Raw genomic sequence first — 127,241 nt, forward strand, 5'->3', positions numbered from 1 at the left:
GTGCCAGCCAGCCTGCTTTCTCATCCCCTTCCAGACCACGTGGTGGGAGCAGGGACTCAGTCCTGTGTGGTTGTATGCCTACACTTCCCACTTGTCTCTTGGTTCTGAGCAGGAACAGTCTCAAGTCCTGCTGGCCGCCAGCATTCCTTACCACGTGGCCTCGTCCATATTCAAAGGCAGCAAGGGAGCACCCCACCCATGCCCCAGCTCTCCCTCCAGGAGGAGCCCAGTCCCCTTTGAGGCCTCACCTGACTAGGGCTGGCCCACCCAAGTTCTTCTCCTATCCTTGAAGCCAAGTCCCTGTGTGACACAAGCTACTCATGGGGGTGACATCACACCACAGTGACAGTCCCAGGGCTTCTGCAGGCCATGCACACGAACACGAGGCAGGACTCTTAGAATCCTGTCTGCCACACTTGGCTAAATCAGTGTATCGTTCATTATCAAACTCGCACTGGCGTTTTTGTTGTTTGTTTCTTAGAATCGTGTTCACATGGAGCTATTTCCATGACAGGTTTCCAGCAAAAATTGAGAAGATGAAAATGTGAAGTCCATATAGTTTGAGAACAACAAGACAAATGTTCATACATGTTTCATATCAAAATAACATGGACTTTTTTTAGACTTGGGCCCCATGATTCATCTTTGCTGCCCACCTGGGAGTTTCAGTCTGTGGCCTCTGGCTTAAACCGTACTCAACATCTGTCTCCACTGAAGACATTTGAAGAACCTCTCCAATGCCTCTCATGTGACATCTGGCTCCCCGATTTCACTGCCCCTCTGCTCTTGAGTTTAGGAGCTTCAATCTTCAGGGTTCCCCGAGATGAGAGACTGTGCTTTTTTTTCCTAGTGCTTCTCAAATTCTCTGTGATGAAGAAACTTCCTTCCCCAACCCATCACGTATAGCTCATGACTCAATGAACATGAGTTAGCAAACTCCAGGGGATAGTGAAAGATAAAGAAGCCTGGTGTGCTGCAGTCTGTGTGGTCAAAAGAAGTTGGACACAACTACTTAGCAACTGAAAAATAACAACAACAACCCACCGCAGAGTGACATTTTAAAAAAAATACTGTAGAAATAAAATGAGTTCACTGATGATCTCAGATATTGAAGCAATGTAAAAAGTTGCTGTGAAAAAGTGTGAAAGTGAAAGTTAGCTGCTCAGTCGCATCTGACTCTTTGTGACCCCATGTATTGTAGCCTGCCAGGCTCATCTGTCCATGGAATGCTTCAGGCAAGAACACTGGAGTGGGTAGACATTCCCTTCTCCAAGGGATCTTGCCAACCCGGGGATCAAACCTGGGTCTCCTGCATTGCAGGCAGATTCTTTACCATCTGTGCCATCAAGAAAGCAAAAAAAAAAAAAAAAAATTGCTATAAAAGTTTCCAAATTTTACCTTGTAAGAGACTGTTAGCAGACTACTCACGGAGAGCTACCACCGTTGTTAGCACAAGAAGCTAATAATGACCATTCATTAAGCATGTTTTCAGTGTAAATGGAATTACATATACCTAGCATCAAATTGGAGAAGGCAATGGCACCCCACTCCAGTACTGTTGCCCGGAAAATCCCATGGGCAGAGGAGCCTGGTAGGCTGCAGTCCATGGGGTCGCACAGAGTCGGACACGACTGAAGCAACTTAGTAGTACTAGTAGCATCCAATTACATATAGTGCGACAGTTGTGATAGCTATATTTTCTGGTGGAATTATTATGCCAAGTATTGAATTGGTCAAAAAATTCATTCAGGTTTTTCTGCAATGTTACGGAAAACCCAAATGAACTTTTTGGCTGACTCAGCATTTTCCTAGTTCTTTACGTAAATTATCTCCTCTAGTCCTCAAAATCTACCTGTGAAATAGATTTTACTATTATTTCAGAGCTATGAAAACCAGCCCCAGATCCTGTAAATAAGTTGCCCCTTTACACACAGATAGTCCGTGTTCTCAGACACCACACTCGGTGGTCATTCATGGGACCGACATTCATGTGGCCACAAGGAGAGCTGGGGATTGAATGTGATTTTGTGTCAGAGACCAGGGCTCAAACCGCAGCCCCTCCAGCTCCCAGGTACATGACACGGGTTAAATTATTTAGCCTGTCTGAGACTCATTGTCTTCATTAAATTTCAGCATTGTAATATGCTTCTCACTGGGACAAAGGGAGAGAGAGGGTTACATGATGTAATTTGTGTTCAGTTCAGTTCAGTTCAGTCGCTCAGTCATGTCTGACTCTTTGCCACCCCATGAATCGCAGCACACCAGGCCTCCCTGTCCATCACCAACTCCCGGAGTTCACTCAGACTCACGTCCATCGAGTCAGTGATGTCATCTAGCCATCTCATCCTCTGTCTTCCCCTTCTCCTCCTGCCCCCAATCCCTCCCAGCATCAGAGTCTTTCCCAATGAGTCAACTCTTCGCATGAGGTGGCCAAAGTACTGGAGTCTCAGCTTTAGCATCATTCCTTCCAAAGAAATCCCAGGGCTGATCTCCTTCAGAATGGACTGGTTGGATCTCCTTGCAGTCCAAGGGACTCTCAAGAGTCTTCTCCAACACCACAGTTCAAAAGCATCAATTCTTCGGCGCTCAGCTTTCTTCACAGTCCAACTCTCACATCCATACATGACCACAGGAAAAACCATAGCCTTGACTAGATGGACCTTTGTTGGCAAAGTAATGTCTCTGCTTTTGAATATGCTATCTAGGTTGGTCATAACTTTCCTTCCAAGGAGTAAGCGTCTTTTAATTTCATGGCTGCAGTCACCATCTGCAGTCATTTTGGAGCCCAAAAAAATAAAGTCTGACACTGTTTCCACTGTTTCCCCATCTATTTCCCATGAAGTGATGGGACCGGATGCCATGATCTTTGTTTTCTGAATGTTGAGCTTTAAGCCAACTTTTTCACTCTCCACTTTCACTTTCATCAAGAGGCTTTTGAGTTCCTCTTCACTTTCTGCCATAAGGGTGGTGTCATCTGCATAGCTGAGGTTATTGATATTTCTCCCGGCAATCTTGATTCCAGCTTGTGTTTCTTCCAGTCCAGCGTTTCTCATGATGTACTCTGCATATAAGTTAAATAAGCAGGGTGACAATATACAGCCTTGACGTACTCCTTTTCCTATTTGGAACCAGTCTGTTGTTCCATGTCCAATTCTAACTGTTGCTTCCTGACCTGCGTACAGATTTCTCAAGAGGCAGGTCAGGTGGTCTGGTATTCCCATCTCTTGAAGAATTTTCCACAGTTTATTGTGATCCACACAGTCAAAGGTTTTGGCATAGTCAATAAAGCAGAAATAGATGTTTTTCTGGAACTCTCTTGCCTTTTCCATGATCCAGCAGATGTTGGCAATTTGATTTCTAAATGATAAACTTGTCCTAAGCATTAATTACACACACCCTCAGTTTGTAAACCAAGGTATCCATGCTCAGGCTTAGTTGTGTCTGACTCTTTGAGGCCCTTTGGATAGTACCACACTAGGCTTCTCTGTCCATGAGATTTTCCAGGCAGGAAGACTGGAGTGGGTTGCCATTTCCTTCTTCAGAGGATCTTCCTGACCCAGGAATCAAACCCCCATCTCCTATGTCTTGTGTATTGTTGGTAGATTCTTTACCCACTGAGCTGTGTAATATTGTTACAGGTGTACTAGTAGTGATTCTCAATTTTCAAAGGTTATACTCCATTTACAGTTATTATAAAATATTGGCTATAATTTGAATTAGCATTTTCTGTTTTTTTTTTTTTTTTCACATTTATACCCAGGAGTGGAATTATTGGTCATATGGTAATTCTATTTTGTTTTTTGTTTTTGTTTTTTTTTTGAGAAACCACCATACTATTTTTCCACAGTGGCTGCACTAATTTACACGCCCACCAGCAATGCACAGGGGTTCCCTTTTCTCTACATTCTTGCCACATTTGTTATCTGTGTTCTTTTGGAGGATAGCCATTCCAACAGGTGTGAGGTGATGTATTATTGTGGCTTTAATTTGCATTTTGCTGATGTAATGATGCTGAGCAACTTGTCCTGCGCCTGTTGGCCCTCTGTATGTCTTCTTTGGGAGAGTGTCTATTCAGGTCTTCTTCCCATTCTTAAATTGAGTTGTTTGTTTTACTGATATTGAGTTGCATGAGCTCTTCATATATTTTGTAAATTAACCCCTTATCAGTCAAATCATTAGCAAATATTTTCTCCTATTCAGAAGGCTGTCTGTTTTGTAGATGGTTTCCTTTGCTGTGCAAAAGCTTTAAAGCCTAATTAGGCACCATTTGTTTATTTTTCCTTTTATTTATCTTGCTTTAAGAGACAAGATCCCAAAAATAATGCTACAATTTACATTGGAGAGTGCTCTACCTATATTTCCTTTCAGGAGTTATATGGTTTCTGGTCTTACATTTAGATCTTTAGTGAATTTATTTCTGTGTAGGGTGTGAGAAAATGTTCCATTTTCATTCTTTTACATGTAGCTGTCCAGTTTTCCCAGCACCACTTATTGAAGAGGCTGTCTTTTCTCCATTGTGTGTGCATGCCTCCTTTGTCATTGATTAATTGATCACAGTTATGTGGGTTTATTTCTGGGCTCTCTATGCTGTTCCATTGATCTATGACACACATGAATTTTTAAGGTAACGTTGGCATAGTCTGTAAACAATGTCCTTTGAAAAGTTTCTTTAAAATATGCTGTGTCAGTGAGGGCCAACAGAATAGAGAGATAACCCAGAGAGGACCTGCATCACTCAGGGCTCTGACAGAGAAACAGAGCCAGCATATTAGACAGACAGACAGACAGACAGATAGGTGGATAGATAGATATTACATACGTTACACATCGTGAGAAATTAGCTCAGGTCATTGCTGGCTAGGCATCAGCTAGGCTGAAGCCATCAGCTAGACTGTCAAAAAGTGTTCCCTCGGGATGCTTGGGTGATGCTGCAATCCACAGGGCCGCAAGTAAAATGTCTTCTTTCTCAAGGAAACCTCAGTTCTGCTCTTAAGACCTTTCAACAGAAGGACCTTGAATCAGACGTACCCACATTATTGATCATCATCTCCTGAAAATCAACTGCTTGTAGCTGTTGATCACATCTATAAAATACCTTCCCAGCAACACCTAGATCAGAGTTTGATGAATAACTGGGTGGTATACCTTAGTTGATACAGAAGACCGACCATCACACTACTGATGGCAAGAATCCATACCGCACTAGAGCTGGGGGGACAGTGGGATGCTGTGCTATCCTAGAGTCCAGATGCTGCGGAAGCATGGTGGGAGCTGCCTGGTAAGAGTTGGGACCACAGAAGACACATCACAGGTGGCAGAGCTGCCATGATTGGTGGGCGGAGCCAAAGACAAGGGAGAGAAACACCTGCCCGTTCCCCACTTTCCACCCATGTTTCTCATTGGCCAAAACTTCAGGAAACCAGAAGGCAAAGGGGCCTGGGAAATGTAATTTTCTCTGATGCAAAACAGTCTGGAGGAGTGAAGGGCAATGGGACTGTTGACATTATGTACCTAAACAAGAAAAGAAAAAAAAAAGGACAATGTGTCCCATCCTAGGGAAGGTTAAAATTCAGAAAACACTCCTTGGCTTAAGATAACTTGAAAGACAGCCTCTTCAGAAAACAAAGAATAGCCATGTCATTCTTACCTTTCATTTGTTTAGTAAATATCAAAGTTTTATGTGGTTGGAGATAAGGCCTCAGAAGAGGGACTTGGGTGCAATGCTTAAGAGCCTGGAGTTTTTCCCTGTGGTCTACGTGCCTCCAAGTGTGATGTGAGCACCACTTGCATCTGGATGACCTGTGTAGTTGTAGAAATAAAGATGTCTGAGCCCCATCCCAGACTACTGAGTCAGAACGTATGGAACGGAATACAGAACTGTGCATGCTCATCAAGATTCCCGGGTGATCCTGAGGCAGACTCAAGTTTGAGAATCAGAGTTTCAGGCAAGATGGGGAGCCATAGAGGGGATTAGCAGAGGAGTGTGATGATAAGATTTAAGTTTCAGAAAATAAGAATACAAATAACCAACACTTATTGACCAAAAGACCAAACAGTGTCTTATGTGCTTCACATGTGGATTTATTTAACTACTCCAGTGTCTCTGTGAACGATAGCCATTTTTTTTTGTTGTTGTTCTGAGTACCAAAATAATGAGTAACAGCCAATGAGTGCTTTCCAATTTCAGATAACTAAACCAACATCTGAAGGGGCTGAATCAGAACTTCATTAAACAAACATTATTTGCTCCTGATTTGGGGAAGATAGCGGAACGTGCACCACCAATTGCAATTGCATGTGGTTTATCTAACCACAAGTTTGAGCACATTCAAATACATCTACAGATAACACCCAGTGGGCGCGTGTTCAGTCGTTCAGTCATGCCGGCTCTCTGCAATCACATGGACTGCAGCTCATCAGGCTCCTCTGTCCGTGGACTCTCCCAGGCAAATATACTGGAGTGGGTTGCCATTTCCTCCTCCAGGGAATCTTCCCAACAAAGGGACTACACCTGAGTCTCCTGCATCTCCTGTGCTGGCAGGAGGGTTCTTTACCATTGAGCCCTCTGGGAAACCCAATACCTAGTGAATTTCTGGCAGTGTAGTAGAGTCCTTTGGTCCCATTATTAACACCTTCCTGCACGCACACTCTTTGCCATGTGACTCCGAAGTGAGCAGGGTGCTCTGTTGCACCCCTTGACCTTGCGCTTAATCATGTCACTTCACCAGCAGAGGTTAGCAGCTGTGACAGAAGCAGAGGCTTGAGATAGGGTGCACACTGGGCTTACTCTCTCTTGTGCCGCTGTCATCACGAGTGTGTGCCCTGGCTGGCCAGTTGGAAGATGAGAAGCACGTGGAGTGAACTTCACCCCACCAGCTGCACCAGCATGGCCAGCTGAGGTAAAACATATTCTTATATGTGCATATAGTGTAGACTGCACTACGGTTTCATAATTTCTTGTTACATAGTATAAAATTGGACCATATATAACTCTATCGGCACTACATTTCAATTCTTCTTCATTGCACGGTGGATCAGGAATGACATCTGCCGCATCAGGGAACAAAGGATGTTGCAGCCATCAAGCCATCTCAGGATGGAAACACGGTGCCCGCCATCAAGCCCACAAACACTGCAGGTACGTACCCTCCCCCAAGGGTGCTCCCTTGGAAACTCAGGAATGTGAAAACACAGGATACTGGCCCCAGAGAGCTGAGGTCCACAAGGAATAATTTCAATGAGTCCAGAATTTTGCATCTTCCCATGTATAGAAAAGCACTAAATTCATTAACTTGAGATATCTCATTTTCTTTAATTAACAGTCATCTTTTGATGTTCCTACCACCTGATTCTTGTTACAAAACTCCTATATATCCTGGCTCCTCCTTTATCTCTTCTGAGCGGTTCTCTCAGAGCCATCTGAGAGTCCTATCTCCTGGGCTTGAAGTTCTCAGGAAACCTGCCAAATAAAACACAACTCACAACTTTGATGTTGTGCATTTTTCTTTTCAGTCAATGCTATGCTGGTAAAATTCCTTGTAAACTGTGCTTGGTGAACAGTGCATGTCTCTCTAAAGTGATTGCTTTTTTCTTTAATTTTTCCAACTCTGTATCACCCTAAAACTTTATCCCATGTTTTTACAGGTCATGATCCTAAGAAATGTGGAATGGCCTTCCATTCCAGACACATCTAGGAAGGAACTTAGGGTTCTTGAGGTTAGTGCTAGAGCTGAAGGTAGAGTAAGGCATTCCCACCAAGACAACAACAGGCTCTAAGATCGGAGTTGCTGGTGAGGTCAGAGTCTAAAACAAAAAGAATGAAAGTCCAGACACAGAGGATGGAGAGAAACCACAGATTTGAAGAAATGATTGTAGTCCAGCTCTCCAAGGAAAACATTCAGGGATATGGAGCTGATTTTAAAGGCAATACCTACATAGAGAACCCTGAGGAATCTAAAAAAACATAACAAAACTGGTAGAACTAATTAAATGGAGCTGTCAAGGTTTTAGATACAAGGTCAGCAACCAATTATATTTCTACATATCAGCAACAGACATGAACACCTAAATTCCCAAAATAAGCCATTTTTAATAGCATCAAAAAACACAAACCAGTTAATAGCAAATGGAAATATATGTATATATAGGCTCTGTACCTTGAAAAATACAAAATACTGATGGGAGAAAGTAAAGGAGAGCTAAATTAATGGAGAGCCATATGGACTCAAGGGACATGAGTCTGAGCAATCTCCAGGAGGTAGAGAAGGACAGGGAAGCTGGCGTGCTGCAGTCCATGGGGTCACAAAGTGTCGGACACGACTGAGCGACTGAAAAACAACAACAAAATTCACAGATTAGAATACTCGATATTGTTAAGATGTCAATTCTACACAATCAGAAAAGCAGCAGGCAGTTTTTTTAGAAGTCTTACATTCTACAGTTTTTTTGTAAATCTAAATGACTTAAAACTGCCAAAACGATTTTGAAACAGAAGAGTAAAGTTGGAGAACTTACATCGCCTAGTTTCAAAACTTACTGCAAAGCATCAGAAACCAAGACAATGTGAGACTCATACAAAGATAGACACATAAATAAATGGATCAGAAGAGAGTTCAGAAACAGATGCCAACAGACACGGCCCATTGATTTTTGCTGAAAACGCCAAGATAAATCAATAGCAATAGTCTTTTCCATAAATGATGTTGAACAACTGAATATCCATTCACAAAAAATTAACCTCAACTCTTAGCTCACTGCATGCATAGAAACCAGTTCAAAATAGACAAGAGGCAGACATAAAAGGGCAAACTACTAAACTTCTATAAAAAAAAAAAAAACATGAAAATCTCCCCAACATTGGGGGCTTCTCAGGTAGAATACAGAAGCTTGCGTTATAAAAGAAAAATAATAAATTTGAGTTTTATAAAATTAAAACCTTTTCTTCAAAAGATGCTATTAAGAAAATGTAAGAACAAGCCACAGATGGGGAGAAAATATTTGCAATGAATGTATCTGACAAAGTACTTGAATTCAGAATATACCAAGAATTCTTACAATTGAATAATAGAAGGATAAACACTCAATAAAAATATGCAAAGGCTTAAACAGACACTTCACAGAAGAAGATGATATATGAATACCCAAAAGACAAACAACATCATTAGTCATTAGGTAATGCAGAAAATTAAAAGCCAAAAACAAAATACAGCTATCCATCTATTAGAATGGATAAATTTTAAAATATTGCCAGGAAGAAATGAAGCAATATTGCTGGTAGAAAACAGTTTGGCATTTTCCTATAAAGCCAAACAACACACTTACTTTCTTACTCCTGGGCATGTACCCCCTACCAAATATTCAAATTTATGTCCACACACATGAATGTTCACAGTAGTTTTATTCATAAGAGCCAAACATAGGAAACAACTCAAACGTGTTTATTGAATAAACAGATTGTGGTATATTTGTACAATAATACAGTGCTTCCCTTGTGGCTCAGTGGTGAAGAATCCACCTGCAATGCAGAAGAGCTGGGTTCAATCCCTGGGTCAAGAAGATCACCTGGAGAAGGAAATGACAACCCACTCCAGTATTCTTGCTTGGAGAATCCCATGGACAGAGAAGTCTGGTGGGCTACAGTCCATGGGGTTGCAAAAAGTTGGATACGACTTAGTGACTAAACCACCACCACCATAGACAATAAAATAGCACTGAGGAATAAAAAGGAACAAACTACTGATACATATAATAACATAGATGAATCTCAAACATATGATGCTGAGGAAAAGAAATTAAGCATAAACAAGTTATACTGTCTACCACCATTTATTTACACAGTCAAAACTAATATGTAATTCCACTCTAGAAAAGGCAGCACTAGTCAATACTAAGTGTCTTGGTCAGCTCAAGTTGCTATAACAAAAATACCATAAACTAGGTGGCTTAAACAACAAACATTTCTCATAGTTCTTGAGGTCAGATAATCCAGGATCAAGGTGAAGACAGATCTGGTGTCTGGTGAGAGCCTTCTTGCTGGTTTACAGAAGCAGATCTTCTCCTTGTATCTTTACATGGTAGAGACAGCAGACAGCTCGATAATAAGGGCACTTACCCCATGGAAGGAGGAGCCTGGTAGGCTGCAGTCCACGGGGTCGCTAAGAGTCGGACACGACTGAGCGACTTCACTTTCACTTTTCACTTTCATGCATTGGAGAAGGCAATGGCAACCCACTCCAGTATTCTTGCCTGGAGAATCCCAGGGACGGGGGAGCCTAGTGGGCTGCCGTCTATGGGGTCGCAGAGTTGGACACGACTGAAGTGACTTAGCAGCAGCAGCAACCCCATGATGCGGGCCTAATTATTCATGACCTAATTATCTCCCAGAGGCCCCACCTATTGGGGGTTAGACTTCCAACACATCCATCTTGGGGAGATACAAACATGCAGTTCAGGACACCAAGAGAAACCAGATCTGTGGTTTCCTAAAATTGTGAGTGGGGGACATTTGAATGCAAAGGGACATGAGGGGACTTTGGGGGAATGACGGGATTGAAACTACATCTTGAGTGTGCTGGTGATTCCATAACCGTATACATCTTTCAAAACTCATCGAACGGTGCATGTAAATGGGGGAATTATTTTATGTCAATTATATACTAGGATAAACAAGATAGTGGGTCCAGCAGTGGGGATAGGGAAATACGGAAGGGAGGAAGCCTAGTCACCGCATCCATGTCGCTATTGTCTGCAACTTGTCTTTCATGCATAGTAAGTGGGTGGTTCTGGTCACCATGCCCACGCTTTCTCTGCTAGCATGTATTAAAGCTCAGTACAAATAGCAGAGAATTCTCAGTCTCTCTGCCCAAAAATACCTCATGCTTTATGGTTCTCTGTTTTTGTACGTCTGTGTTTCTTTTTGTTATCTTTACTCCCACACTTCCCTGGCTTTCCTGGTGGCTCAGAAGGTAAAGTCTGCCTGCAGTGCAGGAGACCCAGGTTTAATCCCTGGGTTGGGAAGATCCCCTAGAGAAGGAAATGGCAACCCACTTCAGTATTTTTGCCTGGAAAATCCCATGGATGGAGGACCCTGGCAGGCTACAGTCCATGGGGTTGCAAAGAGTTGGACATGACTGAGCAACTTCACTTCACTTCACTTACCCCCACACTAGTCCAAACACACCCAGATAGATAGAAGCTAGATAGGTGAGAGATGGATAGATAGATAAATATGTTACTCATCTGGTTTACATATAAATCCTGTCAGCCATAAGCTTAGCATAGCAGACAATGAGATGAAAAAGCTAACTGCTACAAAATATTAAGTGCAAAGAACATCTCATATTTATTTCTAAAAAATTGTATGTTCACCAAATGAGCAAGCACCTGGAGAAGGTGGAAAAGAGTGAGGCAAGCAGAGAAGCAAGTAAACTGGTCTTGGGAAAAATCTAGGAAATCTATCCATTGAGATAGAAAGAAAGAAGGTCTTAAAATAGAGGTGTTTAGGAAGGATGCTACAGAATGGGTGGCCTTTTGCCTCTGCGTTGAGGGAAATAAAGTGAATGGGAGGGGAGGAGCTTGAGGGAAAAGGGGAAACTTTGTGTCAGTCTCTGCGAGCCGTGGGCGATGAAGGCACGGCAGAAGGGCAGGGGTGATGCTGCGTGGGATCAGCTGTGGCTGAAGTCATCACTGATTGATGGTTCCAACTCGTCTTGAGTCAAAATCCATCTCCTCTGAAAGTGCTGGTTCTCCTCCTTGCCTTTCATATGCAGGCATTTGTGCATTTTGCAAATGCAGAAGATATGTAAGATAGATACATAAAAAAAATATATATATATATTCAAGATATACATATATATATATATATATATAAGATAGTATAAGATACAGAGAGTTACAAGATAGTAACACCCTGATGTTTCTCACAGCCTAGAGATATGCAGTGTGTGTGACATGTATATCTGGGTTGTGAGAACAGCAAAGCGTTCCTATCTTTGTATTATGATAAGCCCCTAAGTTGTCTTATTTCCAGTTTAATATCTCAACCTGCAGCTGTTCCTCAAAGAGCTGCTGTTTGGCCATTTTGGCAGCTCTCTCTTACAGATAGATAAATAACAATAAAAATATTGGTCATACTTCACAGTATGTGGTGGCTAATTTTATTTGTCAGCTTGGCTGGGCCATAATTCCCAGACAGTTGGTCAAGCATTGCTTTTGATGTTTCTCCAAAGGTATTTTTTTGGAGGACAGTAACACTTAAACTGGTGGAGTTGGGGTCAAGCAGATTGCCCTCCACAATGTGGGTGGGCCTCATCCAATCAGTCGAAGGTCCTAATAGAAAAGACTGACCTCACCCATGAAAGAAGGAATGCTACCAGCAGACTGCCTTTGGATTCAAACTACGACTCTTCCCAGGGTCTCCAGCCTACTGGCCTGTTCCATCAGAATTTGGACTCACCAAGCCTCCACAACTGCATAAGCCAATTCCTTAAAATAAGTCTCATAGATTGATGGATAGATAGAAAGAGAAAGAAAGAAAAATAAATATAAAGATTAGACATACATCCAATCCTTTAAAATAAATCTCACAGATCAATAGATGGAAAAATAGATACAAAGATTAGAAATAGAGATTGAAATACAGGTAGAGACAAATCTTTGGTTCTATTTCTCTGGAGAATCCTGGCTAATACACTTTACAAGAAGTACTTTCACATAAGGTAAGTGAATTATGGAAGTCATTTGTGCTAATCAGCTTACATAGCCTTTTCAAACATCTTTCACTTGGAAAAGAACATAAAGATTTTTGATCTCACTTCCAACTCTCCTAACTATAATTTCCAGACTTCAAACCCCACAGACGCCACTGACTTCTCAGGATATCTAGTTTATCAATATAGATCTTAAATGAGTTACAGAGGAATATTAAATATCAATTCCTTAATAGCATTTTTATAATATAGTGACTAGAAGTTTGTTTATTCACCAACTTTCCCTCTGATCATCAAATAAAGTGGTGTTTTTCAAATAACGCAGGATTTCTAACATTCCAGTTATACATATTGTTACTCAAGTGGATTTGAAATTCTGCATCAAATCTATAGTTCATGATGAGGAACTTGTCAGAATAAAAATGACTAATAATGGATTATCAGGAGCAGAGAACAGCTATGGATGATGCAATTGGCAACTCGCCCACGTATTCCCAAAACCAGACTGCATTTCACAGATTCCTAAAGGAACACTCACACACCTCTCCTGATGCTGAGTTCTCGGGGGTCTTTTCTTTGACCTAGTTCTTTGACAGAACATTACTTGCTACTGCTAAGTTGCTTCAGTCGTGTCTGACTCTGTGCGACCCCGTAGGTGGCAGCCCACCAGGCTCCCCCATCCCTGGGATTCTCCAGGCAAGAACATTGGAGTGGGTGGCCATTTCCTTCTCCAATGCATGAAAGTGAAAAGTGAAAGTGAAGTCGCTCAGTCGTGTCCAACCCTCAGCGACCCCATGGACTGCAGCCTTCCAGGCTCCTCCATCCATGGGATTTTCCAGGCAAGAGTACTGGAGTGGGGTGCCATTGCCTTCTCTGGAACATTACTTAGAAGCAAACAAACCCTAGTTTAGGATGGAAAGTGAATGGGAGAACAGTATAAATGGGATATATTCTCTCTCCTTTCAACTCCAGTTCCCAGAGGGTATAGTTTAGAGCTGCATCAGAACATAGGCAGGCTTTCCGGGTGGTCCCAGTGGTAAAGAAATTGCCTGCTGATGTAGGAGATGTGAGAGACTCAGGTTCAGTCCCAGGGTTGGGAAGATCCCCTGGAGAAAGGCATGGCAACCCACTCCAGTCTTCTTGCCTGGAGAATCCCATGGACAGAAGAGCCTGGAAGGCTACAGCTCATAGGATTGCAGAGTCGGACGCAACTAAACGACTGAGCATGCACACACGCAGAACACAGGCACCAACACAGCTGACCCAGATATTAAATCAGTGAAATGGTTTCCTATAGTGAAAGACAGTTTGTTTACAATACTGTTTTCTGGTGTGCAGCATAGTTATTCAATATTTTTATAGATCGTGCTCCCTTTAAAGTTAATACGAAACAATGGCTGTATTTCCCTATGCTGTACAATATATCCTTGTTGCTTATCTATTTTATACACAGCAATTTGTGCCTCTTAATCCCCTACTCCTACCTTGCCCTGCTTCCTTCCCTCCTCCCCAGTGGTATCCAGGAGTTGGTTCTCGATACCTGTGAGTCTGTTTCTGTTTGTCTTATTTCTTGGATTCCACATATAAGTGATAAATACAGTGTTTGCATTTCTCTGTCCAACTTATTTCACTAAGCATAATGCCCTCTAGGTCCATAGCAAAATTGGTTTGTATTTGTTAGAAAATGACTTCTATGCTACACGAACGTCTCTACCCCAGACCTCTATTCTTTTTCTCTGGTTCCTCCTTAGGGCTCCTCCAAGGCTTTCTCACAATCTTTAGCTAAAGGGATAATTCTGGGAAGGGTCGGAGGTCTTGGAACCCTACTCTCTGTAGCTACTGCTGGCAGCCATTCTGACTGATCTACACACACGCTTTACCAATTGCTAAGTATTTTAAATATCATTCCTGGTTGGTTGGGAAAGTTTTGAGCATCTTTCTCTCTCTCTCTTTTATTTATTTTTTTGTCACACAAAGGCTTTTGATTCCTTGACCTATTTTTATTGAGAAAATAAATAATAAAAAGCAGAAGCATTTTTATAACAATCTACACCTTGTAGATTTTCCAATACATTAGCTTATTCAACCATTATTTATTGTCTTACCATGTTCTGCCCTGTAATAGGTATTAAACACAGGTGCGCGCACACACACACAGACACATACACACATCATTTACTCCTCACGACAACCCTGTGACTTGGGTGCTGCTTTAATAACTTCCCCCCAAAATCATGTTAATATCACCTCACATTTTCCCCTGTGCTAGGTGACTAGCTCTATGCTAAGCACTGTGCATGCATTTGCTCATTGAATCTACAATGATATCATGAGATATGTGCTTTTTCTCATCCCCAATACATAGATGAGTCGTCTGGGACCAGAAAAGATTAGGCAAATTCTTAAGGTGCGTGAGCAGCAGGAACAAAGCAGGCACTCTCATCCAGTTTTTCAATCTCAACTTTTCCATTGCCTTCTCCATTGTTCCCTGTCTCCTTGCATTAGGAGTGGATATTGGCAGAAGTCTTGAATAACAGGGCTGGTGTAATTTCTAAATGGCTCAAAGTATCTTGAGCTCTAGGTTTCAGCTTTCGGATTGCCAACTTACAGTTTTCGCTTTAGAGAAGGGCCATGTTCACATCAACTAATCTCACTGATCTCTAGATGAAGTCCTGCTTCAGCTACTCAATGGTTCTTGTCTTTAAAGAGTGAGCATTTTGCTGTCCAGTGGAGACTGTTTCTGTGTTTTTCTTTCACACTGTATTTAAGATTCCCTGGCAGCTCAGAGCGTAAAGAATCCACCCACAATGCAGGAGACAAGGGTTTGATCCCTGGGTCTGGAAGATTCCCTGGACAAGGCAAGGCAATCCACACCAGTATTCCTGCCTGGAGAATCCCATGGACAGAGGACCCTGGCAGGCTACAGTCCATGGGGTCGCAAAGAGTCAGACCTGACTGAGCAATTAACACAAGTTTAAAATACTGAGAGTGCAACTTCCTGCAGACATTATAGAGACTTGCTCCATTACTGCCCCCTCCCCACTCTGCCCTGCTCTTTCCTGGTGGAGGATGCTACACCAGAAGGGGGCAGGGACTGTGCTGTCGTTTTATCCTTGGCCACTAACCCAGGGCTTCGGACATGAGAACATGATAAGTACCGTTTGAACGCAGGAGTAAGTATGAGTGAGTGGTGGTGCTTTTTCAGTGTCCCCAGAAGAGACAATTGTCCTCATCATGACGACCGTGTGCTTTTGGACCCCCAGCAAACCTCCACTCCCATCAGGTCAAAACTTGACCATGTCCAGTATATGGCCTCTGGTACATGGTGCTCTCTCTTAAAAATGAAAAAGATACTCTTGGCTGTGCTGGGTCTTTGTTGCTCTGGGTGGGCTTTCTCTAGCTGCAGTGTGCAGGCTGCTCGTGCGGCGGCCTCTCTTGTGGAGTGCAGTCTCTAGGGCACTTGTGCTTCAGTAGTTATATGTGTGGGCCCAGCAGTTGTGGCTGGAGGGATTCAGAGGGCGGGCTCATGAGTTATGGCTCACAGGCTCAGCTGACCCGAGGCCTGTGGGATCTTCCCAGACCCAGAATGGAACCAATGTCCCTTGCATTGCAAGGTGAATTCTCAACCACTGGCCCACCAGGGAAGCCCATATGGTGCTCTTTATACAACAAATGTTTAGTGAAATTTCTGTTCATTTACTTTACCGGTGTTTGTGCACACATGTCCCACACAAGGTGATACGCTAGATTCTGGGAATACAGTGATGAAGAAGAAGGTAAGCAAGGCCCCGTCTTCAGGGGGCTCACATGCTTGTTGAGGGCAGGAGACTGAAATGAATACTTCCAAAAACTAATGCAAAAAAAGAAGGCAGAGGATAATTACCAATTGTATGAAGGGCTATAAAAAAAATAAACAGGAAAGAGACATGGAGACACCAGAAATAGCAATGAGAAGGTGACCTGTGAGTTGAAATGACCTAAAGATGAAAAGGATGTTGTTGTTGTTTAGTCACTCAGTCGTGTTCAACTCTGCCACCCCCTGGACTGCAGCACGCCAGGCTTCCTTGTCCTTCACCATCCCCTGGAGCTTGCTCAAACTCACGTCCACCGGAGATGACCTACCCATGCAAAATGATGGGACAAGAGCCTCCCAGGCAGAGAGAAAACACGGGCAAGTGCCCAGGCTCCTGGGGAACAGAGCAGAGGGGGTGCTGCTGAAGTCCAGTGGGAAATGGGGCAAGGGTAAGAGCAGGAGAAGCCAGGCCTCCCAGGGCTCCAGAGCACACAGTGGGGCTTTTATTTGGAGAGAAATGCAAGATCAATGAAGGGAGTGTCTTCTGCAGTCTGAAGAGGAAAGAATAAAGACAGGAGGTGATGGGGCTTGGACTAAGAAGGGGACGGTAGACAGGGAAAGAAGTGGATGGATTTGAGTTCTACGTGAACAAAGTATATTTGACAAGAGAGGGGGACAGAAAGGGACTGGCTTAAGCACCTGAGATGGGGAAAAGTGAGATCGGAACAGGGTTTCCATCAAGAGTTTTCATTTCATATATACTATTTTTCCATTACCTATTGAATACCCAAATGGGGCTATCACGTAAGCAGGTGGATATACAAGCCCTGAGTTCAGGGAGAGAGAAAACTGCAGGAGAGAGAGAGGAGCCGGGAATATTCAATTCAAATTGATTTCAAGTATCAAGAACAGATGGTGGTGGCCGTTTAGCCACTAAGTCGTGTCCAACTCTTGTGACCCCATGGGCTGTAGCCCGCCAGGTTCCTCTGTCCATGGGATTCTCCAGGCAAGAATACTGGAGTGGGTTGCCATTTCCTTCTCCAGGGGATCTTCCTGACCCAAGAATTGAACCCAGGTCTCCTGCATTGCAGGCAGATTCTTTACCAACTGAGCTATGAGGGAACTCCAAGAACAGATAGATGGTATCAAAATCAAGCCAAGGATCTGCTCTTCAACACTGGTCAGCACCAGGCTAATTCTATGATCCTGAGTAAATAACTTCTTCGTGTCTCTATTTTCTCATCTATAAAATGGGAATAAAAGTACCACTGCTTAGGTTTGCATTGAGGATTAATAAAATAATCCATACCTTGTCAACTGAATGCCCTCTTTGAGGTCACTCAGACATGCGTCTCTATCACACTCTTAAAGTCCTGGACGGCCGTTCCTGCCCTCAGTGCTCAGTTTCCCTCTCAGACAGCTCTGATCAGCCTCCCACCCTCAGGACCCCCAGGCAAGGGGAAGGCCCCAGTCTCATGGTTGGGGGATGTTAATGTCCTCTCCTGGCAGACTTTCCTCCTTTCTAGCTTTGCTTGAGGACCACTCTAATTTGACTTAAAGGGACAACCCTCCTTTCTCACCCCAGAGAGAACAGAAAAATACTGTAATGCTCTTATACCTAAGAATCCCACTTAAAGCATCGTCTAGCTTTATCTTAAATAGTTGAAGGTGGTTGATGGAGTTGATGGAGCTGACAAAGAATCGGTTTCTTCACCTCTCAGTAAATCCTGCAGAAATGTGTCTAGCATTGATCTTTATAACACAGAGAATTTGTCATACATCTTAACTAGCTTTGAATTTTAGCCAGAATTTCTACAGGAAACTTCCCATTTCTCATCATACATATTTTATTTGTAATTTTGTTTCTTAGTGTCAGCTTTATTTGCCTATCACGACCTCCATGCCAATAAATCCTGGCCCATGAACCTGAAGTCTAAAGAGATTCAGGAAGAATAACAGTATAGAATATTGCCTCTCTTTTCTATATGCTTCTGATCTTAGGTTACAAATCCTGAATAAGATATTATACATTCTGTACTATAGGAGAGTACATTAAAAAAGATCATCTGGGTGATGTTTGAGTTTAAGGGAGGGTGATAATTAATTGCTCTTCCTCCTCAGAGTCCAGAAACAATTAAGAAATAGGGTCCAATGCATGGAGGCCAAAGCATTAGATTTACAATTCAGGAAGGCTATGTTGGAGCATGGAGCTCATCCTGTAGCAAATGTAGGCTCCTCCTCCTCAGAAAAGCAGGCCACTACATCCAGCAAGATGAAAACCCATCTTCGAAGTCTATCATACAGAGGCAGGAGGCACGAATGAAAGCTGGTTGTTGAAAGGCAGATCCCAGAGAGACAGTCATATGGCCCATTTGGAAGATTGGGGGAAGCAATCAGATAAGCTTGGACAAACAGACGTCCAACTTTCTCTACCTCCCCAATCAAGATGGAGAGAGAAGAGAGAGATACTAAAATTATTCCTTGCCTCCTTTTCCTTCCTTACTCCTTTAAGGAAAGGCTGGATGAGAGATGAGTGCTCCCTCAAAAAGAAGAACTAAATGCCATTAACATTCACTTGGAAGTGGAAAAACCCTGGGAGGATAGCACTGTCTTGAGGTCATTTGCTCTGAACCTACTAGGTGTGAATTTTTCAGGGGAAGGGGTGCAGGAAGCTTTTCTGCCAGAGAGAGACCATGAGTGAAGGGGAGGGGGAAAGGCAGCTGTCCTCAGGGACAACTGCGTGGTCTAGATGGACTTGAACATCAAGAGCTTCAGTGGGTAACAGAGGGAGACCCTGGAAGGGCCATCTGAACTTGGGTTGGGGAAAATCTTGGTTACAAGCCAAGGATTTGTATATATTCTTTGGTCAGAAATTGGAAGACAGGCAAAGTTTTTGAGTAGGAGAGGAACATAATTATAGCAATGCTTTAAGAAAATTAAGTCAGCCGCAGAGTTTGGAATATATTATCTGGGGAGAGTTTGGAAGCAGTAAGATAACTGAGAGGCTCAAGTGGAAGCAATGTTAATTAGTGTCATCTTGAGGTGGGTGGGGGTGATGGAAGGCACAAGATATGTGTGTGCGGTGCTTTAGAGTTTACAAAGTTCTTACCCCATCATTTATTACTGTTGATAAGGCAATTGTGGGAAGTAAATCACTCAATGGTAGACACACTGCAAGTCAATCAATTTGCATCAGTTAATCTTAATTGAATTAACACCAGGAAAATGCTAAAGGACTTGGTGACTTGACACAGGAAGGAAGGCGAGTGAAGAGGCAAAAATTATTCACAGCCTTCAAGCTAGAATAAGTCATTCATCTCTCAAATATTTATTTAGCTCTTACTATAATGCCAGGAACTGTTCCAGATTCTGGGCTGCAATGAAGAATTTGGTGAACCTTACCCTCAGGGAGCATCTGTACCAGGGATAAGATTATATCAGAAGATGTACAAAGAAATATAAAATGTCATGGGATTAAAGAGACAAAAGTCAGGGTGAGAGTACGGAGGGCGAGAGCATCAGGGAGGTACTTTTTAAGACGTGTGATCAGAGTCCTTTCTGTGGGAGTGACAGAGATCTGGAGGCTAAAAGGGGAGCCAAAGTCCAGGCTAAGGACTTCTGGTCATTGGGCAAAAGAATGATTCGTAGAGGAACAAAAGTAGAAATACAAAGACAAGCAAGAAGGTACAATACATGGGTCCAGGCAAGAGATGATGATGGCTTGACCTAAAGTGATGTTTTTAGAGAAGACAAAGGACCAGCCAGATTCCCCCAATATATGTTTAGATAAGGTTTCCAGGATCTGTTTTTTCAATGTGATGTAGTATGGAAGAAAAGGAGAGAAATTAGGATGCTTCCGAAGTTTCCACTCTGAGTGGTTGGGTATATAGTTGTTCCCTTCTCAGATGGAGACTAGTGGGCCAAGGAATCAAGGGCTTTGCTTTGAACCTGTTATCTTTGATCAACTTGCTGAAAATTCAAGTGGACAAGTTGCAAAGGAAGGACATGATTCTGGACTTGAGGGAGATGTCAGGGTTAGAGATCTAAACATCAGATGGCTTTTCCATCACCCAGGAGGGAGACGCTGATTCTTGTACTCATCCAGCATTTATTAACTACTTACTGTATGTTAAATACTTCTCTAGGCCTTGGGGGTGCAGAGATCAAAGACATTTTCCTTCCCTTCAAAGGGTGCACATCTTGTCAGGAACACAAATGAGGAAACAGCCAATCAGGCTGTAATGTGATAAGTTTCATAACAGGAGTTTCCTACTTCATAACAGGGGTGATACAGGAAACCACAGAGGGGCAGTGGACCCAGGAATTCAAGGAAGCCTTCCTCGAAAAGGTGATGCTCAAGGGAAGTTCTGAAGGTTGAAGAAGGGTTGTCTGGGAGAAGAGAAATCCAGGCGTAGAAAGAAGGGTTATTCAGGTGGAGGGAACATTGTTAAGAGTGTTGAAGCACAAGATTGCATGGCATGGTCATGCATCTGTGGTTATACACGACTGGGAAACCGGGTGTTTCTGTGAGGGCAGCAAGAGAAGAGATTGGACAGAGGTGGGTGAGGACAGATCATGAAGACCCCTCTAGGTCATGCTGAGGAGTCTGCCAGGTGGAGAAGAGAACAACCCTAGTCTTAGAAGTGCTGAGTCTGAGATATACACAGGACGTGTCTAGAGGGCAACAGAAAATGGAAGCTCAGACCCCAGAGAAGTTTGGGGCCAGACTCTTACTTTCATTTCTAGCTATGTCTGTAATATTTCAGCCTCTCCCTCACAGAGATCATTGTTGAAGACATTATTGTTGTTTTTGTTGTTCAGTCACTAAGTCTTGTCCAACTCTTTGTGACCTCACGGACTGCAGCACACCAGGCTTCCCTGTCCTTCACCATCTCCCAGAGCTTGCAGATGAGTCCATTGAGTCAGTGATGCCATCTAACCATCTCATCCTCTGTTGTCCCCTTCTCCTCCCGCCCTCAAGACCCAGAATCAGGGTCTTTTCCAATGAGTTGGCTCTTTGAATCAAGTGGTCAAAGTATTGGAGCTTCAGCTTCAGCATCAGTCCTTCCAATGAGTATTCAGGACTGATTTCTTTTAGGACTGACTGGTTGGACCTCCTTGGTGTCCAAGGGACTCTCAAGAGTCTTCTCCAACACCACAGTTCAAAAGCATCAGTTCTTTGGTCAAGCTAAAGAAGTTCAACCTTCTTTAGGGTCCAACTGTCACATCCATACATGACTGCTGGAAAAACAACAGCTTTGATTATATGGACCTTTGTCAGCAAAGTAATGTCTCTGATTTTTAACATGCTGTCTAAGTTGGTCATAACCTTTCTTTCACAGAGCAAGCATCTTTTAATTTCATGGCTGCAACCACTGTCTGCAGTGATTTTGGAGCCCAAGAAAATAAAGCCTGTCACTGTTTCCATCTTTTCCCCATCTATTTGCCATGAAGTGATGGGACCAGATGCCTTGATCTTCGTTTTCTGAATGTTGAGTTTTAAGCCAGTTTTTCACTCTCCTCTTTCACCTTCATCAAGAGGCTCTTTAAGACATAGATGTGAACTAAATGTCCAAGAAACAGGGAATGCAGAGAAAAGAGGAGCAGGAAAGGGACAGTTTGTAGGCAATGCCCACAGCTTGAGGACGGGGAGAGGAACAGAGTCAGGATGGAAATCAGGGCCAGAAAGGTCAGGGATGGTCAAGAACTGAAAGAGTACATCATCAGTGGAGCCAAGTGAGAGGGTAGCAGGCAGGAAGGCCAGGGGTCTCCAAATGGAGGAAATAGCCTGCAAGTGTCAGACATTGTTATCTCTCTTAAGCGGCAGGAGGAAACAAACTAGCGATATTTTTTCCTTCTCTATACAAATTTAAAAGGAGGTTTCTCTTAAAATACTATGTTGCCATAATGACACCTGGTTTCATCTGAAGTTAACTATTCTCAAGCCTAGAGATAACCAATGCCTTTTCCTTATGGGAATGTCTGTCTTAAGCTATGCTAATGTGCTAGGCATTTACCCCAGACTCTGTTTTCAAGTCGGTTCCGCCTCTTGGCTCAGAACCTACTTGACAAACCAGTATGTTATATTCAGATATTGTTCCCCTAATCCATGTAAATGAAACTATTTGTATGGTGGTCTGCCCTTCTTCAAGATTCAAGTTAATCATTTTATGGCCCAGGATGAACCTTTTAGTGCCAAGATTATCCCAAAATACATCTTATTGGTGAGGGCCCTGGTGCCATTCTGAGTTTTAAGACATTCCTTTCTTTCATTAACAGACTGCTAGTACTTTTGCCTGGAAAATCCCATGGACGGAGGAGCCTGGTAGGCTGCAGTCCATGGGGTTGCTAGGAGTCGGACATGACTGAGCGACTTCTCTTTCACTTTTCACTTTCATGCATTGGAGAAGGAAATGGCAACCCGCTCCAGTGTTCTTGCCTGGAGAATCCCAGGGCCGGCGGAGCCTGGTGGGCTGCCGTCTATGGGGTCACACAGAGTTGGACACGACTGAAGTGACTTAGCAGCAGCAGCAGCAGTGACTATATAACATCCAGCTGAAGAGTAGCAGGGGGGGTACTCTTTCTGCCCCCTTCTGATGCCTATGTCAGAAGCTTTCTCTATCTCCTTTATGCTTTAATAAAACTTTATTACACAAAAGCTCTGAGCGATCAAGCCTCATCTCTGGCCCCAGATTGAATTATTCTCCTCCGGAGGCCAAGAATCCCGGCATCTTTCCATTCAGCAACAACTTTTCACAAGGACAGGGGAAGATGCGTGAAGGGGACAGTGGTTGGAAATGCCATATACTGAGCAAGGTTAAGGAAGGTGACATTTGAGGGAATGTCATTCAGTGTGCTGACCAAATGTCCCTCTGTGACCTTTGGGAGAATAATGTAGAGCAGCCAGGCATTAGAGGGACTAGGATTGGGGAGAGAAAGTGAAGGCGGAGAAGGGAGACTTCCAAGCCTCTGATCCTGAGCTCAGCCTAGTTTCCTGCCTGGCAGCGGACATCTGTATTCAACCTTCATTGACCCTTTTTCCCTGGCTTCCTGTCCTGTCTCTCTGTCTGCTGTCTGCTGTCCCAACAGCACAGCATCTCCTGCCAACAACAATCCCAGCGTTCAGCCAATCAGCAAGCTATGAACTGAATCATCAAGTGGACTTCATCCGATAACAGAATAGGTCAAGGATTACCTCGATGACACGTGTGCTGTCCTCGATTCTGAAAAATGATTAGGATCTCTTTGAGGACACCTTCGACTTGGAAAAGTCCACAAGAATCTATGAAGAGTGGTTACTAACCGGGTCCAGAAAGTAGGACATTGTGGGGGGTGGGGACGTTTTTTCATTTCTACTGTATACCCCATTTTATCATTTTAGGTTATTGTCGTTGTTGTCATTGTTTTACAACAAAAATGTGTTAGTTTTGTCATTTTAAACACTTTTGGTAAAAAAAGAAAAACAAATGACATCACCCCCACCCCCGCCATGCTTCTAAGCTGCAGAGACACCATTTGGCCAAGACCATCTACATTTCTTCTTCTCTTTGTGTTCTCCTCTCATCAATCTTTGGCAGCTAGAATTAACTCAATGGAAATGTTGGCAAACCCTCCAGTCAGACATTTGTTCTCTTTAACATCATGGCCGTATCAAGATAATTGTTCTCCTGTATCAACTGATATCTAGCATTTAATTAATTGGCTTTGCATATCCAAAAGCCACTTATGCAAATTAAAATGATGACTCTGCTCAAGAAACTGGGAATGATAACCATGGTCATTATGAAAATGAGTGAAGCTAATCAAAGCCCATTGTCATCATTTTCTTTTTAGAGACCAACAGCTGAAACAAGTGGAATCAGGAAAAGAGTAATTGGCCACTTATTCCAAACGCCCACCATTTATAATAATAATGAACGGCACAAATAGCAAACAAATTGAGAACTGCTCCCGTTGAATTCATCAGTTACCAACATGACCGCTTTACCACTCACTACTTGAATTTCTCCCTTCTGTCTCTGGCCCCTTCCCTCTCCCTGGACCACAACAACCTCCTCCCAGAGACCACTCTTGTTCCTCTTAGGTATAGTCTCTACACCGGCCACTGGAATGAAGTCCTTAATACCAAAACCAGGCCACCGCCTTGATTAGAACTCTTTAGCCCAGAATTAAGCTCTTTATCAGGCATTCAAGATGGCTGGTCTCCTGGCTCCCACCTGTGGATCTTCTGGACTCAGGCTCATGGTGGATCAGCAGAAGCTGCCCACCTGGACTTGGGACTATCCTGTGGCACCAGAATCATTGCCAGACTCTGCTCTGTCTTGTGGGGAACGTCCCTTCGGGGAATTCAGGTGTCCTCTTCTGTCTCAGCACCTTGGTCAGGACCACCACCATCCACTGTAGCAGGTTTCCCTAATTTTAAAATTTAGGAGACTTTGCTGACAAAAGTCCGTATAGTCAAAGCTATGGTGCTTCCAGTAGGCATGAATGGATGTGAGAGTTGGACCTTGAAGAAGGCTGACCACTGAAGAACTGATGCTTTCAAACTGTGGTGTTGGAGAAGACTCTTGAGAGTCCCTTGGACTGCAAGGAGATCAAGCCAGTCAATCCTAAAGGAAATCAACCCTGAATATTCATGCTGTTCAGGACTGATGCTGAAGCTGAAGCTCCAACACTTTGGCCACCTGATGTGAAGAGTTGACTCACTGGAGAAGACCCTGATGCTGAGAAAGATGTAAGGTAAAAGGAGAAGGAGACGACAGAGGATGAGATGGTTGGATGGCATCACTGACTCAATGGACATGAATTTGAGCAAATTCCGGGAGATGGTGATGGACAGGGAAGCCTGGTGTGTTGCAGTCCATGGGGTCACAAAGAGTCGGTCATGACTTAGAAACTGAACAGCAACATGGTAGCCCAGTGGCTAAGGCTCCACACTCCCAGTGCTGGAAGCCTGGGTTTGATCCCTGGTCAGGGAACTAGATCCCACCTGCTGCAACTGAAGATCCCTCATGCTGAAATGAGGGTCAAAGATACTGCATGCCACAACTAAGGCCTGGCCCAGCAAAAAAAAAAAAAAAAACAGTTTTGGTGGAAGGGGTTTGGTACCTTACCTCTTCTCTTTTCACAAGTCTTTTGGGATCTTTAGGCAAATACGTCTACTTCCTCCCCAAACCTCTGAAAAATGAGGGAAAGTTTGGCTAAATCACAGGATTTTTTTTTTAAAGCTACTTAGTATGCCATTTCCCAAAGTCAAGGTATACCTCAATTGTTACATTTATATAAAGGATGCAACTCCTATGTGAATTCCTGTGTTCACCTTTAACTAAAAAATTTCAGCACACCAGGTACTCATTATAGATATAAGCAGACACGTACATCTTAAGTCTTATTATCTCTGCTTAGAAAGTGACTTTTCTGAAAACATCTTTTAATAATATCATTGCAGTTTTGTAGGTAGTCTGACACATCATTCCCTGGAGTCAATAGCACTAAGATTAGAGCCTTCTTGACATTAACCAGAAACAAAATGAATGGACTGTCTCAATCAACTGTTAATTACTTATTCTGCCCAAGACTTCTAAAAGAAAGAAGGAAAGAAGCTAGCAATTACAGATTTCTCAGACCGTTAATAGGCGCTGTTGCAACAGCATCTGCCTCTATAGCTCTCAATCACACACACACAGAAAAGGGCAATAGCCACGGTTCTTAGGATCAGGTAAGTCTTCGGAAGGCAAAATTTTCAAACTCAGTTTTCAAACTGTTCAAGCTCTTTCACCAAGAATAACCTTCCCTCTTAGAAGACATTACTCAGGTGTCTAGAAAATGGTGACTGCAGAGACAGGACTGTCCACTGAAAACCTAATGGGAAAAACTTTAGAGATATGATGCTGGACCATCTGATATCAGTAAAACTTTCAGCAGGACCCACAGACATACAGTCAACTAGCAAGCTGTGTTCGTTTTAAAGACCCTTCGATACACAAAAATACAGAGTTGGACACAATTATGTCTTCAAGTCCACCAGCTTTCTGAGTTCATTTATTCTTACAAGGACAAGTTGAAGCAGACAAGGAAGTTATTTCAGGACACCGGGAGCGCTACAATCTCTGGGAGTCATGTTTGGAGCCATCTGAGGTATCTAACCAGGAACAAGGCTGCCAAAGTCAGGCACACGTTCCATCCATTCAGTTTGAGATTATTGAGAGAGGTTAATAAAGCTTTGTGTCTTTCTTCATATTATAGTTTCCTTTTACTCCAAATAATAGACTCTTATCCCATTTTTGTCTTAAGTCTCAGAGGTCAATTTAAAAGGTTTGGGCAGTGATTGTCAGGAGAAATATCAATAACCTCAGATATGCACATGACTCCACCCTAATGGCAGAAAGTAAAGAGGAACTTAAGAGCCTCATGATGAAAGTGAAAGAGGAGAGTGAAAAAGCTGGCTCAAAACCCAACAGTCAAAAAAGGAAGATCATGGCATCTGGTTCCATCACTTCATGGCAAATAAATGGAGAAACAATGGGAAAAGTGACAGATTATTTTCTTGGGCTGCAGATGGTGACTGCAGCCATGAAATTAAAAGATGATTGCTCCTTGGAAGAAAAGCTGTGACCAACCTAGACAGCATATTAAAAAGTAGAGACAGTACTTTGCTGACAAAGGTCCACCTAGTCAAAGCTATGGTTTTTCCAGTACTCATGTATGCATGTGAGAGTTGGACTATAAAGAAAGCTGAGTACTGAAGAATTGATATTTTTGAACTGTGGTGTTGGAGAAGACTCTTGAGAGTCCCTTGGACTGCACGGAGAGCAAACCAGTCCATCCTAAAGAAAACCAGTCCTGAATATTCATTGGAAGGACTGATGTTGAAGCTGAGGCTCCAATACTTTGGCCACCTGATGTGAAGAACTGACTCATTGGAAAAGACCCTGATGCTGGGAAAGATTGAAGAAAGGAGGAGAAGGGGACGACAGAGGATGAGGTGGTTGGATGGCTTCACGGACTCAATGGACATGATTTTGAGTAAACTCTGGGAGTTGGTACTGGACAGGGAGGCCTGGTGTGCTGCAGTCCATGGGGTTGCAAAGACTCGGACACTACTGAGTGACTGAACTGAACTGAACTTGTCTTTTGGAGCAGCCTCATTTATATGAGTTAAAGTCAACAAAGTCAGGTAAAATTTCTAAATAAATTAGGTAAACTAAGTAGAAAGCATAACACACTGCCATAGTCGATTGCTTCTAGACCTAGACACAGGCATGGCACAGCTCTGGTCTTTTAAACAGACGCTGGATTATCAAAAAATGAATGGCTGATATTTCCCTTTTGCTAAGTTCTCTATCTTCTAAGATCATCATCCTATCAGTATCCTAATGGAACTGTCTGGGCCCCATAACACGAATTGATGCTTTCAAATTGTGGTTGCTGGAGAAGACTGGAGAGTCCCTTGGACAGCAAGGAAATCAAATTAGTCCATCCTAAAGGAAATTAGTCCTGAATATTCATTGGAAAGACTGATGCTGCAATGAGTCTGCAATACTTTGGCCACCTGATGTGAAGAGTTGACCCATTGGGAAAGACCCTGATGTTGGGAAAGATTGAGGGCAGGAGGAGAAAGGTGTGGCAGAGGATGAGATGGTTAGATAGCATTACCAACTCAATGGACGTGAGTCAGAGCAACCTCTGGGGGATGGTGAAGGACAGGGGAGCCTGGTGTGTTGCAGTCCAGGAGGTCACAAAGCGTTGGACACGTTTAGTGACTGAACAAAAACAAACACGCCAGGTGCCTTGGGAAACCCCGGCACAGGCATACACATGGAAGTGCCATCTGCACCCACTTAGCACCTCCCATGTCAGTGTCTCCAAGGCGCCTGTGAGGTTATATTTCTAGTCATCAGTATGCCCTCTTAGCTTCCTCCTTCCACTTTGTTGCTCCAGGATCGTGGGCAAAATCTGTGGGCATCCAACCAAAAAGAGCTACATCATCCAGGAGGTTCAGCTTCCACCATCCCTTCTTCAGAGAAGACAGGGACAATGACGGACCAACACAAGGGTCTGAAACATCGCCCCTTTGCCTGAAGAGGGGACCAGCTCTGTGATGCAGTGCATGCTCTGAAGCTCCCCACGGGGTCAGGTCCAAGTCAGCCCCCAGGCCACGTCCATGCGGGGTCCCCTCCTCCTTCCCCACTCTTGTCTTCTTACGCTCCTTCTGCGGGGAGCACTCCCTCAAAATATCACAGTCACAGCACCCCCTGCCTCAGGCTGTGCTTCTAAGGGCCCAGCCAAACCCAGCTGGGTTTAGCAAACGTTTTCCAGAAGGGGACTGAGAACCCAACACAGACCCGCAAGGACTCAGGTCTGTGTGTTCCTTGCTGTGTTGCTAAACCAAGGATCCCCAGAAAGAAGCCGTGCAGAGTAGAGAAACTTCTTCTTTCTGCAGGATGATGAGACAAAACCATAACTACTTTCATGGCTTCAGAGATTTTTATTTTGTTTTCTCTTAACTGCCTCCAAGGAAGCGGATGAGCTCAGGAAGGAGAGGCCAGCAAATCCTCGGTATAGGAACCTCCCAGAGTTTGACACTTGTATCAAGGAGTTTCTAGGACCTCTCTGGTGGTCCAGTGATGTGTAAGATTCTGCACTTCAAATGCAGGGGGCCCGGGTTCGACCCCTAGTCAGGGAATCAGACCCCATATTGCCACAACTAAAGATCCCGCGTGTCGCAACAAAGATCGAAGATCCAGTGTGCAGCAACCAAGACCCAGCACAGCCAAATTAACAAACAGATAAATAGGTCCTTGAAAAAGAAAAGTTCTAGAGAAGCATAAAGATGGTGTGGCGGTCAGATTATTTAGCTCCTATAAATCTGCCCTTCACCAGACTCATTCTTCTTGTTGTCTTTGGCAACCACTTTTTCGCACAGAATAAAGCATACTTGCCTCCATTCCGGTAGGGACTGAGACTACTGCTGGGAAGAGGGATGCAGGATGGCGTGAGCGAAGGTGGAAGGTGGTCTGATCCCAGGAAATCCTGTGGGCACCGCAATGCACAGGAAGGGCACGGTTTTCCCCTCCATGGGGCCGGGTAGCCTGGGATGCACACGTGTTCTCCCTGCTGCAGCCACATCAGAGGGACTGACAAGTTGCCAGGAGACTGCAGGAAAGACAGCAGCCCACATGACACAGTGATGAGGAGGAGAAAGTCAGCAAAGGGTTCACTGAGCTCAGGACATCTGATCTGTGCCTGAAGGCTGAGACACAGAGATTAGCCAAGGGAGGCAAGGTGAAAGAAGGCAAGCCCAGCTGAGAGTTCCGGGGGGCAGAGAGGTGACCGCAGGTGGCAGGGGAAGTTCCAGAGAGTCCTGCAGGGCTGTGCCAGGAGATGAGACCAGGAAGAGGGCTTGGAAGCCGCTTGAGAAGGTCCACAGGATTGTGCAAGCAGTTGCCACAGGAAGTGGTCTGCCCAGCCTGGGGGGAACGGATTAGAGAGAAACAGAGAAGGCAGCGAAGTCTGTCAGGAGGCTCTAGAAGTGATCGCCAGTGCTCACCGTGTACTTAGGACATCCCAGGTGCTGTGCCGAGCATCTTCCACACTTTATTTCACTTAATCCTCACAGGGGTTAAATGTGACAAACCCTGTCATGCATCTCAAACGGCAGGAGGAAACTGAGACCCGGATGCCTAAGTGAGCGGTCCAGGGAGCCAAGGCTGCTAAGCACGGAGCAGTGATGTCAACCTGGGAGTCAGGACCTCCTTGGTGTCCAGTGGTTAAGACTCCAAGCTTCCCATGCAGGGGGCATGGGTTCGATCCCTGCTTAGGGAACTAAAATCCCACACGATGCTCTGCAGAGCCAAAAGCAAACAAAAAACCTGGGATTCTGTCTCCAGAGTCAGCAGGCTTTTCTGCTCGACTCCAGGGGAGAAATGTTTGAGGTTCTGTCTAGGGCAATAAGAACTGGAAGAGAAAAGCGTGGATGTGTTAGTTGCTCAGTTGGGTCCAACTCTTTGCAACCCCATGAACTGTAGCCCGCCAGGTTCCTCTCTCTATGGGATTCTCCAGGCAAGAATACTGGAGAGGGTTGCTATTCCCTTCTGCAGGGGATCTTCCCGATTCAAGCATCAAACCCAGGTCTCCTGTATTGCAGGCAGATTCTTTACCATCTGAGCCACCAGGGAACAGAGAAGGGACAAAACAAATGACATTTGCAGGGTGAAGAAGTGAGACAGAGATCAGCACAGATTACTGAGGTTTCCAGTGAACCAAGGCAAGGATATTCAAATTAATAAGATGGGGAACAGCAGCATCAGGGGTTAAAGTCTACCTGTGAGTGAGATGTGAAGGTTGCAGGGACTGTGGGTCTTACTCCTCTCCCCACATCCCATCTTCCCACCTGGCACAGTCACACTCGCTCTGACCTTTGCTCTACTGAAACGTCTTCTCAAGGAAGTGCCTGGGACACTGGGACAGATGCCATCAACACACTGAGGCCAGTAAGTGCTCTCTGGCTGGACAGCTCTGATCGTAAATGTCGGGCTTATTCCCGTAGAAGGAGTCAGGAAAAATCAGGGAATGTGCTGGAGAGGAGGCTTCCTGGCACCACGGAAACCCTGACCTGCTTAAGTAGATGACCGTCAGTCCCACCCTCAAGGACAAATTCAAACTTCAGAGCAGTTGTTGTTGTTGCTGTTGTTCAGTGACTAAGTCGAAGCTGGCTCTTGGCCGCCCCATGGACTGCAGCGCTCCAGGCCCCTCTGTCCTTCACTGTCTCCTAGAGCTTGCTCAAATTCATGTCCCCTGAGTCGGTGATGCCATCCACCCATGTCACCTTCTGTTGCCCTCTTCTCTCCCTGCCCTCAATCCTTCCCAGCATCAGGGTCTTTTCCAATGAGTCAGTTCTTGGCATCAGGTGACCAAAGTATTGGAGCTTCAGCTTCAGCATCAGTCCTTCCAATGAATATTCAGGGTTGATTTCCTTTAGGATGGACTGGTTGGATTTCCTTGCTGTCCAAGGAACATATTGGACCCCTTCCGACCTGGGGGGCTCATCTTCCAGAGTCTTATCTTTTTGCCTTTTCATACTGTTCATGGGGTTCTCACGGCAAGAATCCTGGAGTGGTTTGCCGTTCCCTCCTTCAGTGGACCACGTTTCGTCAGAACTCTCCACCGTGACCCTTCCGTCATGGGTGGCCCTGCACAGAATGGCTCCTAGCTTCACTGAGTTACACAAGCCCTCTGACCACAACAAGGCTGTGATCCATGAAGGGGAAACAAATCAGGGTCCCCCATTAATTCGGTGCCTGTGGACGGACTGGGGTAGTTCTCAGGGTTCTCTCACAAGACACAAAAGCCACTGGGAAGAGAAAATGCTTTGGAAAGTCAGCTTCTGCAAAAATGTTCTAGTCCCAAGCACTATCTTTTAAAACAATCAAGCATCTCTCTCTCTACCTCTCCATCTATTCCTCCCTCCTGCCTACTAACTCCTAGTGGTTTTACCTAAAGGAATTCACTGACAAAGGGCGAAGGCTATTTATTCACTGTGTCATAACTTATACTAGCAGGGCACGGGACACAATGCAAACCTCCATCCATAGAGGACTTATAAACTGCGATGTTGTTACTGCTGCTGCTGTTCAGTCGCTCAGTTGTGTCCGACTCTTTGCGACTCTAAAGACTATAGCCTGCCAGGCTCCTCTGTCCATGAGATTTCCCAGGCAAGAGTACTGGAGTGGGTTGCCATTTCCTCCTCCAGGGGATCTTCCCATCCCAGGGACGGAACTAACATATCCTCTGTCTCCTGCATTGCAGGAGCCCTCTCTTTACCACTGAGCCACCTGGGAAGCCCATAAACTATGATACATTCTCATAATCCTGTGTATTCAGCCTTGAAGAAAAATGAGATCAATGGCATATGTACCAATATGGAAGCTGAGATAAATGGTGTGCAAAAAAGCAAGGTGCAACCCAGCAAGTCATATGCTGTGTTTCCTATATATATTCTTATATTCGCAGAAAGAAATAGTAGAAGGCTACTTGCAGCCACAGCCTGAGTTACCTGCAGACTGCAGAGGCAACAGGGGTGTGGAGCACAGGAGGAAGGCAATGGGGCCCTGAGGATGACTCTCCCCTCTTGACTTTGGAATCACACAAATCTTGTGTTCCAAGAGTAAAACTTAATGTAAAAAAAAAAATCTCCTGCAGAAATTAAAAGGAGATATTTTACGAAACTAAACCCTAGGGAGAAGTCAAAACGTGGTGTATGGCCCCCCGGACAAAACCCCCAAAGTGGGGGTCTGACTGGGGCCCGCCGGTCCTCTCCAAAGGGCTTTCCAAGGATGTCTATAGGACGGGAGGAGGACACAGGCGGGGACAGGCGGGGCTGCATGGAGAAGGGGGCCACATGGCTCAGGAGGAGGGGGCCCAGAGGAAGTGGCAGGAGAGCCGGAAGGGCAGAGCGGCAGGAGCACGACAGCACTGCCCACCCTACCCCTCCGCCGGCCCGCAGGGACTTCCCCCTCCGTAGTGCCAGGACTCTGTCATTCCCCCAGATTGTTTTTAAATCGGAAACATTTTTTTCTAAATATTTAGAAGAGACCCTCTCTGCTATCAGCATTTGGGGCTTGTGGGACAGGACCTTAACTGAAGACAGTGCACTGTGTCTTTGTTTCTCCACGTGTGTCCCACCCTTGGTCTCTGCTCCCATGTTCCCATCAGAGCAGGGAGGTGCCCGTAGGTTTCACTGCCTTGGGGAGCAGATGGGGAGGGTAGACCTCAAATGCTTGTCTGTCCAGCACTCACTGCTCCACCCACTGCACCAGGAAAGAGGGAAGACGAGCGAGAAAATGATGTCTAGGGTCCTGAGAATGAGGGGATCCTGCTAATATGCCAGGAATGGACTGAACATGAGGCCAGGACTCTCCAGGCAAAGCCCAGCCCGAGACCTGTGCTCCAAGCAAGGCAGGGAGACAGTGGCAGGGGGTGGGGGGGGCGGCGGTGGGGAGCGGCGGGGAGGGGGGCGGGTGGTGAAGGAGGAGGGGAGGGCAGGGGGGGCCTTGTGGGGAGACCCACGCCATGTGAAAAGGCTGTGCAGAGCCCCACCTATAAAGACAGGCGGTGAACACTGCCCAGCCCCAGCCCCACCCATTCTCTGGCAGGGAAGGAGGTCAGGAACTCAGACACACGTCAGGAAGAGAGACCACTCTGAGATGGGGTCAGGGTTTCCTCTTCCCAGCAACCTACCATGGGTCTGGAAGTGCAAGTGAAGTTGCTCAGTCGTGTCCAACTCTTTGCAACCGCATGGACTGTAGCCTACCAGGGTCCTCTGTCCATGGAATTTTCCAGGCAAGAGTACTGGAGTGGGTTGCCATTTCCTTCTCCAGGGCATCTTCCCGACCCAGGGATTGAACCCCGGTCTCCCGCACTACAGACAGATTGCTTTACCTTCTGAGCCACCATGAAAGCCCATGGGTCTGGAGTTAGTATTGTGGCTTAGAGGTTAAAGCATCTGCCCGCACTGCTGGAGACCTGGGTTCGATTCCTGGGTCAGGAAGTTCCCCTGGAGAAGGAAATGGCAACCCACTCCAGTATTCTTGCCTGGAGAATCCCATGGACGGAGGAGCCTGGTGGGCTACAGTCCACAGGGTCGTAAAGAGTCAGACACGACTGAGCGACCTCACCCAGAACCCACAGATCACTTGCATGCAGGGTTGATCGCACACTTTGATTTAGGGGATGAAAGATACGCCCAGTACCTCTGATTCTTTCCAACCTCATTAGACACATGCACGCTACAAGCGGAACTCTGGCTTGGTGCGGGGAAACAAAAGTAGGGTGTCTCTGATTTTCTTTGAGCTTACCCAGCCCCGTCCTGACCCACCAGGGGGTCACCCCACACCGGGTGTCTGTGCTAAGACCCAGAGGCAGCGGCATCTCTGTGGGGTTGGGAGGGCAACACGAAGCAAAGGCAGAAGCTGAGAGAACTTGTCAGGGAGGACTCATGATTGCTCGGTCCACCTTTCTTGAATTCAGAACGAAATTCCAAGGAGGTCACACAAACACAGTTGACTCAAGAACAGCCAACAGAAGTGCCCTGTACTTTGTCCTAAAGGCAAAACAACAGCAGAAAAACAAACCAAAGAAAGGTCAGAACGGGGACAGGGTGGGAGGGATGCTAGCTATAAATACAAAGGAAGCAAAGACAATGAGGGTTCTTCGAAGTCCTGAAGGTGGTAGCTGTGTCAGCTGCTACAGGAGACAAGCTTTCGTGAAGGTAATCACAGTCCTGAAACCTGTTCGACTTCCTGATACCAAGTTAACCTTTGGGTCTGTGTGAACTGGCAGGTGAAATGACAACATGAGGGAAAGAGTGCATTTCATGTGTATCAACGGTGAAACAAGTGAACTCACAAAACAGAAAGAGGCTCACAGACTTAGAAAAGGAGCTTAGGTTGCAGGGCTGGGTGGGGGAAGGGATAGTTAAGGACTTTGGGAAGGTCATGTACACACGGCTATATTTAAAACGGATAACCAACAAGGACCTATTGTATAGCATGTGGAACTCTATTCAATGTCATGCGGCAGCCTGGATGGGAGGGAGGTTGGGGGCGGGGGGAGAATGAATACACGTATATGAAAGGCTGAATCCCTTTGCTGTTTACTTGAATCTATCAAAACGTTGTTAATGAGCTATACCTCAATACAAAATTAAAAGTTTAAAGTTTGGAAAAAAAAAAAAAAGAGTGAATTTCATATGTTCAACTGCTCTCCTAAGATTGCTATTTGTTGTTATTGTTAGTTGCTCAGTCTTAGTCTGACTCTTTTGTGACCCTATGGACTGTAGCCCACCAGGCTCCTCTGCCCAGGGGATTCTCCAGGCAAGAATACTGGGGTGGGTTGCCATTTCCTTCTCCAGGGCATCTTCCTGACCCAGGGATTGAATCCACATCTCCTGTACTGGCAGGAGGATTCTTTATCACTGAGCCACCAGGAAAGCCCAAGATTGATACAGATTCTACAAAAATAATAATAATTAAGGCCATGTACTGGTGTATGCCTCCCAGGTGGCTCAGTGATAAAGAATCCATCTACCGATGCAGGAGGTGAGGGTTTGATCCCTGCGTCGGGAAGATTCCCGGGAGAAGGAAATGGCAACCCACTCCATTATTCTTGCCTGGAGAACCCCATGGACAGAGGAGACTGGTGGGCTACAGCCCATAGAGTGGTGAAGAGTCAAACGAGACTCAGCAACTGAGCATGAATGTGTGTACGCATCTCTGCTGGCTTTTTACCCCGTCCACTTTCACACATTATTGCGACTCATTCACTCATTATTGCAAACTAACTCACCTGCTGGACCGTGAGCTCTGAGAGGGCTAGAACAGTGTGTTTTCATATTTTAACCACATTGTTCACCACAGTGCTCGGTGCAAGTAAGCACCTACTAAGCAGGAAGCAAAGAGATGGCTGGGGGGGCTGGGGGAATCTTGGAGGATGCACAGCAGATATGTGTTGCTTCCTGCCTCCTTTTTTGTGAGGCAACCCAAGTACTGTGCAGTCTGAGAACAAATGGGAGAAGCAGGGATGGGCAGGGTCATAGCACCATGCCCGTGAGCAGCAGTTCTAGGTCAATGTGCTAAACGCCAGCTTGCAAACTAGAAAGCAAGGGTGTCAAAACATGCGTGTGTGCATGCTAAGTTGTTTCAGTCGTGTCCGAATCTTTGCGACCCTATGGGACTGTAGCCCGCCGGGCTCCTCTGTCCATGGGATTCTCCAGACAAGAATACTGGAGTGGGTTGCCATTTCCTCCCCCAGGGGATCACCCGATTCAGGGATCAAACCCGAGTCTTTTACTTCTCCTGCCTGGGTAGGCAGGGTCTTTACCACTAGAACCACCTGGAAAGCCAGGTGGCAGCTGGACATTCACTACAGCAGGTCAAGGCAGACGACAGCACTGTGGGTTTAGAGACAAGAGGTAAAACCCTCTTGGCTAAGGATTTTAAGTGTGAATCAAACAGCGACAGTTGAAGGCAGAGCTCCAGGCTCAGTAAGGCATTGCAATATTAACTGGGACACCAAACTAGACAGGCCAATTGATTTATGATGGTTACATCTCTGGGGGCACTGGGTGGCTGACTCACTGGATACAGAACTTTAGGCAGCGAGACTGATGTCAGATCACACCCCCTGGAAAGGACTGGGGCCTTAACTGTCCTTGGAGATCCTCTTCCAATTCTCCTGCATGTTCATTCTCTTGCTCCAACCCACAGGCCGTTAACCATGCTCAAACCTCTTTTCTGTTTGTTGTTGGCTTAGTCGCTAAGTCATGTCTGACTCCTTTGTGACTTTAAGGGCTTTCCCAGGCAAGAATACTGGAGTGAGTGCCATTTCCTTCTCCAGGGGATCTCCCCAACCCACTGATCAAACTCAAGTCTCCTGGTTGGCAGACAGATTCTTTACCACTGAGCCACAGGGGAAACCCATCTCTGTTTTGTTAAAAGGAAATAAATAAACCAATCAACACATAAGCAAACAAGCTTGCCTTCTTGCAGGCTAGGTTGGCTGGAGGACTTAATCCACTCTCACTCTCACTCCTCTTGTGAGTCCCCCTACCCTCCCCCCCCTCCCCACCCTCCCCCCCCACCCTCCCCCCCTCACCCTCCCACCCTCCCCCCCTCACCCTCCCACCCTCCCCCCCTCACCCTCCCCCCCTCCCCCTCTCCCCCACCCCCCGCTGTGTTTCCTGCTCGTGACAATGAAGGTGTCACTGCTGCTCACGCTAAAGGACAGGTTCACGTGCCTGCTGCACGCCCTCTGCGGTGCCCTGGTCACTGACCACTGCTCTTCCTCGACGCGCCTTCCGTGGTGACACCGTCTGCTGGGTTTCCTCCTGCCTCTCCTCCATGGACCTCTCCTCCGGCTCCTCCAACTTTCTGGAATGCTGGTGCTCTTCCTACTTTTCCTGGGTGCTCTCTAATCATACTGCCTACCCTCCTTGGGAGATGTCACCCATCCCCTTGTCCTCAACACCCAACGCAAATGACACCCAAATCTACATTTGATCCCAATTTCTATCCAAATCGCCATACCTAAATACATATGCTATTTCCTGAACACCCCTCCTTGGCTATTAGTGGGCTGAAATAGGCCACTTTTATTCTATCATTAGAAGGCAGTTTGATTTGAAGGACCAAAATGAAGCTGACAAGGGCCAAAATGAAACAGATTTCCCAGGAAGCTCAATGGTAAAGAGTCTGCCTCCGATGCAGGACACACAGGAAATTTGAGTTTGATCTCTGGGTCAGGAAGGTCCCAGGGATGCGTGACATGACAACCCACTCCAGTATTCTTTCCTGGAAGATTTCATGGACAGAGGAGCCTGGTGGGCTACAATCCATGGAGGGGTCATGAAGAGTCAGACATGACTGAGTGAAGAGTCAGACACGACTGACTGACTGAGCACGGAAAATGAGATGCAAAAAAATTTATGACAGATGAAAAGCTGACTTGAGGATCATATATCATTGCTAAATTTAAAAACCACAATTTTTTTTTCAGAAAACATTGGGTTAGGTTAAAAAAAAAAAAAAAAGCAAACCACTGTGGGCAATAGCTAAATCAGCAAATGGTAAAATATATATATATATAGTTTATAGATTAATAAAAAATCAAAAAGATTTGATTAAAGTTTATGTATATAAAAATTTGGCATGTTAAAAAAAAAAAAAAAAAGTGGACCTAAAAGGAAACTTGCCATAGAAAAAACTATGATCTATAAAAATTTGACAGTGATGAAGAAAAAGAGGTTGAAAAGTCATGTCTTCCTTATGAAAGGGACATGAGAAAGATTTTATCCTGATGGAAATATTGGTAAGATGAAAATGAAAGTAGAAACCAGTGGAAACAGTTGTAATATGCTGCAGAGAAAGTGGATCAAGGAATTAAATTGCCTCCATGGCATTCAGAGAATTCATCAGTGTTGACATCATCCTAACAGAGGTGTTTACATTCCAGAACAAAACCCAGCAGGGTCTAAATATACAAGAGCTGAAAACGATGAAGTCAAAAATGTCCCACACTCCCTCATGGGCACTTCAAACCCCACAGTTTCCAAACAGGACTCTCTTTTCCTCCCCCACTTACATCCCACATCATTTCTTCTCCCTCACTCCACTCCCCGCCCTCTCACCGTATCTGATCACATCCTGCTTTTTCTGGCTCCTAAAGGAAAAGGAAAGGAAAATGAAGTTGCTCAGTCGTGTCTGACTCTTTGCAACCCCAAGGACTATAGCCAACCAGGCTCCTCGGTCCACGAGATTCTCCAGGCAAGAGTACTGGAATAGGTTGCCATTTCCTTCTCCAGGGCATCTTCCTAACCCAGGGAACAAACCTGGGTCTCCCGAATTGCAGGCGGATGCTTTGCCATCTGAGCCGCCAGGAAAGCTTTCTTGCTCCTAAATGTCCCTCGATGGGTTCCCATCACTCATCCCCACTATGATTCCTGCTATGGAAGCCACAGCACTTGAGCGCGGCAGCCTCTTAACTGGTCCTCCTGGTTTCTGAGACTATGGTAAACCACTCCCACTCACTGGACGGAGGGAGAGCTTTCTGAATCTCTCATCTGATCACACATTCGTCACAGGTTCCCTCTGCCTCGTGCCTGGCACGCAGGGGCCCTCATGGGTTTCTACATCTCCATCCTCAACCCCGCATCCACTGGTCAATGACGGCTGTCTCTGTGTCCTGACCTGCCATCTTCTCTCTGATGCAAGAGCAGTTCACGTTATTCCCGTAGACCTCAAATCCAGCTGCCCTCATCCAAACCCAAGAATCGCTGTGCCTGTGAATTCCTACATGTCCTTCAAGAATGACATTCCAGTTGCTTGTTTTCTTGTCCAATAAATCATAAAGTTCTCGGGGGAGAATCATGCCTCATTCACCACTGTATTCTTAGTACAGAGTACAGTGGCCTATGTGTAATAGGAGCCCTCTCTATGTGTTTGTCAAACAGAAGGATGGATCATATTTAATCTTCACAACAATCCTGCACAGCAGGCATTACTACCTTTATTGAAGGAAGCACAAAGAAGTCAGGCAACTTGTCCAAGTTTCCACGGAAAGTAAACAGCAGTTAAGGTTAAACCTATAACAGTTTAACCATAAAGTGTACATTCTTTTTATTCCATCATGTACTGTCTCTGTTACAAATTGGGTCTGGTTCCAAATAGGAAAAGGAGTACGTCAAGGCTGTATATTGTCACCCTACTTATTTAACTTATATGCAGAGTACATCATGAGAAATGCCGGGCTGGATGAAGCACAAGCTGGAATCAAGATTGCCAGGAGAAATATCAATAACCTCAGATATGCAGATGACACCACCTTTATGGCAGAAAGTGAAGAACTTTCTGAAAGAGGGGAGTGAAAAAGCTGGCTTAAAATTCAACATTCAGAAAACTAAGATCATGGCATATGGTCCCATCACTATTTCCCATATGGCAAATAGATGGAGAAACAATGGAAACAGTGAGAGACTTTTTCTTCGGCTCCAAAATCACTACAGATGGTGACTGCAGCCATGAAATCAAAAGATGCATGCTCATTGGAAGAAAAGCTATGACCAACCTAAACAGCATATTAAAAAACAGAGACATTACTTTGCCGACAAAGGTCTAAGTCAAAGCTACAGTTTTTCTAGTAGTCACGTATGGATGTTAGAGTTGGACTCTGAAGAAAGCTGAGCACCAAAGAATTGATGCTTTTGAACTGTGGTATTGCAGAAGACTCTTGACAGTCCCTTGACTGCAAGGAGATCCAACCAGTCCATCCTAAAGGAAATCAGTCCTGACTATACATGTGAAGGACTGATGCTGAAGCTGAAGCTCCAATACTTTGGCCACCTGATGCAAAGAACTGACTCACTGGAAAAGATCCTGATGCTGGGAAAGATTGAAGGCTGGAGGAGAAGGGGACGACAGAGTATGAGATGGTTGGATGGCATCACTGACATGATGGACGTGAATTTGAGAAAGCTCCGGGAGTTGGTGATGGACAGGGAAGCCTGGAGTGCTGCAGTCAAGGGGTCACAAAGATTCAGACACGACTGAGTGACTGAACTGACTGAGTGTCTTTGAATTAGATGCAAACAAAATATAGATACGGAGACAATTCCTACAGATATGGTGTTGAGAGTCAACAGGAGAGCAATGCATTGAAAAATGACAGTGTAGGGCTTCCCTGGTGGCCCAGTGGTAAAGAATCCACTTGCCAGTGTTGGAGACACGAGTTCGATCTCTGGTCCGGGAAGATTCCACATACCACAGAACCCGTGTGCCACAACTACTGAGCCTGTGCTTTAGAGCCCGTGCTCCACAAGAGAAGCCACTGCCATGCGAAGCCCACGAGCAACAACTGCAGAGAGCCATCACTGAGCCCCAGCTCTCGAAACTTGAGACAGTCTGCACAGCAACGAGGACCCAGCGCAGCCAAGTAAGCAAGTGAAATTACTAAAAATAAATGAAAATGCAGTTGCAGGCGCGTGGATAATGGGTACATACAGGAAACAGACTGGCCACGGGGAAAGGGGAGGTTAGGAAAGACTGGGAGGAGGGATATGCCAACTAGGGTTTAAAGGATGACTAAGAGCTTGACTGGCAAAGCTGGGAAGCAAATCCTTAGGCAGATGTAGAAAATGAGTTTTCTCATATACCAGTTGCTGCATCATAATAAGCTTAAGAAATTAATATGCCCTCCGAGTGTTGTTTAGATGACAAAGCACTGAATGCCAGCATTTTGACATTTCAAAATACTGAAGTGATTAAATGTGTAAGAGTAAGTGCCAGCGAAGGTGATTTCTCAGAAGTGTCGGGCACAATGCTGGAAGCCGCTTTCCTGGACACTGCCAGGGTCCTCGGGCAGGCTGTTATGAACACATTTCTTCGTGTCGTGTACTTCGTCAACCTATTCTGCTGTGTTCTAAGTGCTAATTAAAATTGTACACTGCCTGCCAAAGGAAAAGTGCTTATATTAAAACAATAAGAGTCTAAATTAAATGGCTCCAAACAGCCTGATTCCAAGTTGACGTACGGTTCTTACCCCACCCCAGAACTGTTGGGGGGAGAGGGGTAAGACTCAGACATAACATTTACTAGTGTTCTTTCTGATATTTATAATTATTCAAAATAATCTAGAGCTTTAATGTTCCAAAGAGCAACCTCCAAGCTGTCATCCCATTTTATTCTTTCAATAGACTGAAAGATTTGGGGCTTGGAGGTGAAATGTAATATTCTCTATGTAAAGAATACATTGCTTATCATTAAATTGCCCCTGTGATTCTCTGACAAATACCTAATCCTTTGCCTTCTAGCCAAAAAAAACAAAACACATCTTTAAGAAATGTTTGTTCTGTAAACATACTGAGATAAATCCTCAGAAAAAAAGATGTCAGAGATCTCTTCAAGAAGATTAGAGATCCCAAAGGAACATTTCATGCAAAGATGGGCTCGATAAAGACAGAAATGGTATGGGCCTAACAGAAGCAGAAGATATTAAGAAGAGGTGGCAAGAACACACAGAAGAACTGTACAAAAAAGATCTTCATGACCCAGATAATCACGATGGTGTGATCACTGACCTAGAGCCAGACATCCTGGAATGTGAAGAATTTGTTCAGTACGAACAAAGCTAGTGGAGGTGATGGAATTCCAATGGAGCTATTTCAAATCCTGAAAGATGATGCTGTGAAAGTGCTGCACTCAATATGCCAGCAAATTTGGAAAACTCAGCAGTGGCCACAGGACTGGAAAAGGTCAGTTTTCATTCCAATCCCAAAGAAAGGCAATGCCAAAAAATGCTAAACTGCTAACTGCTAAGTCACTTTAGTCGTGTCCGACTCTGTGCGACCCCACAGACGGCAGCCCAACAGGCTCCCCCGTCCCTGGGATTCTCCAGGCAAGAATACTGGAGTGGGCTGCCATTTCCTTCTCCAATGCATGAAAGTGAAAAGTGAAAGTGAAGTCACTCAGTCGTGTCCGACTCTTAGCGACCCCATAGCCCACTAGGCTCCTCCATCCATGGGATTTTCCAGGCAAGAGTAAAAATGCTCAAAATACCACACAATTGCACTCATCTCACATGCTAGTAAAGTAATGCTCAAAATTCTTCAGGCTTCAGCAATACATGAACCGTGAACTTCCAGATGTTCAACCTGGTTTTAGAAAATGCAGAGGAACCAGAGACCAAATTCCCAACATCCGAAGGATCATGGAAAAAGCAAGAGAGTTCCAGAAAAACATCTATTTCTGCTTTATTGACTATGCCAAAGCCTTTGACTGTGTGGATCACAATAAACTGTGGAAAATTCTGAAAGAGATGGGAATCCCAGACCACTTGACCTGCCTCTTGAGAAATTTGTATGCAGGTCAGGAAGCAACAGTTAGAACTGGACATGGAACAGACTGGTTCCAAATAGGAAAAGGAGTACATCGAGGTTGTATATTGTCACCCTGCTTATTTAACTTACATGCAGAGTACATCATGAGAAATGCTGGGCTAGAAGAAGCACAAGCTGGAATAAAGATTGCCGGGAGAAATATCAATAATCTCAGCTATGCAGATGACACCACCCTTATGGCAGAAAGTGAAGAGGAACTAAAAAGCCTCTTGATGAAGGTGAGAGAGGAGAGTGAAAAAGTTGGCGTAAAACTCAATATTCAGAAAACGAAGATCATGGCATCTGGTCCCAACAGTTCATGGGAAATAGATGGGGAAACAGTGGAAACAGTGTCAGACTTTATTTTTTTGGGCTCCAAAATCACTACAGATGGTGACTGCAGCCATGAAATTAAAAGACGCTTACTCCTTGGAAGGAAAGTTATGACCAACCTAGATAGCATATTGAAAAGCAGAGACATTACTTTGCTAACAAAGGTCCGTCTAGTCAAGGCTATGGTTTTTCCTGTGCTCATGTATGGATATGAGAGATGGACTGTGAAGAAAGCTGAGTGCCGAAGAATTGATGCTTTTGAACTGTGGTGTTGGAGAAGACTCTTGAGAGTCCCTTGGACTGCAAGGAGATCCAACCAGTTCATTCTGAAGGAGATCAGCCCTGGGATTTCTTTGGAAGGAATGATGCTAAAGCTGAAACTCCAGTACTTTGGCCACCTCATGCGAAGAGTTCACTCATTGGAAAAGACTCTGATGCTGGGAGGGATTGGGGGCAGGAGGAGAAGGGGACGACAGAAGATGAGATGGCTGGATGGCATCACTGACTCAATGGACGTGAGTCTGAGTGAACTTCAGGAGTTGGTGATGGACAGGGAGGCCTGGTGTGTTGCAATTCATGGGGTCGCAGAGTCGGACATGACTGAGCGACTGAACTGAACTGAAAAGTTAACCAGGTATGAGACTTGGACTTTGAGAATAAGACTTGTTGTTGTTGTTCAGGGGCTAAATCAAGTCCCACTGTTTGCGATCCCACGGACTGTAGCACACCAGGCTCCTCTGTCCTCCACTATTTCCCGGAATAAAACTTAATACATAGTAAAGGGGGGCTGCCCCGATGGGTCAGTGGTAAAGAATCCACCTGCAATACAGGAGACTCGGGTTCGATCCCTGAGTCGGGAGGACCCCCTGAAAGAGGAAATGGCAACCCACTCCATTACTCTTGCCTAGAGAATCCCATGGACAGAGGAGCCTGGTTTAGCTCTGGAAACAAACTCAGTCTTGAACCTCTACTCAAACCCTGCATCTTCCTGCCTTGCTCCCTCTGCCCACACTGTTCCATCTCCCTGTTAAGGCCTTTTTAGCCACCTCCCTCTGCCCCGTTTTCCACCTGACAGACACATCTTGCCGGTGAAGTCGCTCAATCGTGTCCGACTCTTTGCGACCCTTTGGACTGTAGCCCACCAGGTTCCTCCATCCATGGGATTTGCCAGGCAAGAATACTGGAGTGGGTTGCTGTTTCCTTCTCCAGGAGATCTTCCTGACCCAGAGGTTGAACTAGGGTCTCCAGCATTGCAGGTAGACTCTTTACCAGCTGAGCCACCAGGGCATCTTCCAAGACCTGTTCAAAAGCCACTTGCTTCTAAACTGTCCTGCCTGCCCCGCCCCCCCCACCCCCCCGCCCAGCGGAATTATTCCATCTCCCCTCTGAACTACCACAGCACTTCAGTCATCCCTCTACAGTGATACTTACCACGTGTGTGTGTGTGCTTAGTTGCTTCAGCCTTTTTTCTCTTTGCAACACTATGGTCTGTAGCTCAACAGGCTCCTCTGTCCATGGGATTCTCCAGGCAAGAATACTGGAGGGGGTTGCCATACCCTCCTCTAAGGGATCTTCCCGACCCAGGGATCAAACCAGTGTTCCCTGCATTGCAGAGGATTCTTTACTTACTGAGCCACTGTGGCTCAGCCATCAGGGAAGCCCTGATACTTATCATACTGCAATATAATTACTTGCAGACAGGAAATACATGTCATTTGTCTTTGTTACTCTTGGGTTCTGTATAGTAACCGACATCAAACACACTCAACGAATGTTTGCTGGATAGGAAATGCTGAAGTCTGTGGATTAAAGGTAAGCAACTTAAGATAAGCATTATAATTTAGAATAGGGAACTTGACTTCATCAGAAGAAAAATAACATTACAAGCTTTATGCTAAGTCGACATTTAACTTCAACCTAAAATACCCCCAAGAGTATTCATACTTAAAACCTCCTAAGTCTAAAACTGAAAGGAAACTTCAAGAAAATATAGCCCATCCTCTGCTATCAGGTTAAGACCCAGAGCTCATCCCAAGGACTAGTAATGTCTTCAGACTCAGTGAAGCTTTTCCAGCCTACTGCCATCACTTGATGTTAGATTGTAGAATCTTGTCCCATCCTTGTACTAAGTCACTTCAGTCATGTCTGACCCTTTGCAACGCTATGGACTGCAGCCTGCCAGGCTCCTCTGTCCATAGGATTCTCCAGAAAAGAATACCGGAGTGGGTTGCTAAGCCCTCCTCCAGAGAATTGTCCCAACCCAGGGATCGAACCTGTGTCTCTTACGTCTCCTGCATTTGCAGGCAGGTTGTTTACCTGGGAAGCCAATGGGGAAGCCAGATTGTAAAGTCTGTGCTGTGCTTAGTCACTCAGTCATGTCTAACTCTTTGTGAGCCCATGGACTGTAGCCTACCAGGCTCCTCTGTCCATGGGGATTCTCTAGGCGAGAATACTAGAGTGGTTGCCATGCACTCCTCCAAGGGATCGTCCCAATCCAGGGATTGAACCCAGGTCTCCCACGTTGCAGGCGGATTCTTTACCATCTGAACCATCAGGAAAGCCTTTGTAAGGTCTACTTCCAAATAAAGATGCCACCCACTCTGGTACAGAAGCAAAACAGATTGTTTTGAGAAAACCATCAGCTAGCTAGCAATAAATGCTTGCATGGATGAATCCACCTGTGTGTTTATGTAAGTCCCTTAAGAATCAACGGACACTGCCTATCTGAAAGTTTAGTTTAAAAATTACAGATTCTGAAAAAAAGAAAACCACTCCTAATATATTGTTTTTAAAAATACAACTTAACAATCCCCACAAATACAAAGAAAATGATTTGCTTTCAAGGGAGAAGCCAATTATACTACTCTCTATAAAACAGAACATTGTCTATAAAATACCAGTGAAGAGACCATATCGTACCAATTAGGCTTTCTCTATGGAACATTATTACAATGTAAGAAGGAAATAAACGGCCGAAGATTTAGAGTGAATATTAAGTTGCCCAAACTCACCAGAATCAACTTATTTTTGAACCTGTAATTACTTAGTACAAGAATGATTTTATTGTCTGCACTAAGATAAACTGGAAACTATGAAAGAGAATAATAAGCTTGTAAAAATAAACTCAGATTGCATGAAACTGAACAATACCTAGAAAAAGGATATCTAGCTAACCATGTCAGATCATAAACTCCAGAATGATACATATTAAAACTGAATAAAATAATAAAAATAGCTTGCAGGACTAGAAATGAATTTTTATTTGTATATTGTGTTACTACAGAGCTAAGAAAAGGTCAGAGTTAAAGTCAAGAGATGATAAATAATGATCAACATCTGATTTAGCTTGTTTCCTTAGCAATCAGATATTTATGTGTGAATTACCCCTGCCACATTTGTAACCCCAGCACATATCTGTCACTGGTGGGCACAGGCACAAGGCAGTGTGAATTAATATTAGTATCACCTTAGGCAAAGCATAATTAAGAGGATGAAACTGTCCCAAGGAAGTAATGCTCAATGCCCAAGAAAGTAAAGCCACAAGACACGTTTTCTTTTTATTGCTGTTTTTAAGAACTAGCTATAATAATGTTTTTCTCCATGAAACTGTACACCTAAGCTAAGGTACTTATTAAGCGTTCATATGGAAGATAAGGAGGTAAAAGTTGTGCAGTATTTGAAATTGATACTAAATTAGAAAAATATCGGAAACCAAAAAAGGATTTTACATATAAACGTAAATTTAGAATATTGAAAAGGAGATTACGACAGATGCTTATAAAAAAGCAATTTGAAAATTCAAGGCCTTAAACTCATACAAATTTCTAAAGCCTGGATAGCAAAAACCCTTTTAAAAAAGGATTATTTTGAAACTCTATTATTTTGGTATCAAAGACCAAAAAGAGATAAATACTTGGGTTTGCACAAGAAGAGGCAAAATTTAAATAATGTTAGTAAGAAACAAGGGGTACATTCACTTCTAACTATATCAGAAACAAAGAGGAGAAATGGAAAAAAATATTAGAGTGGAAATACTGATTCATGAGCAGAAGGGAAACTAATTACAAGGGCAGGACTGCATGATCACAGCCGAAGGGAACTTAAAAGGGCATGAAGTAAAGAGAAAGTGCCTCAGTTACTCTGATCCAAGAGAGCTCAACTAGAGACACTAAAAGAAAAATTGACCTGAATAGCATGTGAGGTCTTCTGACTACCAACTACGACTCAGTAACTGGCCAGAAGAAGCAATAAATAACTCACCACCAGGGAATAATGGAAACAGACAATAAAAACAAAAAAATTCTGAAAGGCAAAATCCAAAAGGGCTACCAACATGAACTAAGAGATACATGAAATCTTCTCTGCTGCATGATTCCTAAAATTAAAACCTTTGGTAGCTAGAATCCATTCTAATGAAGGATTTTGACAGTTATCAACGGTTCAGTCTGCAAATGGATTCTTGTTAATTAACTGACTAAATGATTAAAACCACTCTAAACACGACACATCTGTTTTTTTAATCGGGATAATGAAAAATGAACAATGTTTTTCTCCTCAAAGAGAGAACTCTGGACTGCACAGTTTGCTAAGCCATCACTATAGTCTCTCCCATCAGTATTTCAGAATTTTCCAGAAATTTAAAATTTCATATGAAACAAACCTTATAACTGATCATGAATAAAAGGTCTCATTAGCCAATATAATATGGGTTTATGTTCATACACTTTTATTACATAAACAGAACCTACTTTTAGGTCTTCAGAACAGAGTATCTTTTATGAAGCATCTCTTGTAACAAAATACAGTTTTCAGTAGGTACTGTTTAAAATGGTTTGAGTCCTATATTCTTGTGCCAGAGAAAAGCTTTTAGAAATAAGATTTTGCTCATGACCATTTTAGTTAAGTTGTAACAGGTACATTAGAATCAAAGGCACAGCATTCAATTTGTGTTACATCTTCCAGAAACAAGCTGAGTTGATGTTCTTTAGAGATTCATGGAGTAAAGCCCAGACAGGATAAAACATAACAAGCGTCAGTCCAAAAATGATTACTGAAGAAGGGAAATATTATTACTGAAACTCAGAGATTCAATAAACTCACATAAATTTACTGCAAAGGCTTGCTCTGGGGCCCATAGTATATTTTATTTCTTTAGAACATCAGTTGCAAAGCTGCTCGGATTTTTTAAAAACATCAATTCATACATTTTTTCTCAGAAAGAAAATGGCAGATGAATTAACTTCAGCATTACATTTTGTGAATTAGATCCATGGTATTTATGGTTTAGAGAATAGAAGTCATGTATTGCCGAAACCAATTTTCAATTGGGAAATGCAGAATTCTTTTCAACTGTACTCTATTCATTGGAGAAGGAAATGGCAACCCACTCCAGTGTTCTTGCCTGGAGAATCCCATGGACGGGGGAGCCTGTGGGCTGCCGTCTATGGGGTCGCACAGAGTCAGACACGACTGAAGTGACTTAGCAGCAGTACTCTATTTGGTGGTTGAATCTATACTACCAAAATGAATGTTACAGCAGTAATCATCTCAAATACTGGGTTGGGCCAAAAAGTTTGTTTGGGTTTTTCGTAAGATGTTTATAACCCAAACGAACTTTTTGGCCAAACCAGTACCTCTTCAGTTGCTGTTCAATGCCACCTTCAAGCGGTATTCTTAGACTTACGTGTGCACAGGTCCAGTATAGGAAATTTACAAAAGTCCTGGGGTTAGGACTGGAAAGGTCAGTGGGAACCATCAGTTCTCACACACAGGGATGAAGAACTGATGCTTACATCATGAAGGGACATTAAAGATAACACACCTTTGATGTGCTATCAACAAAGTTGTGTGCCTACATGCTCAATCTCTAAGTCGTGTCCGACTCTGTGACCCCATGAACTTTGGCCTGCCACACTCCCCTGTCCATGGGATTTTCCAGACAAGAATACTGGAGTGGGTAGCCATTTCCTTCTCCAGGGGATCTTTCCCGACCCAGGGATGGAACCCACATCTCCTGCATTGGCAGGTGGGTTCTTTACCCACTGAGCCACCAGGGAAGCCTCTATCAATAAAGTTACTGCATTTGAAATCCCTGCATTCAACTTTTAGGCCTGATTACAAAGTAATTCTATAACTAAGGATTTCATACTTTTCTACAAATCTTGAGAGTGTAGGCAAATATCTAGCTTTTTACAATCCAGGGGTCCAAGAATCTGCAAAGGGTTAGGAAGGATTTATCACAAAATTCTACAAAAGGACACCAGGGTAATCTAGTGTAATGCTCTACAGGGGAGAAAATGAAACACAGAGATGTCACATGTGTCACCTTAGGTCAAAAGACTGATGGGACAGCTAAAGCCCCGGCTTCTCCAGATTCAGGGTCCTTTCAAGTCAGCAAAGCACGTGATGTTTTTGTTACTCGGGAAAAGTATATGGAGCTAATTTCAAACATATTTTAGGGGCAATATACCAGAAATATTATCAAGAGGTAAGTTGCTTCCTACTCAGTCTAAACAAAAGGAAGCATTCAAAGTTAGCACTAAGGAGGAATAAAAAGGAAAATCTTTTTTTGTTTTGTTCTTTTAACTCCTACTATTGTGTAGGTATTGCCCCATTTACTAGTGAAAGATACTAAGAACCAGAGTTTATAGACTCAAAAGAAAATTTTCTGGAGCTTGAATCCATGGTTCACATACAATGTGTTCAATGTATTTTCTATAGTCATAAAATCAGTTATTAAACATTTATTAAAAATGAAGTTGTGATTTATTTTTTAAACTGTATACACTACTCACCCACTTTTCATTCTTTTTAAAAACATTTTGTGTTTTGCTCTTTTGAAAATACAGCAGCTACATGGTAGCTATTACCACCATTAGGTAAAGGCTACACAGTTAATTAAGAATATGTGTAGCACTTTACAAGCTCTTGATTGAATTTACATAATCACTTATGTGTACATATTAAAATGTAATTTAAATGTATAAATCCCTTAAGTTTCTCCACTCCTTGAATAGTTTTCTTTCTATATTGTTTATATGTAAAGACTATTCTCAGCTTCTCATTCTTGCCCATCACTTTCCTCTATTGAAACTATTACCCAGCAATGAATTATTTCTTTCACTTGCAGTTAATACAGTGACATGTTAACAGCATACCATCTAATTGTTGAATTAATGTTTTAAGTTCAATTCCTGTAGCTTATTGTCAACCAAATCCTGCTTTTAACTTATACCTTAACTCAAAATGCTTCTTGATGTGTCTTAAATGGTGAGGGTTATCATGTCTTTTTGAACTACTCCTATTATTTCCTAACAGTAGCATTATAAATCTAAGCGTATACCTTTTGTTCTGCAACTGATAAAGAAAACATTGTATTTTAAGTTCTATTTATTGTTCTCAGAGAACTGTTGGTTTTCTATGCTCTATAACTATTTAAGATTATGTGTAACTTGCCTTTTTGATAATACACAATACATATTTGACAATACCCTTTTCCTGGATTCTGAAATTCTGACAATGGGTTGAATGAACACAAATAAACTTTTCACGTACAATAAGATATTTGACTAATTATCAATACCTAGACAAGGAAAGAATAGTGTTAACTGAAAAAGTTAATGTTCATTTCAAAAATGCTTTGTATTTCCTTTTTGGCCATGCTGAGTAGCATGTGGGATCTTATTTCCCAGATCAGGGATTGAATGCAAGCCCCTTGCGTTGGAAGCACAACCACCACAGAAGTCCCTCAAAAATGCTTTTTATCATGTTCCACTTCAAGATGGGTTTGTTTGAAACGGTGCAATTTCATAAAACATCAGAGAAAATAATGTAGCGCCAGTAAAAAGATCCACTTGGTGAAAAGTTATCAGAGTTTCAGCTTTCCTGCTTCTGGTTAGTTCCTCTGCTGAAACACCTTCACACCTGACCTGGACACAGGACTCCCTCCCTTTGCTGACTATTTTAAAGGACAAAGACGGCCTTTAGAACACCTGGTCTTCTTCAGGCCCTTACAGAACAAGAGAGAAATCCATTCCTACAACTGGCTGCCTTAGGAAACAGACTTTACAATTCTTTCCCTTCCAGTTCCTGTGGAGTTAAAAGCAGGGCCCATCAGCCAGTAAACCTGGTGAGACAGGAATTGGGAACTGACAGCAACAAGCAGTAAAAGCTTCCTTCCTCCTGGACAATCGGTAAATAATAGAACAGGATGGTTTTACTCTATCAAAAATCAGAGAATAACAGAATTCGAGCCTTAAGGAATCTCAGAGGCCACACAGTTTTCAGTACCTTTTGATTTTCAAAATAAATCTGAAGATTTGACCAGAGCACTTGTTTTTGACTAATTTAACTCAGTTTTGACAGATGTAACCAAAACAAGAGAATTTCGTGGTCACAGGGATGTTTAGAAATGTAATTCTCCCAACAGTTCCGTTTTCTGAAGGATAAGGATGTTCCAAAGACATCAGTTCCTCCTTTCACTGGCGCCCGAGGGCCAGTTCCCATCTACCGGGTCTTCCTGGTCCAGCTAGGTCCCTCACCCCCTACCCCTCGACCTGCTCTTAAATCTGTGAGGCAGCTGTCCTCTCTGCATGGAGCCCAGAACAGCCCACTCTGAGTCTGCAACCAGGTGGGTACCCGCTGGCGACAACAGAACCCTCAAGGTCTCTGATGAACCACCACGAGGTCGATTTTTGCTCTGTTCACAACCCGCTTGTATCAGAGCTTCCCTGGGGGTTCAGACGGTAAAGCGTCTGGCTGCAATGCAGGAGACCCGGGTTCAATCCCTGGGTGGGGAAGATTCCCTGGAGAAGAGCATGGCAACCCACTCCAGTATGCTTGCCTGGAGAATCCCATGGACAGAGGAGCCCGGCGGCCTACAGTAGTCCGTGGGGTCACAAAGAGTCGGACACGGCTTAAGTGACTTCACTTTTCTATTTATCTATCTAGCTCTCCAGTTGAGGTCTAGGGAACTTCCAGACAACTTAACCTTAAGCGAAGAATTCCAGTTTTCCTTAATCAAAAGGGAACCCCCAGGGGCACAGGTTTTAGTTGGCAGACAAGAAACTGACCGGCCACAAAACCCCCCACGCCCATAAACGGAGCGGCCGGCCCCTTCCCAGAGTCTGGAGCATCCTGACTCCCAGCGGCGGCGGCTGGACACCCCGCTCGCTGCGGAGTCACACACGCCCGAGCTGCCTATGGCGGTCACCCCAAGTAAAGAGGGGGCGCCCCGGTGGATGAGCGAGGGCGGCCGAGAGCCGCATCCTAACCCTAACGCCGACAGGCGGCCTTAGGAGGTCCGCGGGCGCGGAAAAAAACAAACGCAAAAACGTAGACAGCACCCGGCTCCTCGGGCGGAGTCCCTGGGCCCGTGCCCTCCCCACTCCGCACCCCCACCTGTTGGGCAGCATCTCCAGGGCACCTTCTGGCCCAAGTGCTTTGGAAACTGTCAACAACAACAACAACAAAAGCCCAGAGGCCCGGGATGCTGACGGGCGAGCCTAACAATGCAGAAGAGCGGGAGCCCGAGGAGCCGACCCGCGGGGGTCGGGGATCATCTGGAGGCCGGGCCGCAGCGCCGCGGCCGTGCCAGCGGTGCCAAGACCGGGCGGGCGGCGGCGCCGGCGCACTCCGGGCACCGAGCCTGCAAAAGGGGCCCCGGGCGAGCAGCCGGCCACCTCGCAGACGGCGGGCAGCGGGCGCAGCAGCAGCGGCCGCCGCTCCGGGGCTCCTCGGCCGACCCTCCGGCCGCCGCCGCCGCGCTCGGCTTGCTCCCGCCGGGGCCCCGACCCGAGCCCCGGTGGCGCTCGCTCTCCCCGGCCGCGCGGCCCGGCGGCATGGAGCCCGGCGCGGCGCGGGAAAGCAGCGCGCGGCACGGGGACGGCAGGAAGAAGATGGCGGCGGCCGTGGCGGCGGCGGCGGCGGCCGCCTCCTCTCACGCGCCGCTGACGCCAATGGCGCGCGCCGGCCGGCGGGCCGCGGATGGCGGCGGCGGCGGCGGCGGCCCGGGCTCCGCTGAGGGGCGGGGCGAGGCGGGAAGGGGGCCGGCCGGAGGCGGAGGCCGGGCCGGCGCCTGGAGGGAGGCGGTGGGGACGGTTTGCTGTGCTCGGAACATGGCGGGCGTCGGCGACGCGGCCGCCCCGAGAGAAGGCGGCGCGGACGGCGCCGAGCGGGATGGCCGCGCTGAGGCGGAGCAGCTGGGCGGCGGCGGCCACGGGCCCCCGCCGGCGCCTCAGCACACGGAGACGCTGGGCTTCTACGAGAGCGACCGGCGGCGGGAGCGGCGCCGCAGCCGCGCAGGTGAGGAGGGCGGGCGGGGAGGCGGGCGGCGCTAGGCCGCGGCCGCGGCGGCGAAGGGCGGCGAGAGGCGCCGCGCGGGACTCCGGCCGCGAGTCCGGGGGCGGCCGGGGCTTGGCTGGGCGCGCGCGGAGCCGGCGCGGCTCCCGAGGCGCCGCGGCCGCTGACAGGCTCCTCGGGCGGGGCCGCCGGCAGCGCCGAGGCCCCCGGGCGATAAAACGCCCGCCCGGCCAGGTGCGTCCGAGAGACAGAGAGAGGGGGGCAGCGGCCGGGGGCGTTCGTCCCCGCTCCCTTTTCCTGCTGCTTCTGGAAGGTCTTTCTTTAAAACAAACAAACGAAACAGAGCGCCTGGGGTGTCCTCCCGCCTCGATAACGTTGGCGAGCATCTCACCCCCGACCCCCGGCTCGAGGAGCTCAAAACTGAGCAGCGCGAGGCTGGATTTCATTATCTGTGTGCCAAGGTGACTTCTGTTCTGTTTTCAGCGAACTTGAGTCATCCGAACCTGTTAACTTGCTCTCTAAATAATGTGTTCTTCTGCCGCAGATAACGCGGTGGTAATGACAGCGAAGTTTCAGCTCTTCTGCCCAGCGTATAAATATTTAGCACTCCTGCACATGTTACCTGTGAACTTTTCCTAAACCGAAACTTCAGCCACTTTAAAAAAAAAAAGAAAAGAAAAGGCAGCACTTGCGAATCCTCCTTTCAATGACCGGTTTTTAAGCCTGTTGTTTTAGTATTGTTTCTTTCGGCTGTAGGATTTTATTCTTGTGTTCAGAAAGTTTTTAAAAGTTGCCTTTGTATTCATACTGCAGTTCTGTTATGGGGCTCGAAAGAAGGGAAGACATTGAGATGTATGTTTCAGTGAATGTAGAGTGATCGTAGCATTTTATTTCCTGCGTAATTCTGAGTTTTGAAAATCAGTGGAGCCATAACTCCCTTTGAATTTCTTCCAACTACAAATTGTTTCAGCTCCACAGTAGGAGCTGCATTAGCCGTTATTCCTGCAGTTCGTGCTAATAAATGTTTAAGTCCTAAGGCTTACTGCATCATTGGCTGTACTTGTGTATGGAAGACTTGAAAGTCCTTTAGTGCTAACTTGGTCTGATCAAGTGAGATGGTGATTGATTTGCTAATTATCAGAGCTAGACATAGGTTAGCTTTTGTAGAGATCTTTATCTTTGAAAAATTAAGTACAGACTGTGCCTTGTTTTGTCTTTCTCAATGGGACCACTTAAAAATTCTCAACTCTGTTTGATTAAGTTGTCACTTTAAACTTTTGCTTGGGAGAGTGTTTACTTTCTGAATTGATCAGATCTGAGTAAGACAAAGGATTAAATCTCTCAGCTGTCTGTTTACTTACTTGGACTTGAAAATTAAAAGCACTCTGGTGCAAATAGAGAGCAATGTGGCCAGGTTTCATTGTAATTTTTTGAAATATTTATGAGTTTCAGGAAATCCAACATTATAAATGTTGCTTGCACGCACAAAAAATGAAGTTGTCAGGAGCCTTTTGATGAGCACAGGTGCTGGGACCCTTAGCACCATTTCCGTAGCCGTGCCCAACATCCCTCTGGATACCTGTGACCGTGGACTTCTACAGACTTCATGCCGCCCATGCATTCTTCCTCATCATGGGTTGCTGAGGGTGGTTTACTTAACATGTTCGAAGCTGGACTTTCAACCCAGAGTTGCGGCAAGTCGTTATCAGGGACACACTTCCGGCTCTGGTTGTTGGGGTAGTTAAGTGTTTCCCCAGTTCCATCCGTTCAGTGGAGGTGAGATGTGTGTGGCAGCCCTTGAGGATCAGGACTTAGGTGAGGGTCCCAGGAGATCTCAGCTGGAGTCACCAGCCAGCGTTGTTCTGTCTTGGCCTCCACGTGGGCCCCTTGTCCTCTCTCCCAGGTGTCTGTCCCTCTCTAGTAGGCACACAGCTCTCGCCACTGCCGGAACCCACTCCCTAACACTGATGCTGTTCTGGTCAGACTCTCCTCACTGGAGATTCGAAGCCTTGCAGTCATTCTGAAAGGCCGTGGCCTGCTCGAGTGCCCAGTGCATTCACCCTGACCCTCCAGCATCGCTCCCTTCCGCTGCTCAGCATCCTTTCCTTCCTCTCCCGTCCAGAATTTAGAAAATTCTTCCCTAGGGGCTGCCCTGGGCCAGAGGGCCTTAGAGTGGCACCACCTAGGGTCCTGTGAGCAGCATTTCTTCCTGAGTCAGATGTCTCCCAAGACTGGATGCTTGCACTAAAGGTGTTGCTCTGTCCATTTTTTATATTCCCGCGCTGCCTCTGATACTCTGGTCTTCCCTCCTTTCCTGCCAATTCAGGGCAACCTTTGTCTTGCCTTTTGAAAGTCAGAATTTTAGTGTCTTGGTGGCCTAAAGCATCAGTTAGTTCCAAAGTCTCCTTTATCATTTCTCCCAAGGAATGTAGGACTTGTATAAATTAGATGTTTGTTGGCCTGTCCTAACCATCCAAGATCCTGTAAATGAATATACAGATTAGGTAATTAGCCACACCCTATCAGTCCAAGGAAAATAATTCAGAACATAGTGTTTGAGGTTCCTAGTTTTATTTTGTACTTGTCCGTGTTTATTTATGTGTTTGTAGAATGCATAAGTACGTTAGTTGGTATATATACAGCTACATCAAGGGTCAGCTTTGTTTTTCTCCCTCAAACTCTTGTAATCATTTCATTCACTGAATTCCCTCTGAGTCGTGAGTAGCCTGGTGGTGGGCTGAGACTTTTCTCAGGTCTGGTACTTAAACTGTACCATGGTTAGAAATGCCTAGTTCACGCCTCACTCCCAGTTTCGTTCTCTCTCATGACGGTCGCTGTGTATTTAACCCGCCTTGCCTCACATGGTCCCCCGTCTTGAACTCTGGATGTATTCGTCATCACAAACTGCAGATTCATCTCTTCTTTTTTTCTTCTTCTTAAAAAATATGTATTAATGTGTACACTTAAGAATAGTTAAAATGGTAACATTTATGTATATTTTACTGCAATAAAAATAAATTTAAAAATTAAAACAAAATATGACCAACTTCTATTGTCCTTTTTGCTATTAGACCAGATAATAAGTACATATTGCTGATACTTCCTAGTGAGCCAGTGGTTTCAGGACTCTACGCCTTCACTGCCAAAGGCGTGGGTTTGATCCCTGAGCAGGGAACTAAGATCCTGCCAGCCAGGAGGTTCCCACCCGCCTCACCAGCACTCCCCCACCCCTCCACCCTGCCAAAAAAAAGCACATGTTGCTATGTGTCCCTGTTTGTTCCCCACCTCACTGCTCTGCAGAAGTTCTAAGTGGTAGAGTTTCTGTATAACCATGTTCCCGTTTAGGAATCTAGGTCCAGCGAGTCAACTTTGGACCAAGCGTTGGGCAATCCATTCTTGGCTTATTTCGGTGGTTGAATTGCTTTGTAGACTCTGTGCTTGCCTAATCTACTTGGCTGTTTCATAACTCCACCACGCAGTGGTTTAGTATCCGAAGTATTTAAGTTGGCTCTAATAACTGGAGACTTAACAATAGAAGACCTGGTGTAGAATAAACACAGCAGCTACTGGTGAAGATGAAGCAGTGACTATGTAATGCAGGTATTGGAATATGTGTAGGAGCAGGTGTTGCTTATAAAACAAAAGAACTTGGAGTAGGGTATGGGTGAACAGCCAGGTTTCTGACTGTAAATGGCCCCGGTGCCATGGGGCCCATTTCGTTCCTTTCCCATGGCGACTCTTCACTTCTGGAACTTAAACTTGTTACCACCACGTTTGCTCCTCTTCACTTTCTTTGCATTTTAGACCTCTTGCTTACCTCCATGAGAGAGTGGACAGAGCAAGGAAAACTAAAGCCCAGAAAAACCAACTGACGCCTTTTTAGCAGCTCCCACAAAAGATTTCGTCTGGGACTAAGGTTCAGATTCACCATGTCTGTCCTGTTGTGTAACTGAAAATTTAATATGTTAAAATACATTTTCATTTAACCAGTCCTGAGTCGGACACGACTGAGCGACTGAACTGAACTGATCCTCTACAAATATGTTGCATAGTTATCCTTGTGGCCCGAGAGTTATCCTGATGGATGATTAAAGCCTGTGATTTGGAAAATTATGCCCTAAAGTAAATCAATTTCTCATCTACAAAGTGATCCAGTGGTTTTAGGACTCTACGCCTTCACTGCCAAAGGCGGGGGTTTGATCCCTGAACTGATCCTTAGGCAGTTGTAAAACTGCCTAAGAAATTACCTGGAGTGACCACAACTCTGATACAGATAATGTAAAATTAGCTTCTTTTCTTCTGACAAATGATTGCTTTTCTTTTAAAATTCTCACCTGCTTTATTTAACTAGTACTTGCAAACTAAAAAGCAATGATATGATCTTTGCCCAGGTCAATATCTTGACCTTTTTAAAGATGTTAAGCTTCCATCTGGTTTGCCCTCCGAAATTCAGTCCTAGAAGCTCATTTGCAGCCCATCTTGGGGAATGTTTGCGTGAAAGAGGTCTTTGAAAAGACTATATCATTGACTGTCAAGTTAATGATACTCTGTTCCCATATTTAGTTCTTTGTAACCTTGTAACCTTGGAAAAAGTCACCACTCTTTTTGTATCTGTTTTTCCATCTAAAAATTTATGAATATCTTTTCTGTTGTTTACTTCCCAAAAGAGGTTATTTATAAATAGATTGAGAGCTTTGACAGCTTCAGATCAGATCAGATCGGTCGCTCAGTCGTGTCCGACTCTGCAACCCCATGAATCGCAGCACGCCAGGCCTCCCTGTCCATCACCAACTCCCGGAATTCACTCAGACTCACGTCCATTGAGTCAGTGATGCCATCCAGCCATCTCATCCTCTGTCGTCCCCTTCTCCTCCTGCCCCCAATCCCTCCCAGCATCAGAGTCTTTTCCAATGAGTCAACTCTTCCCATGAGCTGGCCAAAGTACTGGAGTTTCAGCTTTAGCATCATTCCTTCCAGAGAAATCCCAGGGCTGATCTCCTTCAGAATGGACTGGTTGCATCTCCTTGCAGTCCAAGGGACTCTCAAGAGTCTTCTCCAACACCACAGTTCAAAAGCAGCAATTCTTCGGCGCTCAGCCTTCTTCACAGTCCAACTCTCACATCCATACATGACCACAGAAAAAACCATAGCCTTGACTAGACGAACCTTTGTTGGCAAAGTAATGTCTCTGCTTTTGAACATGCTATGTAGGTTAGTCATAACTTTCCTTCCAAGGAGTAAGTGTCTTTTAATTTCATGGCTGCAGTCACCATCTGCAGTGATTTTGGAGCCCAGAAAAATAAAGTCTGACACTGTTTCCACTGTTTCCCCATCTATTTCCCATGAAGTGGTGGGACCGGATGCCATGATCTTTGTTTTCTGAATGTTGAGCTTTAAGCCCACTTTGTCACTCTGCACTTTCACTTTCATCAAGAAGCTTTTGAGTTCCTCTTCACTTTCTGCCATAAGGGTGGTGTCATCTGCGTATCTGAGGTAATTGATATTTCTCCCGGCAATCTTGATTCCAGCTTGTGTTTCTTCCAGTCCAGCGTTTCTCATGATGTACTCTGCATATAAGTTAAATAAACAGGATGACAATATACAGCCTTGACGAACTCCTTTTCCTATTTGGAACCAGTCTGTTGTTCCATGTCCAGTTCTAACTGTTGCTTCCTGACCATATTTGAGTTAGGAAAGCAAGATTGCTATCATTGATTCCTAGTTGGCCTTGTACAAGGGTATGCCTTTGTATTTGTGTAATAAACTTGTAACTAATATCTTAGTGTAACTTTAGTAAAGCCTATTAAGGATCACATTATTTAAGATCATGGAGATTTGCATGTTTCATAGTATTGTCCTAGCAGTTAACCAGTATTACTTTCCAATTTTTTAATGGTCCATGCTATTTTAAGAAAGATATATTTGGACATATTACTGAACATGTAAATATATTTATGATTACTCATTACTTCAAATTAATACTTTTTATCCTGAGTTCTTATTTGTCTCTCAGAAGATAATTAATCATAACATGTCTCTGTTCAGGTATGAGGAAGAAGCCATTCATACTGTGGTCTTTGTCAATTTAGGGTAGTGGATCACAAGCAACTCTGCAGTACATGCATACTCATTAAAACAATCTGGGCTAACTGATTCAGGTTTATGGTTGATATTATTTTCCCAGTGTTAAATGTTCATGACTGGCAAGGCTCACTTATTCAAATGTAGAAGCTCCTATTTCTATTAAATAGTGAAATACTTCTATTTTACTGAATAATATTTCTTGTTGGTGAGAACTGGATAAATGAGCTAAAATTGGTTGACATCTGAAAAGCTCAAACGGTATTGAGAAAACAATTGGGTTATTTTATTTTGGAAAATAATTTGCACTTACACTAGAAAGACAGATGTTTGACATAACAAATGAAAGTCACTCTTGCTAAGAAGGCGTGAAGCCCCGCCGCAGCACGGAGAAAGCGCAGGTCCCGTTGTGTGTGTGCTCAGTTCCCGAGTCGTGTCCAGCTCTTTGCGCCCCTGTGGACTGCCGCCCGCCAGCTCCTCTGTCCATGCGAGCTCTGGTCCACTGAACCAGCTGAGTTCTTGAAGAGTGGCAGCCAGAGGTCAAAGAGCAGTAGCCATCTTCCTGAATAATTAGCCAGGCAGCCTGCCAGAATTGCAGGACAAGTGAGTTCAGGTACATCCGTATAATGGAGAAAACAGTGTTTAAAACAATAGCAGTAACAAACAGAAACACTGAAACACAGCTATGCTGCAGAGCGGAAGGTTCCAGAACAGAAGTAGAAGGTATATTCAAGAATGTATCCGTGACCAGGAAAAGGTTGTGGGGGCGGCGGGGTGGGGACCAGACGGCAGCGGGACTGCCGCATTGTACCTGAGGAGCTCGGGCCACAGGGCAGCAGAAGCCCCTTCTGCAGTTCGGATCAGAGGCTCCTCCTGGGAGATGGAAGCCAGGCCAGGGCTCGGTCGTCTTCTCTAGAAGGATCGTCAGAGAGATGGACGGTAATTACGATCCAGGGGGAGAGTGTGTGTGTGCAGTCGCTCAGCCGTGTCCAGCTGTTTGCAGCTCCAGGGACTGCAGCACGCCATGGTTCCCTGTCCTTCACCATCTCCTGGAGTTTGCTCACATTCATGTCCATCGAGTCGGTGATACTATCTTAACTGTCTCATCCTCTGCTGTCTGCTTCTCCTTTTGCCTTCAGTCTTTCCAGCATCAGGGTCTTTGCCAATGAATCAGCTTGTTGAATCAGTTGGCCAAAGTATTGGAGCTTCAGCATCAGTCCTTCCAATGAATATTCAGGGTGGATTTCCTTTAGGATTGACTAGTTTGATCTCCTTGCTGTCCAAGGGACTCTATGTAGAGTCTTCTCCAGCACCGCATCAATTCTTTGGTGCTGGGTTCTATTCCCAACTTGCCTCTTAGCTTTTCAGTGACTTTGGACAAGTCTCTGAAGCTCTATGAGCCTCAGATTCTTGATTTGAAAAACGTGAACACTGTCAACTGTGCCTTTAGCTCTCAGAGTTGTGGTGAGGGTTTGATGAAGTACTGTGTGCAGCACCTTTGTAAGCCACCTCAGTCAGGTGTTACATTTGTGTTAGTCCCTCAGTCGTGTCTGACTCTGTGCCAGGCTCCCCTGTCCATGGAATTCTCCAGGCAAGAATGCTGGAGTGTGTGGCCATTCCTTTCTCCAGGGGATCGTCCTACTCCAGGGATTGAACCCAGGTCTCCTGCATTGCAGGCAGGTCTGAGCCACCAGAGAAGCAGAGGACCCTAATTCCTTAAGCAGGGCCAGTCCTTCAGGAGTGTGGCGGGGTGGAGGGGTGTGGTGGACAGGGAGGAGTGTGGGGAGGAGGAGGTAAGAAAGCTTTCCATCTGTCTCACCCATGAAGCTTGGTTCTTTTGTTAGTATTGCTTTAATGTTTCTTTTAAAACTGTTCTCCAACCCATTGCTGCTGCTGCTGCTGTCACTTCAGTCATGTCCGACTCTGTGCGACTCCATAGACAGCAGCCCACCAGGCTCCCCCATCCCTGGGATTCTCCAGGCAAGAACACTGGAGTGGGTTGCCATTGCCTTTTTTGCTCCAACCCACTAGTATGGTGTTAATGATAGGTAAACCTTACCCTTAGACTCAACTCATTCGGGGCTGGACTTGGGGAAGATCCGGATACATGGTGCTTGGTTTCAGAAAGTTTAAGGGCTGGCAAGGGAGCTGCTTAGTAAACAGTGTAACATCACAGAAGTAAACCCAGGGTGCTGGGAGCACAGAGATGGGGTCGGGGGGTGGTTCCCAGTTTTCCAGAACACAGTGGCCTGTTTACAAAAGCACTAAAGACAATGATAGAATGATCTAGTGCCAGAAGGTACAGGCTTTAGGGATGGACTGCTTGATTTAAATGCTGGCTGTACTGTACGCTTCTTCTGTGACCTTGGAGGCCTCCTTCACTTCTCTGTGCCTCAGTTTCTTCATCTATAAAATGGGCATGATGATAAAGCCTGTCTCGTGGTTATGAGAACTGTGTACTCAAAACATGTTTTATCCTTTAATGCTTGTGTTTAGTGTTAAAATTTCCATTGGAGAATCAAAATTGGTATTTACAACTGAAATTCTTGCATTTCTAGAGGTAGAATCCTGATGCAGTACTTCTTCACATTTATAATAGAGTTAAAACACCCTCATAGGTTTATATTTTATAATTTTTTAAAACTCGTTTAAGGAAAGTTCCTTAGGTTATACATTTCGTTAAATGTGCTTGTTAGACATGTTCCCTTTTATCCTTGGAAACAGGGTTGCAGCCGTGGCAGTAAAGGTTAGGTGACCACCAAACGCGGATTGGCTAGTGCTGTGACCATGTGAAGTTACCAGTAAGTAGTTCCAGACAGCGTGTCATGATTTGCGGTCTTCACACCCTTTCATACACAGTCGCTGGAACATCCTTTGTGAATGACAAGCAGGTGACAGGTGTTGTAAAACCGCTCCAAGCCTCGGTTTCCCTCTTCTGTGACGTTGAGATATGTGGGTGGAGCAGGGTCCCAGGACCAGTGGGGACAGAACCGGCGCGGATCCGCCCTCATCTGACGGCTCTCCCTGTGCCCTCCTCTGGACCAGGGCAAAACCCTCGCTGTGGAGGAGGCTCCGTCTTCTGTGGGCCCAGGGAGGACACCGGCCCGGAGGATGACTTTCTAAATAAGCAAGGTACAGGGTCGGGCTGCAGCCCGCGGGCCCACCTGGCCTGAGCTTGCCCAGGTTCAGGACCGAAGGAAGAGCCGGGACTCGGCAACAGAGAGACCTCTGTGGTTTGAAAGGGATGAGGGTGGGGGAGGGGGGCTTCCAGGGAGAAGGTGGGGGGGAGCTCTTTGGTTACCAGGGAAACCAGCCGAGGGCCACGCCCCTCCCCGCCGTTTGACCAGTACAGACTAGGGCCGGGGGCAGCTCTGCTGGAAGTTCAGCCCTGCGCCAGGGACACAGTGAGGCAGGCCCTGGTCGGTCAGCCGATGGACAGAGAGCAAGAGGACAGCCGTCTTGAGCGGCCTGACCACACGGACAGCTCATCCCAGCCTTTCGGTTTAATTTGCTTTTCAAAAGATACACTCGTGTGACAGCCTGTTTATCTAATCCTTCACACACCGAGATACTAGCTCACGCCCCCCAGCTCCCTTCCCTGCCCTTACTGTGTGTGGACGATGTGCCGGGGCCCTTACTGGCTGTGCCCCTGGGGCGGAGTGCAGGTGCCTGTCGGGGACCGTCCTTTGGATGCTCACTGACCAGATGCTCCAGAGCTCTTCCCTGCTGAGAGCGCCCGCATCTCAGAACACACCTGCCCCAGTCCCGGGCACTGTGCTCGAGAAGCTGCCGCGCTCTGCTTCCGCCGCCTCTTATTTCCGATTCTTGCTCTCCACCACACCCTCCTCTGTGACTGCCTTCCTCTCCTCTGAGCCACTCATTCGTTCAGGGAGCATCGGCTGAGCCCTCTTTAGCGCTGTGTCCCGAGGATGCAGAGGGAAAGAACACCGAAGGAGTGTGTGTGTACCCGGGCTCCAGGGGAAAACCCGGGGAGTCTTCTGGAGCAGGTGACTCCGCGCGTCCCTCGCCCATAGAGGCTCACCTGTGTGCTCACATGAGTGGACAGAGGGAGCCTACACACAGCGTTTGCCCGCGGTGAGACGTGTTGTAACTAGAGAACAGCGACCTTGACGTTCAGGGGAGGCAGGCATGCTGCGCGGCGGGAAAGAAAGATAAACTGGGCTGAGTTGGCAGGGCTCTGCTGTCCCCTCTGCCAGGGTGTTGACCTCGCTTGGAGGTGCCACGAGCCCGGGAGGGTTTCTGCCGTCAGCCTGTGTGTGTGCCGACCCGGGCCAGGCCAGGTGGGGCCTAGGGGAGCGAGGAGCGGAAGGCGGGCGCTGGTCAGCCTCCACAGTAACCTGGAGAGAGCCGGGAGGACCACATGCAGACGGAGTTCGGAACAAGAGGGCAAGTTTATAAACGTTTTGAGGAGGAGTCATCAGGGCTTGGAAAGGGGACCGGGGGGGGGGGGGGGGGGGGGGAATGGTCAGAATCGGCCCCCAGCTGCCGGCCTGGAGCCTTGTCACTGGTGAGCCCGGAACTAACGATGGGGCTGCAGTAGTGGGGATTAATGGGGGAAGGGTGGATTGCAGTTTGCCGGCTAAAGGTGCCTTTGGAAATTCTAGGTGGAATTGCCCACAGGCAGTGGAAAGTAGTCCAGGCTCAGGAGTCAAAACCGGAAGCTATGGCAGCGTCAGGATTGAGGTGATGGTTTTGACCTTAGACCGCCCCAGGAGAGAATGTGTAGGGAAGAAAGATAAGAAGAATGAAGAAAAGACACCTGGTGACACATGAAACAATATGGCCTTACAGGGTGGCCGGAATTTTACTGTGGCCCTGCTGTGTTGCATGTGTGTGCGTGTGTGTGAAGTCCTCAGTCATATTCGACTCTTTGCGGCCCCACGGGCTGTGGCCCGCCGGGCTCGTCTGTCCATGGGATTCTCCAGGCAAGAGGACAGGAGCGGGTTGCCATGCCCTCCTCCAGGGGATCTTCCCCACCCAGGGATCGAACCCTTGTCTCTGGCGTCTACCTGCATTAACAGGCAGATTCCTGACCCCTTGCCACCTGGAAAGCCCATAAGAAGCAAGAGCACCCAACCAAACCCGCAAGCCCTTCAGGATCAGGTGGAGGAAGACCAGGGAGTCTGGTGATGCGCCCTTCGGGGCTCGTGACCCTGCTCGCTGGCGTCAGTGCCAGTTTGTGCCAGCGCAGTTTCTTCTGCTTCCTGAATGTCCCGTTGCTTCCCAGCATTCATTCACTTGAAAGAATTGATATTTATAGATATTCACTAATGAAAGCGTCTCTCTTCTGTCCAGTTGGAAAACCAAACTGTGTTCAAGTCTTAACTGTTTGGTCTTTCTCTTCGGTTTTAGCTGTCCTTGTTTACAGCACAAAACACTCTTTTTTCCCCTCTCCTTCAGGCCGTAGATCTTGTGCTGGATCTAGCCAGCCACCAACGTGTTAGAAAGTTCCAAGCCAGAAGTGTCACTCCGTCCGGATGCGGTTGCCTTGAGGCGCACACGGCGGAGCCCACACCTTGTGTCCGTGGCTTCAGCCGAGGTGTCCTGAGAGCACCATGCCCGCGGTCACTGTGCAGCCTGACCTGCCTCTCTGCCCAGCTGCAGTAGGCCCTGGTCGGGTTCTCCACCTCTTTCAGTCTCCAGGTGGCTTTCATGGTACCACTGACTCTCCAAGTCGATTATGAATCTTGTATTTAAAGAAATCTGTAATTTGGGGGTGGGTGGGACTCTGACTTCTGCACATAAGCAAGCCACTTCACCTGATGTTCAAGGAACTCGCTGTCTGTCCCAGTGCTGGAGGAAGTCAGCTGTTTTAGGCCCACTGGGAGGTAGTAAGTCCACTTCTGAGTCTTCCTAGAGACTCTTCCAGAGTGTTTAGGACTGTACACTTCCCCACCCCCGCAGCCTTTAAATCCTAGCGTCATATAAGACAGAACTCCGCAGGAGGACGCTTGTGAGTGAAATCGACCTTCCTGCTTTGTCATCTGTGGGAGGGAACACCAACATGGGGTTTGGGGAAGGAGCAAGAGGCCAGCTCAGAGCAGAGAGGACGCTTTGCAGCCCTTGGTGTCCTGAGTCCGGGAAGAGAGGACAGCCTCCTAGAGAGTGAAGGAGGAAGGGAGGATCTGAGGCCGGGGGCCAAGAGGTCGACCAGGTGGTGGGCTGCCGGGAAGCATGGCCCACACGGTGGAAACATTAGGATCAGGTAACAACCTTACTTGCCATCCCAGGTCTGCCAGATACAGCCCAGTGGAAAGCGTTCAGCCTCCTCCAGCCTTTCTTTGCTCAGCTGAGATGAGACAACGGAGGGTGAATTTGCATCAGAGGAACGGAAAACAGGTGGACAGGTCCACGGGGAGTGCGGTCTTCAGATGGGGTTGAGGTTCTGTCTTGTGTGACTCACAGTTACCATCGTGTTGGGAAGCCTTCACCTGGGGAAATGGTGTTATTTAGACACTGGCAGCATCTCTGAGGCTAAAGAAGAAGGAAGGATTTGTTCCAGTGTCGAGTGTGTTCTTCCGCCCAGCTCACTCCTGGACTGGAGGAGTGCCTCTCGGGTGACTCAGCTTGTGTGTGTGTGCATGTGTGTGTCTCCGTTTTGTGTGCACTTGGTACCCACTCTGTGTGTGTGTGTGCGTGTGTCTCTGTTAGTATCTTTTCCCCTGCCTTCTACTCTGCGTCAGCCCAGGCCCTCTATCACCTAAGACCCCTCACTAGACTCTCAGAGAACTTCTGACTTATATTCTGGCTTATAGCAATGGCCCCTGGTATATTCCCCTGACATTTTCGGTTTATATCACACAAAAACAGCAGTTTTCTCACTCTCCGCTGATGGCTTATGTGTAGTTCAGTTCTGGGCACCGAAACGTAGATACTTTGTTTTATAACCTTGTTTTACGTCTGTGTTACCTGGGGCGCCAGCTAGCCTTGGAAGTCGCTTGATAAATGCTGTTCTTTTTGTTTTGTCTTTTTTTTTCTTGTAGAGCTTTCACTATTCAGGTTCCTCAGCGCTGAACTAACCAGAGGGTACTTCCTTGAACATAATGAGGCCAAGTATACAGAAAGAAGAGAAAGAGTGTACACGTGTATGCGAATACCAAGGGAATTGGAAAAGGTACTGTTATTTTTTTTTAATTACTTGCCATCATTTTGAAAATTATGTCAACATGTTAATTCTATTAAAAACAATTTGAACCGCTTGAGTGGAATTTTTTAAATATTGGGAATAATGTGATCATGAATAATTAGGTGGAATAGGAATTCCCAGATAGGGAGAGTCTTTAAAAAGTGCATTTTTCAGTGTCAGATCCAGTGATCTGTAACTTCGCTATTTATTAAACTTGCTGAATTCCCATTTGAGTCCTCCCTGGTGGCTCAGTGGTAAAGAATCTGCCTCCAATGCAGGAGTCATGGGTTTTATTCCTGGGTCAGGAAGATCCCCTGGAGGAGGAAATAGGTACTCACTCCGAGTCTTCTTGGCTGGAGAATCCTGCAGAGCGAGGAGCCCTTGCCCACCAGGCTCCCCGTCCATGGGACCACAGACGAGCTGGACACTCCTGGCAACTAAACAGTACAAGCAATAGTTCCCATTTCTGTCCCATCCAGATAACTTTCTTCAAGGAATTACTCTTTTCTTATCCTTCTAGTTCTCTTCAGTTTGTTTTTCCTAGAATCAGTTTTTTTTTTTCCCATTCAGCACGATATAAATTATTTAATTTCCCCCTTTGTTAAGGTGTCAGTTTCTCAGAAAGCCCTCATTTTAAAAAATGTAAAGGACAGTTTCTTCAAAGAAAATTAGATAGTCTGTTTCACCTTCAACACAGAAAGCATTTCAGTGGGGAATAAACACATAACAACAGCACCGATCCTTCCGTGTGGTGCTCCCTTGATGTCTTCGTGCTCCCTTGATGTGTCCTAGGCCACCAGGACTGATCAGATACAAAGCCAAGGCTGCCCTTTTCCTCTGCATTCACAGAGTTGATGAGTCTGAACCATCTGGAAATTTCTTATAAGAAGGAAAGAGTTAAGCGATAATTCAGCTTTCAGTTCAGTTCAGTCGCTCAGTTGTGTCTGATTCTTTGCAACCCCAGGGGCTGCAGCTGCTAGGCTTCCCTGTCCATCACCAATTCCCAGAGCTTGCTCAAACTCATGTCCATCGAGTCGGTGATGCCACCCACCATCTCATCCTCTGTCATCCCCTTCTCCTCCTGCCTTCAGTCTTTCCCAGTATCAGGGCCTTTTCTAAGGAGTTGTTCGCATCAGGTGGCCAAAGTATTGGAGCTTCAGCATCAGTCCTTCCAGTGAATATTCAGTGCTGATTTCCTTTAGGATTGCCTGGTTTGATCTCCTTGAAGTCCAAGGGACTCTCAAGTCTTCTCCAACACTACAGTTCAAAAATACCAGTTCTTCAGCGCTCCGCTTTCTTTATGGTCCAACTTGTACATCCATGGAAGTTTCTTATAAGAAGGAAAGAGTTAAGCAATAATTCAGCTTTATCTATGCTAAAACATGTTTTCATACATTTTTAGAAACGGAACTTTTGATGTTCGAGTCACTTCCCTGGAATCACAGTTTCTCTTAGAGTTGGTATGGAAGGGTTTAGTTGGTGTGCTTTCTCCGTGGGCTGTAACAACAGGAGGAGCGGTAGACAGTGAGAAGGGAGGGCACGGGCAGTTTGGCCGAGGTTTGTTTATTTCTAACCATCCATCCGTGTGGTAGAAGGAGGAGGGTCGCTTGTGAAGAGGTGGGTTGACAGACCTTGTTTTCTTGGGTTTTTGGTGGCAGGTGGCATGCGAGAGCTTTGGGGGGTTCTGTATTGGGGTGAGGTTAGACAGTGGAGGAACCAGCAGACGTTTGGTGCCTTTGGCCAGGGTCCTCAAACACGCGTGGCTGTTCCCGTGTCACTGCTTTTCTCTAGGGCTCTGTGCTGGAGCCAAGGCCTGGAGGTAAGGGAGGTGTTTGTGGTGCGGAGTGGGGGGCGGCGGTGCAGCCCTCCTCCCGAGGGCAGCGGCTCCCTTGTTTTGTGTATTAGAGTAGCTTTAAGGAGGAACCTGGCAGGTGACATTTCTTCTGCTTTTTATTTACAGTAATTCTTGTGTCTTTCTTAAAACACCTGAACCTGCTTTTCAAAGCTCGCTTTTTTCTGCCGTGATCAGCCATGGGCTAGAAGTGGAAAGCTGCTGCAGCTAACCCTGCCGGGGGCCTGCCTTCTCTCTGCAGCCTGGATGCTCGTCCACCGCCTGTCTGAGCTGCTGGCCTCCCTCTTTGCTCTGGGCGAGCCCAGAGGGTTGTGTCCACTGTCCACAGGCAGACTTTATGGACTTCAACTAAGGAGGTGTCCTTCTGACCCCTTGTACCGCTCCACCTGCGGTAGAAATAACTCACAGTGACAGGACCCCCATAACTGTCACCTCGTCAGAGGCAGGCTCAGTACCCCCATCCTTCTCTTTCCTCATCTGTTGTCGTTCAGTCACTAAGCTGTGTCCAACTCTCTGCGACCCCATGGACTGCAACACACCAGGCTCCTCTGTCCTCCTCTCTCCCAGAGTTTGCTCAAATTCGTGTCCATTGTGTCGGCGATGCCATCCAACTATCTCATCTTCTGCCACCCCCTTCTTTTGCCTTCAGTCTTTCCCAGCATCAGGGTCTTTTCCAATGAGTTGTCTCTTCATATTAGTGGCCAAAGTTTTGGACCTTCAACTTTAGCATCAGTCCTTCCAGTGAATATTCAAGGATAATTTCTGTTAGGATTGACTGGTTTGATCTCCTTATAGTAAGGGACTCTCAAGAGTCTTCTCCAGCACCACAGTTCTTTTCTTCATTCAGTTCAGTTCAGTTCAGTCGCCAGTCGTGTCCGACTCTTTGCGACCCCATGAATCGCAGCACGCCAGGCCTCCCTGTCCATCACCATCTCCCGGAGTTCACTCAGACTCACGTCCATTGAGTCAGTGATGCCATCCAGCCATCTCATCCTCTGTCGTCCCCTTCTCCTCGTGCCCCCAATCCCTCCCAGCGTCAGAGTCTTTTCCAATGAGTCAACTCTTCCCATGAGCTGGCCAAAGTACTGGAGTTTCAGCTTTAGCATCAGTCCTTCCAAAGAACACTCAGGACTGATCTCCTTTAGAATGGACTGGTTGGATCTCCTTGCAGTCCAAGGGACTCTCAAGAGTCTGCTCCAACACCACAGTTCAAAAGCATCAATTCTTTGGCACTCAGCCTTCTTCACAGTCCAACTCTCACATCCATACATGACCACAGAAAAAACCATAGCCTTGACTAGACGAACCTTTGTTGGCAAAGTAATGTTTCTGCTTTTGAATATGCTATCTAGGTTGGTCATAACTTTCCTTCCAAGGAGTAAGCATCTTTTAATTTCATGGCTGCAGTCACCATCTGCAGTGATTTTGGAGCCCAGAAAAATAAAGTCTGATACTGTTTCCACTGTTTCCCCATCTATTTCCCGTGAAGTGATGGAACCAGATGCCATAATCTTCGTTTTCTGAATGTTGAGCTTTAAGCCAACTTTTTCACTCTATTCTTTCACTTTCATCAAGAGGCTTTTGAGTTCCTCTTCACTTTCTGCCATAAGGGTGGTGTCATCTGCATATCTGAGGTAATTAATATTTCTCCCGGCAATCTTGATTCCAGCTTGTGCTTCTTCCAGTCCAGCATTTCTCATGATGTACTCTGTATATAAGTTAAATAAGCAGGGTGACAATATACAGCCTTGATGTACTCCTTTTCCTATTTGGAACCAGTCTGTTGTTCCATGTCCTGTTCTAGCTGTTGCTTCCTGACCTGCATACAAATTTCTCAAGAGGCAGGTCAAGTGATCTGGGATTCCCATCTCTTTCAGAATTTTCCACAGTTTCTTATGATCCATGCAGCATTGAAATCACAAGCAAGTTTCTGGGTGGATTTCTCACAGAAATTTGTAAGCATTTCATATTTGTCATTGTGAGTTCTAAGTTGTCTTCTGGGAAAATCTCTGCAGGTCTTGATGGGGCTTCAGTATAAACCAGTGTTTTTCAACCTGTGGTCTGTTGTAGGGCCACTAGTAGGTGGGATAACCCATGCACTAAGTTGTAATCAATGAGGATTTATTCTGTTTAATTGAAGAATAGAAAAAGTATCACATTGCATTCATTGCTTGTACTCAGGCTAAGTGTTTTGTTGTTTTTTTTTGGAAACTTCGGTTTCACTTGTACGTGTTTGAAACGTTATTAGCGTGAGAAAAGTTTAGTGGACACCGCTCACACACAGTTGCCATTATGTTCTAATCCTGTTGCCCACGAGAAAGGCTTTGGTTTTAGGCCTATTTAGGACATGTCGATTTAGTCTCTGAGAACAATACTTCAGGTGTTTTACTGCTTAAAATATACAAAAGAATATCATCTTTTTCAGTTTAGAGAAGTTTCTTCTTCTATTAGGTTGGTGCAAAAGTAATTGTGCTTTGGCTCTTTGATATTGGAGTACATTCTTATATAAATGTGGTTATGTTATACCCCATTTTAAGGCTCATTTCTCAATTTATTTTTTTTTCCTAATGACTTACTACTTGCTGTTTGTTTTACGTTTATTTTAAGACTATAAAAATGATATTAGAGAAAAAGCAAATTTGAGCAATATTTTTATTCAAATTCAAAGTGGGTCGTAAAGCAGCAGAGACAGTTCACAACATCAGCAGTGCATTTGGCCAAGGAACTGCTAATGAACATATAATGCAGTGGTAATTCAAGAAGTTTTAGAAAGGAGGCGAGAACCTTGGAGATGACGGGCTTAGTGGCTGCCCGTTGGAAGTTAGCAACAACCAATTGAGAGCAATTATCAAGGCAGATTTTCTTACAGCTACATAAGAAGTTGCCAAAGAACTCATTGTCAACCATTCTACATTCATTCAGCATTTGAAGCAAATTGGAAAGGTGAAAAAGCTCGGTAAGTGGCTGCTTCATGAGCTGACTGAAAAATCAAAATAAAATCGTTTTGAAGTGTCGTCTTCTCTCATTCTCTTCAACAACAACGAACCGTTTCTCGATCGGATTGTGATGTGTGACGAAAAGTGGATTTTATACAACCAGTGATGACCAGCTCAGTGGCTAGACCAAGAAGAAGCTCCAAAGCACTTCCCCAAACCAAACTTGCATCAAAAAACAAATGGTCTTGGACACTGGTGGTCTCCTGCCAGTCTGATCCACTCCAGCTTCCTGAATCCTGGCAAAACCACTATATCTGAGAAGTGTGCTCAGCAAATGAATGAGATGCGCTGAAAACTGCCATGCCCGCGGTCAGCACTGGTCAGCACAGCGGGCCCAGTTCTTCTGCACGACAGTGCCCAAGCACACATTGCAAAACCAAGGCTTCCGAAGTTGAACGAATTGGGCTGCAGAGTTCTGCCTCGTTCGCCATAGTCACCTGATCTCTCGCCAGCCGACTACCACTTCTTCGAGCATTCTGACAGCTTTTTGTAGGGAGAACACGGCCATAGCCAGCAGGAGGCAGAAGATGGCTTCCAAGAGTCCGTTGAATCCTGAAGCATGGATGTTTATTCTACGGGAATAAACAAACATTTTTGTTGGCAAAAATGTGTGGATTGTAATGGTTCCTATTTTGATTAATAAAGATGTGTTTGAGCGTAGTCATAATCTAAAATTCACAGTCCAAAACCACAATTTCTTTTGTATCAACTTAAGACTAAGTGGAGCATAGAGGAAAGCAGACTTAGATTTCAGTTTAATTCCAGGCTTAAATATCTCTCATAACAGCGTGAATTCACTCTGCTGTCCCTAAGGCCTTTATTTGATGTGGGGACGGGGTCCCACTTCAGGCATTTATCGTGAGAGTTGAGAGGCAGTCGAGACGTTTGTGGTAATATAACTTATTTTTATTGGTTACCTTTGTGTTTATTTAATATATAATGCCATACTAATTTTTAAAAAAATGTTCTTGTTACTGTATTTCCACCTAACCTTTGCAGAAAGAGAAACTTGATAATTAAAGAGCATTTTGTGTTTTCAGGGGTTGCAGATACTATAAAGCATGTAATTAATGCTTATTCTTTTAAAGTCAAGAGAAAGGTCAACTCAGCATCTCCAACTGAACCTGTTTAGTGGTTGTTAAAAAGAAAAAAAAAAAAGACAGGTTTTTTGTGTAATGTTGTCAGTAGATTAACATGTTATACTTGACATTTAATAAAGATGAATTACTTATATATTTAAAGTAGTTTTTCTAGTTATTAGCACATTTTTATGCCTGAACTTCTCAATGTGACGTAAGGATATAAAATTCTGGAGCATTTGTTGACCGGAGGCAACACTTCTTCTTTTCCTCTGCAGTCCTTTCTCCACGCTCCCACATGCGCCAGGGGTTCTTGTCTGGATCTGCTACTAACTGCACATATGCTCCACCTGGGGAGCTCTATTTTTTTCTTCCACACAAGGAGGAAGCTAAACTGCAGTATCTCTGCATCCTGAACTGAGAGCCAGGATAGCAAAGTGGTTGAAGGGCATGAACTCGAAGGCCAGCCTGCCTGAATTTGAATCTTGGCTCCACAGTTTATCAAGTATGAGGCCGTGACCAATTCACTTCTGTTTCTGTATGCCTCAGTGTTCTCATCTGAATGTCAATTACATGGTAAGCCTTCTGTGGGCTTCCTAGATGGCTCAATGGTAAAGAATCCAGGTTGGATCCCTGGGCGGGGAAGATCCCCTGGAGAAGGAAATGGCAACCCACCCAGTACTCCTGCTTGGATAATCCCATAGACGGAGGAGCCTGGCAGGCTACAGTCCATGGGTTCACAGGAGTCGGACATGACTTAGCAACTAAACAAGCGCAAAAGCCTTCTGTAAGTGTTTTAAAATCTTTACAAGTCTCACTTAGCAAATTGGAATGCCCTGCCTGGGAGAACAGGAAAAAGTTTGAAAGATTTCTTGTCCCCTGGTTGCACTGCAGTGACTGTTTCTTTTGCAGTGGGGATGGCAGTCACCTGGGCTGAGTCCAGCGGGGAGTGGGTGGGAGGGGACTGGTTTTCAAGGTTCTCTGTGTCCCTCTTTGATCTCCAGCTCTACTTCTAACCAGACTGCTTCACTTGCTAATAAAGGGCTCTTCTAACCCTGAAGGGTCATGATTTCTGACCCCTGGCCTCTTGGATTGCTGATTTCAGGCGGAAAGAACCTTTAGGAAAAATGTTTTCTTCCCTTTCTCCTTGCAGTCAAGCTATCTGAAAGTGAAGCTTATATCTTTCATGGGGGTTTAGCTGATGGCCACAGAGATAATGCTTGCTCTTTGGAAGAAAAGCTATGACAAACCTAGACAGTGTATTTAAAAGCAAAGACATCACTTTGTGGACAAAGGTCCATATAGTCAAAGCTATTGATTTTCCAGTAGTCATATATGTATGTAAGCACTGAACCATTAAGAAGACTGAGCATCGAAGAAGTGATTCTTTTGAACTGTAGTGCTAGAGAAAACTCTTAAGAGTCCCTTAAACAGCAGGATCAAACCAGTCCATCCTAAAGGAAATCAGCCCTTCATTGGAAGGACTGATGCTGAAGCTCCAATACTTTGGCCACCTCATTTGAAGAGCTGGCTCATTGGAAAAGACCCTGACGCTGGGAAAGATTGAAGACAGGAGGAGAAGGGGGCTACAGAGGATGAGATGGTTGGATGGCATCACTGACTCAATGGACATGAGTTTGAGCAAGCTCCGGGTGTTGGTGATGGACAGGGAGGCCTGGTGTGCTGCAGTCCACAGGGTCAGAAAGAGTCAGACACAACTTAGTGACTGAACAACCAACCACCCGCCCTCATGCAGTTATCTTCTCAGTTTTTGATTTGAGTGCTAGGTTCCAGGCACTTTTACCATGGGGAAGTACAGAGGTAAACATGGGACTAACGAAGGGAATGGCAAGGTGATGAGGAAAAAGAGGTCACTTCTGTACAGTTTAGGGCATACGTGGAGGTGTTGGTTAGTGTTAGTCGCTCCATATTTTCCGACTCTTTGTGACCCCATGGACTGTAGCCCACCAGGCTCCTCTGTCCATGGGATTCTCCAGGCAAGAATACTGGAGTGAGTTGCCATTCCCTTCTCCAGGGCATCTTCCCGACCCAGGGATTGAACCTGGGTCTCCCATAGTGCAGGCAGATTCTTTACCATCTGAGCCACAGGGAAGTCCATGTGGAGGTGAGGGGTGAGGTATGCTAAGGAGACCCAGAACTGGGAGGTTGTCAGGAACACAGAGGACAGGCGCACTGAAAGGACGGGCTGGAACCAGGTGACGGAAGGTTAGGCTGAGGGGTTTAGACTGGCATCGGGAGGAAACGAAAACTTTCTCCTCTAGAATACTTTTAGCTGTGTGTATTGTATAACCGAATGGGCTTCCCGGTGGCACAATGGTAAAGAACCCACCTACTGATGTGGGAGACACAGAGAAGAGGCCTGGGTTCTATCCCTGGGTCAGGAAGATCCCCTGGAGAAGGAAATGGCAACCCACTCCAGTATTCTTGCCTGGGAAATCCCTGGTGCGCTACAATCCATTGGGGTTGTAAAGAGTCGGACACGAGTGAGTGAGTGAGCATGAATACCTAACAGTGACTTAAACAAAAAGGTTTTTACAACTTCTAACAAGCCTAGAGCAAGGAGATCTGTTTCCAGTGGATTCATGCGGCCAGCATGGACTCAAGTCCTTTTTCTCTTTCTCTTTCACCATCACTGGCAGATTGGCTCTTGGTCCCCTTACTGCCTTTCACTAGAAAGATGTCAGCTGCACCTCCGACCTTATATCTGCATTACAGTCAGATGGGCAGCGCCGCCTTCTCCACCGACCCTTTCATAATAAAAGCTTCCGCAGTGGTGCCCAGTGTGCCTTCTTCCGCCGATGCCTTGTGGGCCAGGCTGAGCCACACAGCCACCCCGCTGCACGGGGCCTGGGCTGGGGTAGATTAGGCTTTTCCAGCAAAGGGAGAAAGAGATTGAGGGTGATGAGGGGTCATCTGCCCCCTCCAGAGCTCTGCTTCTGAAGCATAGCGATGTTCAGCATGGACTGGAAATGAAAGAAGCAGGGAGAGGTCAAGACCACTCCAGGTGTGTGCTCTTCAGGTTCAAACCAGTTGATTAATTTACTTCTTTAAGACATCTATCCCTCAAGTTAAACACATGTCAGATGTAGGGGTGATTATTATGAAGACTTTTATCAAAATTACTTTTCTATGGTAACATACATTTATATAGCTTTGCCTATCCTAAGATGTAGAACTAAGGTGAAATCATAATTTTGACTTTTCTTTGCCTTATAATTCTGTGCATTTTGACAGTCCTTTTCATTGTTACCATGCTTTGTACGTTATTTATAGAAAATTGAATTCAACTGCTTAGTCTTAAATAGTAACTACTTAGGTCACATCAGGTTGAAGAGATAAGTATGACGGTAGGTACAGAACGTTGTCTTTGGGGCATAGACTATGTTACTGTTGCAAAGGAGAGGTTAGTGCCGCACAGGGGGTCTTGGGGTGGAGATGAACAGCCTCACCTTCTCATCTCAGGTCCACCGATCAAGGCATTGCTTTTGCTTTGACTGTCTTTGTTTGAGATTAGGAGGTTGGACTCGGTCATCTCAGGAGGCCGGCAGTCCATGACCCTGTGAATGAGTTTGCCCACAAGGAGAGGATGTGGCAGCAAGGGAATGAGTCACAGAAGGTAGATTTGATCTCGCTAGTGGAGGAACTCAGTTCTGCTCTTTTGACAGTCAGACAAGTGATAAACATTTAGGAAAAATAAATCAAAAACTTCTTTCAAAATAGGAACTGAATGAAAATACCATGTAAAGCCTTTTTGTTGCTTTGTAGTGTTGAGGGTATGTTAAGAAGAGGTAGTTGCAGCTGCTGTTTCGCTTTTGTGTCAGTGAGACAGTCCTGAGATGGCATTGTGAAGCTAGCGGAGAGCACTCAGGCGCTCTCATCAAGGTGCTTCCTTCTTTCTGTGCCTGGCAGCAGCTCGTGCCCATCTCTCTCCTCATGGGGGAGCTTTGCTGACCGTTCCTGCCTCCCCGGGGTGCCCACTCCCCAGCCCCTGTCCCCACCCCAGCTCGCACACAGCCCTTATCTTGTCCCCAGCGCACCCAGAGTACATCCTTCATCCAGCCCTTACCGTGCAGTCCTCCTCTTTAGCTTTGAATTCCCTGGGGAAGGGGTCCCTCCCCAGTGACCTCGTATCCCATGTATAGGACTGAGCAAGATGCAGGAGTGGACCCAGAACCTCACACACTGAGACCAGGGGCGGAAAGAAAGCCCTCCTCCTGCTTGACCCCTGCCTCCTGGCTCCCACCCCATAGCAGCGGCCTCTGCTCCAGGCGCTGCTTGGGGGCTGTGGGGGAATGGATACAGAATTGCCAGAGGTGGTTTCTGCAGCTCAAAGAGACATCTTCCAAATCCTTGTGCTGCTTTTAATTGTATCCATAACATTTTATTTATTTTGAAATTCCAAGTGGCATTAAAAGGAAGGCAGGAGGTTTTGGTCAAAAAAGGAAACATTTTTAAAAGGTGAAGAAACCTTGCTCTGCTCTCCATGGAGAGGGGCCAGCATTTGATTTGTTTTTATTTGTTTTGAGGCTACTAATCTTTCAGATGATCAAGAGCAATAGCAGTAGGTTCAAAATGAGTGTGGTAAGAGCTGGTTGTGGAACTTTTCACTAGCAGGTGATGTTGACCAGTGTTACAGAATCATGGTTGGTTTTCACATTGGAGTTCAGATGTTAAAAACTTAATGGTAAATCCTTTTTTTTTTTTTTTTGACATACAAGCCCAAATCCAGTGGCGAGGCTGAGGCTGAGTGGCAGGTGTCATTAGTAGAAATAGTGCTTCAGTCTCAAAGCCACGTCTCCTGCAGACCTGCGGGGGGCTGGCCCTGCCTCTGCCGCTCAGGTACCAGGTGAGCCCCCAAACCTTGCTGCAGAGTTGGGGGCATGGTGATGAGGTCCAGGTGGAGATGAGGCTGGACGGAGGCCAGCGCCCTGCCCTATTGCCCAGTACCTGCGAAAGGCTTCTGAAACCCTTCCACACAAGATCTCCCGTGAGACAGAAAGGCAGGGGACTCTTAGAGCGAGCAATGAATGCTTAGTTAAAAGAGAGAAGGAAGAAATCAAAGCCTGAGTCAGCCCTGGGAAGTTTTCACACAAAACCTCGTATAGCATTTTGTCATCTATCCCCGGGAAAATCCACCAGCTGGAAAAGAGATAAAAGCCTGCAACTGCAGCGTAGGATTTCTTTTTGAAGCATGTTCATTATGCTTTGGTATCTTTGCATTTTGTTATATTTCATATAATTGGGCTTCCCTGGTGGCTCAGCTGGTAGAGAATCTGCCTGCAGTGCAGAAGACCTGGGTTCGATCCCTGGGTTGGGAAGATCCCCTGGAGAAGAAAATGGCAACCCACTCCAGTACTCTTGCCTGGAGAATCCCATGGACAGAGGACCCCGGTAGGCTACAAGTCCATGGGGTCGCAAAGAGTCAGACACGACTGAGCAACTTCACTTTTTTTTTCATTCATATAATTGCTGGTTCAGAGAGATGACGTATTTGTAAGGCTCCCCCTCCACCACCCCGTAAAGCTCAGACACAGCTAAGGCCAGAGACAGTTATGCTTACACGTACTTATATGTAGTTTACCACCTTCTACACGGTGGGTGAAGTGGGGGTGCAGGGAGCTGGAGCAGGAGAGAAACGGGGGCGGGGCGAGCGAGAGACAGGGACCCGGGTGCACGGTGACGGGACCACCGTCTGCCTGGACGGGTGTTCACCCACTGTCTAAAGAGGCGCATCCTAGCAGCATCGTGCTGCTCTGATTTTAGCCACACCACTGTATTCATTTTGACCTTTCAAGTGACATTTAAAGGAGATTTTTGTTTCTGAGAAGGGAAACAGCAGGTGGCATATGACACCAGTCTCTCTGCTTTGTAGTTACACCTTGTACATTTTAGGGACAATTTCATCAGCCATTGCTTAAGACTGCATGACTGCTTTGTGGTTATTTGATCCCAGTGAAAAGTAAATCATAATACTTGTCTGTTTTATCAAGGTGGGCTTCCATGGTGACTCAGGGGTAAAGAATCTGCCTACAGTGAAGACTGAGGTTCAGTCCCTGGGTCGGGGAGATCCACTGGAGAAGGAAATAGCAACCCACTCCAGTACTGTTGCCTATGAAATCCCACGGACAGAGGAGCCTGGCGGGCTACCGCCCATAGGGTCGCAAAGAGTCAGATACGACTGAGCGACTAAGCAACCACAGCAGTCTACAACATTTTATCAAGATGCCAAAGCACGCTGCCTCCTATACCTAGCAAAAACTGGGCGTGAGATCTTTTGCTGCGCTCACACGGCTTCAAACCTGCGAGGCCGGGGGGTAGACAGCCGCAGCGCACAGGCCAGCTCCTGCACTCCGACGCTTGGCCCTGGTCCAGAGTCCAGCCGCCAAAACTGTGGCTTCCTGGTGTGCGGAGCAGGCTGACAGGGATGAAGCAGTCAGCACTCAATGCCACATGCCCAGAGGCCCAAGGACACGGGAGTCCACTTAGCACAGACACCCAGACCTGGGTCACCAGGTAGATTAAACCAGACGCCCTGGAGCGCAGCGCCCATTAGGGTGCCCAGGATTCATCTCCCTCCCTCAGGGGTAACTGTTCTCAGGATCACATCTTGTTTATTGCCTTTTAAGGACATTTTCTCATTATCGTTTGCAAAGGATTTAAAAGAATGCTGTGCTTTGTGAACAAACGTAACACCTGAGCAGTAGGCGCAGGAGTGGACTCACTTGTTTGCCTTTCTGAGCCTGAAAGGCGTAGCGGTGCTTTCCTGGCCCCCTTGAAGTGTCTGGTCACAGCTGCTTGCTTCCTTCCATTTTCACGTTGTGATCTGTCGTCACAATAGCTCCAGTGGTCCCTGGGTGCTGAGCATGCAAGGGTCAGGGGATTTTTGCTTCCTGGGCTGATTTAAAATGCGATGGGAAGGCCCTTAGATGTTTGTTACTGGTGCTTGCCATAGATGAAAAGCAATACTAAAACAAGTTTCTCTAAGCCTAAGAAGGATGACTGTTCTCCAACAGAAAGTCCGATTCTTTAAGAGACGATTTCAGTCTGGTCAGAAGACCCAAGATGGAAGGGTCATCACGGTTGGTGTCTTCTGAGGCCTCTCCCCTTGCTTGTGTACTCCGTCTGCTCCGTGTCGTATCATCTTCCCTGTGTGTGTCTGCATCCTAACAGCTCCTACAGGGACGCACCAGTCATGCTGGACAAGGGCCATCCTTACGACCCCATTTTAACTTGATTGCCTCTTTAAAGAGCCCCCCACTCCAAATACAGTCACATTCTGAGGTGTGGGGAGGGAGGCCTGTGGTCAGGCCTTCAGCATATAAATTGCGGGGAGGGTATGCAGCTCTTCCAGTAACTTCCAGTGGGTGTTAGCTACTTAGTACATTTCTGTAGGTCAGTTTATTGACTAAGAATACATGGAGTGTTGTGTGTGAGGGTGTGTACATCATACCATGTCTGTGTGTCAAATGTACAGAAAGTCACTCCTCTTGAAATAGTACAGGTTAGCAGCCTGGGTGTGGCTATTTGCTAAGGCATCACAAGATTCTACCCTCCATCTGTGAAATAGTGTTCTTCAGTCGCTAGCTTGTGTCCAACTCTTTGCGACCTAGTGGACTGCAACACTCCAGGCTTCTCTGTTCTCCACTGTCTCCTGGAGTTTGCTCAGACTCATGTCCATTGAGTCGGCGATGCTGTCTAAACATCTCATCCTCTGCCACCCCCTTCTCCTTTTGCCTCAGCATCAGGGTCTTTTCCATTGAGTCCACTTTCCTCATCAGGTGGCCAAAATATTGGAGCTTCAGCTTCAGTCCTTCCAGTGAATGTTCAGGGTTGATTTTCTTTAGGTTTGACTGGTTTGATCTCCTTGCAGTCCAAGGGACTCTCAAGAGTCTTCTCCAGCACCACAATTTGAAAGCATAAGTTCTTTAACAGTCAGGCTTCTTTATGGTTCAACTCTCACATCCATACATAACTACTGGAAAAACCACAGCTTTGACTATATGGACCTTTATCAGCAGAGTCGCTGCTTTTTAATATACTGTCTAGGTTTGTCATAGCTTTTCTTCCAAGGGACAAACCTCTTTTAATTTCATGGCTGTAGTCAGGATCTGCAGTGATTTTTCAGCCCAAGAAAATAAAATCTGCCACTGCTTCCACTTTTTCTCTTCTATTTGCCATGAAGTGATGAGAGCATGAAATATGGTCCTAAATTTAACAGATAAAAGTGTACAGTGTCACCCGAAATAGGAAGGATGTGGCAAGTACACGAGAAAGCAGAAGAGATGAAGACATTAACAGCTACTCCTCCAGTTAGGAATAATGACTTCTTTGCACAGCAAGTTCAAGTGTACCTAAAATTGTATTAAAATCAATAATCTCTTTACATTAAATTTAGAGTTTAAGTTTTATCTGAAAGGTTTTCTATAACATCTCTGCAGCTTGAGGAAGTACCCAGAGAGCTACTATGTCAGATGTGGCATACTTGTGGTTGAGGGTGACTTGTCTTTTGAATAATTGACTTGTGTAGATGATAAACCAAAGGCTCCGGAAGAAGAACTACAAGCTTGCATTTTGAAAAGGAATTTTTCATTAGAATATGGCTCATGTACACAAGGAGAACTGTTAACTTGTTATTCCTGTAGCTAAGTTATGAGAAATGAATTTTCTACCAAGTTTAGAAATTCCTTGATTGTTTGAAATTTTCATCTACAATATTTTAAAGAACATTTATTTTGCATTTTGTCTTTCACGTTCTTCTCTCCTTTTAAAATCCAGCTCATGGTTTTTGGAATCTTTCTGTGCCTGGATGCGTTTCTCTATGTGTTCACCCTGCTTCCTGTCAGAGTCTTCCTGGCCCTATTCAGGCTCTTCACCCTGCCTTGCTATGGCCTAAGGTAAGTTTAAGATGATGAACTATTGTAAAGGTTTAAATTATTTTTGCTACTTGTGCTTAATAATCACTTGGATAGATTTTTTTAGAATAGGAATAACTCATTAAGTTTCTTTAATACTTTGGCCCTTAATGCTGTTTATCTTTGTAGTGAATATTATATAATATGCTTATTTAATATTTCTACTTTTTATGTGTACTTTTTTTTTTTCCAAATAGTTCTGAACAAGAACTTTGTTTTGGCTAGGTGACAAATGTTAATAATGCAGGAGATTGTGTGTGTGTGTGTGTGTGCGTGTGTGTTTAGTTGCTCAGTCGTGTCCAACTCTTTGCAATCCTATGAACTGTAGCCTACCAGGCTCTTCTGTCCATGGAATTCTCCAGGCAAGAATACTGGAGTGGGTAGCCTTTCCCTTCTCCAGGGGATCTTCCTAACCAGGAATCGAACCCAGATCTTCTGCGTTGCAGGCAGATTGTTTACCATCTGAGCCACCAGGGAAGTATAGAAAGGGCCCAGTGTGGAGGGTCAGGACTGACCACATGGCCACTGTGCAGGCTCAGCCTGTACTTTTATTTTCTTCATGTCCCCAGCCTCTTGGGCATCGTCTGTATAAAGTGAGGAGCAGGTTCTAGGCTGGGAAGTGGAGGGGCGGGTAGCATCAGTAGCCCTTACGGAACTCCCCCTGCGGGCTGCTCCTCCACCTCATTGGAGAGCCACCGTCTTTGTGGTCTGGCAAGCCTTACCTGCTTACAGGTGAGACCGGTCTCCCTCTGATTTGTGAGAGGGGAAAACCCTGAAAGGCATTGTCCTGGTGGGAAGAACCAGACAGCCTGGCCTAGCAGTGATGAGCTGATGACTCGTGAGCCACTGCCTGACTTCTTTCAGCCTATATCCCTGTCCTCAGAAAGCGGGTATTTAGCGCCGGTATCTTTTACTGCAAAGATTGAGAGATGTAAAAAGAATACCCAGTGTAGTGACAGGAACAGATACTAGTTTCCTTCCTTCCTTCTCTTCCAAAACTAGGAACAGGAAGATGAAAACGTAAAGCTTACATGAATCTTGATGCTTTATTGGTCTTGAGGTTAGAGATCGGATTTTACAGTTTTTCCTCAGTACTTGTATCTCCATGCCTCTACTCTGTGTAGTCCCTCTGTGTAACATTTTTACAGTTCTTAGCACAGTTGCCCAAGTTGCATTTCTAACATTGCGTCACTTTTTTAAATACATTTCATTCCGAAAAGTTTCAGAATACTGAAATGGATAATAATATGTGAAACTTAGCTATGAAGTAGGTGATTCTTCCATGGGTATATTAAATGTATAATTAATAACATTATTATCAATAACCACAGAAACTGAGTTTAATATACAATATATCCAGAATTATTGGTTGTTTTCTTTTCAAAGACTAAAGTCCTGGAAGTTTCTCTTTTAGTAAATGAGTGTGTACTTGGTATTTAGTAAGTACCGAATGACATTCAGCCTTTTTGAAAATGAGCCTTAATCATTTTAGTAAGGAAGAAATCCCTCTGATATAAATTAGAAGAATTTATTTATCATGATATTATGATAAGAGTAAAAACTCCTTTGCAAGATTGCATGGAATAAAACAATTACAAGGATTAAGATCACATTGTTGTTACATGTAACACTTTATACTCTTGTCTTACTCTGCTTTGAGAATGAAAGAATTATGTTTTATATTTTATTAAGTACAATTAATCAAATGGGAAAATCTTTTTTAGGAATTTACCATCAACTTTAAGTGATTCAAGTACTTGCTTTATGCTTTTGGAAGAATTTTTAAGAAGGCCTTATTCATACCAGGAAACCTTTTTGGAAGACATCTGTAACATTCACAAAGCCTCACCTTCTGTACCATCCCTATTTCTTTATCACCTTTGGGAGCTCAATAAAGTCATGGTTATTTCAGTTACCTTTTCAGAAGAGCAGAAAAAAACAAAAATCTAGTAAGACATTACTAAACAGAAGTCTTCATGTGTGATTGTGTAACAAGGATGAACACATGGAAAGCTGGGTAAAGCCAGGTGAGGCTGCCTCATGCCATATATAGATCTTGATGTCTGCTCCATGAGCCAGGTTGCCTCTAAGTTATTCTCAGCTCGGCAGTGTGAGGCACGTTCCTGCTCTAGCTGTCTTTAAGTGTGTTCTGTGTGGCTGTTGGCGTGATGAGGCAAAGGGTCAAAAGGCTGTGTGACCTAAAGACCCCTTCCTTCTGGAGGGGCTCCTGGGGTCTCTCAAGCCCTCAGTGGATGTTCACGGGATGAGTGACGAAGGGGACTTGCCGTGTTCCCAAGGGCCTCTGTTTCTCGGCTCTTATTTGAAGAGCCGAGTTCTCGCTGCGGCAGAGGCATCTAGACTGTGTCTGTGTCCCCTGGGGGAGCAAGGCTCCAAGGTCGCCTAGAGAAGCCCTTTGGTGTTTGTTCTGGAAACGGGGAGAGCTGTTGGAGAGAGCCAGGACGCCTTTAGCCCTCTGCTCCTGGTGGCTTCAGTGGGTCGATGGTCCCTGGAGCCAACCTTTTCTAGACCTTTTCAGATTTTTTTTTTTAGCCTATAAAATAAAGATGATAGCTTTCATATATTACTCTAAAATACTTTTTAATCTAAATTAATCTGAGTGACATTTTGAAGCAGGATTCACGTCTGTTCTGTTTTCACTCTCTTGCAGCCAGGCCGACACTAGATGGCAGCCTGTCACCCTGCTGCAAGGCGCCGTGCAGTTTTCCTGGGCAGAGGGGTCTTGCTGTTTCTGCAGTTTGGATCCTCTGAAAAATTACATTTTATGCCGTCACTTATATTTATGTATATACCGTGAAGCACAGTTAAAATGGTATAACAGAACGTCAGCATTTCTAAGCACTCCATGAGCATAGGCAGATCATACAGAATATGAAGACCCTGCCTCCCTGTCTCAGTGCCTTAAGTGTGCTTTATCAGAATGGAGTACTTGGCTGACAGTAACATGGGCTGCAGTCCATATTTTCTTTGAGCAATTTAGAAAGCAAAGTCTTCTGAGCATTATTTTCTTAAAGCACCTAACTTGAAATATTTGAAACTTAAAATATAATGTAAAAAATTGTATTACCAAAACTATTGTTAATACTAAGTCTAAAACCTTTCAGATATTTTAAGAGTATATGAATACATTTTCTCTTTTAGAAAATTATTAATCAGACAAGTTTTGCCTTCTTTTTCTTCCAACATTCTATTCTGTTCAGGATTATTTGATTTTTCTTTCCTGTGGCTGTATCATGTTCCATCTTTTTCAGCAAGCAAAAAGTGCTCTTTCCTTCAGTCTGACTTAATTTTTTCGAAGAGTTAAGAAATGAAAAAGATCAGCAAAGAGGTCAATTGTATTTTTTTCTATTTCCTTTTTCTCACACTCCTGTGTTTTAGTTTCCTTTCTGTTAAAAAAAAAAAAAAAAGTTAGGGACTTCCTGGTAGTCCAGTGGTTAAGATCCCACGCTTCCAGTGCCGGGGCACAGGTTTGATCCCTGGTCAGGGAACTAAAACTCACCTGCCTCTAGCTGCAGCCCAAAACAAACAAAGTTATTGTCTTCCTAGTCTCTTAGTTCTTAGAAATTATACCCAAAGAGTTGGGGAGGGAGGAGAAAGGATATTTGTCAAAGTGGTTAAGATGCTGGCATGAACACAGCAGCAGTTCGCAGGCCCTGGTGCTATGTTGTTGGCGTCCGACAGTGGCCGAGGGCTGGCACGGCCCTCCTTTCAGAAATGGGATCGGTGCTCTCACCTCCTGTATGTGCAGTCACATCTGGCAGTCACATTTGTGGGGTCTGTGGAAGCTGACAGTCTCCCAGGTTTTCTGCTTTAGAATGGACTCTTTGAACCCACTTCTGAATCTTCCATAAACCAGCCACAGGGTTTGGCTTGGAGGTTTTATCGGCCCTGACACAAAGCTGACTCGCTGCTTTTCATTCATTCTGAGGCCACTCCGCAGCCCTTAAGGAGGCTGGCCTGTATTGTGGCTGCTCCGCTGGCGGGCACTTTGCCAGCCTCTGACCCTGTGAAAATATTTTTTTATTTTGAGATGTTGGCAGGGTAATTTTTCTTGACTCTGTAGTTGTATGCACGTTATCTGCAAAGGGTGCACTGCTTCCATAAAACGTTTACACCCACCCTTAGCAATTTCAAGAACACTTAGGTGAAAATTATTGCTAACGAATTAACAATCTTGAAAAATCTTTGCCCTTACATACCTTCTTGTAGGTTAAAATAAATGCATGCAGGTTCTCTAAAAGCCCATTGATTTATGTATTTCTTCCCTCTTTCTCAGGTAGGGTAGTATAATTTTGGAAAAACATTTGAGAAAATTCTTGAATTAGGATAATTTTTTAAATGATGAGATGAAAATGAGAATTAAGTTTTGGTTTATTATATGAGATGTCTTTGTTTCTTGAAAGAATGAAAGTATTTTGTTTTTAGAAAAGTAGACTGTTCTACAGTAGCTACATTATGCTAAATGTAGCATAATGTGCTTTATGCTAAAGAGGTATCCAGTGTTATTTTTCCGAACTTATAGAATAAATAAATAATAACAGTTGTATGTGTATTTCTAATTTACCTGGCATTTTTATGAATCCTTTTTCCCCCTCCAAGCTGTGACTTCATCTTGTGTTTTAGAACCCTCAGTCTTGCTTGCGTTAGAAGGTGAGCAAAGTTGTAGAGAAAAACGATACTATCTGGTGCCAAGAACTGCTGGTTTTGAAAACTTTGCTGTGATATTTTAGACAGCAGTGAGTGTAGGTGAGGTTTAAGGTAAATGCTGGAGTATTTTTCTTTTAACTATTAGAGCAAGTAAAATGCGTGCGAGTAAATTTTACTGATTCTCCCCCTGGCTTTAAGCATATCTCTTACTGGAAGCTTCAGGTACCTTTCTGTTTTTGAGGCAGTGGTAATTTACCCCACAGAAATCTCTCTCATCTGAAGAATTAGGAATTTCAGATGCTCGAGCGTTTCTTAACCCATTGGGTTTCCTCCCCCTGCCTTACCTCCTCCAAGGTAGTTCTCCCTGAAATGAACTTCACACAAGAACATGCACACACATGAGATTTTTCCTCTTTTTAGACAGAAGCCTTAATCTCGACCTGAGTGATTTGTGCTACCCCTGTCATGCTCGCATCACTTCTCCGGCAATCAGGGCCGGCCGTCATTGCCCCTCCCCGGCAGGGCCTCCTTGCTCGCTCGTAGAGAGCAGGGTCTCGTCAGAGGGTCTTCCCACCTCAGGTGCCGTCCCCTCCTCCTCCTCACCTTGGCGCGCTCAGTAGCGCAGCGACATTACAACGTTCTCTCTCTCTTTCTCTCTCGTAAATCAGACCGAAGGGAGGAACACTCTCACTTCCTTTGTAGAGTGGAATGTGGTGTCACAGGGACTCCTCGTGGTGAGTAAACCCTGATTTTCCTTCTATTCTCTTGGCCAAATTGACATCAGTACAAACAGATATTGATTATACTGAGAGACAGACATGACTGCTCGGAGATGGGCGCCTCGGAAGGAGCGAGCCTCCTCATCCTGCCGTGGTGACAGCTTTGTCCACATTTGTGCAGGAGTTGAGCAGAATCTCCCCTCACCTGGGAAGATCACTTGATAAAATGAACTTCAGTTGCACGTGTTGTCTAGGTTTGACATCAAGTCCTTCACTCCCCACGCCACATCAGTTCCTTCACCTGAGCTTAAGTTCCTTCGGTGTGAGTGGTTTTTATTTTGCATCATCCAAGCACCAAACATAGCTTCATCAAGCCAGTGCTTTTTTTCCTAGTATAGTTTGGAATCATTTTAAAGCCCAAGAAACACTTTAGTCATTCAGTTTAAGCATTTGTAATTAATTTTTCTACTGTCTGTTGCAAAAACTTAAGGTGTTCAATTTTCAGTCTTCTAAGTAAGGAAAACCTCTTAATCTCAATAGTTTATTGCAGTTTACTTTAAAATTAGAAAATGACTTCTCTTTCAAAAATGGACACCATTTTTGACTTTTCACATTTTTCCAATAGTCCTTTGTATTTCTTCATTCTTTCAGTCATACCATGAGCAGCTAGAAGCGTTAAGAGGGAAAGAAAGATAGCTCCAGCCTGTGTATTTTGTGATGAAGTGCCTTGCGCTGGTGCCTTGGCATGTTCGAACAGCGATTTGAACATGAAGTAGGCACAGGTTACCCTGGTCTCGTGGTCACGGACTCTGCCGCCTCTTTCCTGGTCTTCCTGTTCACTTGTCAGCTCACGCTTCAGTCTTAGTGAGCTGAGCACCTCCTGCTGCACAGGGTGAGGAAAACCCTGCCACTGACCATCTTCATCTGCTCCATCATTCTGTTCGCCAAGAGTGCCCTTGAAGCAACGGGGTCCTTTACTGGGTAAATGTGCAAATCCAGGGAAAGTATTTGAATGACCAAAAGATAAAATTTAGAAATGCAGAAAGTTTAATTTCCGCAAGCGTGGCTTAACCTGAAAGTTTTAAATGATTTTAGGTTCTGTTGAATTTCTTGGTTAATAGTACTTGTCTTGTGATAACTGATAGCCAAGCTATAAATTAGATTAGCAGGTTTTTCACTTTGTCCAGCAGCTTCCTCCACTTGTTTATGTGTTTGTGTGGGATTTTCAGCATTTGCAAAATGAATTGTGAGTAGCTGCTGTTTAATAGGCATTTATAAGGAAGAGGTTCACCCTGAAAGCATTACTCAGGAACCAGTTCAAAGCTGATCGGCAGGGCTGGTGGATAAGCTTCCTCTGGAGTTGGAAACGCGTATCACACGGTCATCCACAAGTGTCCTGCAGAGAAGGAAACAGAGACTGGCGCTGGCCCAGGTTGTTTTCACCAGGTGAACTCACTCTGGGTTCGATCTTACTTCAGAGAGGCTGTGATGCCACCTTAGAATTATTTTTCTTCAGTTTTTGCAGCTTTCCTTTTTCACTTGCAGGGACATTTATATGATAGCAGGATCCTTTGTTTCTGAACAGTTCTGCTTCTTTTATTTTTTATTTGAATAAATCTCTTTAATTTTTAAAATCAGTCATCTCCATAGCAACCAGTTATGATGTACGCAATGGAACATTTCCACCAAAGCAGAGAGTGCACAGAAAGCAGCGGATCCAGTGGAAACAGTCCTTTTTTTCCCCTCTTTCTTTTTAGAAACAAAGAGCAAAAATTGTAGCTATATTTGGTATTTAGCATAGTCATTTTTCCAAATGAGATGACAGTACAGTGATAAATTATACAGTATTAAATTATGCTGAAAGATCAAACATGCTGAGTTGCTGATTCCTGTGAGTTTAAAAAGTTCTTTTAAAGAAATGTCTAGAATAGTAGGCAGGAGTGAGAAATTGCCCTCTGGAGCCAGAGGCCAAGAGTCAGATCCTGGCTCTGCCACTTGTTAATCCCAACTGCAGCTGCAGGCACGTTCCTGATGCCCTTTGGGAGATTAGGGTGGTGATGGTCCCTTCCTCTTAGGGTCTCATAGGGTTTCTGTGGAAGCTGAAGGAGAGAACGTACGAAGTGCCTAGAGGGGCCTGCCACACAGGGCCTGGGGATTGTGGCGTGTTTCTACAGTGCTTCTGCATTTTCCCGACTGGGTTTAATCCTGGGCAACAGAAAGCTAAGTTAGAGTTGTTTATGCTAGATTTTGAACTTAGTATCGTCTTGGTTTAAGCAGTGGAGTATTATATTATTTGAGGTTATAGCTTTTCAATGTTTGATTCAGTTCAGTCACCCAGTCATGTCCAACTCTTTGCAACCCCGTGTACTGTAGCCCACCAGGCTCCTCCATTCATGGGATTCTCCAGGCAAGAATACTGGAGTGGGTTGCCATGCCCTCCTCCAGGGGATCTGCCTGACCCAGGGATCGAACCCAGGTTTCCTGCATTGCAGGCAGACTCTTTGCAGCTGAGCCACCAGGGAAGCCCCTTCCTTCTTAGAGAATATTGTTCCACTGTTGCAAATGTTTATAAAGAGACACAACTGAACATATATCTGTTAAAAGTCCCTTCATCTCTTAAAGAACTTTGGCTGAGACCAGTTATGCCATTCTGTCCTAAAAGCTCTACAGATTTCTGCTTTAACTAGTTACTTAAAACCTTTTGGTGCTTAATGCAGACTCACTAATGCCATCCTGCGTTTCGTTCCTGTCACGTTCTTTCACTCATAAAGCACAGCCTCCAGCGCTTAAACAGAAGGCCGCGAGCGATGTGTGCGTTTCAGTGTGTGCCCGTCTGTGCCCGCACTTCTGCGGGGACGCGGGCAGGCGCTCCTGGCTGATGCTTCATTTGTGCCCCAGCCGCTCGGGGGGACAGACAGTCCAGGGGCCCAAGAGTGTCCGCATGTCTCCTTTTCTCATGATTTGCATTAGAAATGTTTACCTCCAGCTCTTGACAAATACTTATCTCGGTGTGGGGGGAGGGGGCAGCGAATTCCCTTGAGAGTTGCACAGCCCTTGGCAGAGTTCTGTGCTCTGGGCTCAGTGTCCGAACTAAGACATAGCTCACTCCGGATTTCATGGGGAAAAACAGGGCTGCGTCTGCGGGGAGAGAGAAGAGCATTGGAGACAGAAAGGGACAGAGAAGTGATGGTAGAGATATATCAGCCTTGTCCTGGAGGCAGTTTTCCCCAAGATTTGAACTTTCACTGCTGAGAAGAATTCCCCTCGTCTCTTGCGCCCGTCTCAAGGCCCCGGGGTGTGACCTGGACCGTCCTGACCCATCTCTGCATCTAAGCTCGTTGGTTCAGCCCAGGGTCATCCGCTGCTGGCCCTCCCTGGCCGCAGTCTTCACAGAGTCTGCCTCTTCGGGGCGTTGGTCGGGTTCCGTGTTCTCTGTGATGAGACTGGAAGCCGTGCCCAGGGCACATTGCTGAGGTCCTGCGTGCCTCACCGTCACTTACAGCACACGGTGCTCTGGGCAGCGGTTACCCGTCCTTCTGAACCCAGCAAGGATCTTTGCAAGAAAAGCACCCCTGATCTGAATGTGTCCGAGGGCTCAGCAGGAGTTCAGGGAGTAGGTAGCCAAGGAACAGCCAGTAAGTGAAAGCTCAGGACGCTGGCGGCCCTTCAAAAGTGAGCCCACCCCTTAGTAGGAGCCAAAGTGCCATCACAGCGGTGGAAGTGAAGAGGCTCTGCGTCTCCTGATGCAGATCTTCGGGCTTTCTGTTGATCGCACAGAATGTAAAAGCTGCCAAGGCAGGGGGCTGAGCGTTTTCCATCTTGAGGAGTCGGCCTGCAGTAGACTGGGAGAAAGTACCTTTCCATTCCAGTCACAGAAACTTTATGTGCCATGATAGACATCTTAATTTCTTCTTTTGTAATGTATTTTTTCCCTGTATCTTAGGAATACATTTCCATTCACAATTTAGGTTTAGCTCTTTGTACTCTGACCTCGGAAGTACAGAATGATTCTGCTCATATTAATTAGGAAAAAAAACCATCATCAGCACTTGAGCCCCTGAGGGTTGGGGTACCAGCCCCATGCGCACTGGCCAGCCCACCATGTCCACGGTCCCTCTGTGTCCAGGACTCCTCTCTGTCTGTGGTTCCTCAACCAACCACAGGTCTCAACCAACCGCAGGTCACGTAGTGCTGAAGTACGTATTGATTGAAAAAAATCCACGTATAAGTGGACCTGTACAGTTCAAACCATGTTATTCAAGGGGCAACTGTATTTCCAACTCATGTTCCAGAGGGCTAATGTTTGTAATATAACAACCATCCTACAAACTAGTAAGAAGAAGATACGAGGAGAGAATTCACAGAAAGTATAGATAAATACATAAAGAAGATGTCAGTGTTCTAGTGAGAGAAATCAACAGTGAAACTACTGGGTTGAATTTCTCACCAGTGGCATTAGCCATTGTCCCTGAATGGATGCACGTGAGCTTCCGGGCGTCTGGTGCACGTGTAAATTGGTGCAGCGCCTGCAGAGGGCAGCACAGGTATCACCAGAAGGGTAAGTGAACGTAAATAACGCGAGATTCCAGTTTTAAGGCTTTATCCTATAGACGTGTGTTCACTTACGAGGTATGACGTATTACATCATGGTTTATAGCTGCAAAGGGCTGGAAAATGTTGGTCTTATGTTAAATTATGATGCGTCCACGCAGTGGAACACCGTGCTGTCTATAAGAACTGATGAAGGAAAATAGCGTAAAACGCTATCCCTGCGTCAGAAGGGCCGCGCCCGTGGGGTCCCGGGATCCTGATGAGCTGGGAGGCCTGTGTCCTCATTGTGGAAACCCATTGCTTCCGGGCGCTCGGGCCAGCAGCCACCTGCCCTCTGTGGTCACTCATTAAGGTTCCCACTTCCTCTCATTGTAATTCTGGTCTAGTATCTTTATATTCGCTACCTGGGCAGGAGACTTGCTACTGTTGAGTAGTCAGCATAACTTTGCTCGTTAACGTGAAGTTTTTGTTTGCGGTTCCCTTTGTTTGCCATTGCCTATCCCATAAAGATGATTTATTCCAGAGCGCGGAAGGCGAACCTCGCCTTCTTCATTACCGCTCATCTGTTTCAGGGACAGACGTGTGCTTCAGCCCGCCCAGGTGTGTGACGTCCTGAAGGGGGTCATCTTGGTCATCTGCTACTGCATGATGCACTACGTGGACTACTCCATGATGTACCACCTGATCCGGGGGCAGTCGGTCATCAAGCTGTACATCATCTACAACATGCTCGAGGTGAGTCCGGCAGGCCCGGCCCACGGCACACAGCGTCCCGCACAGGACACCCTCCTGCCAGCTCTGCCAGTGGCACCTCCAGCCTCGGCTTCGTACCGTCAGGGGTGGCCTTGTGAGAACGCATATTCTGATTTAGAATCCCTCTAACAAGATGGTGCCTGTGCACTCAGGACACGCTAGGGCAGCCAGTCCACAGGGCATCATGTGTCCTCCGGTGGGGACGAGGACGACCGGCCACCTAGACATTTTGGAGTCAGTGCCGCCTTGAGAGTGTAAACTGTCAGATGACAGGGGAGTATTTTCCCGATTTATTGGAAACCCATGTGTGCTTTTTGTTAGAACTTTAAATCTTATGAAGAAATTTTTAGGATTATGTGTTTATTGGCTATAGTAGATTTATATTTTAAATTGCTTTTAAATTTTCACACAGAACAAGTAAACGATTTCCCAGTTTCTCTAAGTATTTAACACTTTTAATACAATATGTCTTCAAAGTACACTACACTTTAAAGTAGTCATCCTGTGAAAAATCTGCATTTATGTAAAGAATAAACAGTTATACAAAGTGCAAAATAAAAAGCCACTTTGCTTTATAGGCAGAATCTTAAGTTTTTTTTTTAAATAGTAAACTAACCTGAGTTATATCATTAACCTTTAAGACTCAGTTTGCACTTTTCTGTACTACTTTTTGGGGACACCAGTAAGGTCTCCCTGTCTCTTAGATTCAGTTCAGTTCAGTTTAGTCGCTCAGTCATGTCCAACTCTTTGCAACCCCATGGACTGCAGCATGTCAGGCCTCCCTGTCCATCACCAACTCCTGGCACCTACTCAAACTCAAGTCCATCAAGTTGGTGATGCCATCCAACCATCTCATCCTCTGTCATCCCCTTCTCCTGCCTTCCATCTTTCCCAGCATCAGGGTCTTTTCCAGTGAGTCAGTTCTTCTCATCAGGTGGCCCAAGTATTGGAGTTTCAGCCTCAGCATCAGTCCTTCCAATGAACATTCAGGACTGATCTCCTTTAGGATGGACTGGCTGAATCTCCTTGCAGTCCAAGGAACTCTCAGGAGTCTTCTCCAACACCACAGTTCAAAAGCATCAATTCTTTGGCATCCAGCTTTCTTTGTAGTCCAACACTCACATCTATATGTGACTACTGGGAAAACCATAGCTTTGACTAGATGGACCTTTGTGGGCAAAGTCATGTCTGCAGTGGCTTTTCCTGACGCGTGGTGGACATGTGGGGCTATGTGGGACTGCTGGCCCCTCTGCTCTGCCACTGCCTGGGTGTGATAGGTGGGGACTTCCCATCTCTTCACAAAACCATGCACTCTAGCCATCCTGGTTGCTCCTAAATTCATCGACTGAGATGAGTTGGAACCACACCCCAGCTTCCTGGTGCAGGCTCGTTGCCGCACACCTGCTTTGCTGGGTCAGGTGAGATGCCGGCAGTGGGCTTGCCTGGGTTTGTGAAGCAGAGTAGCCGTCCTGTGCTCCCCTCCCTCCCATCAAAGAAAAGCCCAGGCCTTCTGTCCCCTCTGGCCATGTGGGTAGGTCTCCTTGTCAGGTCCCACTGCCTCCTCCCTGGGGGGATTGCAGCTGACCAGGCTTCTTCCTCCCCGCAAAACTTAAGATAGGTGCCTCCTGTTGTACAATGCCTCCCACAAGCTGCTGCTGTTGCTGTTATCAGGAAGTAGCCAAGCGGGAGGATCCATGAATTGCTGATCCTGGTGGTTTAAATACTCATTCACTCTGTAGACTACAGTTGATGATATAGTTGAAGCGCAGTGAAGCAGAGTCCAAGCTCTAGTCTAGAGATAATGCCCTCTAGTCCTGGTTATCCTGCACATGCGCCCAGCTGCTGAGTGACTGCTCTTCAGCTTGTCATCTGTGAGATGGAGACATTAGAAGAATCACAAGGTTTCCAGGAGACAGAAAATAGAAGGAGCTTAGCACAAGCCAGGTGTCTGGTGGGAGCTCCCTCAATGGTAGCTATCATTTCTTCATTTGGCAGATGTTTAATCAACACTTCCTGGATGCTGAGATCCCAAAGAGCCCCAGGTGGACAAGCCTAGTCCCCTGGCTAATATTCCACAGGTGGGAGAGAGGCAGTGATAAATACCATGATGAAGAGGAACAGGGTGATGCTTTAGAGACCGCAGGAGCCAAAGGTTGGATAGGCCAGGAACGTCCTGTCTCAGAATGTGACATTCCAACTGAATCCTGAATGATAGCCCTCCTTTTTTTCTTTTTTATGTGCTTCTCTTTATTGTACTATATTCATGGAGATCAGTACTTGAAAATGTCTTCCAGGAATAAATTTGCTTATTGTATTCTTATATGATAAACTTCAAACAAATCACAGCTATTGTTACTTACCAATATTAGGTATGAGGAGAATGGGTCAAATCATATATTTGTCCTTAAAAGTTTGAGTCCTGAATTTAAATTCAAAGAGTTAAAACCAGAAGAACTATGATTTTGATGTGTCCTCTCCGTTTTATTTTTATGACTAAGATTTTCCTAGTTATACACATGGCTAGTTAGACAAATTCTAGTTCAGTTAGTACAGCCCTTGGGCGCTCCGCTTGTGTCAGAGAATAAGGAAATGTGAACGATTAAGTAAACAAAGATCCTGTCTCTTCTGGAGCTCACCCCCTCCGGTGTTCGCGTTGCCTCTGAATTTTAATAAGATGTACCGATGGCATAGTAAGAAACGCGTTCCCTTACTTTTTCTCTTTAGGTAGCAGACCGCCTGTTTTCCTCATTTGGGCAAGATATATTAGACGCTCTGTACTGGACAGCGACGGAGCCCAAGGAGCGGAGGAGGGCCCACATCGGGGTGGCCCCCCATTTCTTCATGGCGGTCCTCTATGTCTGTATCCTTTCAGGCTGCTCGGAGACGCACATTTTACATCATCCTGTTCACTTAGCTGTTTCTCAGACTTAGAGAGGGGTGTGTGTGTGCGTGTGTGTGTGTGTATGTGCGTGTGTGTGTATCCTAAAGATTAACGTGAAATGTCTACTTTATTTTGAGAAATTGATTATAATAGTCTGTTAGTCCTTGAACAACACAGGGACTAATCCAAGTATGGGGCTTCTCTGGGTGCTCAATGGTAAAGAATCCACCCACCAGCGCAGGAGACAAAAAAAATGCAGGTCTGATCCCTGTGTCAGGAAGATCCCCTGGAGACGGAAATGGCACCCCACTCCAGTACTCTTACCTGGGAAATCCCATGGACAGAGGAGCCTGGCGGGCTACAGTCCATAGGGTTGCAAAGAGTCAGACATGACTTAGCAACCAAATGGCAGCAGCAGCAGTCCGGGTACCAGTTATAACCAGTCTCTGTATCCGAGGGTTCGGCCAACAACAGACCATTTAACACTGTAGTATTTTACTATTGAAAATCACATGTGTGTAAGTGGACCCATGCAGTTCACACCCATGTTGCTCAGGGGTCAACTCTAAATTAAAGAGTCTCATGTGTGCATGCCCCTTGAAACTGCTAGAAACTGGTTATAAGGAAGGATTTTAGAATAAAGGGGTAGTTATATTTATACATACTTCAAATTTATATAGCTCTATATAGCTTTTTCATACTTACATTAGAATTTTATAAAGCTGCCTTTAAACCTATGAATTCTTTGTTATAACCTTCAGCTGAGAATGTATGCAGTTCTTCAATAAAAAATAAATGAAAAATAAAATGTATACAGTTCATCTAGAAGTAAAATTTGAAATTAGCTGGGGAGGAATTCTAGAGGTTTTCTTTCCCCCTCCCTCACCTCCATCGAAAAGCTTTTCTTTTGGAGAGTAAGTGTTTTACTATGTAACACAGTGTGCACACGTGTGTGTACTATGCATGCCTGTGTGTTTACATGCATGTGCACACTCACACTCGTTTCATATGGGAGCAGGACGGGTTCAAAGGAATGTGTTGCCTGGTTTTTGTTTTGTCCTCTCTTTGAAAGAGCAAGGCTTAAAAGAACTGGGTTAACATCCGGAAAGTTAAGGGACTGTATGGGGAGAATGTCTGTGGTGAGTGAAAGATTGTTTCAGACACAGTGGAGTAAAAAGTTACTGTTCTCATTTAAGCTCGTCCATGGAATTTAAACTCTTCCACAGGCGATATAATTCTGCAGCTCATGAATGTCTTCAGAACTGGCATCTGAAGAAGAATCTTAATTACCAGACATTTCTGACTCCTGCATTCCCCATCCCCCGATGAAAACCAGAGAGGAAACCAGTTCCAGACTGACTCTCACTTTATGTTCTTTTCTGTTTTAGAATGTATATATCTAAGTCTCTTCTTTCAGGATTTACCATAATGTACTCCATTATGTAATAAACTTTTCTGAGATCCCGTTGCCCAGGCATCGTGCCAAATGCCAGAGCTCCAGAAAGAACAAGACGGCTGTCCTCCAGAGCTCGCCGTCTAAGTGGCTGGGTCGTTTCTGCTTTTGTTTGTTCTGTAGTTTGTTTCATAGGTTTCTTATCCCATCAAATTTGTATCAACTAGGGAAATTGCAAAGATAACTACTTATGTAGGGCATGATTTAGAAAGCATAGACGTATTTTTCCCCATTTTAAACTTCTGAGATTTTACTAACATTACTGTAAATATAAACTGGAACCAGAATTCAGTTTTTCCCTTGACATCACTTAACTGCCAGTTTTGCACGCCATCCTTATAATGGTTCAAGCAACCACCCTCAACGTGGCTTTTAACTCACACAACAAGTCCCTGCTGACTATCATGATGTCTAATAACGTAAGTATGAGGTTTTACTTTACATTTTTGAGGTTGTATGGGTACTTTAACAGCAGTATTCTAGATGGGAGAAAATTGTTTTTTTCCTTAATTGTTATTTATTCTCTGGGAAGTTTAGTATATAGCATGTCACTTTTTTAAACTGTGGTAATAATAAAGATGACTTTTGTGTTTTCTCTTTCAGTTTGTCGAAATTAAAGGAAGTGTTTTCAAGAAGTTCGAAAAGAACAATCTTTTTCAAATGTCAAATAGCGGTATGTACAATCAGCTTCTGCTTGAAGCTTTATGCAGAGTTACTGCGTAATTCATTTTGAAACTCTTAATGTCACGTTTCCAACAGGCCACTGTTCCTCTGACTTAAAGCTGTGTTTTCTCTTAACTCTCTCAACATCTTTACCATGTTTTCTGTATTTTGGTTGTCGTGATCTTGAGGATGTTTAATATAATCAATAATTACAGACATTTGCATAGTACTTTACCATACTTTCATACGATGGTGGAGTATGGTGCCACACTTTACCATACTATAGCACAAGGTGCTATACAGATGCCCGTAGTTAGTTAGTATCTTATCTTCCTAACTCAGAAATTTCTTGGAAGCTGCTGGTATTACTCCATTTTACAGATGTGTAAACTGAAATACAGAGAAAATGATCTGACTCGCTCAAGGTCACCCACTTAGCCACTGAGAGAAGAATTATGATGAAAAGCCTCAGATGGGCTCTTAGGTCTCAGCTTTCTCAGTTAGACTTACTGCCTCCTTCCTAATTCTACAGAGTGTGAGCGCACAAAATTTATCCCAGAAACATCGTCTTAACGTAGTTTTCGCAATCAGAACAGCAGTGTCTTGGTTCTCAAGGTGTGGCCCACGGATCCCTGGATAGGAGTCTGCAGAGTCAAGGCTGTTCTCGTGAAGATGTCGTTTATCTCGTTCACCACGTTGCCATCTGCACCGAGGTGGCAAATGGGGGTGAAAAGGCCAAGGAGAGACCACCAGGCGCCCACCGGAATGTCCGGTCCAGCGGCTGCGCTGAGGGCCAGCGCGAGAGGCTGCAGCCTCCCCGGGACCCCTTAGGGGGCTTCCTCCAGCCCCGCACAGTCACCTGCCCTGTCGCCCAGCAGCAGGAACATGGTTTCACGAGAGGACTTGTGCGAGAATGGTTATGGCAACCTTATTCACAGCCCCAACTTAGAAACCACCCAGACCCTCCTGTTCAGAGGAAAGCAGATACGTAAATGCCAGTGTATCTGCACTGCGAACACTGCTCAGCAGGTAGAACCGCGGTGTTTTCGACTGTATAGAGGAGTCGCAAAAGCTTTATGCCGAGTGAAAAGAGGCCAGACATAAATAAGTACATGCTGTGTGATTTCATATTTATGAGGTTTGTGATCATAATTTATGATAATGGAAATCAAACAGTGATTGCCTATGGGGGTGGGGATTGGCTAGGAGGGGGTGTGCAGGAACTTACTGCAATGATGGAACTGTTCGTGTTTTAGTTATGGGAGTGCTGGCAGAGCTTATGCGTTCATCAGAACCCATCAAATTCTACATTTAAAACTTTGCATGTGTGTAATTTTGCCTCTGTGTTAGGCAAGGAAAGTAATGGCACATGATTATATTGAAGCAGAGGAACGTTTGGAATTACAGGAGATTTGATAGGCAGGGAATAAAAAGAACTCACGAGAAACTTTCGGCCGTTCTGTGGAGCAGGGATAAAACCTTCGACTTCAAAGCTATGAGAGGCAGTATGAGCTTGTGTCTTTCTGTGCAGTGATGCTCTTTCAAACATGTGCTGCCAAGCTCTGTGAATTTGAAATGGAAGAGGAAGGGGAGAGACAGGAGGGAAGCTGAGATAGGATTTCTTCTTCTATGGAGGCAACTATAAGACTTTTCACTTGTAGCAGAAATCACGCTGTTTTTAGCCTTATTACTTAATAGCCTGATTTGAATAGGCACTCTTTGTAGAGCTGTAAACTAGGCATGCAAGTCTTTTTAACATTTTAACAGTTTTTAATCTTTATTGTGTGGAGGAGATTGTGAACAATTTTCAACCTTATCACCAATGCTGCTGCTACTGCTGCTGCAAAGTCGCTTCAGTCGTGTCCGACTCTGTGCGACCCTGTAGATGGCAGCCCACCAGGCTCCGCCATCCCTGGGATTCTCCAATATGTTGAGATAATTAATGTCCCCTTTCCTTTCTTTTAGAAACAAGTCCCCAGAATTATAACGTCTTAGCTTAGAAAGATTAGGAATTTAGTATTTCAGTTTTAAGAAAGCTCTGAAAACAATGGCATATTGATCAAGCAGTGCATGTGAGTTTAGAAGGGATTCAAGAGTATATCATAGCTTAAAATGGTTGGTAATCACCATGAGAAGCCCTGCCTTTCGTTAGAGGTAGAATAGCTCATATTACAGTGCAATGTGGTCTGCCTTGTGCCGCCTTCTATCTCGCTTCAAGTTTTACAAGAAAGTAACTTTACCTAAGGTAGCCGTAAAGCCCATTCCCACACAAGAAAAAGAAAAATCTCTCCTAGAGAGATGCCACGTAGGTGGGATCAAATTCAGTACCTTGCGCAAGTTTAATGTTAAAAACCTGGTTTGGAAACTTTAGAGCAACTTTATCCCTTTCATTTTATTGCCTGACTGCATTTTTCTTTCGGGGACTTGTCCGAGGACACATGAAATAGAGTTTAGTTAATAAAACCCAACTTTTTAACTTTTGGTCCTTTCTTCCACTTCATGTCAGTGTAAGCCCCAGCTGAGTATGGAATCTAGGCCTTTCTGACTTGGATTCTTAAAATGAAGAGTTTTATATGGTTTTTAACCCACTGACATTGTGAACTGTACATTCAGAAAGATCCTGCAGGCATTACATTGGTGTGAAGTAAGGTTCCAGCTCAGGGTGATTCTGTTTAAGTCTCTTAACATAAGCCTGTGTACCTGCATTCATTTGAATAACTGTGGGAAATAAAATAGTACTTCACATTTAAAATGTGATTGTAAATATATTAAAGCATATCCCTGTTAGTGGTAACTTAGAAAAAGAAGATTAATAATTTGAATATCAAAAATACTTTTAAAGCATTCATCACCAGTGTTTTTAAGTTCCTTAATAACGATTAAGAGAAAACATTCCCATTTTGGTAGAAGTTTCACTTTTTAATTAACGTAAGAGTTCACCCCAAGTCAGACAGATTTATTTCATTCCATTTCCTGATTACATAGTATCTTAGATGCTGATAAGAAGATAACAGCTTAAAAAGTGAACTGTATTAACTAGCCCTTAGCAGGAATTTAGTTCTTTGCTTTTATTAAATTCATTCAGACTAAGCTCAGAATACTTAGTAATTAATGTGAATATCATCATGAAACCTAATTTTTGGCTTATCTTATTCCCCTAAGTTCCTTTAGTAATGCTGTTGGCTTTGTTAGCTAGCTAAAGGAGTCATCCGGTTGGTTCTTGTGTTCCAGACCTGAAATATTTACCAGATCGGAAGCAGTCTGGGAAGCAGGGGTTTTATGTTACCCAAAGTCTTGTATTTTACTCTCTGTTTCTATTTTTTTCTTCTTTTGTAAAATAAAAACAGTTTCCTTATGTCCCCAAAGACCACTGGAGGAATTTGACTATGTCTGACCAGATTGATGGTTTGAACATTTTTTGAAGTTTGTAGAGAACTGGCATTTCTGTAGGATTATATTGGTGAAAGAAGTAAATGGCTTGCCAGTATAGCACCACCCTATAAATAAAATTTTTATTTCACAGACATTAACACTGTAATATAATTTCATCATACTCTGACTCAAAAGAAAATTATTTTGGATACATACTATAATATTATTATTTATATACACTCTACTATTTTTATGTTAAACTTTTTTTCAGATATTAAGGAACGATTCACAAATTATGTGCTTTTGCTAATAGTATGTCTGAGAAACATGGAGCAGTTTTCTTGGAATCCAGGTAAGGAAGTCTTTACAATTATGGTGCCTTTCAATTTTACTCTTGAGTGAAAAATCATTCTCTTCCATGGAATAAAATGAGTACGCAGGAAAGTGCAGGAAACTCCAGAAGGCTTTAGCTGGTCCACTCTTCATATGTAGGATGGGTTGACTGTGCTCTCTATGGGGTGGTAGGAGCTAGACCCCCCGCAGTAGTCTTTGGCCCAGCATGGAACCAGTGATAAAGAACCTGCCTGCCAATGCAGGAGACACAGGTTCAATTCCTGGGTGGGGAAGATCCCCGGAGTAGGAAATGGCAGCCCACTCCATTGTTCTTGCCTGGAGAATCCCATGGACAGAGGAGCCTGGCGGGCCACAGTCCGTGGGGTCGCAGAGTCAGACACGGCTAAGCGCGCACAGTTCCCACGGGCCATGCAGCATCGCTGGAGCCACGCACCCAGTGGCCCTGCTGAGCATTGCAGCATAGACATTTTTCTCTCTCGCAGACGAGGAAACTGGAACTTGTTAATAGACCATTTCCAGCATCAGGTAGCCAGTCAGTGGCGGAGCTAAGTGTCGAAAGAGGTCGAGGTGCCCTGGCTAAAGCTCAGCACCACGTGAGACAGGCAGAGACCTCCTTCCCGGTCAGCAGGCAGAGCCCCAGCCCTGCGCCCTCCACCCGCAGCCAGCTGCCCCAGGCCGGGATTGCCGCTGGTCCCTGCCAGCATTTCTGATCTTCCTGCTCTGTGCCCTCGTATATCCTCCTTCAAGGCCTAAGCAGGTTATCCTGATGTCTGCATTTGTTAATCAGGCACTTGGTACTGGGTTCACGTTTTAATAAACATGGTAAAGATGAGCAAATTTGGCAGGTTACCTCTGTATGACGGTGAAATAAAGGATGGATCAGTATCGTTGAATCTTAGTGATGAAAGAGAGAAAAACAGTTCAGTTGACTTTAGCACCTTGTCCTCCTGGTTACCCACTGTCACACCGAGGCAGCACCAGAGGCTTAGACGGAGCTTCCTCACTCACCATCCCACATCGTCCTGTGGCTCTCCTGGCTTCAGGGAGAAGCCGGGCTCCGCTAACCCCGGCACCCGCCTCAAGGCTTCCTCTGTACCCAGCACGGAGTAAGCACTTGTTGAATGACTTAGCCTTCATCCTGAAAAGATAGGACTCTTCCTGATAATTAATTCTATGCCGCTTCTCTCTCCATTATCACTTGTTGGAAATGCTCTAGTTTTGCCCCATGGAGAGTGCACTTTCTTCTGGTAGCCTGTGATAGGATGTTAGGATTCTGTTCAAATTACGAGATGTAATCGTCTCTCTTCTCCCCTACTTTATAGATCATCTCTGGGTGTTATTTCCAGATGTCTGTATGGTGGTCGCATCAGAAATTGCTGTGGATATTGTAAAACATGCTTTTATCACAAAGTTCAATGACATCACGGCAGATGTATGTATTTTAATAGGCAATTCAATGTTTGGTGTTGACTTCTGATTAAGTATCATAAGGTTGTAGGATAGCAAGTTAAATTTACTGAATTTATGAATACGGTAGAAAAGAACTACATTTTTAAAGTTAGAATTATAATTTTAAATTTCTAAAAATGATTTTGCTGCCAAAAGTACATTTTTTCAATATTAAATAGTTCTGCTTCTGTACTTTTGGATAGAGGTATAGACTGATCAGTAGTTGAAATCAGGGTGTCACTAAAACCATTATAAACAGTTAATACCATCATAACCTGTCTTGTTAAACTTTTAAAAGTCACATTGTTCCTATTTAAAACATTAGATACCAAAACTTCTATCTTTGACTAGATTGTTTAGTATTTTATATTTTAAAGTTGATTTTCTTTTCTCTTGTGATTATTAATAGGTTTTTGGTAAGTCCTAGAAGACAAACACCGTATATTTTTCTACTGAAAACATTTGTTGGAACTTTGAGCAATTTGCTTTGTTACAGCCAGGCATTTTGTAGCGTTTCCAAAAATAGAAATGTGGCTGTAGGCTTGATGTAAACAAAATGAGGCCTACTCGCTGAGCCATCCCACCAGTCGAGTTTTCAAGAGCAATGCTCATTCCTCCCCCAGGCCCAAAATGAATGGTAATTCACCAATATCTCAATTTGGTTTGGGTTGTGCATGCTTATTGTCATATTTTAAAAGGCAAAGACTTAAAATGCAATGCAGTGCAGCTGCTACAATCGATGATGGGATTATGGCATTTCTGAATGTTTTAATATCCTTGAATAAAAGATGATCACGCAGTTTCTGGCAAAGGCCGGATACGACAATTTCACCCTTTACTCTCTTGGCTTCCTTTTCATGGGACATTTTCTCAGCAGCGCAAGTCAAAACTAATAGCCTTGATTCAAATATTTAGTGTTTTGTAGTGGAAATGACAGTTTACAAGTGCTTTCAGGACTACTGTGTTCTCCAGCTCAGCTTAATATCATACTTAGCATTCACTCTTCTAAGAAGGCATCATTATCATTAGACGTACAGTAATAATTTTTAAAACTGTTCATTTAATTTAAATTTTCAGAATTATTTTCCGTGCCTTGCACTACTTAAAATAGCCACTCTTCCTAAAAGTCTAAACTCTGAACAACCATAATCATTAAATATTTATCCTTCTTTAAAGGAAACCTTTAAAAGGCCTTGAACCTATCAAGGGGAATTGAGGCTCTTTTTCACTCTTATTGTAGGTGAACAAATAGGGAAAAACTACCCAGAGGTCACTTGGTTATTAGCACCTCCTTCCTGGCTAGATATTGAACATTTTATCTACAAAGTAAATCTTTCCATGTTCTGTATTTGCACTGTATTACTTAATACCTCATTCTTGTCTTTAGGTTTACAGTGAATATAGAGCCAGCCTTGCTTTTGACCTTGTTAGCAGTCGACAGAAAAATGTAAGCATTATATATATATATATAAAAGGCATAATCTGAAGTGAACAATGGTTTAATTAATTAATAATTAATTTTTTGAACAATAGTTTAATGTAGCATGGGATATTAATTACAGGAAAGCTAGGTAAACTACCTTATTTCTGTTCTTGACACTAAATGTTTACAAAATAATAAAAATAATGCTAATACTTATTACATAGGGTACGATTTCTACAGCATTGTAACAGTTATGCAACTTTGTATTTTAAACTTCTTATGAACATTTAGATCACTTCATTGTTTTACTAAATTTCAGTATAGGTACTAGGGTCTCTTCTTACTCACAGTCTCACCTGTTGAGAATATTTGCTGGTGATGAGTGAATTGTACTTTTTTTTTTTAAGTTTGAAACATTTATTATTTTAATTAAGATAACAATAAGAAACATTACATGTGAGCACAGACAGCATTCCTGTACCTGATTTTTCTGATGAATTCTGCTTTTTAACTGCTTATTAAATCCCGTAAATCCCTTTCTCTTCTCTCTGTCCAGGCGTATACTGACTATAGTGACTCCGTGGCCCGGAGAATGGGGTTCATTCCGCTCCCACTGGCTGTTTTAGTAAGTCCATACGCTTTTTATGATGAGATGACCGTCATTAAAGAATATAAATAAATGGATTATCAGTCAGTTTGTTCTAAAATGACTTGATAGTAAAATTAAAGGTCCATGACTTAGAAGGAAATTTTGTTTTAAATTATAATATTTCCCTTTTGGATTTTGAGCCATTTAATGGATAAAAGATGTTAAGGCATATTTTACATGATAGCTTTCCTAACAATGAGAATATTCATTTTTGCTTATTCATTTGGCAGTGATTTTTCTTTTTGAATGGAAATACCTAGTGATAGGCGTTGAGTGGCCACTGTAACACATATTGGTGGAAGTATAAGTTGATCCAAGATTTCTAAAGAGCCCTGTGACCAGTATTATGCTTTGATGAAGTAATTCCAGTTCTAGGAATTTCTCCTAAGAAAACAGTCATGAAAGTCAAATGGTGATTTATAGGAAAGGTTATGCACTGCAGTAGCATTTATAGTAGTAAAAATTTGGCAACAGATGAAATAGATTAAATAAATACAGTATGCTCAAATGAAAAAGTATTCTGTATTCATTATAAGTACTACTTCTTAAATTTTTTTCCAAAGTTTTTACAAGGGAATTTTCTGCTGTTATACACAGGAAATATCATATATATTTTTAAATAATGGCACTGAAACTCGATTAAAAATATTAGTCATCAACTTCTGATATTTTAATGAATTGCTCAGAACAGCCTTGCAAATAGTTACTGTAATATTTAATTAGGGCTCTAATAATGTTAATTATGAAGATTTTGCTGGCTGCACTTATATTTTGTTGCATTCCTTTTTGGCTAACTTCTCACATCAAAACAAATGCAGCTGTCTTTTCACTGAAGGACATCTGAAGTTTTCCAAAGACGCAAAGTCTCATGGAAATGAAGAGATGTATAAAGACGTTTTGGTCATACTAACTGTATTTTTTACCAGCTTGCCTAACTTTTTTTTAGAGGATGAATGATTAATAGATTTAATGTTATTTAAACTTCAGCAGGACTCCCCAGATAAACACTTCTAAATGTTTTCAGTTGTGTTAGTACCTTGTTTTTATTATGTACAAATATGGCTTTCTTTTGCTTAGTGAAAGGAACACCTAGAATTTTGGAAAAACAGAAAATTCTGAAGAGTGAAATTATTTGTTAATGGTTTAAGAGATTGATAAAATAGAATTTAAGATTTTTCCTATGTTTTCTGCAACTGGAAAAAGGATACATACAGTCTGAGAATAAACCTAGGCTGCTTTTTTTTTTTAAGGATTAGTTAAGTGGCTGGATTAAAATGTGGCCCTGCTTTGCCAAATAGTAATTTGTCTAGTAACTTATTTACCAAAAAGTTCTGATCATAATTAGTATGAATTTTTAAAATTAATATCTTTAGATTTTTCATCAATCTTTATTTTTTAAGTGAGTCTTTATGGTTGTTATATTAGAAGATTTAAGTTTAGTTAATACTTGATTAGCAGAACACTTCTGGGAAATCTCCTGTAGTTTCAAAGGAGATTATGGAGCTACGTGCAGACCCGGGAGATTTTCTTCTGCACTGTTTTTCTCACTGAGCACCAGAGTGACAGCAGAGCTTTGGCAGAAATCTAGGGCCCCTGAGGAATAAACTGAGGCCTCAGTAACCCAGCCAATTCCTGCATTAAGGCCAAGAGTAGCAGTGTTTCCTTGTAAATGTTACTTTGAGTCCTAGAATGAGTTCATATCCAAGAAAAGTAGATCATATTAAGGTCTCAGGGAAATTAGACTTGGGACATACGTATCTTAAAGTTACCTAATAATATACTGGGTAAAAACGAAGTCATTGAAAGCTCCATTTGCTTTTCATATTTCTGAACAAAATTCTAGAACCATATTACTTTCTGTCACAAATGTTTGATGGCAGGTCATTTCCCCGTTAGAGACTGAGACAGACGTTTTATTAAATATATGTGACAGTTCATTCTGTCTAGCTCCTCCCAGTTGCTCTTTTATTAAAAGCATTTTAAAAATGTCATTTGAAATGTTCTTGTGTTATTTATGTAATGGAGACTCTTCCACTTGAGGATGACGTTACTGGATAAGGTTGGTTATTTCCCCTGATTTTCTGTTTTCACGTAGCAGTCCCCACGTACCCTAATATATGGGTACATTAAGCTGAACCTATAACATGTGTAAATGCTTTTCAGTGACAGATCCCATCAGATTTATTCAGCAAATGTCCAGAGATAGTGCTGTTACTCTTATGTTTTTGTGAGATAAGTAAGAAAATATAAGATCCCCTGGAGGAGGGCATGGCAGCCCACTCCAGTATTCTTGCCTGGAGAATCCCATGGACAGAGGAGCCCAGCAGGCAACAGTCCATAGCGTGCAAAGAGTCAGACACGACTGAAGCAACTTAGCAGCCGTAACTCTCCAAAAGAGAAATTTTCTGGCCTTTAAGTAATTAGTTTCGTGATAGTATTTAGTTTTGTTAAACAGTACACGCCTCCTGAGGGTTCCCCTTTCTCTCTCTCTCAGCAAGTCCTCGGGGCTCTTAGGGAGTCAGAGAACAAAGGACGGGAAGAGCAGGGAAGAGGGAGACGCCGCCAAGCGCTTCCAGCCCCGTGCGGGCGCGTGCAGCAAGATGAGTCCGTCTATGTGTTCCACAACAGTTTTTATTTTTAAACTTAACTAATTTGCATCTCTGTTAAGTACAGGCAAACATGATAGTCACGAGCTGGGTACAGTGTCTGACTTCAGAGTCAGCCGTTGAATTTGGCATTAGCGGGCATTTTAGATTTGCCCAAAGAATCTAAATCTACCATAAAAGGTTCCACAAGCAGCCAGGTTCTGATGTGAATCGACACGTCCTAGAACTGCTTTCTTGGGTTTAGACAGAGGCCACAGGAAGGTGCCCAGAGTGTTAAAGTCGGCGTGGAGAAACCTTCTTTTAAATATTATCCGATAACTCTATTGTGTTTTGTTTATGTGATTCGTTGTTTCGGTTTGTTTCTGGCTAGCTCATCAGAGTGGTGACGAGTTCAGTTAAGGTGCAAGGAATCCTGTCTTATGCCTGCGTCATCCTCTTCTATTTGGGGTAAGATGAACTGTTCTTTAATACGTTTTTGGCTATACAGTAAAGTGTAACTGCAAAGTGCTTCCCAGGTGGCGCTGGTGGTAAAGAACCTGCCTGCCAGTGCAGGAGACGTAAAGTGATGCGGGTTTGATCCCTGAGTCGGGAAGATTCCCCTGGAGGAGGGCATGAGCCACTGCAGTATTCTTGCCTGGAGAATCCCATGGACAGAGGAACCTGGCAGGCCACAGTCCTTAGGGTCGCACAGAGTCGGACACGACTGAAGTGACTTCACACACACACACACACACACACACACACACACACAAGTGCACAATGTGGTAGAAGTTAACAGCAACCAGGTCACAGCTGTCCTGGGATCTCCCTTGACAGCGTGTGTCCCCAGATGTATTTGTGACTCAGTTAAATTCTGGCTAAATTAAATATGCTATCTGGCAGAAGTATTGATGGCACTTTAGATTGTATTTTAATCTTTTAATGAAATCACTTACTTATAGTCCTCCTTATTTAAGGCTTAAGTTTCACCCATGTTTTCTTTTTATGATAAAATTTGCCATTACAATCAAATGTTGTTCTGTGTTTTAAAAAATGTTTTTTTCAACTATGTTTGCCACACTAATTATTAAGCACACTCTAGCCCTTGTCAGACAGTAAAGAATCTGCCTGTAATACATGAGATAATAATGGGTTCAATCCCTGGGTTGGGAAGATCCCCTGAAGAAGGAAATGGCAACCCACTCTAGTATTCTCGCCTGGGAAATCCCATGGACAGAGAAGCTACAGTCCACGGGATCACGAAGAGTCAGATACCACTGAGCACACGTGCGCGCGCGCGCACACACACACACACACACACACACACACACACACACACATCAATGTGAAGAGTTTTCTGTTTTTGTTTTTTCAGAATTTTTGCCAAATTTATTTCAAATGCCTAAAAATATTATGTACCTTTTGGCCCAGAAATCCCACTTCTGTAATAATAGAAGCAGCATGTTAGAAGTAACCTAAGTAACCCAAAATTGAAGGCTTTGGGGGGCTCTGTTATATGATGGCCAGCACAGTGAAGTTTTGTGATCCCGTCACGGTCAGCTCACTGAGGAGCACCGGTGGGTCGGGAGAATGTTCCGGATGTATTGTCATTTACAGCAGTGGTGGTCATACAGCAGAACTGGTTGGCATTTCTGTGTGCCCAGCACTGTTCTGCAGAGAAGGCAATGGCAGCCCACTCCAGTGTTCTTGCCTGGAGAATCCCAGGGACGGGGGAGCCTGGTGGGCTGCCGTCTGTGGGGTCGCAGAGTCGGACATGACTGAAGCGACTTAGCAGCAGCAGCAGCATTCCAAGCGTCTTACCGAAATCACCCCTTTATGGATTAACTCGTTAGGAAATTCACTGAGATCCACACAGTCCTGAGCAGTGGAGTCAGGACTTGAACCCACACGCTCAGCCCCCAGAGTCTCTGCTCCGGCTGTAAGCGCCAATCCCCCACCACCTTCTTAAGGACACCCGGTTTCTGGAGAGTGAGAGGTACAAATAGATATCTGTTCAGAGCACAGATGACTGCAGGTTCGTACCCCAGATGTCGTGTGGTCTGCACTGCAGTGGGGTGCTCTAAGTTTTGTTGTTGGTTTCCATCTGCGTTTGCTAAATGTAAGACAGTACATGTTAGACAATTTAGCACCAGGTAAGACTTCTAAGTATAATTTGTTCTTATAGTGAAACCAAGGAGTTTTTTCAAAAATGCTTCCCTGGGGTAAAGAAGCCTCCAGAAACTCAGGGTTTGCATGAGGAACTGGTCCTGTGGCCCCCGGGTGGTCCTCCATCCCTTCATCTCCCCTTCTCACCAGCCAAGCTGGGGGTGGCTGGGCCCCATGTGCAGAGACGGACCCCAGCAGCACGTGGTGGTTTCTTCCTGGTTTTAGGTTGATCTCCCTGAAAGTCCTGAACAGCATTGTCCTGCTGGGGAAATCCTGCCAGTACGTGAAGGAGGCCAAAATGGAAGATAAGTTGTTTAACCCTCCCCCGGCCAGCGCTCCCGGCAAACCGTCCAGTAAATCACAAAACAAGTGTAAATCCTCCCAAGGTGGGTTTGGCTCTCTGTTTATCACCTCTGTGAATCATTACCTAAAGAATCAGTTGTCTGAACTCTCCATGATAAAAAATCACCTTTGAGCAGCACTTTAAAGACCAGATTTTGCTTTGCTCAGCTGTGGATTTCTAGCGTTTATGCTGAGATCTCATCGCAGGCGCCCCTGGGGAAGAGCTCCGAGCCTTTTCTGTTTGTCCCTTGTTCAGTAGGTGGTCGTCGGGCACCTGGTACCTTGCGGGCCCAGGGATAGCTGGGCTGCAGACGAGATGGTCAGGGGGAGAGCAGGTGGATACGCACCGTGTCGTCGGGGAGAGGGAAGCAGGGGGAGAGCAGGTGGACATGCACCGTGTCGTCGGGGAGAGAGAAGCAGGCTTGCGGGAGGACAGATGGTCAGGGGAGAGCAGGTGGATACGCACCGTGTCGTCGGGGAGAGGGAAGCAGGCTTGCGGGAGGACACGTTGGGTGGGGCTTCCCAGCTGTGAGGGCCTGGGGTGCAGGCTGCACATGCAGAGGCTTCAGGCAGGAGCAGCAACAGCCAAGGAGGCCAGAGGGCCCCGACCCCAGGGGAGAGGGACTGGGGGGTCTGAGAGCCCTGACCCCAGGGGAGAGGGACCGGGGGTGGAGGGTGCTGAAAGCCCCGACCCCAGGGGAGAGGGACGAGGGGGTGCCGAGGGCCCCAACCCCGGGGGAGAGGGACTGGGTGGGGGAGTGGGGTGGCAAGAGGCTGCCCAGGGCTCCTGTGGCTCTCGTGAGCGCCTCGGCTTCTGCCGCGTGGGAAGGGGCCGTTGGAGAGAGGGGGGCCGGGATACAGGGTCACTCTCAGTCTCTGTGGGAAATAGACTCGGGAAGGTGAGCCCAGGAGTGGAGGCCAGCGGGGAAACGCCCAGCTCGGCGCACAGGTCACCGTGGGAACGGCGGGAGAACAGATTCCGGGTGCATCACCAGGAGCACAGGGCTTGCTGGCGAGGTCATGCCCTGGAGAGAGCACTTAAGGATGGTCCCAGGATTTCTGGCCTGGAAGATTTGCAAGAATGACTGGGGCTTAATTGTTGTCAGTGGACAGCAGTTCCACGTCCACATGAGTATTTATTCAGATGACTTTCAGTTTAAACGATTTACTCTTCCGTGCCTGTGCCAGGTGGTATATGAGACACTGGAGCTACAGAGGTAAATAAATCAAGCTTGGGGACCTCACAGACTGACAGAGGAGACAGCAAGAGAGGCTGATCCAGATCGGAGAGCAGTGGGGTCATAGAGGGGACGGGAGGAGGGGGTCCTTCCTGGAGCTGGTGAGGCCTGAACTGAATCCCAAAGTGCGAGAAGGAGTAGGACCTGGTGTGCGGGTGGAGCTCGTCAGGCAGGGGACCTGCGGGGGTCCACAGTGAGGCGGCAGAGCAGAGACACGGGTCAGTGCCCGAGCGCGGCGTGTGCCCATGAAGGGGCAGGAGTGAGCCCGCAGGTGAGGCTGCGACAGGGCGGAGGGGTGCCAAGCGCGGCACCGTGCCCCTCTCTCCATCGTGGCCCTGTGCGTGTCCGCGCCCGTCCAGTCCTCCGTCTTACCCAGGCACCATTTGTGGGGTGTCACTCTTAGCCCGATGACGCTGCTCAGGTAAGGGCTGCATGTACGATTCAGAGATGGGTGGGTCCAGGCCCCCAGACTCTGGATCCCCATGGCCGTTTGGGGTTTTGTTCATTGGTGTGTTTTTAATCTCCGATCTGAACTTCCTGGAGGTAAAATGCCGACTCTAACTACCGTGACCACACACGAGAGGCGGAGTGGTCTCGAGTCTGCTCAGCCCTGCTGTCCTGGGTGGGAGTCAGTGTTTCAGGTCCGCAGCAGTCTTCTTAGGGCCTGCTTGTGTAGGAAGATGCTGCGACACAGGAGTTCTGATTTTCCCCACGTCCGCTAACAGTGCTATTTGTGGGCCATAGTCCACATTACACTGTCATATACAATTTTGGATGAGAAAACGGAAATAGTATAGCCTCTTGAGTTTCACTGTAAGCTATAGGGTTTATACAGCATGCTGTTAATATTAGGCTATGATTTGCTTTATCCGAAAGCACGGACAGTCGACCCTTCTTTTCAGTCCCACTGTATCGGAAAGCTTGTGGTTATGGTAGGCTGGCGGGACACCCTTTTCTGATTGAACGGATCTGTTTTTCCGCAGAAGAAACCCTGTCTGCCTCAGTCACCAGCCAGCCCACTCATCAGAAAGAAAATGCGATCCCGCTGCTTGTGACGAGCAGCTCTGATCAGCTTCTGACCACCCCGGATGGCGACGAGAAGGACATAACACAGGAGAACTCGGAACTGAAACACAGGTCCTCAAAGAAAGATCTGTTAGAGGTAGACAGGTTCACAATTTGTGGAAATCGAATTGACTGAATTCCGGAGCTCCGGGTGCCAAAGACGCAGTCCCGGGGCCCCAGAGGTGGTGCCCCCTGGACGGACAGATGCTGAAGACGGCACTTAAATATTTATTTAAGAACTTAACTTATTGACGGAAAGCAAATCTTAGTGTCCTTCTTCTGGTCACGTGGTCTGGCTGAAAGTCAGGTCACACAAGGCAGCCAGCAGTGACCTCCAGCCTCGAGCCCTTGGACAGATGGATGGCTCAGGAAGGGTCCCTCCTGCTTGGAGAAGCTGCAGAGTCACCTTGGGGCCCGCGGGAGCGACCCCACCACCCCCTCCGCTCCGTCACTCTGTGCTTCCAGAGGGTGGGATTCCACCTCGAGTCTTCCTTGGTGTCGGGATGCGCTGGAGACGGTGGAGTTCTCACACGATGCTCCATTTCCAGCCTCATTCTGTTCCCACAGTTTTCAAACTTCATCTGCCAAAGCATTAAAAAAAAAAAAGATAACGATAATTAAACTTAAGATAAATGTTCTTACCACCAGAATACTCTTTGAAGATGTATCTGAATTAATCAGAATAAAAAGCTACCTTAAATGAGACATGATGGATAGTAGCATTTTATAGAGGGAAAGAAAAACAAACCCTTAAGCCAGTTTATTTAAAAAATATGAATGAATGAAGGTTTGCATCACAGAAAATGTTTCCTAATTTTTCAGCTTTACTCTTCACAGCCAAACATGAGCTGTGTATTGTGTAGTTGCAGTGGATAAAATAGGAATTCCCCGACAGAAAGGCACTTTTATACTGAGAAAAGCAGAGCAGTATTCATTTTCAGGTAGAGTTAACTGGTTTCCCTTTCAAATTGATTGCTTCTTAAGTTGTTACCGTTAAAAAGGTTTGGTGTTAAACAGGCTGAGGAACCATCAGAGGACAAAATTCAAAGGTATCCACTTAACTGGGTTTTTCAAGTCCCAGTTTTAAAGTCAGCCTTGTGTGGGTGGGGCATCATCTTGCTCGGGCTCCTAGAAAGAACTGGTCTGCCCGTCTGTCTCTCTGCCTGTGTGCCCACACCTGGCCCGGATCTGTGCTCTGGAGGTGGGCAGGCTGTGTTGGGAAAAGGAAAGGAGGCGTTTGGGGTGTGCGGGTGGCCGTCTCGGTGTGGACAGGGGCTTGTGTGGGGAGCAGCCAAACGGTGCTTCTTGGTTTTGTTTGAGATCAAGATTCCATTTCTGTTTAATTACCAGTCTATGGCCCACATCACAGGACAAGTTCTTTTCCACCACATTTTATCTTGAGGAGCCTTTCTGCATTTTTATAAAGATTTTCCAGGGTCTAATTTCAGAATGTCCAGATGTTGCCTTTAACTGTTAACTTCGTTTGATGTTTTCATTTGAAGTTCAGCTCTTGTGCTGATATTCCCCGCATGTGGTACAGCAGAAGGTAAATTTTAGCTCATTTGTCTTATCTCCTGGGTGAAACATAAAGTAGGCTTTAATGCTTTGACTCGTTCCTCTGAAAAATAAAAACAAATTTTAATGTTGCATTAAAGCTAAAGGAATCTGAAGATGATTGTTCACATAAGAAAGAAACAGGAAATAATACAGAATTGCTTTTGGGAAACTAGGAAGTACTTTAAGTTAAAAATGAAAGACTTGAAATTGCTTTGTGTATGTTTCAGTGAAGGCTCATATTAGAATTATTATTGTGTTATTGTTTTTCCACCTTCTCTTCACCACCATAAGGAATAGTGTCCACGAGGAATGGAAATAGCTTGGGGAAACCTTTGCCAAACAAAGTCCTGATCAGAACAAAAATATGATGTGGGTATATCTTTCAGTTCAGCTTGAATGATTCTGTAACTATGCTGTCATTTTGGGAAGTTTTTTTTTTTTTTTTTGCAGAATATATTGGGAGTTTGGACTGATGTTCATTTCCTCTGTTAAAATGGCATTCAGTACTAATTTTATAAGTGCATCTTGTGTGAAACTCAATAAATTCGATTTTATAATCTTTTTTTAAAACGGCCACTGAATTTATTTTAATTATATTGACTGCTATATTTGGTGGAGTGAATTTCCCACTCTGTAAGAATTTCCTTCCAATTCACAAGTGACAGGACTGTCTAATTTTAATTACTCTTTTGGTTTTAATGGGAGAAAAATGTTTGATTTCTTACCTTTGGAGAGAGAGATAATTAGAAAGTGTTCCGTCAGAAATGTTCCTACCATCCCTGGTCACTCAACAGCGTTGTGTGCTCAGCTGCTAAGTCATGTCTGACTCCTTGCGACCCCATGGACTGTAGCCCACCAGACTCCTCTGTCCATGGGATTTCCCAGGCAACAATACTGGAGTGGGTTGCCATTTCCTTCTCCAGGGGATCTTTCCCACCCAGGGATCGAACCTGCTCAATAGTGCTCGTTGTCCACCAGCATCTTCTGTGGCTAAGCAGAGTTGTAGCTGGGCACCTGCCTGCTTCAAGGGGGACTGCTTTCCCGGGCCCTTCTTGCTGTTATGAATACATGGGGTCAAATGACAAATTCTCACCAGGAGCTGGAAGCTGAAGGGTATGTGTCATCATGGGTCTCCTCCAGCTCTCCGCTTCCCACCAGCTGGAACCCGGAGGTGTACCTTCGCCCTAGCCAGGCAGGTGAAGGCACAGGGCTCGCTGGATGGCAGAGCCTGGGGTGGGGAAAAAACCCAGGTCTCTGAATGCCTCTGGGAAGCAGAGTTGCCCGTTAACTTGGATCAATCAGCACAGACTGAACATGCTTTCAGTTCTGAGCCACTGAACTGGGAGGGTCTGCGTTGCAGCCCCCTGTGCTGTGTGAAGTCACATCAGTCGTGTCCAACTCTCTGCGACCCTATGGACTGTAGCCCTCCAGGCTCCTCTGTCCATGGGATACTCCAGGCAAGGATTCTGCAGTGGGTTGCCATGCCCTCCAGGGATCTTTCCCACCCAGGGATCGAACCTGCCTCTCCTAAGTCCTGCGTGGGCAGGCTGGTTCTTTACCACTAGCATCACCTGGGTGGCCCATTAGAACTCACATTCACATGGAAATCTGAAAGGGCCTATTGATAGAGATCCTCGCATCAAAGGAGTGGATGTTAGACCTCACCTCCCAAACACGTGCTTCTGAAAGTACACTGGGTATTTGCTATTGATTGTCGGGAAAAGGGAAAAGATAAAACGACTACACCCCACTTACTCAGAGGTCAGACTCCCAGCTCATCTCATTCTGGGTGAGAAAACCTTAAGTGTGTCTTTAATACACTTTAAACATTAAGTGGAGAAGTCCTCTTTGTTCGTATACTCTAGGGAAGGTGGGCTTCCCAGGTGGTTCAGTGGTAAAGAATCCGCCTGCAATGCAGGAGACACAGGTTCAATCCCTGGGTCAGGAAGATCCCCTGGAGAAGGAAATGGCAACGCACTCCAGTGTTTTTGCCTGAGAAATCCCATGGACAGAGGAGCCTGATAGACTACAGTCCACGGGGTCTCAAAGAGTCAGGCACAATTTGGCGACTAAACCTAACTACAGGGAAGATGTGCCTTGCCCCGTGTCTCAGGCCACTGTATAGGAAGAGTAGATCATGAGAACAGCCTAACAGCACAGAGGACTGGAAAGAAAGGGCGTCAGTATATCAAAAGAGTCTCAGAGCCGCGATCATCTGGCAAACGGTGCCACGCACACACGTGATGGCTGCAAATACTCCAGTGTTAGGTGGGAGCAGACACCTCTGATGCTTTAGATTAGGCTTAATCTGATTAAGGAGGAACGTGTACCACAGAGACCGGAAGTTGTTAAAAAGAAATTGGCTTTCTAAGGCAGTTTGCTGTATCAGAGGAGTTTCCTTAAGAACAGCTGGTGCTCAGCAGGTGTTGTACAAGTTTGGACTTGCTGTTGTGAATGTCAGTAAGAAAAGAAAGACTTCACACACCAGCAACTGAGTAAAAGACACGTTTTGGCTTAGCACAGTAAACTTGCCTTTGAAGTCGTTTGATATTTCAAGTGAAAAAGAAGGGAAGATGTCTGCACGATTTATTTTGCTTTTCACTTACAACTTTGGCAGGTGAGGAAGCTGAGGGTCTTGAGAATACAGTTGGCGCCTTTTTGAGGGAATTAGGTCAGGTATTACTGACTGTTTAAGCTCTTGAGGAGTGAATCACCTCCAAAGTGGGTGCTTTTGAAACTGCAATTATTTCCAAGAAGGAAATTTTCATTTCATTGTAGATATGTCTACATAAAGATGTAAATACTGGGGAAAGTCAGAGATCGCTATCTTGTCAGGATTAACCAGATAAAGTGAAACCCAACAAAAATGCATAAATAGCTTGTCAGGCTTGATGTAAAATAGTCATGGCTCAGCCCCTGCGCACGCATAGAACTGAAAAAGCTGTGCTCTCAGCTCAGAGTTTATCAGCAGTCTGGCAGGGACCGCTTGCCGAGGTAAAGGGCTACCATAACATAGCTGCCGCTCCCGGCAGAACATCTAATTCTGATGGGCTCCACCGTGCCCACTGTAGCCCTGGCATCTTGTACAATTCCTGGCACATGGATGCAGCCAATACATGTTTATTGGATGAATAAACCTGGGAGTCATTCAGGAGGTTCATTTAGGCTTCTTTGAAAATAGAAGAAATTAAATGTATAAAAAAAAAGAAGGGCGATTCAGAAATGAACGAAGGAAGGAAGAGCATAGCATGTTTGCAACACAGAGCTTTATTCACGGAGACATGCATACCTGAGTGCCTAGAGGGTGCCAGCTGTCATGCTCAAAATACCTGAAAAAAACAGCTTTATCCTGGGGGGGATTTAGAGAAGGGGACAGGCTAGGTCTTACAGAGCTTTTAATGCCTTACCAAGAATCTCAGATTCCAACCTGTAGGCAATGAGAGGCAATTAAGGGAGTTTGTGTTTTTTTAATTGTTTTAAACCACTGTGTGCTAAGTAGCTTCAAGTTGTGTCCAACTCTTTGCAACCCCTTGGACCCTCCTGGTTCCTCGGTCCATGGGATTCTCCAGGCAAGAATACTGGAATGGGTTGCCACGCCGTACTCCAGGGGATCTTCCCAACCCAGGGATCAAGCCAGCGTCTCTTAACGTCTCTTGCATTGGCAGGCGGGTTCTTTACCACTAGCGCCACATGAGAAGCCCTTAAAACACTATGGTTTATTATAATTAATTAATTATATATTTCAGGAGTACAGCATTATAGTTCAATACCTATATATACCAGAGTGATCACCGCCTGTCAAATGAGAAGATAAACGGAAAAGAAAAAACTGCAAGCATACCTCGTTGTACTGCATTGCACAGATACTGCACTTTTTACAAATTGGAAGTTTGTGCCCCACAACAAACAAGTCTAGCAGCACAATTTTTTCCAGCAGCATTTTCTCTGTCTCTGTATCACATTTTGGTTCTTAAAATATTCTAAACCCTCCCTCAGGAAAAAGACGCAAATGAAGGTTAGCATTTTTTAGCAATAAAATATTTTTTAAATTAAATTGAGGTATATACTTTGGGCTTCACAGATGGCTCTAGTGGTAAAGAACCCGCCAGCCAGTGCAGGAGATACAAGAGATGCTAGTTCGATCCGTGGGTCGGGAAGAGCCCCTGGAGCAAGGCATGGCAACCCACTCCAGTATTCTTGCCTGGAGAATCCCATGGACAGAGGAACCTGCTGGGCCACAGTCAACAGAGTCACACACAGCTGGACACGACTGAAGCGATTGAGCACACACACACCCACACATATACATTACTTGTTTTCTTAAGACCATGCTATTGCACACTTAATAGATTGTAAGATAAGCATAATTTTATATGCACTGGGAAACCTGAACTATTTGAGTCCCTTTATTGTAATGGGCTTCCCTGATGGCTCAGAGGTAAGGAAATCGCCTGCCAATGTAGGAGATGTGGGTTCCATCTAGGAGGAAGATCCCCTCCTGGAGAAGGAAATGGCAACCCACTCTGGTATTCTTGCCTGGGAAAATCCCATGGACCGAGGAGCCTGGCGGGCCACAGATAGAATTCATAAGAACTGGACACAACGTAGTGGCTAAACAGCAGCAACTTTATTGTGATAATTGGATTTGGCGGTGATCCAGCACCCAATCTGCAATATCTTCTCAAAGGTGTCCCCATGCTTTGTAAACTACAGAGTGTTCCGAAACTTGTCCCAGATCCCACATGTTGCACCGTCAGACCACAGAGTTAAAACCCTCTCCTAACTAGAAAGCTGTTCTCTCAACCCCGGTGCTCTGCTGCTTTGGGAAGAGGGCAAAGCAGAGGCAGAGACCCCTTAAGGAGGCAACTGGTTCATTCACGCCAGAGTAGCAAGACCTAAGGGGAGCAGGGTGTGGTGACCTGGTGGATGTCTAGGATGTTCACCCAGCCAGGAAGCCCAGGGAGGGCTGTCTGGCTGTGCGGTGTTGTCGGGGGCTTCCTCTGTGTGACACTGCGAACCTCTGTCTACTCCTCTGTTGACTGGGCTTGATAATATTGTCAGGGCTGTTGGGAGGAATGGGCAAGATAATGCATCTAAAACTCCGTTTGCAAATGAAAAACACGGTACAAGTCCAAGTTGTGCTGACCCAATGCCTCGCGGCCCAGACAAGTGGTCCTCAAGGCGTGGTCCCAGAGCAGCAGCATCTCACCACCTGGCAACATGGAAATGCAGATTCCTGGGCCCTGCCCAGCCCTGTTGAATCCAAAACTGGAATCTGTTTTCACAGATCTCCAGGTGATTGTCGTGCATGATCAAGTACAAGAACCCTTGGCCTAGAGCCATCACGGTGTAGGATGTGGACCTTAAATTATGGGGCCAAAAACAACTCCAGCTGCTCTTCCCAAGGTAAAGGTTGAAAAGACTAAGATAGAATTGGTGGGCGGGGCCAAGGGGGGCGGGCAGGGGGGGCAAAGAAGGTTCTTTGGTGGTGGTTGTTTAGTCTCGAAGTTGTGTCCAACTCTTTTGAGACTCCATGAATGGTAGCCCACCAGGCTCCTCTGTCCATGGGATTTCCGAGGCAAGAAAACTGGAGGGGGTTGCCATTTTCTTCTCCAGGGGATCTTCCCGATCCAGGGATCGAACCTATGTCTATTATATCTTCTGCATTGGCAGGTGGATTATTTACCACTGAGCCACCAGGGAAGCCCAGGGTTCTTTAGCATATGCTTACATTTTATTTTAAATCTGCACTTTACTGATGCTTGCTCAAGGGGCAGCTGGACTAGGCAAAGCAGGCCTGACCCAGGGGCTTCCAGGTCTTCAAGCCCCAGCACTCCACCGACTGCTCCCTCGAGGCTCTGTGGCCAACCTCTGGCAGTAGAACTTTTCAGATGAGTCACGCAGACATCACAGAGCACGGGGTCGAGATATCACTCCCAAGTCTTAATCACCAAAGCTGAGGAAGAGAGAAAGGGCACACAACCCATTAAGCTGTCCAAGTGCATGCGTGTGTGCTAAGTTGCTTCGGTCCTGTCTGACTCTTTGCGACCCCATGGACTGTAGCCCACCAGGCTCCTCTGTCCATGGGACTCTCCAGTCAAGAATACTGGAGTGGGTTGCCATGCCCTTCTCCAAGGGGTCTTCCTAACCCAGAGATCAAACCCGTGTCTCTTACATCTTCTGCATTGGCAGATGGGTTCTTTACCACTAGCATTACCTGGGAAGCCCTAAGCTGTGCAACTGGGCATCAAAACCCTTTGTGGAGAAATGTCTATGTCGGTTCTTCTGCCCATTTTTTGTTTTTGTTTTGTTTTTGTTTTTTATCGAGTTGCATGAGTTGTTTATATGTTTTGGAAATTAATCCTTCGTCAGTTGCTTCAGTTACAAATATTTTTTTCCATTCTGAGGGTTGTCTTCTCATCTTATTTATTGTTTCCTTTGCTGTACAAAAGCTTTTAAGTTAATTAGGTCCCATTTGTTTATTTTTGACATATATATACTACTATGTATAATATTTAACTTCTATGCAGAGTACATTTAACTTCTGTGAGAAATGCTGGGCTGGAAGAAGCACAAGCTGGAATCAGGATTGCCGGGAGAAATATCAGTAACCTCAGATATGCAGATGATAACCACCCTTATGGCAGAAAGTGAAGAGGAACTAAAAAGCCTCTCGATGAAAGTGAAAGTGGAGAGTGAAAAAGTGGGCTTAAAGCTCAACATTCAGAAAATGAAGATCATGGCATTTGGTCCCATCACTTCATAGCAAATAGATGGGGAAACAGTGGAAACAGTGTCAGACTTTATTTTTTTGGGCTCCAAAATCACTGCAGATGGTGACTGCAGCCATGAAATTAAAAGACGCTTACTCCTTGGAAGGAAAGTTATGACCAACCTAGATAGCATATTGAAAAGCAGAGATGTTACTTTGCCAACAAAGGTCCGTCTAGTCAAGGCTATGGTTTTTCCAGTAGTCACGTATGGATATGAGAGTTGGACTGTGAAGAAGGCTGAGCGCCAAAGAATTGATGCTTTTGAACTGTGGTGTTGGAGAAGACTCTTGAGAGTCCCTTGGACTGCAAGGAGATCCAACCAGTCCATTGTGAAGGAGATCAGCCCTGGGATTTCTTTGGAAGGAATGATGCTAAAGCTGAAACTCCAGTACTGTGGCCACCTCATGCAAAGAGTTGACTCATTGGAAAAGACTCTGATTGGGAGGGATTGGGAGCAGGAGGAGAAGGGGACGACAGAGGATGAGATGACTGGATGGCATCACTGACTCGATGGACATGAGTCTGAGTGAACTCCGGGAGTAGGTGATGGACAGGGAGGCCTGGCATGCTGTGATTCATGGGGTCGCAAAGAGTTGGACACGACTGAGCGACTGAGCTGAACTGATAATACAGATAACTAATGAAAACCTATTATATGGCTCAGGTAACTCTACTCAGTGCTCTGTGGTGACCTAAATGGGAAGGAAATCCATAAAAAGAGGGGATATAGGTATACGTATAGCTGATTCACGGATGTTGAAGTTGAAGCTCCAATACTTTGGCCACCTGATGAGAAGAGACAACTCGTTGGTAAAGACCCTGCTGCTGGGAAAGATGGGGAGCGGCAGAAGATGAGATGGTTAGCATCACTGACTCAATGGGAGTCTGTGAAACTCTGGGAGATAGTGAAGGACAGGGAAGCCTGGCATGCTGCAGTCCATGGGGTCACAAAGAGTTGGACATGACTGAGGGACTGAACAACAGCAATAGCTGACTCACTTCACTCTGAAGCACAAACTAACACAATGTTGTAAAGCCACTATCAGTTCAGTTCAGTCACTCAGTCGTGTCCAACTCTGCGTCCCCATGGACTGCAGCACGCCAGGCTTCCCTGTCCATCACCAACTCCCGGAGCTTGCTCAAACTCATGTCCATTGAGTCAGTGATGCCATCCAACCATCTCATCCTCTGTTGTCCCTTTCTCGTCCTGCCTTCAACCTTTCCCAGCATCAGGGTCTTTTTCAGATCAGATGGCCAAAGCATTGGAGTTTCAGCTTCAGCATCAGTCCTTCCAATGAGTATTCAGGACTGATTTCCTTTAGGATGGACTGGGATCTCCTTGCAGTCCAAGGGACTCTCAGGAGTCTTCTCCAACACCACAGTCCAAAAGCATCAATTCTTTGGCACTCAGCTTTCTTTATGGTCCAACTCTCACATCCATACATGACTACTGGAAAAACCACAGCTTTGACTAGACAGACCTTTGTTGGCAAAGTAAAGCCATTATACTCCAATAAAAAATTTTTTTTAAATCCTTTGTAGGAGATCGGTCCCCTCTGGGAGCAGCCCTGCTGTTCTGGGAGCCTCAACACAGCAGGGCAGGTTACAGCTTACTCTCCAGTGGAGAAACCAGACAGTGATCTTGAGAACAGCTGAGTAGTTCAGCAGGTGGTGGGTGAGGGTGCCATAGAGAAAGCCAGGTAATGTGACAGGGGTGGGATGCTTTCATGAAGCTGGATGGTCAGGGAAATCCTCTAAAAGGTGACATGTGCAATGTGACCTCAGCTGGTAGGAACCTCATTCAGGCAGAAACCAGCAAGTTCAGAGTTGCAGAGGGGAGAGCGAGCAGGGTATAGTCTACCCACAGAAAGAAGATGGTAGGGCTTCAGGGTGGGGGTGATGGTGGGGACAGGTGGCAGCTTGAAGTGTAGTAAAAGGTGGGATGGGGGGCAGGGGTCCCGCTCAGCCAAGCCCAGGAACCAGGAGGAGCTAGGATGTTCCTGGTTTCAGGACCAGGCAAGGGGTCAGGATGTTGCATTTTCCTGCTGGGAAATGAAGGACCTGTGAAGGACGGGTCCCAGGCAGCTAGTGTGGAATCAAGGACATCAGCAAGGGGGTGGTTTTTATGGAATAAACCACACTGGGGAAGCCCTAGAGTTGGGCCAAGGCAGGGCCAGGAGCAACCCCCAGGCTGACCTCGCTCTGTCTCCACCTCGGAAGGACAAAGGAGCACCCCGTACCCCCTGCAGGAACCTGTAAAGCTCCATTGGCCATACTGACACGGAGCAGAGGACTCAGTCTAGGCTTCCTCCTGCTTTGTAATGTCGGCACTTCGGAGGAGGTAAAATCAGTCTGTGTCTGATTTTCTGTTTCTCACCAGGTTATGTTGTGATGAGTGGCCTCTGGGTCTGCTAACCTTCTGAAATGACTGCCCAGGCAGGCTGGGACCCGGTCACCAGCCCAGAGTGGAAAGCACATTTGCATTACAGGAAATGGAAGGCAACACCCCTAGAGCCCCCAGCTGAGTAACAGGAACCCGGGCTCAGCTCCCCTGCTGTTGGGACTACACTGAGAACTGGAAAAAAAGAAGCCGGTGGCAGGGTGACATCAAGCCATGCAGTTTCAGATTCAACCCATATTTACATGGAAATCACAGCAACAAAGAATATGACTTTCCCTCGCAAATATGGGTGTTCATTTCTCCTTCAAAGGTAATGCTTTTAAAAGATGGTATAGGTCCTAGAAGATGGGATTTTGCCTCAAAGAGGCTCTATCAGGCATCCAACCTCTGTCCCAGGGCAAGTTGCTTGTACCCTGATGTCATACAGCAAGAGCTATAGTAGTAATAAGAATAAGAATGATTTATTTTAGAGCAGTATTTAGGGCTTCCCAGATGACTCAGTGGTTGGTAAGAATCTGCCTGCCAATGCAGGAGACACAGGACACAAGTTCTGATCTCTGGGTTGGGAACAGCCCCTGGAGGCGGGCATGGCAACACACTCCAGTATTCTTGCTGGAGAATCCCATGGACAGAGGAGCCTGGTGGGCTACAGTGTCCATAGCGTGGCAAAGACTCAGACACGACTGAGCAACTGAGCATGCACACAAGCCATCATACAAGGCCCTTGTGATTCATAGCTCATCTAATCTGCTCAATATGCCTGTACAGTCCCCATTTTGCAGATGTGGAAACTGAGGCTAAGAGGGTTTTTCTCAACAGTCACATACGTTGGGAAAAACAGGACCAAGATTTTAAAGGCTGGTCCCTCTGATGGCAGAGCACCAGTCCTTCACAATAGCTCGGTGTTCAGACCCCAGGGCAGCCCTGCATGAGAGCTCTTCCCAACAGGCGCAAGGCTTTTTTTTTAAATCAAGGAGTTTTCCGGGACTTCCCTGGCAGTCCAATGGAATACTGTGCCTTCTAACCCAGGGGGTGCGGGTTGAACCCCTGGTGGAAGAGCTAAGATCCCACATGCCTCACGGCCAACATAAAACAGAAGCAACATTGTAACAAATTCAATAAAGACTTTCAAAATAGTCCACATTTTTAAAAAAAAAAAAGAAAAGTAGTTTGCTAACAAAAGCATGAGTACTGAAACAGACTTTCCATTCCTCCAGACCTCTTTTCGGTTCACGTTTTCCGGTTCACACTCTCATATGATTCTAATTCTCCAAAGCCTGGCTTCGCTGAGTGCTATTTTTTTAACTTGGATTAGAAGTGGATTGTTCCAGTTCTGCTTCTTGTTGTTGAATCACCCTTGTTTTCCTCCCCAAGGAACCAAGACAGTGTGAGGCGTGATGGCGTGGCTTTATGTGATGGTGGGCACTTTTCCAGGAGTCTCTCCTTGGTCTCTCATCCAGCCCTCCACGGTGGGTCCTGATGTCCATGTACCAACTGGGAAACCAAGGCCTTAGTTTTCCAAGAGTTTGGATGCACGTGCCAGGACCAAGGAGCAAGGCTCGCCACTACTGGTTAGTCACGTGCTTGCTAAACACGTGGAAACAGCAGGTCCTGCACGGCTCTCTCTGTGCTCAGGAAGGAGGGTGGGGGTCCCCGTCCATTCTTGAACAGTGGTAAGTATTTTAAACCCTTATGTTAGTTTCAATCTTCAGGTAATAGACAACATTCATTATAGAAAAAGGTGGAATGACTTCCCTGGTGGTCCAGGGGCTAAGGTTTCAAGCTCCCAAGGCAGGGGTCCAGGGTTCAATCCCTGGTCAAGGAACTAGATCCCACAGACCACAACTAAGAGTTTTCGTGCCACGGCTAAAGATCCCACATGCTGCAACGAAGACCTGGGGCAGCCAAATAAATGAGTGAGTAAAATAAACATTAAAAAATAAAAAGGGGGAGAGGAATGTCCATCATTTCACTGTCTGATTTGGTGCATGTTCTTTCAAATTGTTTCTGATCATATACACACAGGTGTAGGTTTCTACATGTGAATGCATTTCCATGAGGCTCTACATTCCTGGTTTACAACAGGCTTCATTTCCTTCACATGGGGTGGACGTTTTTCCATGGCAACGATTTAAGATATTTTCAAGGGCTGCATAGAATTCCGTATACAGCCATATCATAATTTGTTTAATTCCTTCCTTTGGTTGGACATTTGATTATCTCCTTAACATAAATTCCAAGAGCTGGAATGCCTTGGACAAAGGTTCCAAACGAATTTTGTTGTAGTTGTGAAGCTGGCTTCCAGAGGCACTGTGAGCACACCAGAAGCCCACCCTCCCTCCAGCCACGGGCTGGATGGCTATTCTCATCCTTGCCAGCCTTACCCTTGGATTGTGGCCCACCGGACTCCTCTGTCCTCAGTTCATGGGATTTCCAAGAGTACTGGAGTGGGCTTCCATTTCCTTCTCCATAAAAAAGGGTATTTACTGTTAAGAGTGAGATTAAATATTTTAAATATATTTATTAGATGTTTCATTTTAGTGACGTGTATTCATATCTTTATTTATTTACTGGTATTTAGTTACAAACGGGTCTGGGAGATGGAAACCTGAGAGCCTCGTGTTTGGCCTCCACCAGTGATTCGGGAAGTTTTTGATGGAGGCCTGTAATGGGAGGCACAGCTGACCCTTGAATGACATGGGGGCTCGGGGCACCCACCTCCTTGCAGTCAAAAATCTGTGTCTAACTTTATAGCAGGCCTTCTGAATCCACCCTTCCACATCCTTGGATGCAACCAACCAGGGACTGCGCGGGACTATAGTAGTGTAGTAGTACTGGGGCTTTTCCAGTGGCTCAGTAGGTAGAGACTCTGCCTGCAATGCAGGAGACAAAGCACACATGGGTTTGATCCCTGGGTCAGAAGGGTCCCCTGGAGAAGGAAATGGCAACCACTCCAGGATTCTTACCTGAAAAAATTCCGTGGACAGAGGAGCCTGGTGGGCTACAGTCCAATGGGCTGCAAAGCATGGGACATGTCTGAGTGACTAAGCACAGCACAGTCGTCATATTTATTGGGAAAAAAAAAGAAAAGTGGAAGTGAAGTCACTCAGTCAAGTTCGACACTTTGCAGCCCCATGGACCTGCCAGGCTCCTCCGTCCACAGAATTCTCCAGGCAAGAATACTAGGGTGGATGCCATTCCCTTCTCCAGGGGATCTTTCCAACCAGGGATTGAATCCGGGTCTCCTGCATTGCAGACAGAGTCTTTACTGTCTGAGCCGCCAGGGAAGCCCTAAAGTGTTAGTCGCTCAGTGTCTGATTCTTTGTGACCACATGGAATCCATGTATAAATGGACCCACACAGCTCAAGCCCATGTTGTCCAAGGGTCAACCGTACATGGCACATTGAAACCAGTGCAGCACATAGATGTAACTAAAAAGTAAAATTTCGCCAAATAATACTTACCTTCACTCTGATTCATGCAAAAATAGTCTCTAGATGCTAGTCACACTAGTAAGCTGATTTCATAATCTTGTGATAGATTGTGTCCATAGTTTGAGAAACACCAGCTTACTCCCAGCATAATCAACTGCCTGGAGGATATTGGCTCTGAACAAAATCAAGGTTTCAGTAACACAGAAAAGAAGGTAAGGAGGGACTTCCCTGGTGGGCCAGTGGTTAGGGCATCACCTTCCAATGTAGGTGGTGCAGGTTCCATCCCTGGTCAGGAATCCCACATGCCTAAAAACTAAAATATCAAACAGAAGCAATATTGTAACCAATTCAATAAAGACCTTTAAAAAAATGGTCCATATCCCTCACCCAAAAAAAAAATCTTTTAAGGAAAAACGTGGGGAGAGACTTCCCTGGTCGTCCAGTAGTTAAGAATCCAACGGCCGATGCAGGGGACACGGGTTCGATCCCTGATCTGGGATGATTCCACGTGCCGTGGGATAACTAAGCCCCTGAACCACAACTACTGAGCCCCCTGCTCTAGCGCCTGTGACCCATAACAAGAGAAGCCACTGCAGTAAGAAGCCTGCACACTGCAATTAGAGAGTCGCCCCCAATCGCTGCAACTAGAGGAAGACCACGTTGCAACCAAAACCCAGTGCAGCCAAAAACAAACTTTTTAAATTGTGTTAAATATTTTAAAATAGGGGAGGAGACCTCAGGTAGACATCTGAGCCAACATCAGTCCTTGAAGGCTGGGCAGGTGTGCACACGTGAACGGGTGTGAACACGTGAGCCCCAGGAGAGCAACAGGGTGAGTGAAGAGAGGGATGCAGGAAGGCGAGTGTCCAGCGCCAGGGGGCTGGGTTCTGGGACGGCCGGAAGGAGGCTTGCTGGGGAAGTTTGAATGCCGCCTGCCCTGGAGGCCGTGATGGCCAGGCTTCAGGAGAGCCTCCTCCAGGCTGTCTTAGCCAGTCAGGCGGCTGTAACAAATTATCTAAGATGGGGTGGCTTAAAGGACGAATCTTCCTCAGTTCTGGAGGCTGGTAGGCCAAGGCTGGGGTGCCAGCAGATCTGGTCCGAT

The 127,241-nt window shown here is 45.2% G+C and overlaps 1 protein-coding gene across 7 annotated transcripts; it reads left to right on the top strand.

Moving 5' to 3' along the window:
* Window positions 1–52,651: 52,651 nt before the first annotated feature.
* Window positions 52,652–117,584, top strand: TAPT1 (transmembrane anterior posterior transformation 1). 7 transcript variants are annotated; one of them, XM_086404701.1, is made up of 14 exons: window positions 52,731–53,560; window positions 66,643–66,773; window positions 81,509–81,627; window positions 92,153–92,315; window positions 95,058–95,193; window positions 96,989–97,086; window positions 97,271–97,340; window positions 100,974–101,054; window positions 102,379–102,488; window positions 103,893–103,952; window positions 104,485–104,553; window positions 107,554–107,630; window positions 109,554–109,714; window positions 111,892–112,678. In XM_086404701.1, the coding sequence occupies exons 1-14, from the start codon at window positions 52,768–52,770 to the stop codon at window positions 112,107–112,109; spliced, it is 2,286 nt and encodes a 761-aa protein (XP_086260827.1). In that variant the 5' UTR covers window positions 52,731–52,767; the 3' UTR covers window positions 112,110–112,678. The 7 variants fall into 7 exon arrangements, with proteins under 7 accessions (XP_086260834.1, XP_086260829.1, XP_086260828.1 ...); XM_086404705.1 differs by lacking the exon at window positions 52,731–53,560 and adding an exon at window positions 65,895–65,998; XM_086404703.1 differs by lacking the exons at window positions 109,554–109,714; window positions 111,892–112,678 and adding an exon at window positions 117,277–117,584 and having other exon boundaries at window positions 52,700–53,560.
* The last annotated feature ends 9,657 nt before the right edge of the window (window positions 117,585–127,241 follow it).

This window comes from Bos grunniens, chromosome 6 (assembly GCF_055505025.1).
Source record: "Bos grunniens cultivar Pamir isolate PY7600 chromosome 6, Bosgru_T2T1.0, whole genome shotgun sequence".
NCBI classification, from domain to species: domain Eukaryota; kingdom Metazoa; phylum Chordata; class Mammalia; order Artiodactyla; family Bovidae; genus Bos; species Bos grunniens.

What these genes read in the sequence shown, in the direction of transcription:
- TAPT1 (XM_086404701.1), top strand. Translation starts at nt 52,768, where the DNA reads ATGCAGAAGAGCGGGAGCCCGAGGAGCCGACCCGCGGGGGTCGGGGAT. An exon ending in CTATCATGATGTCTAATAAC is followed by an intron (nt 97,087 to 97,270) that starts GTAAGTATGAGG and finishes TTTCTCTTTCAG; the next exon opens with TTTGTCGAAATTAAAGGAAG. An exon ending in CGCTCCCACTGGCTGTTTTA is followed by an intron (nt 104,554 to 107,553) that starts GTAAGTCCATAC and finishes GTTTCTGGCTAG; the next exon opens with CTCATCAGAGTGGTGACGAG.